At 45.6% G+C, this 143,257-nt stretch overlaps 3 protein-coding genes and 1 pseudogene across 4 annotated transcripts; 2 read left to right on the top strand and 2 right to left on the bottom strand.

Moving 5' to 3' along the window:
* Positions 1-40,260: 40,260 nt before the first annotated feature.
* Atp6v1g1 (ATPase H+ transporting V1 subunit G1) lies at positions 40,261-46,820 on the top strand. The gene is made up of 3 exons (XM_038334913.2): positions 40,261-40,436; positions 44,540-44,640; positions 46,085-46,820. Exons 1-3 carry the CDS (start codon positions 40,355-40,357, stop codon positions 46,256-46,258), a joined length of 357 nt encoding a protein of 118 aa, XP_038190841.1. The 5' UTR covers positions 40,261-40,354; the 3' UTR covers positions 46,259-46,820.
* A 7,603-nt stretch (positions 46,821-54,423) lies between these two features.
* On the top strand, positions 54,424-76,728 carry Tmem268 (transmembrane protein 268). Of its 2 annotated transcripts, none has more exons than XM_038334049.1 (9): positions 54,424-54,627; positions 59,248-59,438; positions 62,196-62,305; positions 64,482-64,589; positions 65,949-66,098; positions 69,898-70,008; positions 71,945-72,025; positions 72,315-72,494; positions 75,158-76,728. In XM_038334049.1, exons 2-9 carry the CDS (start codon positions 59,330-59,332, stop codon positions 75,335-75,337), a joined length of 1,029 nt encoding a protein of 342 aa, XP_038189977.1. In that variant the 5' UTR covers positions 54,424-54,627; positions 59,248-59,329; the 3' UTR covers positions 75,338-76,728. The 2 variants fall into 2 exon arrangements, with proteins under 2 accessions (XP_038189977.1, XP_038189976.1); XM_038334048.1 differs by lacking the exon at positions 54,424-54,627 and adding an exon at positions 54,656-54,849.
* A 14,685-nt stretch (positions 76,729-91,413) lies between these two features.
* LOC119818189 lies at positions 91,414-91,522 on the bottom strand (annotated as a pseudogene).
* Positions 91,523-96,722: 5,200 nt separating this feature from the next.
* Tex48 (testis expressed 48) lies at positions 96,723-101,408 on the bottom strand. The gene is made up of 4 exons (XM_042055310.1): positions 101,288-101,408; positions 100,830-100,949; positions 98,107-98,217; positions 96,723-96,826 (listed from the first exon to the last, which is right to left on the bottom strand). The coding sequence occupies exons 1-4, from the start codon at positions 101,406-101,408 to the stop codon at positions 96,723-96,725; spliced, it is 456 nt and encodes a 151-aa protein (XP_041911244.1).
* Positions 101,409-143,257: the final 41,849 nt, after the last annotated feature.

Here is a 143,257-nt window from a genome sequence, read left to right as displayed (position 1 = left end):
AGGCTTTCAGGAGAATGAATCCACAGGTAGAAGCCAGCCATTTTCAATCACACAGGCAAGGAAGAAGCAGAAGATTCAGTGGGACCACTGCCATCATCAAATGAGAGCTGACAGCGAAGCTCGGATTGGGTGGTGCACACTGGAAATCCAGTACTTGTGAAGCGTCAGCTGTAGAATCAGAAGTTCAAGGTTGTCCTTTCCTACATATGGAGTTCAAGGCCAGTGGGGCTACATGAGACCCTGGCCCAAAACAACAAAAAGAAAGGGGGAGGGGTCAAGAAAAGGCAAAGGAGACTCCAGTGGCCTGCACAGAGCGGTGGCATGAGGATTAGGGGGCAGGCGAACTTGGGGGACAGTGCAAGATGCCGGAGGGAAGGCTGGCCAAGGAGGCCCTGAGCTCTGTGTTACTGGAACTGGGGCTGCTCAAGTCTCCAGAGGGATGAACACAGGAACACTTCTGAGTTTTCTTGAAATTTAACCTGCAGAAATAAAAACAAGAAACTCCACACTTCCCAGCTCCAGCTTCTCTCTGGCCTCACTTGCCTCTCCTGAAGATCATCTTCGATCACCTCCTCCCCAGACTGAGAAAACAGTTAACACTGAGGTGCCAACTGAGAAGATGCCCACATGCCTTCCAGACCTCTGCCCAAACACATGTGTCCGCTCTCCTTTCTCACTTTACTAACGAGGAGAACCAAGCTCAGGAAATATGAACACTCAGATTCTCAAGGACATGTAACTAGTCAAGGTCAGAGCCAGTACGCAAAGTCAGGTCGTCAGCCCTTGAAGTTCTAAATGTTAACTACTGTGAGATGCTACTTCCTAGAGGAAAGCATTTTTGCTGTGTGTTCCAACCTCATTGTGTTGTAGCCCCGCTGAACTACAGCTCTCAGAATGGATTATCTTAGACCTTTTCCTATTAAGTCTTGAATTAAAGAATTTATGCAGGACTAAATTATAACTCCAGGACCAACTGCGGAACACTCCCAGTTAAGTCAGGTTTTAAACAACTTTTTTTCCATATGTCACCATGCTTAGAATACCCTTCAGGACTAGACTTTGTCCTATTTTGAGAATCCTGTTTGTGCTTGTCTTGATTTCAGATTTGAAAAAGAACAAATTCCAACATGATGATGAACTGCAGGTCCCTTTATGAGAAACCAGTGTACTGAGTATTTGCTACTGATCTGAATTTTAGTTCTCCGTGACCATGAAACTGCTTTTCTTAATCAAGAGAAAGCATTTACATAATGGGAGTATTAGGGGATTAACAGGGTTCCGAGACACAAGTCTTTACCTGAGTAGAGACAGGCCGCAGGGAAATGGTCCTGGGATGGAAGTTACAGGCAGCAAGAGGTCTTAAAGCTGAGCTGCATGCTTTGTCTGATAATTTGGAAAAGCACATGCTGATGTTCAGGTCGCACTTGGTGACCTACTGTGATGGTTGGTGTTGTCAACTTGACAGAACTTAGAATCATTCAGGACATGGGCCTCTGCTCATATCTGTGGGAGGAAATCTTGATCAACTTAATTGATGTGGAAAAAACTTTCTAAAATTCATACATATATACAGCAAAATATGACAATATAGATGCTCCACTTCCGCTCTGAGTGCTCTCTTCCGTCATCCTCTCAGCACCCTCCCTCCCTTCAGGGAACATTTGGGAAGAGGAGGGCTAAGAAAAACGTATAAGGGATGGAGGTTGGGGAGGAAGGCTGTAAAATTCTGTCTTCTGAACATATCATGACTATTTCACTCATGAACTTACACCAGACCTACACAAGATCAACCCAACCCAAATCCCACAGAGATGAGGGGAATGACCTCCAGGCCCCACCCCTTATTGAGGATCTATAGGCAGTACATGGATGCTGGAGACGGGAATAGCCTTTCTTCTCTGAGAACATAGCCCATAGCAGATTTCTATGCTCCAGAGGATGGCTTTACATCTGTGAGTGGATGGGCAACACTAGTGGAAATTAGTGGGCTATCACAAGAAGGGGTCAGGGAGACCCATCTTAACTATGACTGGGGGATCCTAGACTCTATCCAATGAAGAAAGTACGCTGAGCTCTAGGGTATTTTACCCATCCATCCCCACCTTGGGGATGCAATGGAACCAGTTGCTTCAAACTCCTGCTGCACTGCCTTCTCTGTTGAGACTGAGACTTCTCTGCAGTCCCCTAGGCCCATAGGATGCGACACTATTAGAAGGTCTGGCCTTGTTGGAGTAGGTGTGGCTTTGTTGGAGGAAGTGTGTCATTGGGGGGTGGGCTTTGAGGCCAGATGCTCAACCCAGGCCCGTCTTACTCTCTTCCAGCTGGATCCAGATATAGAATTCTCAGCTCCTTCTCCAACAGCATGTCTGCCTGTGCAACGCCATGCTCCCCACCATGATAATAACTGACTAAATCTCTGAAACTGTAAGCCAGCCCAAATTGAATGTTTTCTTTGTAAGAGTAGCCGTTGTCATGGTGTCTCTTCACAGCAAGAGAAACCCTAAGACAGACTCCACCCTTGAACTGTGAGCAAGGTAAACTCTTCCCTTTAGCTGCTCTTGTCAGACTGTTTTATTAGCATCAGGAAAAGAAACTAAGACACCTGTCTTGAACTTAAGGCTTCCCCAGACCTCCAGAAGGATCCTTTCAGATGCCCACATGACAAAAGATTGTCAACATTGAACTAAAACAGATCACATGGACCCAAGGGAGGATGTCTGAAAGCAGGAGGCACAAATGAAGAAATCTAAGAACTTACAGTTGCTATTTTCTTCTTTTCAGCGCATATGCTTTCAACTGTGGATCTTTACACACTTCTTTTCTTCTAAGAGCAGGGTTCTCTGAACCATTTGGCCATGTAGTTGGCTGCAGTAGGGCTGGGATAAGCTCTTTCTTTCCTGCTCTGGATTCTTCCAGCTAATCTAAACAGCAGTCTCTGGACTCATGAATTCAGTTCTGCCTTGCTCTTCGGGATACCCTTGTTACAATAATTTAAGGAGTGTAATAAATCTGGAGTGAAATATGTTTGCTGGAAATGCTAATTAGCTGGATGCAAATATCAATTAGGTCTCTGGGGCACGGAAATCATAGCTGTTAAGGATCTCAAAGGTCATTCTTTGCCTGCTCTAAAGAAGATAGGGACTATCACACGGCAGGTGAGAGGTAGAATAGGTGAGCAATTGATCTTCAGCAGCAATGTAATACAGGCAATACTCAGGGGACTCAGAAATCTACCCACAGGTCTCCCGTTATCACAGACAATGCCAGCAGTAGCTTCTGCTTATGGAGCAGTTAAGGTACCAGGTTATCTAAGAGTTTAGCTAGTATTAACTCACTTAATCCCCATAACAACTCTATGAGGTAATAGAAACTATTATTGTTCTAATTTGTAGGTGAGGAAGCTGGATCTCCCACAGAGGATTTAGATAACCTCCCTGCTTTCTATTTCTGGCTCACCTGAAGAAGCAGTGATTGCTTAACCCTTGCACCTGGAGCCACAGCTCTCAAGACTCAGGCACACAGAGAGTAGACAGTGAGCTCTGGGAGATACAGACAGACAAAGTGAGCTTGAAGACCACCTGGCTTCCTTTCCAGGGAGAGTTTCTGATCCAGCTAAGGGCAGGAGAGGCCAGGCAATGTGCGCGAGGATACAGAACTGAAATCACAGATGCTGGGGTTCATTGGGAAGAGCACAGAGAGAGCTGAGCAGAGTGCTAACTCCGGACCCTGCATAAGGTCACCTGTAAGTGCTTGCTGAAGTAGGAGGAGGCCAAGGAAAGAACCCCATGAAGTAATCAGAGAGCATGTGGCAGAGGGGTCATATGAGACTGGGAAAAAATACCTGTTCCTAGCAGCCAGAGTGGGAAACCCTCCTAATTTATGGCAGATTGACTGGGGATTAAGAAGGCATTATTTGATTGAGTGAAAAATCAATACTAGATTAAATGTTGCTTTAAAACTGACATAGTGACACACACTTATGATCCAACCACTCTAGAGACTGAGTCAGGAGGATCATAAGTTCAAAGCTAGCCTAAGCTATGTAGTAAAACTCTGTCTCAAAGGGGAAAAAATTACTGCTCCAATCATGCCTAATAAAACACAAAGGCAGATCATAAAGAATCAACTGATCCAGGTGACGTAACCATACTCCCCTGACCCCTAAACAGCTTAAAACATATTAGAAATATACCATGGCCAGGTGGACAAAATGCTCATTTGGATGAGATAATTGTATACAAAGAAAGCTCCGCATTTTCTCATTTCTGGGTCTGAGCATACTATCATCAGGCTACTGTGATCTAAAAATACCATGAAGGCATCTTTCTCAGGTGTGGGGGCTGACAAGATCAGAGCATCAGCCCTGTCAAGATCTGAGGAGGCTCCCATTTCTCGTCTTGTGGATGATACCTACCTGCTGGGTTCTCACATGTTAAACAGAAAAGGGTGGCTCCTGGATTGGAGGTCTGAATGAGAATGCTCCCCAAGGGCTCACATATTGGAATATTTGGTCCTTAGTTGGTAGAACTGTTTGGGAAGGATTAGGAAACATGGCCTTGCTGTAAGAGGTGTATCATTGGGGGTGAGCTCTGAGATTTCAAAAGCACACACCAATGCTAGGTAGCTCTTCCACCTGCCTGTGGCTCAGCTGTATGCTCTCAGTGTCCTGATGCCATACTCCCCACAGTGATGATCATAGACTCTACCTTTCTGAAACTGAGCTCCAACAAACTCTTTTCTAAGCTGCCTTGCTCATTGGTGTATCTACATAGCAATAGAAAAGTAGTTGAACCCTGGGTTTTTTTCCCATTGGCTCTATGATAGTTTTTATTTCCAGCAGCATGCTTTTGAACTAGTATAGCCTGAATAATATTGGGGAAACCCTGTCTTAAAACAAACAACAAACCCACTAACAAACCCCAAGTGGTGAATGTGCACATTCAACTCCAATAAGACACCATCACATTATCTATCACAGTGTCTAAGTATAAAATGATGATCACATTGCTGTGGTCTGAGTGTCTGCAGCTCCCTAAAATCTACATGTTAAAAACCTAATCACCAAGGTGTTAGTCTTAGGAGTTGAAGCTTTTGAAAGATTACTAGGTCATGAAATCAGTGCCCTCAGGAATAAGGTTCTTGCTCTTAGGAAGGACACCCCCAGAGAGTTCGCATGCTCCCTCCACCATGTGAGGACACAGCAAAGAAGTGTGGGCTTTGAGGCAGAGTGAGGTGCCATGAGATGCTAGGTCTGCTGATGCCTTGATCACTGTAGGCTTTTCCAACCCTCAGACTGAGAGAAGTGAAGGTCTGTTGTTTTGTTAATTTTTCACCTCTTTAAAAAAATTGTGTTTATGCCGGGCGGTGGTGGCGCACGCCTTTAATCCCAGCACTCGGGAGGCAGAGGCAGACGGATCTCTGTGAGTTCGAGGCCAGCCTGGTCTACAAGAGCTAGTTCCAGGACAGGCTCTAAAAAAAAAAAGCTGCAGAGAAACCCTGTCTCGAAAAACCAAAAAAAAAAAAAAAAAAAAAGGAAAAAATAATTGTGTTTATGTGTAAGCATTTTTTCTTTTTAAAATTTTGTTGGTTCTTTGAAAATTACATTATTTTTTGTCATATTCGCCCTTCCCTCAATATCCCCAAAATCTACCACCTCAAATTCCTTATCTACTCAACTTTGTGGCTGTTTTTTATAAATACCCATCAAATCAATTTGAGCTGCCCATATATTCTTGGATGTGTGACCTTTCTCTGGAGTGTGGCTGACCTATCAGAAGTTACACTTTTAAAGAAAACTGACTCTCCACCTCCCAACAGCTATCAGTTGCCAGTAACTCCTCAGCTAGGAGTTGGTTTTGTGTACACCTCCTCTTTCCATGTTAGGCTTTGGTCAGGCTTGAGTGTGCACAGGTATTGTGCATGATGTTACAACCACTGTGAATTCATATGCTCTGCTCCCCTGCTTTGTCTGGAATTCACCATTCCTTGTAGTCACCCCCAACCTCAGGCTCGTACACTCTTTCTGACAGTCTTTCAGAATAATTCCCGAGCCTTGGGAGGAGGGGTGTGACAAAGATGTCCCACTTATGTCTGGTCATTCAGTCTCTTATTCTCTGCACCCTAACTGGTTGTAGGTCTCTGCCTTAATCACCATATAGTGCAGATAGAAGCTACTCTGGTAAGGGAGGATTGAGAGGTGTGTTGATCTCTGCGTTGATCATTGACAGTTTAATACTGTGTCCATTTAATAGAATAATAGCACTAGGTGTCTCCCCTAGTGTTCTCTACCCATATAGATACAGGTTCTTGGTCCAACAATAGTGTATAATTCCATCTTATGAAATGGGAACTGAATCCAATTAGAAAGTGATTGGTTCCTCCTGTGTTCCTGTCACTATTGCACAAATGTCTGCTGTTTCTAAGCCACATAGTATTGTTCTATTACAACAGCCCAGTCTAAAGCACAAATCCAGTAGTTGTGATGAGAGGGTTACTCTGACCTCTCCACATTCTGGTGGTAGTGGGGAGGAAAGCACTCATGGTTGGGAAAATACTTTGATAGACACCTTTTCGGTGCTGGATTGACCCCAGGGCCTTGTGCATGTTGTTAAGCACTCTGTCTCTGAACTGCTAGCTCTTGTAGGTCTTAGAAAACACATTAAACACAGATTATATGAACCAATCATTCTTATTCTAGACATTTATAATAGAGAAATGAAAGTGTGCCTCTGTGTACACACACAAAACAACTTGTAGTAGCCTCAAGTTAGACATAGTCCAAGTGCTGAGTTGTGGGGAGCCAGACCAACCCAAGCCTTTCCCAGAGGCCCTGATGAAAGTACAAAAGGAACTTTAATTCTGTGTCCTCGTTCAAGAATGGACTTGCTAAGAGCTCTAAAGCAGGAGTCATGCATCAGAGGAGTAAGGTTGTGGTTTCTGGAGACCCAACCCTCCTGGGATGTGATTATCAGCCCGTAAGCTGCTGTACCTGAGGTATCCTAGATTCCTTTTGCCAACATTGTCTGATTCAGCTCTCTGCTGACCTTGGCCCTATCCTCTCTTACAAATAGTATATATGATGCTGTAGTCTTTAACAAACTTGTTTGGTATAAGTCATCAGCTTATGCAAGACCTCCTGGTACCAGTTATTGCTTTATTGGCTTCTTTATATCTCATCCCCAGTCTTCCCACTTGACACCTAACCTCAGGACTCTTATTCTTGTAGGTTTGGGTCAGTGAGTAATAAGATGAATGAATAGTTGAAGCATACCATAATTTCCACACAGAGAAATGTTACTTTGCAATGAAAATTAATGAACTGGCCAGACGTGGTGTCATATGCCTGTAACCCTAGGATTCAGGAGGTAAAGGTGAGAGGGTTGTGAGTTCAAAGCCATCCTGGGCTATGTAGAAACCCCCTGTGCCATAAACAACAAACAGCAAGAAGGGATGAACTGCTGAATTGCATAATGACCCAGACAAACCTCAGAGTCATGTGCTCTGCTGCCCAAAAGCAGGCCGTCTAAAGGACGGCTGTATGATATCATTCATGAAAATTTATTTTAAGATGTATTTTTAATTATGTGTATATGGGTGTGGGGTGGTGTGTTCAGCTGCCCATGAAGTTCAGGAGAAAGTGTTGGATTCCCCTGGACCTGGAGTCTAATGTGGGAGCTGGGTACCAAACTCCAGTCCTCTGCAAGAGCAGGAAACACTCTTAACCTCTCAGCTGTCTCTCCCGACCCACAGGGATGTATTGAAAGGCAGACCAAAGGGAACTTTATTTCTGGGTGCTGTTTAGGAATGGACTTGGTAAGAGGTCTAAAGCTGAGTCATGGCTAAGGAGAGTCAAGGTTGTGATCCACTGCATCCAAAGGCAGATCTGAGGCTTTCTGGGAGTGAAGGTGACCTGAAGGGGTTGGGAGTAGTTCATAGAAACCTCTAGAAGAAATGGAATTATTCATTTATGCTCTACACCTATCAAGAATTGTGAAGGTGCACTTTGAAGTATGTGGTTCAATGTGTTACCATTTAATGAGAGCCCCAAAGCAAGCAAACAAAAACAGACTTCCCGGGGCACACATCTAATAAACCCAGTGTGGCTCCGCGTGCTAAACGTTTGAGCTGCGTTAAACAAAGCAGATGCTCTTCCCATTCCGTAGATGAAAAAGCAAAAATGAAAGAGCTGGTGGGACTTCCTTGGGGCTGCAGGCTGGTGAGGGTGGACCTTGAAGGTGTGGCTTTGCCAGAGCACACACGGGCTGTAACACACCCCGCTTTTGCCTGCCTGAGGGCAGTGCACCTACCGCCTCTGCTCTCGGGAGAATCTGTAGCTCTCCTGCTTGCTGAACCCCTTCTTCCTGTGACACCCTTCTCCCTCCGTTCAGAAGCCTCCTCTGAACTCCTAACCGCCACCCATGCATCACCACACAGCTGCCTTCCTTTTGTACCTGCAAACAGGGAACAAATCAATTTGTAAATGCCTCCAAAAGAACAGGACTCTGAGTGATTGCCAAGGCGTCTTTGTGAAAGAAAGAGCTTGCTGGGCTCTTGGAAGGCAGCCTCTGCCTGCTTTAAAGAAGTAGGCACTCCAAACGGAGGCAAGTAGACCAACATGTGCACAGATCTTCCTGACTTCTTGTCTCTCATCACTTTCCGACTCAATAGAGCTCAGCATTTCCACCCTGATCCTTGTATCTTCTCAGATAATGCATCCAGAGCTGATGATGAGGCTTGAAAGACCCGAGAACTGAAGGTCCACTGGAGCTCTCTCCCCATAGGAGGGTGAAGCAGGGGCAGAGGGCTACAGTAAGGAACTGTCTAGGCCAGGTGGCAGGTGCCTGTGGTCCTAGCACTTAAGAGGCAGGGGCAGGAGCATCACTGGAAGTCTGAGGGCAGCCTTGCTTCGTAAAACAAGCTCCAGTTCAGACTGGGCTATGTCTACAAAAGGGGAAAAAGAAGAGGGAATTATGCCAAGGAAGCCAGGGTGGAGGCCTATGTCTGCTGTCCTGGCACCCAAGTAGGTAGAGGTTAGAGTGTAAGTCCAGGATACTGTCAGGAAGGGAAAATCTGCAAAGAAAGCCAGGCATGGCGTTTATCCCAGCACTCACAATACAGAGGCCTGAGAACTGTGGGTTCAGTTTATGCAGAGAAGATACACACAAGATCTCCACATCGGATGCAGACTAGAGCTGACAACTTCCCCCACCCAGCAGCTTCTGATAGCAGGCCACTGAGATCAGAACTTCGAGCTGTTATTGCTATGTTGGCGGTTAAATCTGATCTCTTCTTTCTTCTTGTCCTGGACAATCCAGCACCTCAGCACTGAACTCTTGATCCATGTCATGCAAATCTTGGATGAGTGTGGACAACACTTGTTATAGCTGAAAAGAACTATTGCTCTATATTCCTCATCAGATAGACACCAAATGGGGACATTAGCAAATGCAGGGCAAGGCAGGGTCATGAATCTGAACTGTATGAACTATAAATGTTGTCATATAGAGCTGTTTTTCAAAAGATTTATTTTTATTTTATTCTTGTCTGCAAATACGTACATGCATCATGAGTGGATGGCCAGAAAAGGGTATAGATCCTCTGGGACTAGAGTTACAGGAAGTGATGATGAGCTGTCATGTGGGTGCTGGGAATCAAACCCTGGTTCTCTGGAAGAGCAGTCAATGCTCTTAACTGTTGGCAAATGATCTTTTTGTACACCGAGAAGATGTGTCACTCTGATTGGTTTAATAAAAAGCTGAATGGCCAATAGCTAGGCAGGATTTCCAGGCAAAGAGGATTCTGGGAAGAAGAAGATGGAGATGCCAGGAATGCAGAGCAAGTTGGATGGGCAAAATAAAGATGAGGTAATAAGGCCACAAGGCAGAAAGTAAATTAATAAATTAAAGGGTTAATTTAAGTTATAAGAGCTAATTAGGGTCTGAGAGCTGCTTGGCCTGCAAGGGGACCTGACAGTCTGCCAGAGGATCCGTCATTCTTTGAGGTGAGTGAGGAGTGAGTGCCCGAACCGTGGCAGGTGCCCGGAGAGGGACCACCGACATTCCACAACTCCCCCTGCCTCCAGCACACTTCCTGCTCTTCCTGCAGGGGTTATTCTCCCCGGATACTGCCTCTCTCTCCCTGTCCCTTCCCAGCTTGCACCCAGAATCCTCCCCCCCTCCCCCTGCCTCATCCTACCGTCTTTGGGGCCACAAAATCCCACAGCTCAGCCTGTTTGGGCTCTGGGGACCTGGAATTGAGTGCACCCAGGCCTGTGGGAGGTCCCCTCCTACATTGGCCTGCCTGGGGCAAGGTAGGCCTTTGTCTGAGAGCTGCTTGGCCTGCAAGGGGACCTGACAGTCTGCCAGAGGATCCATCATTCTTTGGGACACTGCAGTCCTGATGACGACTTCTGGAGATGCACTTTCATACCTCGCTGACCTCTCAACACAGTAGCACCAGTGATATTTTCTTAGTTGTTCTCAGGTGTCCTGCTCCAGTTCTAAGGCCATCCACCCATAGGGGTCAGACTCTGGCCTCCAGGCAGGTCTGAGGATTCCTGCGGAGGGGTGCGGGCTCCTTCAGATTGTGCTGCCAGGTTCGCTGTGTGGTATTCCATCCCGCCCTGCCCCCACCTTGGCCCTTTTGTCTGGGCTGCGACCCTGGGCTGCCTGGAATCCCTGATCCTGTGCACTAACATTCCATCTGAACTGGTGAGTGAATGCAGACCCTGGGGCAACCTGCCCTGGAAGAGAGCACAGACCCCCTACCCCTACTTCCCTCTGCAGGCTTGTGTCTGTTTCTCCCGTCCCTGTGTCTCCCAAGCTTTCCCTAGTGTTCTCAGGCATCCTGCTCCAGTTCTAAGGCCATCCACCCATAGGGGTCAGACTCTGGCCTCCAGGCAGGTCTGAGGATTCCTGCGGAGGGGTGCGGGCTCCTTCAGATTGTGCTGCCAGGTTCGCTGTGTGGTATTCCACCAGTTCAGTTCCACCTGAACTGGTGTCCTGCTCCTGTTCTAAGGCCATCCACCCAGAGGAATCAGACTCTGGCCTCCAGGCAGGTCTGGGGATTCCTGCAAGGGAGTGCAGGCTTCTTCAGATTGTGATGCAAGGAATAGGTCCTCCTCTGACACTGGGGAGATCCAACCAGTTTCAGTCACAGCAAAGATTGGTCTAGGACACCAAGCGCCTCCCCGGCTCCTCTTGAAGGAAGAGATGGGCAGGCGCCAATGCAGGAGCTCCTCCAACAACATGAAAGGCAACATGACATCACCACAATCCAGACATCCCGAAACAACAAGAATTGAACACCCTACCCCAGAAGATATAGAAGAATCCGACCTTAAACAGTACTTTATGAAAATAATAGAGGACCTTAAACAGGAGGTAAAAAACTGCCATAAAGAAATGGAGTTGACAAACAAAAAGGTAGACGAAATAAATAAATCTCTCAAAGATACCCAAGAAAAACAAGAAAAACAAGAAAAAGCAATCAAACAGGTAAGGGAAACAGTACAAGACCTGATAAATGAAATGGAGGTATTGAAGAAAACACAATCTGAGGGACGACTGGAAATGGAAACTCTGAGTAAACGAACAGAAACTTCAGAGACAAGTATTTCCAACCGAATACAAGAGATGGAAGAAAGAATCTCGGACTCTGAAGATACTATAGAGGAAATAAACTCACAGATTAAAGAACTAAACAAATCTAACAAATTCTTAACACAAAACATTCAGGAAATCTGGGACACCATGAAAAGACCAAACCTAAGAATAATTGGGGTAGAAGAAGGAGAAGAATTACAACTCAAAGGCCCAGAAAACATATTCAACAAAATTATAGAAGAAAACTTCCCCAACCTAAAGAAGGATGTTCCTATGAAGGTACAAGAAGCCTACAGAACACCAAATAGACTGGATCAAAAGAAAGCATCCCCACGCCATATAATAATCAAAACACAAAACATACAGAATAAAGAACAGATATTAAGAGCTGCAAAGGAAAAAGGTCAAATAACATATAAAGGGAAACCTATCAGAATTACACCTGATTTCTCAATGGAAACCATGAAAGCCAGAAGAGCTTGGATAGATGTGCTACAGACACTAAGGGAACATGGATGCAAGCCTAGACTACTATACCCAGCAAAGCTTGCATTCACCATTGATGGAGAAAACAAGATATTCCAGGACAAAAACAGATTTAAACAATACGCAGCCACAAATCCAGCCTTGCAGAAAGTAATAGAAGGAAAATCACAAACCAAGGAGTCCAACAACGCCCACAATAACTCAGGCATCTAGCGACCCTCCACCAGCACAACTAGAAGAAGGGAAACACACAAACTCTACTACAAAAAATGACTGAAGTTAACAACCACTGGTCATTAATATCACTTAATATCAATGGACTCAATTCACCTATAAAAAGGCACAGGCTAAGAGACTGGATACGAAAACAAGATCCAACATTTTGCTGTTTACAAGAAACACACCTCAACCACAAAGACAGACACCTACTCAGAGTAAAGGGTTGGGAAAAGGTTTATCAAGCAAATGGCCCTAAGAAACAAGCGGGTGTGGCCATACTAATTTCCAACAAAGTTGACTTCAAACTAAAATCAATCAGAAGAGATGGAAAGGGACACTTTATACTCATAACAGGAAAAATCCATCAGAATGAAGTCTCAATCCTGAATATCTAAGCCCCTAATATAAAAGCTCCCACTTATGTAAAAGAAACACTTCTAGAACTCAAGGCAGCCATCAAACCACACACACTAATAGTTGGAGACTTCAACACTCCTCTCTCACCAATGGACAGGTCAATCAGACAGAAACCTAACAGAGAATTGAAAGACTTAATGGAGGTAATGAACCAAATGGACTTAACAGACATCTATAGAACATTCCACCCAAATAGAAAAGAATATACCTTCTTCTCTGCGGCTCATGGAACCTTTTCGAAAATTGACCATATACTTGGTAACAAAGCAAACTTCCACAGTTACAAAAAAATATTAGTAACCACCTGTGTCTTATCGGATCACCATGGATTAAAATTAGAATTCAACAACAATGCTACCCCCAGAAAGCCTACAAACTCATGGAAACTGAACAGTCAACTACTGAACCACACCTGGGTCAAGGAAGAAATAAAGAAAGAAATTAAAGTCTTTCTTGAATTTAATGAAAACAAAGACACAACATACTCAAACCTATAGGACACAATGAAAGCAGTGCTAAGAGGAAAGTTCATAGCACTAAGTGCCCACTTAAAGAAAACGGAGAAAGCACTCATTGGTGACTTAACAGCACACCTGAAAGCTCTGGAAAAAAAAGAAGCAGACTCACCTAGGAGAAGTAGAAGACTGGAAATAATCAAACTGAGGGCAGAAATCAACAAAATAGAAACACAGAAAACAATCCAAAGAATCAATGAAACAAGAAGCTGGTTCTTGGAGAAAATCAACAAGAATGACAAACCCTTAGCCAAACTAATCAAACAGCAGAGGGAGAACACACAAATTAATATTTAAATTAATGAAAAGGGGGACATAACCACAGACACAGAGGAAATTCAGAGAATCATTAGATCTTACTACAAAAGCCTGTATGCCACAAAATTGGAAAATGTAAAAGAAATGGACAGTTTTTTAAAGACCATATACCAAAGTTAAACCAGGACCAGGTAAATGCTCTAAATCATCCTGTTAGTCGCGAAGAATTAGAAACTGTTATCAGAAACCTCCCTACCAAAAAGAGCCCAGGACCAGATGGTTTCAATGCGGAATTCTACCAGAACTTCCAAGAAGACCTAATACCTATACTCCTTAAGGTATTTCATAATATAGAAACACAAGAGTCACTGCCAAATTCCTTCTATGAAGCTACAGTTACCCTGATACCTAAACCACACAAAGACTCAACCAAAAAAGAGAATTACAGGCCAATCTCACTCATGAAGATTGACGCAAAAATTCTCAATAAAATACTGGCAAACCGAATCCAAGAACACATTAGAAAAATTATCCATTACGATCAAGTAGGCTTCATCCCAGAGATGCAGGGCTGGTTCAACATACGAAAATCTATCAATGTAATCCATCATATAAATAAACTGAAGGAAAAAACCATATGGTCATCTCATTAGATGCTGAAAAACCATTTGACAAAATTCAGCACCCTTTTATGATAAAAGTTTTGGAGAGATTAGGGATACAAGGGTCATTCCTAAATATAATAAAAGCTATTTACAGCAAGCCGACAGCTAACATCAAATTAAACGGAGAGAAACTCAAGGCTATCCCACTAAATTCAGGAACACGACAAGGCTGTCCACTCTCTCCTTATCTCTTCAATATAGTGCTTGAAGTTCTAGCAATAGCAATAAGACAACATAAGGGAATCAAGGGGATTCAATTTGGAAAGGAAGAAGTTAAACTTTCATTATTTGCAGATGATATGATAGTATACATAAGCGACCCCAAAAACTCCACTAAAGAACTCCTACAGCTGATAAACTCCTTCAGTAACGTGGCAGGTTACAAGATCAACTCCAAAAAATCAGTCGCCCTCCTATACACAAAGGATAAGGATGCAGAGAGGGAAATCAGAGAAGTATCATCTTTCACAATAGCCACAAATAGCATAAGATATCTGGGAGTATCTCTAACCAAGGAAGTGAAGGATTTATTTGACAAGAACTTTAAGTCTTTGAAGAAAGAAATTGAAGAAGATACCAGAAAATGGAAGGATCTCCCCTGCTCGTGGATTGGGAGGATCAACATAGTAAAAATGGCAATTCTACCAAAAGCAATCTATAGATTCAATGCAATCCCAATCAAGGTCCCATTAAAATTCTTCACAGAGATTGAGAGGACAATAACCAACTTTATATGGAAAAACAAGAAACTCAGGAGAGCCAAAAAAATCTTATATAATAAAGGTACTTCTGGAGGCATTACCATCCCTGACTTCAAACTCTATTACAGAGCTACAGTATTGAAAACGGCTTGGTATTGGCATAAAAACAGAGAAGTCGACCAATGGAATCGTATAGAAGACCCGGATCTTAAACCACAAACCTATGAACACCTGATTTTTGATAAAGGAGCCAAAAGTACACAATGGAAGAAAGAGGGCATCTTTAACAAATGGTGCTGGCATAACTGGATGTCAACCTGTAGAAGAATGAAAGTAGATCCATATCTATCACCATGCACAAAACTCAAGTCCAAATGGATTAAAGACCTCAATATTAATCTGAACACATTGAGCTTGATAGAGGAGAAAGTGGGAAGTACTCTACAACAAATGGGCACAGGGAACCGTTACCTGCGCATAACCCCAGCTGCACAGACATTAAGGGCAACATTGAATAAATGGGACCTCCTGAAGTTGAGCAGCTTCTGTAAAGCAAAGGACATTGTCACTAAGACACAAAGGCAGCCTACTGACTAGGAAAAGATCTTCACCAACCCTGCAACTGACAAAGGTCTGATCTCTAAAATATATAAGGAACTCAAGAGACTAGACGGTAAAATGCCAATTAACCCAATTAAAAAATGGGGCACTGAACTGAACAGAGAATTCTCAACAGAAGAAGTTCGAATGGCCAAAAGACACTTAAGGTCATGCTCAACCTCCCTAGCTATCAGGGAAATGCAAATCAAAACAACTTTGAGATATCATCTTACACCTGTCAGATTGGCTAAAATCCAAAACACCAATAATAACCTTTGTTGGAGAGGTTGTGGGGTAAGGGGTACACTCATCCATTGCTGGTGGGAATGCACACTTGTGCAACCACTTTGGAAAGCAGTGTGGCGGTTTCTCAGGAAATTCGGGATCAACCTACCCCAGGACCCAGCAATTCCACTATTGGGAATCTACCCAAGAGATGCCCAATCATACAACAAAAGCATATGCTCATCTATGTTCATAGCAGCATTATTTGTAATAGCCAGATCCTGGAAACAACCTAGATGCCCTTCAGTGGAAGAATGGATGAAGAAACTGTGGAATATATACATGCTAGAATACTACTCAGCGGTAAAAAACAATGACATCTTGAATTTTGTAGGCAAATGGATGGAAATAGAAAACACTATTCTGAGTGAGGTAACCCAGACCCAAAAAGATGAACATGGGATGTACTCACTCATAATCGGTTTCTAGCCATAATTAAAGGACATCGAGCCTATAAATTTGGGATCCTTGAGAAGATAAGAAGGTGAACTCCCAAAAAAAGATATAGTAATCCTCCTGGATATTGGAAGTAGACACGATCGCCAGGCAAAATTGGGAACTTGAGGGTTGGGCGAGACTGGGCCAAGGGAAGATGGGGAGAGAAAAGCGTGAAGGGGAGAATGGGGGGAGCTCGGAGGAATGGGATGCTTGGGATACAGGAAGGGTGGATATGGGAGCAGGGAAGCATATATCTTAATTTAAGGAGCTACCTGAGGGTTGTCAAGAGACTTGACCCTAGAGGGGTTCCCAGGTTTCCAGGGAGACGCCCCCAGTTAGTTCCTTGGGCAGCTGAGGAGAGGGAGCCTGAAAAGGCCAGTTCCTATAGCCATACTGATGAATTTCTTGCATATCACCATAGAACCTCCATCTGACGATAGATGGAGAAAATGACAGAGCCCCACATTGGAGCACCGGACTGAGCTCCCAAGGTCCTGATGAGGAGCAGAAGGAGAGAGAACATGAGAAAGAAAGTCAGGACCGTGAGGGAACCTCCAGCTGGCGACAGATGGGGAAGGTGACTGAGCCCCACATTGGAGCACTGGACTGAGCTCCCAAGGTCCTGATGAGGAGCAGAAGGAGTGAGAACATGAGGGAGAAAGTCAGGAACGTGAGGGGTGCATTCACTCATGGAGACGGTGGGACAGAACTAAAGGGAGATCACCAACTCCAGTTGGAATGGGACTGACGGATCATGAGACCAAACCCGTCTCTCTGAATGTGGCCAACAGCGGGGGCTGACTGAGAAGCAAAGGACAATGGCGCTGGGCTCTGATTCTTCTGCATGGACGGGCTCTGTGGGAGCCTTCTCAGATTGGTCCATCACCTTCCTGGACCTGGGGGGAGTTGGGAGGACATTGGTCTTAGCATGAGTGGGGAACCCTGATGGCTCCTTGGCCTTGAGAGGGAGGGAGGGGAGGTATGGGTGGAGGGGAGGGGAGGGAAGGGGGAGAAGGAGTGGAGGGAAGGGGGAGGAGGAGCGGAGGGAGGGGGGAGGAGGAGGGAAGGAGATGGAAATTTTTAAATATAAAAAAAAATAAACCATGAGAAAAAAGAATAAAGAGCTAATTAGAAACAAGCCTAAGCTATCCACTAAGTTTCATAATTAATAATAAGTTTCCATGTATTATCAGGAAGCCGATGATCCTGATGAAAAGGTTCAACTTCATTTAACCACTGAGCTATCTCTCTAGTCCTTCATATAAAGCTAGTCAATGAACTTTCATTGTATAGAAAAACACTCAAATTACTTTAAATTCTCTTAAATCAGTGGTCCTCAACCTTTCTAATGCTGCAACCCTATAATACAGTTCCTCGTGTGGTGGTCACTTTCAACCATGAAATCACTTTGTTGCTACTTTATGATTGTACTTTTACTACTGTTATGAATCGTGATGTAAATATCTGATATGTGACCCAAAGGGGTCGAGACCCACAGGTTGAGAACCACTGTCCTAAACCAATGCTGCATTGTGAAGTAATTGTAATTTTGAAAGAGGTGGGGTAAACTGTGTTCTTGGTTTGTGCTGCTGACTTCTGGCCTGCCTCTTCATCTGGAAAAATGAAGTGCCTGTTTTCTTGGACAAGGATCTGGAGTTCTGTGTTTCCTATGTTAAAAGGTTTAATTCCCATTGGAATATATTAAGGGGGTGGAAAGTTCATCTGGCTATGGTGTGATTATGCTTAGATAAAGCCATCAGAGTGGAGCCCCCATGTCTGAAGCCTGGTGGCTGCAGAATTAAAAGGAGAATGTTGGGCACGATGTTTCATGTAAGACAAGGTTGGACTACACAGAAGGTTCAAGGCCAGCCTAGGCTTTGGAGAGACAAATGAATAGGGCTAGGTAGGTGGTTCAGTAAGTGAATCACTGATGACCAAGCATGAGACCTTTATTCAGATCCCCTGCACCTACACAAGACCTGGATGTGGCATCGAGAGTGGCAACTTCAACACTGGGAGTCAAGATGAACAAGAAGCTGTCTCAAAAAATAAGATGGAAAGCCGGGCGGTGATGGCGCACGCCTTTAATCCCAGCACTCGGGAGGCAGAGGCAGGCGGATCTCTGTGAGTTCGAGACCAGCCTGGTCTACAAGAGCTAGTTCCAGGACAGGCTCCAAAGCTACAGAGAAACCCTGTCTCGAAAAACCAAAAAAAAAAAAAAAATAAGATGGAGAACGATAGAGGAAGCCGTGTGACACAGACATCCCTCTTCCTCCCCCATTTATCCCATACTCTCTCTATAAAAATAATATAAATATTTAAACACCAATAGACAAGCAGAAGCAAGAGGAAACATAAAGAGAAGGAAAAGCACAAGAGACATATGTACACTCACTCCCCATCTCTTGCTGTCAAAAGCCCCGCACTACCATGGATGCTATAAAAAACAAAACAAACGATACACAGACAATGAGACTTGTGTGTTTATTTTACACGATGGGCAAAGGGGAATCATTTAAGGTGATCTTCTAAGTTTCCAGGACAGGGCAGTCTGACCTCAGTCAGTCATCACGTAGCCAAGTTTCCCGATTAAGAACTTGCTTAAAGGACATTGGCCTGAGCAAGAATAGTCGAAGCAACCCGTGGCTGCCTTGGATGGAAGCTGAGACTTTCCTTCCCATTTGATGATGTTATTATTATGTACCTGGAGAAAGATCTGAGGGCGTGAACGTGCGTGTCAGATAACCTTCACTCAAAGTGGTTTAATGAAGAGCAAGCAGAAAATCTACATTTACTCTCCTTTGATTAAACAGCCAATGTCATGGTGGCATGCTGAGCAATTCAGAGTCTTAGATGTGCTGCAGTCAAATTTTTCGCGGGTCGTTGCCCAAGGCAGACTTACTTGTGTTCCATGTTGGCTTCTCCCAGTAAACATTAGTGTTTCATCAGTACAACATGGCTACTGTGTCGGTCGGGTAAAAAGGAAAACAAGATATTTTAACTTCTTGGCATATAGAAAATGTTTAGTTTAGCTCCCTCTTCCTAGATGACAGCCCGAAATGCACCTCCCAGGCTGAGCTTTCAAGTAATTGCTGGGTCTTTTCCAAATGGTACCGCAGGCGATGAGCTTGGTGACACTGTATTTGTGAGAGAGGCTTCCATAGGCTCGTGGCTGACAGTCAAGCCACCATCAGACTAGCCTTTTATGTGTCCTGGTTCCCTGATGGTGGTGAGATGCTATCAGCGACTGTGGCTGGGGGATTAGTCTGTTCTCAGAGGCAGAGAGATCAATCGAAACAACTAGGAATTAATGAGCGCTGTGTGTGAAGACGTGTGTGCTGCTGACTGAATCTAGGAACAGTGTAACTGCCTAGCAGAGCTGGCACATTGTTTTTTTGTTTTTGTTTTTTTTGTTTTTGTTTTTGTTTTTTTTGTTGTTTTTTGTTTTTTTTTTTTTTTTTTGGTTTTTCGAGACAGGGTTTCTCTGCAGCTTTTTTTTAGAGCCTGTCCTGGAACTAGCTCTTGTAGACCAGGCTGGCCTCGAACTCACAGAGATCCGCCTGCCTCTGCCTCCCGAGTGCTGGGATTAAAGGCGTGCGCCACCACCGCCCGGCTCAGAGCTGGCACATTGTAAAGGCTTCAGAACACACTGTGCCAGGAGCAGGCCATGCCGCTGGCATCATAACAATATCCCCTCGATAGCCAGTGTTCCTGCCCGCACAATCTCACTGAAACCCAGCATTACCATTTTTATTATTGCTAAAATGAAGCCTGATATTGCATAATGTCTAATTTTTCACATTTTTTGAATATTTTTCCATATATTCATCAACACATTTAACTTCTCCTTCTCCTTCTTCTCTTAAGTGTTGGCTTCTTTTTTAAAGGTGAAATTTTTGTTTATGGATGTATAAACCATCTCGGTATAGATGTATATTAACGCTTGATCATACATATAATGACAGTTTAGGGTTATTGTTTAGTGTGGTATTTGAGGTCAAGGTTTATTATTCTGTTTTTCAAAAGTATCTTAAAAGTTAGCAACAGCCTATTTGTCTGATAAACATTTACAGATGGCTTGTTGAAAACATATGCCAGGCACTGATATCAGAAGAGAACAAAGCCCGCATGTCTGTACTCTCAGAGATCCCAGGCTAGTGATGGGATCTCTTCTCTAGAACAGCGGTTCTGTTCACAGAGAGCCACGCAGGCTGAGTATCCCTCACTTGCTCAGTGGAAACGCTCTGACACCTGGAGTTCCCTCTCCCCTGAGGTGCAACCCTGAAGGACAGTATCTAGGAGACCGCTAGCCAGCTGCTATGGCTACATGCTCAAATCTGGATCTTCACCTGTTTTATAAATAACGTCTTAATGAAACACAGCAATGCCTGGCCACCCATGCAGTCCCTGCTGCTTTTGTGCTGCATGACAGAGAGGCGTGTCTGTGGCCAAAGCCCACAGGCCCTGAAATGTTGGCTAGTCTTTATGTGTGTGCATGTGTGTTTGTGGAACCAGAGGTCAACATTGACAATCTGCTTCAGTGTGTAGTGTTTATATATAATGCATATGTGTGAGTTGGGGGCAGGCACCCATGCATGTGTGCACAAAAGCAAAGGCAGTCATTAGGTGTCCTCCTCTATCACTATCCACCTTATTCCCTTGAGAGAGCCACTGAAATGGAAAGGTCCTTCTTTTATCTAGGCTGGCTACACAATGAGCTTCCATGGTCTGAGGTCACAGGCACACACAGCCATGACTGGCTTTTTTTTTTTTAACATGACTGCTAGAGACTTAACTCAGGTCCTCACAGCTACACAGCAAATGTTCTGAGCCCACTGAGCCATCTCCCCAGTCCAACCACCTTATTTTTTTGAGGCAGGATCTCTCACTTACCTTGGAGCTCACCCCTTCATCCAGACTGGTCAGCAAGCCCCAGGGATGCTCCCGTCTCTGTCCCTCCAGCTTTGTCTAGGACTATAGACAGGTGTGTTGCTGTACCAAGATTTTATGTGGGTCCTGGGAATCAAACTTAAGTTGTTATGCTTGTGCAGTAACATTACATCAATTAAGCCATTTTTCCAGCCTGTTTGACAGTGACCAGAGCCAGAAAGAATACTAAGTCAAAACTGCACAAAACTTTGGAACAGATTCCAAACCAAACTTCAGGATTCTTTAACTTAGACCTATGTTTCCTGTGTCATTTTACTAAGATTGACTAAGTACCAACTGTAACATAAGCCTGCAGCAACAAGTTTAAAGATAAAAGGGCTTACAGATGCTCCCCCGAGGGCCCATAAGCTACATCAAAGACATTGGGTAAAGAAATAACCATCTAGAAAAAAAATCTATGGTAGGAGTGAGCCTGAGAGAGAGCAGGTACTCCCCCGCAAGGGCAGCAAAGGTTCCATACACCTTCTTATCATCTGCCAGCACTCCTCTCCAGTACCTGGATTCTCCCACAGGCAGCCACCCCCGTCAGAGCAACTTTACGCTTGAAGTCAGACTAACCCCAGAGTTCAGCTCTAGGCACGGCCGGCCAGCATCTCTGTCCAGGATACCCAGGTGATATCTTGTGTGCTGGAATTCTGTCCCTATATTGGCTAAGCTGGCGGGTCATCAGTCATCAACACTGGTTAGAGAACCAATCTCCAGGAGAGGCAGGCGACGGCTAGATGGCCACATTCAGGTCACCACCTATTTTATCAGTGATTGGTGGGTTGGAAATGCAACTCAACTGTCAAAGGCCAGAGTCACAACCCAAACTATGCGTAATTGGGGGTTGTCATTGGGAGGTGTGACCAGGATAGAAACCCCATAGAAACAAACGGGTCAAGAACCTGGAAGATTCTTATGATTATGATGTGTGACCTGGATAGAAACCCCATAGAAACAAACGGGTCAAGAACCTGGAAGATTCTTATGATTATGATGTGTGACCTGGATAGAAACCCCATAGAAACAAACGGGTCAAGAACCTGAAAGATTCTTATGATTATGTCATATATGAATCTGGGTTCTTCCACTGTTCCAGTCAATTTCCTTTTTTGCTTTGAGCCTTCTAGCATTGGGATTCTCATTGTTAGTAGATAACTCTTGCTAATATGCTTGTTTTTCCAGGCAACTGCCTCCCCCACATTCTCTCTGCCTGTTGGTGACACAGGCCTTCTCCATCAGGAATATAAATTTAGGAAACTGTAGTGCTAACAGCATGTCAGAGTAGAGTTGGCCAAGTCTGGCAATGAATCAATCTGAAAGTGTGAACCAATCTACGCTTATTCAAACCCCCATTCAGGGCTTTCCACAGCGACAATAAGCACGCTACTCTTGGTATTGTTTGTCTCCAGCTTAACGATGTGATGTTTCCACTTGGGATCTTGACGGGCTCATGGCTGTGGAAATGATGCCCTGCAGAGGAGGCTACCATATGTTGTGAGCCGAATGTACGGAAAAACATCTGGGAGTAGGGGAGATGCTGGGAGGGCCTGCTGCTCTATACCTCATGTTTTGGATGCTTCTCATTTTGGAAAGCAGTTTTTCACACCCATTTGAATCTGCCTCTAGAATTGGCATCTTACTGTGGCAGGGGATGCTGGGGAAGGGGCAATTAAGGGCTTTCTGGTTTGGCTCCACCTTGGATCTCTAAGAACTGCTTCTTTGGAATTTGCTGTGGAGTTTTCCGAAAGTCCAGACTCTAGTCTCTGAGTCAGTAGATCTTGGAAAGGCGGTTTTGCTTACAGGAGCCTCTAACTCTGAAGGATAGCCATGCTGCAAAATTATGGACAAGAAGTGTCCAGAAGTCAGAGTCCTTCCTCATTGTCAGGGTCTTCCCCATTGGTTGTTCATGATTCTTGTTTGTCAGCCTCTAAGATCCCTTCCCTAGACCTGTCTCCACTATGGCCTATGTGCAAAACTACCAATCAAATGTAACTCTTAACACTTTCCATTGGGAAAACCATCCCAGGATCAGGAAAGGCCAAATGAGTGTCTGAGAGCGCATCATAAGCCCTAAGGTATAGCAATTGGGAGGCAACCCTGGGGTGCTGAATGCTAGAATATCTCCTGGGGTTGGTTTCATATCTTCTGGATTATAGGCTTGGGTGCTGTTCTGTGGCTAACTCCTCAGCCTCCTGCCACTGTCAGTGCTTTTGTTACCTACAGGATAGGTAGGAATTTGCTGCCCATGGAGGAAATAGGCTTCCTCCCTTTCTTTCCCTTTCCCCACCTTACTTACATAGCTTCAGCTGTGCAGGGGTTGTGGAGGACCTATATGTGTGGTAGTGATTTTATGAATATGTGTGTGTGTGCGTGTGTGTGTGTGTCTCGTGTGCATTCATATGGCGGCTAGAGGTTGGGTGTCTTCCTCTATGGCTCCCCACCTTAGTTTTGAGACAGAGTCTTTCACTGAACCTGGATTACACCTACTGGCTAGATTAGCTGACCAACAAGTCTCCAGGGGTCAGGAGTCCCCCTATGCCTGAACACCCAATGGTGGGGTTATGGATACATACCAGGCTGGGTTTGCTGCTGGGAATTTTAATACTAATTTGGCAGTTCACTGACCCCAGCATTTATAAATAAGCTATCTTTCCTTCCTCTTGGGTGAGAGGGGTATATTCGGGTAATGGAAACCTATTCTTCTTGCCTAAACCTTTGGTCTCCTGTATTCATCCCAGGGTTTCATATCTCACTCAACTGCTGGCTCGGGCCCAATTATATCCAGCAATGTGTGGATAAGGGTGAGCCATTGAGCCCGCAGACCATTACTCAGGAGAGGGTGATGGTGAGTCACTCTGAGAGGCTCTTTTTCCAGGCTGGCCACTCTCCTCCAGGCTCTGCTTCAAGACAGAGAATAATAACACCCTTTGGACTCGTCTCTTAAAAATAGAGTCAGTGGCGTCTGTGGCTGGGGGAGGAGAAGGCCTGAAGTCAGGTGCTCAGGCCAGCTACATGCGGTTCAATACAGGGCACTGGCTCCTGCTTTGACAGCTGTCAGTGCTGAGTGTTGTCCTAGGTAAATTGTGTGTTTTGGGGTGGAGAGCTCCAGTCTTTAGAAGTTTGAAATCTTTCCTACTATGATTTACAGAAAGGACACAGTCTACTCCAAATTCATATACACACCAATGCAAAAATTTTCCAGTTTATCTTAGAGGTTCAAAAATCATTGACTTCTATCAAAGAATTTCTGATCTAGGGACTCCATTTGTTACATATATATTACATTTTTTTCTAAAGTCTGCACTTTGTTCTCCAAAACCCAAAGCTTCAATGGTTGCTCTCAGTCCTCGTAGAATGTACTCCTAGTAGAAAGAAAGCACAAAGGTTCTCTTACGTAAGGTGTCTGCAGGAAGGGGTTGGGTATCAAACGGTGCATACATCGTACAAAGCCCACAGCCAAAGGAGATGTGTGGTAAAGATCAGCCAACTCCAGAGGCACAATAGCTATTAAGCACCCTTCTACCCTTGCCCGAGCTTGCTGTGAAGGCCACATCCCTCCCTTGGCATGAGTGAGTCATCAGGTGCCTAAACGAGGCCTTGCAGCCCCATGCCCCTTTGATGAGTGTTTCTAGTCCCCAGCCAAAGAGATGGAAAAGAAATCAGCCTTTAGTTCCAAAACAAGAAGGAGCCTATCAAGAAGGACATATTACTGCCATGACTTTCTAATTTGGGAGGTTGTTCTGACTGTGAGTGTCTTGCGCAGTGATGCAGGTGGTGGATGCAGACACACAGAGGTCTACTCAGACACACTGCAAGTCCACGGAGAGGAGTCGACGGTCTTACCACAGTTGAGGGAAATGTGCTTTGCTCCCGAGCTATCTGTGTGGATTATTCAAGGCAAGTAATTGTCCCACTAGCTCGTGAAGTGATACACTTCACAGCCTATGACTTCTTTTCAAAACTGCATTCTGGTAAGGCACCACAGTGTGGCTTCAGATGTCTGCATACGACATCACACATCACTGAATGTCAGACTCCAGGTAGTCCAGGGCTGGTTGTTAAAGTGTGAGAATTTTGATTTTGTTCTTTGGTCTCCATAGTTAATACCTAACAACTCTAATCACTGTCACTTTGAGATAACAGGTGCAACAATGAAAGGCTAGCCCTGCAGCAGGAGAGAGAGGAAGGAAGGGATTTCAGAAGAGGTCTACAGTCGGGGCATCACTAGATCTCAGAAAAGACACACCCATTGCCCTCGAAGGACGGAGGCATTGAGGAATACTTGAAGAGGTGGTGGCCTTGAGACTGGTCAAAAAAAAAATTCTCTTTGACTCTATTAGGCAGAAACGATCAGTATTTAACATGAAACAGCAGCTCAGTAATATTTGTAAAATGATACACATGTACATGCGTCTTTAATGTCAGTCCCTAGAACCTAGTGAAGTCTCACTGTGGTGTGTAGCTTTGTCAATTTGGCACAGCTGGAGTCACTTGAGAAGAGGGTTTCAATGAGGGATTGTCAGTGTTTCTTGGCCCATGGCCATGTCTGTTAGGGATTGAGTCAATTGATGTGGGAAGACGTAATCCATTATAGGCATCACCATTCCCTATGCAGGGGTTCCTGAACTGAACACAACTATGCAGAATACCAAGTGAGCATGCAGCATGCATGTATTCATTTCTTTCTGCTCTTGTCTGCTCCTGCTATAGATGTGACATGACTAGCCGCGTCAAGTTCCTGCTTCCTCTCAACAATGGGTTGCAACCTGAAATTAAGAGTTACAGTAAACCCTTTCTCCTCTAAGATGATTTCTGTAGGTTTGTTTTCTCACAGCTACAAAGCTGGAAGGCAGGCAAGGTGTTACACAATGTTAATCCCATCATCTGAGAGGGAGAGGCAGGTGTTACACACCGTAATCCCATCATCTGAGAGGGAGAGGCAGGTGTTATACAACGTTAATCCCATCAGCTAAGAGAGAGGCAGGTGTGTATTACACACCATCAATCCCATCAACTGAGAGGGAGAGGCAGGTGTTAAACACCGTTAATCCCATCAGCTAAGAGAGAGGCAGGTGTGTGTTACACACCGTTAATCCCATCAGCTGAGAGAGGCAGGTGTGTTACACACCGTTAATCTTCATCAGCTGAGAGAGAGAGAGAGGCAGGTGTGTGTTACACACCATTAATCCCATCAGCTGAGAAAGAGAGGCAGGTGTTCCAGGTGGGCCACGGCTATGTGGAAAAATCCTGTCTCGAACAAACAGGAAAAAGAGAAAGGAAAAAAGAAAAGAACCTAGAACACCCACCCAAAGTTTCTAGAAGGCCTGTGGGGGAAGTTTCACATAAACCAGTAGTAGATTGCCCTTTTCCCCTTCCTTCTAAGCAGCAAGACTGCTCCGTGGGTTCCTGCTCTGCTTCTGTCCCTCCAAAACATGTCTATCCCCACCATCTTATCAAGAGAATTTGGAATTGGTCTACACCTTCTCCAAGAGATCCTAGAAAAGGACTGGGGGGCGGGGGCTTGAGCCTGGGGACAGTGCAGGCAGGGAGGCCCCTTGTTTCCTTCTGAAGATCAAGCGCATCTAGAGATCCAATTGGGTATTTCTAGAAAGTTCTACACTTGAGCATTAGTTTAGTCAGGCAATGGATGAGCTTTCTACTTAGTACCCAAAGAGAAGTACTAAGAGATGGTGCCTGTGATGTGACATCAACTACAAGATCTGTCTCCAACCATTGGCTGCCACAGGTCTCCTGGAGGGGGTTATAGTTAAACCTCAAAGGGTTCTCCATGGTTCATCTGACACAAACTGGGTAGTATCCTACTCTGACACCTGCACCTACCCGCATTCCCACGAGGCTCCACAGACTAAAGGCACACCACACCGCTACAACAGTCTTCACTGTGGGTGTCAGACACAGGTCCTGGGTCTGCAGGTCACTGGGGTAGTTTGAATGTATTTGGCCCCATAAACTCAGGGAGCGGCACTATTAGGGAAAGTGGCCTTGTTGGAGACTGGATGACGCGTGCCTTTAATCCAGACCTCGAGGCAGGCGGGCAGACCTTTAATCTGGGCCACACCTTCTAGTGGTCGTGTGTCTCTATGGAGGCAGGCAGACTTTGAGGGCTTTTTCTCCAGCTTCACTCAGTGTGACAGTCAGTTGATTTCCTGTTGCCTGCAAGATGCAGCCGTTTCCGCTCCACCTTCACGGCTGCCTGCCACCATACTCCCCACAGTGATGAACTGAACCCCTGAACTGTAAGCAGCCACCACAGTTAAATGTTTCCTTCATAAGAGTCACCATGGTCATAGTGACAGCTCCTACAGACACCCAGTCATCTATGAGTTCTCCATGAACCCTTCCCCTTAGGGCTCAATTATACCCTGGGATGATTCACAGAACTAAGGTAAATTTCATGTATTTTACTACTATAGCTTAGTATAAAAGATATAAATGAACAGGCTGAGGTAGATTGTAGCGCCTGCACTATGGGATGGTAGGCGGACTGGGAACTAGGCTGGAGATTTAAAAACACACACACACAGACACCCAGAGACAAGGGGACGTGGGTCATCCTTGATACAAGAATGCCAAGAATGCCCACTTTATTGTGTTGGGGGCAGCTTATATAGTGCTCTGGCCACGCCTCAGCTCTCGGGAATCTTTCAGCTGCAGCCATCAGAAACCATTCCCCTGCCTCAGGGTCTCTTGCTCAGAGCAGCTGCAGGCTTCTCAGAGCATCTTCAGGCATAACAAGTCATTTATAGGAAATTCAGGGCCTAGTTGCAGTCCCCAACAGTAGATAACATGAGGTCAGGAATGGTCTTGGTACAAGAACCTCAATCTCCATGGCACTGAGGCACCACAACACAAGGGTGTATTCACCTGCCCAAATCTGGACCCCACTGTTTAGGGTTTCCATGTGTGAGTGTGTCTCTGTGTTGTGTCATAGTGTGTGTGTCCCACACCTATGTGTGGAGTGCATGAGTCTGTGTACACTATATTTAATCTTCCAACTGCCAAGACCCAACTAATCACACAGAAACTATATTAATTACAACACTGCTTGGCCTAATTAGCTCAGGTTTCTTATTAACTAACTCTTACATTTTAAATTAACCCATTTCTATTAATCTATGTATCACCATGAAGCTGTGGCCTACGGGTAAGTTTCCATGTCTTTCTCCTTCCGCAGCTACATTGAGTCTCTCTGACTCCACCTATTTGACTTTCCTGCCTGGCTATTTATATTCTGCCCTGCCATAGGCCACAGGAGTTTCTTTTCTAACCAATAGTAATAAAACATATTCACAGCATACAGAGGGAAATCCCACATCAGTGCACATTTACAGAAGCCATAGGGGGACATCAGGTGTCTTGTTCTGTCATTCTCTACCTAGTCCCTGGATACAGAATGTTAGGATTCAGGCATTATGCTGGCCTGCTGTTGTCATCTGGCAGGATGCACCCAGGCAGTAAGTACCCTGGCCAGCCCAGGGTCCTAGTCTGCATGCTGGTGCAAAGGTCCCTTTAAGAGACAAACTCCACCCACTCCTCTTCTCTCCTTTCCAAGCTGTTCCTCTGAAGGGGAAAGCACGACTTTTCCTGCCTCTTCTTCTCTTTTCTCTCTCCGTCTCTCTGTCTCTTCCTTCCTTTCTTTCTCTTCCCTTCTCTCCCTTCCATTTCCCTGATAAAACTTTCCACTTCAGTTCTGCCTGCCCGGCCTTGTTTGTCGCTCACCCATTGTGGGCTCACCTGCCAGGGCCTCACTCAGAAAACATTTTGTGCCATGAATAAGACAGGGTCTCAGTGATTCTAGAATTAGGTTGACAACCAACAAATCCCAGGAATCCTCCTGTCTCTGCTGCCACAGCCCTGGGGTTGCAGACACCTGCATGCCCATACCCACCCAGCTTTCTCTATCCACTCCCACCATCTCTGATGTGTGTATGCAAATGTGTGGGTTTGTGTTCACGTGGGTGCAAGTGAGGTGTGGATGCCAGAGGGCAACCCAGAATATCATTCCTCAAGTGCCGTCCTCTTGACTTTTTTAAGCAATGCCTCCCACTGGCCTCAAGTTCACAGATAAGGCTTGGAAGCTGGAGATCCACCTGTCTCCACCTCTGTCACCACATCTGATGCTTCCTAGGGTTCTGGTCATAGATTCAGGTCCTGCTTACAAAGGAAGTACTCTGCTGATTGAGCTGTCCCTCCAGCCCCATGAAGGGACAGTTCTGCATAACAAAGCCACTTCAGACCCTTAGGAACTTTCCAGGGATTTAGGAGCCCCATGCCTGGAATCAGAGACCAGACAAAGACCACATACATATTTCCTATTATGCCAGGCTCATGTCTCTGAATATTTATTGAGGAGTCTTAGCTTTTTGGAATATAAATAGGCTTGCCAGAATTCATTTGAGATTGAAAAGGGCCTGCCTCATAAACCAGATGTCTGAGTAAACTGAGAACGTGGTCTCCTGTGGAAGCAGTTTTGTTCCGTACATGGGTATATATACACAGCACCCTCCACCACCCTCCTGCCCCCACCACGACCCCATAGTGTCTTCGCGATGAGATTCCTTAATTTATCTTCTCCTTAAATCAAAGCTGTCAAAGACTTGTCAATAAAAGTTCAAGGACATGTGAAGGAAGAGATCTCTTTGGCCCTTAGAATAACCAGGAAAGGCTTGGAGCGTCCAGAGCTCTGGGTCCCTTGCCTTGGGCCATCGGTGTTTCACCAAGGTGAGTCTTTTCCAGTGAGGTACAGAAGTGCTGATTGGTTACTGGTCAAATCTCACCATATAGTTCTGTTTATTCAATGACCTCAGCCCAAGGAAAACTCTTGCCCTTCTCTCTGAAGTAAGTTTGAAGCAGATTCTCCACCTGGGTGTATTAAACAGAAAGGGCTACAAGCTTGCACACTCTGCAGAGGACATTGGATGTTGGTTGAGTCTCAGAGACTGCAGAACCAGCAGCCCTGGGGGCACACACTGCAGAAGACATTGGGTGTTGGTTGAGTCCCAGAGACTGCAAGCCCTGGGCAGCCTTCTCTCTAAAAAGCTCCTTCAATGCCGTTGCTTCTGCAGTCATGTATGTATTAAAGCTACTGTGCTGCTAAAACCACGCAATTAAAAATAACAAGACTTTGGGGGAAATGGGATTTGGGGTGCTTTATAGTGATACATTAAAAAGAAAACGCAAGAGAGTTGAGTGGTAGTTCAGTGGTAGAGTACATGTTTAGTATGAAAGGCAATCCCCCACCAGACATACACATTGGAGGGGGAATTTAAAAAGTGGTATCCATTTTATATTGTTAAGAAAGACAGAAACAGCTGAGCGGTGGTGGCGCACGCCTTTAATCCCAGCACTTGGGAGGCAGAGGCAGGCAGATCTCTCTGAGTTCAATGACAGCCTGGTCTACAAAGCAAGTTCCAGGACAGCTAGGACTGTTATACAAAGAAACCTTGTCTCGAAAAATCAAAAGGAATACATAAACACCACAGCAAGCATGGCACTTCATTTTGTGGACCTGAAGACAGCCTGTCCCTGAAAGAACCGCAGTGTCGAGGGTCGTCTGAAGTCAGAATAGTAGCTGTCACCCAACAGTAGACAGATGTGGCTCATGGCACAATGGGAAGTCGGGACAGGGCTTTGCAGTGTGTCCGGTGTTCTCACTGGAGATGTCAGGTTTCACTGGAGACCTATGACCCCAAAGACAGAAATGACTGGAGAAATCCTTTCCCTTTCTCTGTTCTAGACCGGTTCCCTGCAGACAGCCACACCTTCTGTGTGAGTTAGATAAGCCTCGTGCACGCCCCACACTCTCAATCCTTGGTGGGATAAACCCTGGAGGCTCCAAATTCTCTTTTGTTGCCACATAAATGATGAGCTTGCTTTGTCTGCCCTTATCAATCTGAATCAAAACACTTCAAATCAAACATTGGCCACTCTTCCCAAGCTGAGCCAGCAGCCAGCCTCCTGAGGGGTTCTTTCCAGAGTTAGCTGACTCCTCTGGTCCACTCAGCAGCCAACACACCAACCATTTCCCTCACGTCTCACTCTTCTTTCTTCCTAGTTGTGCTTGCTTCCGCCCATAAAGGGAAGGCTGGGTTTGCTAAGGCTTCAGATGCTGATTGCCTCCTGCTTGAAGCATCCACCCGTCCTCTGCCTTCTCCCCCTTCCTGTTTGCTTGGCATAAGGTTTGCTTACCACTATCTGGACTTTTCACCTGACACCTCAGTTTGGCTGCATGCCGCTTTCTGCTTTTCTCTAGTGTGTCCTGTGAGTGAGATCACACAGGGGCAAAAGCAGCATTTGCAATGTGTTCAAATCGTTCTCCACTACACTAACTGCATTAGAATAAATTCGCATATTCAAACAAGAACCAAGTTTAGATGTTTAATTCAGATATTCCAGACTTCACAGATGAACTCAAGTCCTTTACTTTCTGGGCCTGATTATTGTGGTAGGTTGTTGTTGTTGTGTTTCTTGTTCTTACTGGTCAGAGTCTTTCTATGTAACCTAGGCTGTCCTGGGTTTACAGTGTAGTTCAGCCTGGCCTCAAACTAGGAATCCTCTTGCCTCAGAATCCTAAAAGCTAGCATTACAGATGTGCTAGGTCTCTCACATTTACAAAGGAAGAAGGAAGGGAGTGTTTGATAATCTTCTCAAAAGCACGTGATATTTTGATCCTTTCCCGTCCTTCTCTGTATCTTCAATAAAAGCCATTTTCCACACAGCTTGTGCTAGAGATTGATTCCGCATCCATAAAAGCAACAGAAACTCAGAATGCGAAAGGATTTTTAAAAACAACTTGATCCAGTATTGTCGTGTTACAAAAGAACAAAAGGCATGTTGCTGACCCGAGTCATCTGGGCAGACTCTGGGCCAGAGACAAAGTGGGGAGCCTCAGGACATGCTGTTCTCAGTTTGATGCTGTGGACTCCAAGTGAATCACAAACCCAAAGGGAGGTGGAGCCAAGGACAGAGCAGCAGAAGGGCATGCTTGGTGGCCTCTGGGGCAGCCCTAGGCTTCACAAGGCCCTGGGTTCTATTCCCGTATCCAAAGAAACAAATCAACACACACACACACACACACACACACACAAAGCCATAATGCCAACCAGCTACTGTTGTCCCATCTAAAACACAGAGGCAGCTTCGTGCCCAGGGAAGGCTGATTCTGCCTTTACCATCTGGTTATTTTTGCCTCTGTCATAGTCAGTGATGTGGATTATAGATGGGCAGACTAACACACTCTAAAGCGATACTCCTCAGGGAGTTTTTAATCTATCCAAGACCCAGACAGGCACAGCAGGGAAAAGTGAAAATATCTCTGCCTCATTAGGAGAAATTTATAGCTTGCTTAAGGTTGCCATGGTGACCAGCAGACAGGAGCTATTTGTAGGTGCTGGACTTGTGGAAGATTTCAGGTAAGGGACTGGGAGAGGTTTGTTGACAATAAGCTATGTAGGTATAGACAGCTCAGCATAAGTTAACTTGGCTTACTACAAAGACTTGTGAGTGGCTGGTATGCTACCATTCGGTTTAGCAGTAAGGAAACCGAGGCTCAAAGGCACTAAGCCAGTGTTGACAGACTTGAAAAACTCATGGGGATTTGCACCTGTGAGACTCTGAAGCCTCTATGAGTTGGAGTTTTTGATATAAAGAAGCCGAAGATGTCACAAATATCTTAGAAACCTACACAACATGCCCCACCCCCGGAGAAGCACAGAGAGGAGAGATGCAGAATTACAACCTTATTATGGTCCCACCATTCCAGCTCACCTAGACCCAAGCCATCACCGGGCAGAGAGGAGTCTTGGTCAAGAGACCTGGGTCAGAGGTCCTTCCTTGCCTTGTCAGTTGAGCCTGGTGGTTATATCTGAAACAGAATCAAAAGCAAGGATTTGAACACAAGTATTCAATCTGGAAGGTACAGGCAGAGAGGTAGGAGAGAACCCATATCAGAAGGAAGGAAAGATGCATTATGGCTATTCCCACAAAATCATAATTACTCTCCTTCCTAGTTATTCATGGTCAACTGAGGTCTGGAAATATTACATGGAAAAATCCAGAAATAAAGGATAAAGGATTTATACATTGTAAGTAGCAGAGTAATCTGAATAGTTTGATTTTTTTTCCTTTGGAGCCTGTCCTGGAACTTGCTCTATAGACCAGTCTGGCCTTAAACTCATAGAGATCCACCTGCCTCTGCTTCCAAAAGGCATGCATCACCATGCCCAGCAGTTTGATGAATTCCTTTACTGTCTCACTTCAAAATGCAATAGAGAGTAGTTGGCCCCAGGTCACAGTGCCTACGACCATGCAACTGACATTATCTTAACACATGGTGCATTGTGTCATCTCACACCATCTCAGAACAGCAAGAACAGTGTGTGGGCTGGCTTATGTCAGCATGACACAAGCTAGAGTCATCAGAGAGGAGGGAGCCTCAACTGAGAAAACAATGCTGTAAAAGCTGGCTGTAAAGCACCTTCTTTATTAGTGATTGATGGTGGAGGGTCCAGCCCCTTGTGGGTGGTACCATCCCTGGGCTGGTGGTCTGGGGTTCTATAAAAAGCAGGCTTAGTGAGAGATGGGGAGCAAGACAGTAGTAAGTAGCACCTCTCCATGGCCTCTGCATCTGCACCTACCTTTAGGGTCCTGCCTTGTTTGAGTTCCTATTTTGGCTTCCTTCAATGACGGATTATTATGTGGAAGTGTCAGCCAAAGAACAAATAAACCCTTTCTTCCCCAAGTTGCTTTGGTCTTGGTTTTTTTTTCTCACAGTGATAATAATCCTAACTAAGAAAGATAGTAGTATAAGAATATGTTTTGGAAGGAACAGAGGATGTATATTTACCTAATCTCTATTATTATGTATGTTAGGAATATTTCCTAAGTGAGCTCTCTGACGATGCAAAAATTCCCAATCAAGCCAAATCAAAACAAGCCAAATTAAGAAGTATCCAGGTTTAATGGAAGATCTGCGCTCTCAGGTGGCCCCGAGGGGGGAAACTGGGAAGCCATGGAAACGCGACCCAGGGAGGGGTCAGGACCTGGCCTGCTGGGATTTGAAGTCCAGACCAGGCCTGGGGGGCTGGGATAGATGCGAGGGACTCCTCCTCACCTAACATTCCAGACTCTTTGGCTATAGGGGTGACAGAAAATTGGAATGGTAATTATGAGAAACACTTAGGCTCTCTTTGGGAACAAAGGGCGTAGACTCAAATCCGGCTACTTCCTGCGGGCATGCGGCAGCATGGGGAAGGGGAGAGCCAGGTGTCCACATTCAGCGAGGTGTGGCTGGAAAGGCATCCTATGAACTGTCATCCCGGAGAAGGCAGGCATCCGTTCCTTGGGGGAGATGAGAAGGCAGGTGTCTAGGAAGAAAATTGTTATTGCTAAATATGAGTGTGCCAGAATGAGGAGCAGGTAGGCCCTTCATTGTGGCATCCTGGAAAACCGGAGGGTCTGTCTGCTGGACAGACCAAGTGTCTTGAGTAGGTGCCTGCTTGAGCCTGGAGAGATGGTACCAGCATGGGTGTCCCAAGAGCTTGGCAGCCGAGGGGTTGGTGAGGATTACCGTGTGAGGTCCTGTCTATTGAGCCTGAAGAGACCTAGGAGTTAACTGTTTAAGGAGTACTCTGTCCCCTGGGGAAAGCAGGGCAGGTTTAGGGGCATTAGGGTCCACTGGTGTGGTAGCAGGAAGACAACTGTCAGCCTGTGAATGGAGAAGGAAACTAGATGGACATAGCATCATAGACCAAAGACAATCAGGCTTCAGTCATTTCAAAACCTAATTGGGAGCAGAGGGTGTTTGTTCCTGTGATATTCAACAAGTTTCATGGACCCAGACAGTTTGGAGCAGAGTCAGGCAGATACACACACAGTCCTCACAACCTGCTGCAGGTAGATTGACTGTTCTCTGTGAGCTGACACTGTCGTGCATGTCCCCCAACCATCAGAGTCACACAGGACCATTTCTGTGACTTTGCCATCTAGGAGTGTAGTTGCTATTCATGAGTGTGTTTTTTCCTGTGGAAGTTTTCTGTTAAAGCTCACAGAGGACTCTACTTCAATGTCACTAGTCAGTGACCTCACGGACACAGAGAACTGTGAGGTCCTTCAATGCTTACTTGTCTGGTTTGTGCCCAGCTGTAGTTTAAATATCCATTTGTCGCAATGACTGACAGATTGAAACAGCCCACACAGTAACTGAATGTTAGAGAAACTCCGGTGTCTCGTATTTAAAACCAATTCCCTTCCATTTATCCTTCCACCATCCTGCTGATTGGAGAGTTTCAGTGTTTTTCACATTTGTATTTGCTTTTGGCAGCAACATCTTTTGATATTTATTGTTGTCTATTTCAGAGTTGCTTGTTAAGGATCTGTTTTGATTTCTACCAGTGACAGCCTGAGGTTGTAGTACATGATAAAAGTATTACTAATCATTAAACGACCCTGCAAGATTAACAAAAGGGGAGGTATAGGAAGAGGTAACCTTGAGGTGAGTCAAGGGAGAGGATGCCAAGGATAAAGCAAAAGAAGCAGCCACTATCACAGCTATGAAGTATATAAACAATTAAGACACTCCTCTAAGGTCCTTTAGTGCATACTCAGAAGTAAAACTGCTGGACCATGAGGTATTTTTAATTTTTTTGCCTTAATGTAATAATTATAGCACTTATATGTCAACCAGGAATGCTCAAAGGTTCTATTTTCCTCATACCCTTGTCCTCACTTTTTTCCTTTTTTGATAGTTTCTCACCCAACAAGCATGAAATAGTAAAGCTAATTTTTGTCCTTTTGTGTGCTATTTTAGTTTAGTTTAGTTTAGTTTTGTTGTGGATATCTTATCTTCATGTGTCTGTGCAGCACCTGCATGCAATCCCCAGTGATCAGAAGAGGATTTTAGAGCCTCTGGAACTGGAATTGCAGATGTTATTGGCTACCATACGTGTGCTGGGAACTGAACCCAGGTCCTTTGCAAGAGCACTAAGTGTTCTTAACCAACAAGACATCTTTACAGCCCCTATTAAGTCATTTGTTTGTTTTCTTGAGATAGGGTCTCTCTATGTAGTCCTGGCTGTTCAGGAACTCACTATGTAGAGACCTGGTCAGCATAGCATTGAACTCACAGAGATCTGTTGTAGGAAGCCTTTTGTTTGTTTCCTGGCCACCCAGACTCCAGAAACTATATTATTTGCAATATTGTTCCGCCAATAGCTTAAGCATATTTCTGGCTAACTCTTACATCTTAATTTAACCCATGACCATTAATCTGTGAATCACCATGAGGTTGTGGCCTACAAGCAAAGTTTCAGTGTGTCTGTCTCCAGCGGAGGCTCCATGGCTTCTCCGACTCTGACTTCTTCCTCCCAGCATTCAGTTTAGTTTTCCCCGCCTAGCTAAGTTCTGCCCTTTATAGATCCAAAGCAGTTTCTTTATTCTTTAATGGAAATCACAGCGTACAGAGGGGAATCCCACATCAGAGATCCACTAGCCTCTGACTCTTGAGTGCTGGGATTATGTTTGTGCTACCATGTTCAGTTTAGATCAGTGGTTCTTAACATATGGGCCACAATCCCTTTGGGGGTCACCTAAGTCGATTGGAAAGTACAGATATTTACATTGTGATTCATTACAGTAGTAAAATTACAGTTAAGAAGTAGCAACGAAAATAATCTTATGTTTGTGGGGTCAGCACAGTTTGCGGAATTGTAAAGGGTGACAGGTACTCAGAAGGCTGAAAGCCAATGGTTTGGTTTAGTTCTTTGTTTAGTCTATGCATGTAGAATAGCACTAGATCTACTTGAAATCAACAAAAATTAATGAAAGTTTCATTTATTGTGTTGCTGTTTGTAGGCAGACCTCTCTTTCCCACAGCTGCCAGTTCCCAAATAACCACTCATGCTCAGAAAATGGGTCAGGCTTGTGACTAGCTAGCTCTTATGCCTTTCTTTCTTCTTTTTTTCTTGTTTTTTGAGACAGGATTTCTCTGTGTATCTTTGGCTTCCCTGGAACTCTTTGAAGACCAGGCTGGCCTTGAACTTATGGAGATCCACCTGCCTCTGCCTCTTGAGTGCTGGGATTAAAGGCATGCGCCACCATGGCCCAACTAACTCTTACATTGAAATTAACCCAAATTTTTTATCTATGCTTTGCCACATGGCTCGGTACCTTTTCTCAGTGCGGCATGGTTTCTCTCTGTGTCTGCTGGTGACTCCTCTGACTTCGTCCTAGTGTTATCATTTATAAAGATATGGTGGGGGACCTGGTCCCAGGAGGGGCAGCAGTGGGTTACCCCTCGGCAGGTGGCCTGAGGCCTCTGCAGGAGACAGATAGATAGCCATGTAGAGAGAGTTTGGATATAGAATTTATTTAGTGGGTTATGGAGAAGAAGGGGAAGGGAAGAAGGGGGGGAGAGAGAGGCAGATGCTGCCTTTCCAGAAGGGCAGGCAGAGAGAGAGAGAGAGAGAGAGAGAGAGAGAGAGAGAGAGAGAGAGAGAAAGAGAGAGAGAGAGCTCACTAGTGTGCACAAGTGAGCACTGGAGGGAGAGCCACTTGTCTCAGCAGAAGGGGGAGGTTGGGAGTGGGCATGGCTTGTCTCTTAAAGGGACAGGTATTCATCCAGGTGACAAACCAGGGATTACATTCCCATCTTTTTCTTATAATAAAAAGGCAGGAGTTAGGCATAGCAGATTGAAGGAATTGGGATAGTGGATTCTCAGTGCTGCTTCCTGCTTATTTGTGGGTGTCGAAGCCTTTCTTGGAGGAGCCTAAGATAGCTGGGCTCTGGTTACATCCTGGGAAAGGTGGTTGCTTTACTCCTATCCATGATTTGTGGTGTGGAACTGTCCAGTGTCTCTCAGACCTGGTGAGATGTTGGCAGAGCAGAGGACAAAGTTAAATTTAGGAAGAAAAAAAATTAGGACCAGGGAATTGAGAGGGGTGTATCTCACCTGTTTACTGTGGATCCTACAATTCAGCTCCCTGGAACTCATAAGAATTCTTTGAGTTTGTGAACACATAAGTTTTAGACATATACATTATATAAACAGCAGCATATTTATGACATTTTTGTACAATGAAAAGTATCTTTAAGCCTGATAGGCAGCATGAGAGAGAAATTTGATAACTGTACTTGTCCTCACACCTTTATAACTTGCAGGTACACATTTTAATAATTTGCATTTGTATATCTTAAGACTATGAAATTTGTTTGGTGAGGCTGTCTTTCTAAACTGATTAAAACCTCTCAGCTGTCAAACTGCATCAGACATATTTGAGGCTAAAGTTTTACTTGAGTTATTGATTTAAAAAATGACAGAGGACTTTCTCTATTGGCCACCTGCAGCCATGCCTCAGCATCGTCTATGGTCGAGGGCAAGGGCATCAGGACTGTATTTGTCTTCTGCTGTTAGAGGCAGGGCCTGCCAGGCTCCGGAAGATCCTGTGGGTTAGAAAATCTGCAGGAAGACAAGCCTATCTTGGCCTGAGCAGCTAGGCTGTCGATTCCATTTGGTTCTTTGTCCATGTCTGGAGATCCTCAGTTTAGATGAAAGGCAGTTCACCCCAGTGGTTAGCGCTTTCACTTGATGAAGTGAATTGCGGATGGATGTTATTCTTTGCCCATTTGTCTTCTGTCTTCTTTGGAGGAAACAGAGTGCTGCTGCTAGGAGCCAACCTGTCTATTATGAAAAGACTTTAAATAATTAAACATTTAAATGCTATATTCCCCAGATCTCTGAGCAGTTGAGGGCTGTTCATTGGGTATAGATAAGTTATACTTAAAACATAGAATCTGCCTGGAGAGCTGGGTCCAAGCTTGACTGTACTGGCTCTCAACTTAACAGGTGAGATTTATACTTGTGAAAGACAAAGAAGGAAAAACTGTTTGCAGTGGAAGCTTAGCGGTAGAACTGACAATAATGGAGAACAGCTTAATTTTTTTTATTATTCTTTACTCTTTTTAATTTATGACTGTGTGTCAGCTTAATATATTTTAAAGCAGGGTTAGATTACATATACAGTATTTTTGTAAGAGAGTTAAGAATACATACCAATTTAAAACGTGAGACTTGTTTTCATAGTCTAGAATGGATACAATGAACAGACAATTATAACATTTAACAGTAAGTATACATACATTTACTTACCGTTCCACATTACTTTAAGTTCCATATAAAGTTAAATGAAGAGAGAAAGGAAGCTGGCTTTTTTTTTTTTTTTTTTTTTTTTTTTTTTTTTTTAATCGGGAAAGCAGAGTCATTGCAGGGGAGGAGATGCACTGTAGGGGGGTCTCTGTGTGTAATGGGCACCTTGGCGGACTCTGCCAAGGTGAACCATCATGCAAATACACCAAATGGGCACTCTTTGGCTAGGGGCGGAACCTCAAGAGTCTCTGGCTCCTCCCTTTGTTAAACTCAAACAAAATGGTAGCCCACGTGATGTAACTATTTACAATTAACCTTTGCTGGTGAACTTGCTAAGCAGTCCAGGCTGGCCTTGAAACAGATTCCCCCCTCCCCCCCCTTCTGCCTTTGAAGTGTGGGATTAAAGGCACGCACCACCCCCACCCACTACTTTCTTCCCCTCCCTCCCTCCCTCCCTCCCTCCCTCCCTCCCTCCCTCCCTCCCTCCCTCCCTCCCTCCCTTTTTCCCTCCCTCTTCCTCTCTCTCCTCCCCCACCTCTCTTTCTTTCTTTTTTATTCAAAACATGGCCTCACTATGCAATCTAGTCATAGATTGAATCCTGTTGCCTCAGCATCCTTAGTATGGATGCGCTGGGTTTGCAGGTTGTACCCCTATTGTCAGCACTGCTTGTTAATCGGTTCTATCAATTCTGAAGAAGTTCCAGAAAGGTGAGGAGTCTAGCTGAAGAGAAAGGAAAGAACCACGTGGCAGGGCTGCCATATAGGGGCAGTACCAGGCAAACAACAACAACAAAAACAGCCATTAACAGACGTAGAAGGAAAAAGCAGCAGCTGCCCTCCCCACCCCCTTTCAAAGCGCAGGCTCAGTGAACTGCTCAGCCATTTCCTGGTTCCGCCTTGCTCAGCCCTGCCCCACCTCCCGGCAGACACTGGACGGTCAGCCGCGGGGCGTGGCTTCGGCGCGTTGCGCAGGCGCAGATCGTGGGCGGCAGGTCAGCTGACCCAGGGGCGTCCTTAGAGTGTTGAAGCCGTTGGTTTAGGCCGTTCTTTCGGCTAAGGGTCTCTGCAGCGATGGCGAGTCAGTCGCAAGGCATCCAGCAGCTGCTGCAGGCCGAGAAGCGGGCGGCCGAGAAGGTGTCCGAGGCCCGCAAGCGTGAGCTCCGGGGCGGGGCGGGATCCCGGGCGGGAGACGGAGGTTAGGCCGCGGGCGGAGGCCGGGGACAGTGTGTCCGGGCCAGAAGGTGGCCGGGCGGCGCCTGGGAGCTGCGAGGCGGGACCTCACGATGCCCGTGGAGACGGTAGTGGGTTTGTCCCCTTCTCCGGGTGGAGGGCGTGTAGCGGGCCACCCACCGAAACTCTTGCACCCACCTAATCTCTGCTCAGGATTCGGCCCAGTCGCGGGAGCCAGCGCCAACAGTGGTCGAGTCTGAGAACCTAAATCATCCTGAACTCCCCTGTCACTTTAAGCCATTTGCCAAGCCTCTCTGTCCAGACCCGTTCCATCTCTTTCTTCAGCATCTTAGTTCAACCACCCGAGTTCATGTAGCTGCCTAACGCGTTCATTTCCCTTTCTTTTCTTTCTTTCTTTTTTTTTTTTTTGTCCCCCTGAAATAGGCTAGAGGAGTGCCCAGTTCATCTTCATCACACGCTATCTCATGTTACAGTGGAGGAGCACATGCCAACTAAACATATGTGTGTACGTAGTGAAAGGGGCAAGGCGGTCAGAAAAGTCATTTTACCACACAGGTCTAACCGGTGTGAGGAGTGGAAGAGGCCAGCTGTATTCTGCTACCAGTATTTTCACACCTGCTTAGAATGTGCATATAACTTCCCCAATACCCTTCCTTCCAGTCGGTGCCATAGCGCCCGCAGATTGGAGCTGGTATTTCATAACGAATTAAAGGAAGCGCTTCATTCAATCAGGCATTTGTTCTTCTGTGAGGGTGTTCCTGTGAGGTATTCTCTTCCAGCCGTCCTGAATCACTGTGAGCCTTCATGGCAGCTTCATTTGGGTTCCTGCAAGCCTTTGCATATTGTTTCCTCTGATTGGAAGTACCTTTCTCGGTGTGTTCCCCCCCCCCCCCCAAAGGGCCAGTCTTTTGTATCTCAGAATGTAGGCAGCTGTTCCCGGGCAGTCTCTCCTGCCCTCAGACAAGTTTGGAAGTCCCTCCCCTGGTTCTTATTTTTGTCATAGTATTACAGTAAATTTTTGGTTTACCTGGCCCTGTCTCTAGACTAAGCTTTTGGAAATTGGAGACTGTGTCTCTGTAACTTTATCAGTTTTCCAAGGTAAGCAGGCATTATACTTCTATTTACAGGTGGAAAAAGCGTGACTCATTTGAACAGACCCTAGAAAACAGTATGGGTTTTTCCTTTCTCATACAAGGAAGTTTTCTTAGTATAAAGCTTGTACACATTTATGTGAGAGAGAGAGAGTGTGTGTGTGTGTGTGTGTGTGTGTGTGTGTTTATTTTGAGGAGGGCTCTCCGCTCTGCCTGCCTCTGCCCCCAGTGCTGGCATGAAAGGCATGTGTCACCACGCCCACCCCCAAGCAGACCTCAAGTGTGGCTCTGGTAGGAGTTGTGCTCTTCATTTCCTGGGAGAAGTTTTCTGTGAGAGTGCAGGGGATGGGGTGCAGCCTTTTCTTTTCGGGTGACTGGCAAGTCTGTTGCCATATTCTTGATCCAGCATTTCCAGAGTGACTTGTCAGTTTGTCCAGAGATGACTCAGCGGCCACAGCAGGTGTGTGTGGGGAAGCATGTGAGACATTTTGAAGGAGGCGCAAGAACAGATACTTGGACTTGTGGGAAGGACTGACTTTCTAGGTTTTCAACCTTTCTCGGATGCAGGAGCTTGTGTGGGTCAGCTAGCTGTTATTTGCTGGAGGAGTTTGTTTTAAAGGGGTTAGCTTACAGTTAACTCACATTATAAGACTTTCAATAGCTGGGAAGAGAGATTTTGAAAAGAGCTAAAGTTTGAAAACTATCCCTTCTTGATTTGTGAGCACATTTGACTCAGAGCTGGGAAGGAATGGTGTATGGTGTAAAATAATCAAGCCTACGTTTCTCATGAGATCATTATTTTGGGACTTTGAGAATAAAAGTGTTCCATGATTTATTTCATTGGTGTGAAACAAAAACCCTGGTTCCCATTTAGAAGGTCTGAGAAAGACATGATTTGAAAGAAATCTTGGGGATCGATGATCATAACTGTAAGGGAGGCTGATCCCAAACAGGAGGACCCCCAACTTGGGGGCCAACACAGGATATGAAAACCCAAAAGCGGAGGGGGGACCTCTGGGAATTGAAGTGTGGTGAACTTGCTTAGTGTGTAGACTTCCTGGTCCAATGTGTATTTGTGTGATCTCCTGGTCCAGTGGAATGTGTATTTGTGTGATCTCCTAGTCCAGTGGAGTGTGTATTTGTGTGATCTACTGGTCCAGTGGAGTGTGTATTTGTGTGATCTCCTGGTCCAGTGGAATGTGTATTTGTGTGATCTCCTGGTCCAGTGGAGTGTGTATTTGTGTGATCTACTGGTCCAGTGGAATGCGTATTTGTGTGATCAACTGGCATTGATTTTTCAGAAGTCTGTCAATACAACTTTGAAGATATTTGCCAAAAGGCAGTGGTTGTCTTGTCTTAGTGACCGGTTCAGGGAGCTGTGGAAGTTGAAAATGATGAGTTACGAAATTATCTTGCAGTTTCTGCATAATGGTTGGGTCATGGATGTCTTTGATAGAGTCTTGGTTTGGGAAAGGTCTTCAGCTTTAAATGTAGTCCATGTAGCTGATGGGGGAGAATAAGAGAAGAGAGCTGAAATAAGTACTGTGTTCAAGTGGAGAGCTGCAGAAATCATCCTTGGGGAGTGTAGGGAAAGCCTGTTTCAGACTTGTCAGCTAGTACTGGTGTCACAGAGTCATCATTACAGGTCCAGAATTCTAATCTGGGTGAGTTCAGTTCACTTTCTTCTGTCCACTTGGGTAGAGTGAGCCTTAGACAATTGATAATATAATGATGTCTGACAACGCTTGATTTTTATAAAGATGCATGCTGTCTTTCGCTGTAAATTACTTAACCTATTTAAGCTAATCTAGAATTCTCTGTTGGTGAAACTTGGCACAGTGGCATACACCTGTAGTCCTAGCGCATGGGAGACAGAGGCAGGCAGATCTCTGAGTTCCAGGCCCACCTGGTCTGTGACTAGTGAATTTCAGGACATCCAAGGCTACACAGATCTCTCTCTCTCTCTCTCTCTCTCTCTCTCTCTCTCTCTCTCTCTCTCTCTCTCTCAGATTTCAAAGCAGAGACTGTTGACTCTTGATTGAATTTATATTCTGACAACTTGGAGACTTTGCAAATCCATGTTAAGCTGCTGTCTTCCAGAGACCCGAACCTCTGCTTCTCTTCCCTCCCAGCTGTGTGTGTGTGTGTGGTGTGCGCGCTCTGACATAGCATTTAGCATTCTCCCCAGTCCCGGCTTTGCCTCTGCCACAGCCCTGGTGCCTGTTTCCAGTATTACATCATCTCTTTCCTTAGCTACATTTAAGTGATATTCCAAGTGCGTTAGTTTCCAGCAGACTCCTAAGACCTGCAGTTGTAGAAGTGACACAGCTAGCTGTTGACTATTGGGATGAGAAGAGCTCCCCAGATGGCTGTCACCCATCTTATGTTACCAGGTTGTTAAGAGTTGAGACTGAGAGACTGTGCTGTGACATTCCACAGCATGTCTTCGTTTTCACAGGTTCCCTTTGGAGTGTGTGTGCAGTTCTGGGTATTGAACTGAGGTCTTCATGCACTGCTCACAACTCTAAAGGGCGTTCCTGTCCTGACTCCACTTACAGGCTGGAGGCAGAACCTATGTTGTAATTTAGATCTGTATTCCCTCTTTCCTGTCTGTCTCTCGGGTGTTTTTATTATTATTGCTTGCTTGCTTATCTATGTATGATCTATCTATCTATCTATCTATCTATCTATCTATCTATCTATCATCTATCTATTATCATCTATCTATCTATTTCTTTGAGACAGGGTTTCTCTACGTAACAGCCCTGGCTGTCCTGGAACTTGCTTTGTAGACCAGGCTGGCCTTGAACTCACAGAGATCCACCTGCCCCTGCCTTCTGAGTGTGAGTGCTGGGATTAACAGAGCACATCACCACTGCCTAACAATTATTTTCATCATGTTAAGATTCATCAGCAGCATCTACTTGCTGTTCTGTTTTGAAATACTTCCTGATGTCTTTCTCTTTAAAAACAGGAAAGAACCGGAGGCTGAAGCAGGCCAAAGAAGAAGCCCAGGCTGAGATTGAACAGTATCGCCTGCAGAGGGAGAAGGAGTTCAAGGCCAAGGAAGCTGCGGTGGGCCTCTATTTCTTTTCATTATTGACTTACTTTCTTGTGTAGATCTGAAAATACTCAGCATAGCCTGGAGACTAATGCAGTTTTGAGGGGGTTGGGTTTGTTTGTTTTTGATGGTACCGGGGATTGCATCCTTAGCCTTTGCCTGCTGCCTTTGTTCTCAGCCACCAGGACCCCTACCCCCTATCCACACCCTGTTTATTGTGTGGTTTGTTTGATACCCAGTTTGTCTCTTGAGATGGTTACTTTTATTTACTGTATCAGAGTCTAGTCTTCATGTATTTTGTTGTTTAGCAATCTTTTAGGGAAAGACAGAAACTGGTGGTTCTGACCCTGCTTTCATAGAGTTTAGCTCACATTAAGGCCTACAAACCTACAGCTCTGAAGACTGCTGTGACATCTAAATGTGAACAAAATGGAACCTGCATCTCAGTAAAGAGCAGAGTTTGTCACTGTGGTAGGCGGTGATGCATAAGATGATGCACAGAGAGATCTTGAGGGGAACAGAGGATGCAGATGATTTTGTAGAAGGGGGAGGGGAATGGAGCTGGTGGTGTTCCATGCAGTTAACAGTGGTTCGCAGTTCACTGACTTAGTTAAAAACCCAGGTGAAAGATTGAGTTTGCCCTCATCCAGGTGTTGGGGTGACTGCTCTGAGCTCTTCTCATTCCTGTCTTCATTTCTGTGCTTCATTCTCAAGCCCTATGTGGTGCTCTCCAATGGTTTTAGGCCTGTACTTATCCAGGCCAAGGTCCAGTTATCATGGGTACCTGTGCCTGCTTCTTAGCATTAAGTAACACAGGCTTCCATTTTCTTTGCACTTGGCAGTCACAAAGAGCATTAAGTATGCACTGTTCCTCTTGGCAGATTGGTACTATAAATTGTTACACCGCACAGTAAATTCTCTGTCAGAGCAGCCATCTTGTGTTCACATGCACCACAGTTGCTTGTGGGATACTGTCAGTGAGGTTATAAAACACTGTGCTTTGCTAGTGTAATCAGTTTCAGTTGTTGAGGTTCGTGTGTGCACTCGGCTGGTTGCAGCACTACTGTTGCTACTGCTGGGCACTGAACTGTGTGAATCCCTGCCTCTGTATGTACTCTGCTTTTCTTCTTGTGCTCTCTCCTCACAAGTAGCTGGGATCACAAGTGTGCTGTAGTTGTCGACTCTTTAGGTTGGTTCCAGTCTTTACTAAGGCTGTGTACTAGACCTTGGAACACTGCCGTGGATAGCAGTGAGCTCTGCTGGAGTCTGGTTTGTCATATAGCTTTGCTCACAGGGTTTTTTTTTTTTTTTTTTTTTTTTTTTTTTTTTTTGCCTGCCATCGAAATATTGCCTTCTTGTTAAGGAACTGGGGCTTTCCCATAAGCCAGAGGTTGCTTGTTAAGTGGCTCAAGCACAGAATCTTCTGATGTCCCTTGTATCCCATCTCCTCCACTGCAGGCACTGGGGTCCCACGGCAGTTGTAGCAGTGAGGTGGAGAAGGAGACCCAGGAGAAGATGACCGTCCTCCAGAACTACTTCCAGCAGAACCGGGATGAAGTCCTTGATAATCTCTTGGCCTTCGTGTGTGACATCCGGCCAGAAATCCATGAAAATTACCGCATAAACGGATAGGCGGTGGAGTCTCTTGCTCTGTGGTTGGCATGGGAGATGCCCTCACAGAACAGGAAAATCTCCCCAGAGCTGAGTTCTGTTTTGGAAGGCATTAAATTATTTCTCTATGCTGTTGTAGCTCCCTTCACTTTTTGAGAGTATCAAATCTAGCTTTTTGTACAACTTAGTAAATACCTTAAATTTCATCTTTTTATGTGTGTCTTTAAGGAGTAAATGTTTCCTGTGTGTTAGTGCAAGCAGTATCACTGTTGATTTATCTTTTATTAGTCTAGTAGAAAAAAATTAATTCTTTGAAGAAAGAGAGTAAATTGTTCCCTTCTACTTTCTTAAAGGTCAGGGGCATTCTCTATGAAAAAGTAGTGAATAGCATTTGTAACTCCCGTGAAGCAGCAGCCAGCCTTGCAGCAGTCCATTCTGGCTGATTTAGGACAGTGCATAGCTTGTTCAGGTTGCTGTTAGTGTAGCTTAACCCAAATTGCTAGATGCTAGGACTCAAGAATGTCTTACGTGTTATTTGATTTGCTTGTAATCATTTAAAAGTAAAACTTTGTCTTGCCTTTCATCCCTCTGGCGCCTCTTTTTGATAATGCAAAGTGCATCTTGACTGGATGTTGAATAGAATTTCATTTAGGAATCAACACATGTTGGATTTGTATACCTTACTAGTAAATACTCGTGTTTATTTTATTCAGAAAGAAATTGCTTGTGGTTTCATCCTCTGTTTTAAAAAGCAGCAAGCAACTAAAGAGCTTGTAGTTTGCCTTTTGTCTGGAGCAGTGGTTGAGAACTTTTGGGTGTCAAATGACCCTTTCACAGTGTTGCATATCAGATATCCTGCATATCAGATACCTACATTAAGATTTGTAACAGCATAATTACAGTTACGAAGTAGCATTGAAAATAATTTCATGGTTGAGGAACTGTATTAAAGGGCTGCAGCATCAGGAAGGGTGAGAGCCACTGCTCTAGAGGGCCTTGTGTCAGCCAGCCTTGGGCAAATGAGCATGTCTAACTTGACTGGCCTGGTGGCCCTCTTGAGGCTAACAGTCTTTCCTTGGTTGCAGAGTAATTTGTGGTGGGTAAAGCAGTCAAAAGACGTCAGGGGCTTCCTTTTCATGCAGCAGTCTGAGCTAGTAAGTACATAGTTTTCTGTGCCTCTGGGTTTGCTCTTAGACCACTTCTGGTCTCTGGTCACTATTCTGGTGTGTGTGTGTGTGTGTGTGAACTAGTTGAAGGCCCGGGTTTACTGTCTCAGTTTTCCTGCTGTCCTGCTAAAACACTTGAGGCTTGCCACTGCCCTGGAGCTGCTTGCTGCTTGTCCTGTTGTCTGGCTCAGCTGTGCAGATGGAGAGAGTGGGCTGCTACTTGATTGAGGTGTCAGCCTCTCCTGCTTGCACTACCTTCTTATCTTGCAGCTTCACAGGGCATGATTTGCTTCTTCGTCTTTGCCCAAGGGTTGGTTCTTGGTCTTTCCATTTCTTCAGTGAGACCTCTACCGTTTCCCAGCTTTACCGCCCGCATTGAAGACCCACATTGTATTCTCCATCCCATCTCTTCCAGACAGTCATCAGATTACTTGTTTGGACTCTTACTCTATCTGTACAGTCACGATTTCTCTCCTTTTTAATTTGTTCTAATGCACCATTTTAAGACTTCAGTCTCCATCTGCTAAGTATAAAGGTTTCTAATGTCTACCTGTTGCCACCTTTGCTTCTCTGATACTGGAGGGACACGCAACAACAATGGTCCTCGCTGGTTTAGACCTGTGTGCTGTGGTACTGGGGAGCACTGGATAAGTACTCATAACACTGAGCTCCATTCTCAGTCTTGGTATTTTTTTTTCTCAGATAGCATCTCACTATACACCCTTGGATGGCCTAGAACTTATGTAGACTCATGCCTCTGCCTTCCCAGTGCTGGGATCACTTCCCAGTGCTGATTACTCTAAACTCAGCCTTTCCACTCTTAACCTTGCTGCCCAGCGTGTTTATCCTGTGTTACTAGAATTGCACTCCCAGCCAAGCAGCTCGGGGTTGACGGCACAGAATCCAGCAGAATGTAACATTTCAGAAGAGGAGTGGAGTCAGTGGTCAGGGGAACATGAGCAGGCGAGGGCTTGGTGATGTCAGGGGGAGCCACCCAAGTGCTTTGAATAATGGCTGTGGAGAGATGATATGGTTGATGGAGCATGGTTTGGGATGTTTCCGTGTTCGTGAGGAAAGGAGTAGAGCAAGGTGACAGGTGGTATTTTGGGAGTAGTGGTATTCCTGAGGGGTCTAGAGGTTTTGATGTCAAGGGAGTGGGATTTCCTCTCTAGTCCTCAATCCGGATTGATGTTCCCAGGCATTTGGAGGTGCTTGGTTTTCTCCCAGGCAAGTTGAATCAAGGGTGGGGCCAGAAGTGAGCTTGCTTGAAAGCCCCAGCTTTAGGAAAATAAAAGGGGAAAGGCTTCTGCTGCAGTGCACTGTAGGAATGAACACCTGAAAGGCTCTCAGATCCTACAGACCTGTTGGTGTGTGGGCTCTGGTGCAGAGTGAACCTGAGATTCATACAGCATTGTGTGGGATTTGTCCCCATTTGAGCATAAAAATAATGAAATACAAGTGTGTATGTATAGACACAGAACGTGTATGTAAATCTGAAAAAAGAAACACTGACTTTTGAAGAGACACCTGGTTTGGCTTCAGCGGGAGGAGTTTTCCTTGGGTTGGTGTAACATTTTATTTTTTATTAAAGGGGTGTTTAGCAATGTCCTGGTCTCCACCCACTAGATGATCTAATACTCCCTCAATAGTGATAAGCAAAAATGTGTCTGGACATTGCTATAAACTCCTGAGTGCCAGAATTATCCGCAGATCAGAACTGTTCTACAGTAACAAGAAAAGAATTATTAAAAATACATCAAAGCACTACATATGGTGCCTGGACCATTCTAGGTGCTCAGCAAATGTTTCCTGTTTCTGAAATACAACAAAGACCTACTTCTTAAAAGTTTGATACAAGCCGAGTTTCTTGGGGGCAGCTGTTGGACATGTGGTGAGTGGGTGTTGAGGCTGTTCTACTGTGTGCCTTCACCTCAGCACAGCCTGCACCATTGCAGAGGTAGAAGAGAGAGGGACACGAGAGCCAGTTCTTAGCTCCAGTCCTTAGATAACACCTGCACCTGTTTCTCAGTGACCCAGCACATCTTCAAGGGACTGAGGATTGAGGGAGCTGTGGACAGTGAGATGTGTCTGTACAGAGATTGTAGACAGGGACTGCTTGTGTGTTGTCCAGCTGCCCAGACCTGAAATATCACACAGAAACTATTAACTACAATACTGTTTTCCCAATGACTCGAGCTTATTTCTAGCTAGCTCTTATATCTTGAATGAACACATTTCTATTATATTTAACCATGAGGCTCGTGGTTTACTGGTAAGGTTCTGGCTTGCAGCTGGCATTTGTCTCCTTTGACAGCTACATGACATCTCCTCTCTCTCTCTCTCTCTCCCCCTCCCCCTCCCCCTCTCCCTCTCCCTCTCCTCTCCCTCTCCCTCTTTCTCTCTCTGCCATAGGCCCAAAGCAGCTTCTTTATTTACCAGTGGTATTCACAGCATACTGAGGGGAAGGAATCCCACATCAGTTGATGACAGGTTTCTCCATGTTAGCCTATGCATTAAGAATGTTTGCTTATATAATAACCAATACTTTAAAAACCAATACTTTAAAGTTTTTTTTTTTTAAAAGTATTTAAAAAACATGTTCACCACATTTGGTGCCAGGTACCCACAAAGCCTAGAAGAGGGAGTCAGTCTCTGGACTGGAGCTGTAGGCAGTTGTAAGCTGCCATTTAGGCGCCTGGAATGGAGCCTTGGTGCTCTGAAAGAGCAACAGCCAGTGCTCTGAACCGCTGGGCTGTCTCCAGCCCCAGCGCTCTGAACTGCTTAGCTGTCTCCAGCCCCAGTGCTCTGAACTGCTCAGCTGTCTCCAGCCCCAGCGCTCTGAACCACTGAGCTGTCTCCAGCCCCAGTGCTCTGAATTGCTCAGCTGTCTCCAGCCCCAGTGCTCTGAATTGCTCAGCTGTCTCCAGCCCCAGCGCTCTGAACTGCTGGGTTGTCTCTCCAGTCCTTAACCAATTGACTGCTTGGCAACTTTTACCAGATTTTAGGTATGGGCATTAAGGAACCAGGCAAGGGTTTATGTGGTAGAGCCAAGATCTTCAGTGCCTTTAAACATCTTTGCCTTTAACTCTTGTTAGTCTCTGCTGAGCTTTCTGTGTATCTTGTTCTGGTATCTTTTCTGTGTGCATCCTCTCCACCCCCCACCCCACTCCACCCCACCCCACCCATGTTCATCAGTTCCTCTGGGTAGTTACACAGTTTCCTAGAAAGGATGTCCCAATTACTTGTTACAAACATGAGAACATTCTGTTTAATGCCATAGCTTAGCCTTCCTCACAGTCTCTTATGGAAGGCATAAAGTAGTTTACAGTCACATTGTGTAACCTTGTGGGTAATCTTGACAGTTTCCTGAATGGTCACTCACTTGGATTGGTGGGAACTCAAGAGAGAAGAAGTAATTTACACTCATATCCTAATCACTGCAAGCAACTAGTGGGAAGGCTCTTTCTGTTCTGAGGCCTTTAGATCTTGCAGGTTAGAGGTATGATCCTACCTCCATGTATGAGAAAAGCCAGGCCCACAGGCTTGCAGAATGTCAGAGGTCACAGAACAAGGGACAGAGCCAGGTCAGAGCAGCTCCACAGCACGCTTATTTTGTGTTCTGTTGTCTGCACTCACCTGCCCCTAGGCCAGGGAAGCAAAGCCTGCAATACACAGTCTGCATTTCTGGGCACATTCAGCCTGTCTCCACTCAAGATGATTAATGGTACCAGAAGTCAACCGAAGCTGTCCTTCCAAAGGTTGGCGCTCTGATGAGTTTTGCATGCCTCTCATTTTTCACATCGTGCCTGCCCCCCCCCTTAGGAGCAATGTGGCAGATGCCAAGATACTTTTTTCCACGAGTTTATCTCCCATCACTTTAGTGGCTCTGGAGTTACTTGTGTACCACCAATCAGTTCTAGCTTTGCTCTATGTCTTCTCCCTGTGCAGATAGGCAGCTGGGCAGTCTATGGGAAGATTTGGCTGGTGACTTTGGGAGAAGATAAGGTTTCTCTGGCTCATAATGTCAAGTGGTGCTGACTAGCTCCTGCATCAAGTGTGAACTTGATGACACACTTACTGCTGGGGGCCACCCAACCACCTCTGCCTCTTTCTACTTGGAAGAAGAGAAGAGTGCAGCCTTCTGACCACTCGGCAACACCTGCAGATCACTTCAGAAGAGAAGCTGGGCTGAGTTCACAGAGCCCACAAAGGGGCTTCTTGTCATCTTCTGTGGTTTTTAAAGATGAGAAGAGTCACATGTACTAGTTGAACCCTCTGCTCAGCCATGTAGGAATTCTGTGGCTCCATTCCATTTGTCCCCAGTACCTACCGCTGGCTCTTGGCATTCTGCAGCTCTTGTACCCAGGGGGGATTGTTGTCTTTCCTGACAGGAACTCAGCAGTTTTTCTTAAGGTTTTGACCCAGTTTCTCAGCACACTTGACAAGGACAGCAGCTGTGCCGTTTTGTGCTCTGCCTGCCGCCACCCCATGTCATCTCACAGTGGAGTTTCTCCACTTCCAGGAGTTGGAAGGGGTATCATGGAGCCTCTAGCAGTGGCATCTTCTATAGGAAACACTTTTGTAAATGTTTGAATAGTACGTGTATATCAGGATTAACAGTAATTCAGGGTACTGATAGACATGATCTTGCAGAGTAATTTTCTATTGTGTAGATGAGACAGGCTCAGAGAGATTTATTAGAAACTTAATGGCAATGCTGCATTTGAATCTGTGACTCTTGGACTTCTAGCCTGAGCTGCTGTGTGACCTCCCCAGTTTGTGTGATTGCCCCATGACAATGTCTAAAGCAGCATTTTCAACATCAGCTAGAAACTCAGTGAATGTCTTCAGCAGGCCAAGTCCAAAAACCAAGATGTAGTGTTTTACCTTTTGCTTTTCGAGTGGTTCTGTGGCTCCCTCCAATCCCATCTGCTGCTACATTCTAGCTTCTGCCATTCTGGGAGAAGTTCATTGTTTTACTTCATGTAAAATTCATTGGCTGCTGGACCCTTGCAAACAACAGTATGGAGTAGCTGCTGAGTAAGGGTGTCTTTGGGGTTTGTGGTTGGTTGACTTAACCTGTCCAATCACTACTTCAGATGTACTTAACAAAAGGCTATGGGCTGGGCCCTGGGCAGCTATGAGCACCAGCAGGAATAAGACTTGAAGGTTTGTGCTCTGGTGGAAAGAATGAGGCAGTGGCCATACTGGGTGATAGGTATAATTGTTGGTTAAACAAGAGCCATCAAGAAGGGGATAGTCCTTGGCCTAGGATAGGATAGGGCTTTCAGAACAAGGACCCTGCCAATCAAGACCAAGAATGAGCCCGCCAGGTAAAGATGGGTTTGGCACTAATTTTCCTGTTGAAGAGGGAAGACTTGAGAACGGGCCAGTCCGGTGAGAAGCATGGGTTTGGCAGTGATCTTCCAGATAAGAGAGAACCACTCCAGACCTGAGGCAACCACTGAGACCGGGAAGTGAAAGAACTGGGCACAGGAGGAACTGAGAACAGCTCTATTTATGGAGCTCATCCAGGGTAGGCTGCAGGTGGTGAGACTGAAGTCACCACTAAGGTCCCTGAGGCTTCCTGGAGTTTCTGGTCCTTTCCTCCTGTATAAGGAGCCTCCATGCCCAGGGTTCAGGTATGCTGTCAGAACCCTGTAAGCATCCACTGTTTGGTTCTTGACATCTTCCTCATCAGCAGGTGTCACGGAATGAGAGAACAGAGCAGCCAAAGCTCAGGCTGCTACTTGCCCTCTGTACCTGTGGGAGGCTGATGTGCCAACAGAAAACTGCTGGAGCGTGGACAAGAAAGGGTGGTGGAAACGGCAGACGGGCGTCTCTGTTGTCATGGAGGTAGTAGGCCTTGCTCCAGAGGCAGGGCTAGAGACCTGGGCTAGACCACAGCTTGCTGGATGTTCCCTTTCAATAGCCTGTCAGCATTTTGTTTAGAGGTCTCAGTACCCCTTGGGTCTCTTTTTTTCCCAGGCCTCTAAATTACTACTAGCAAATTGATCATATTACATACGACCCTTCTACAAACTATTCTCTACAATGCTGGCACTGAGCACGTACTCAGTATTGATTTGCTTACAATGAAATTTATTTTTAATAGCCTGACACTCTGATCTGACTCACCTGTCTCCCTGGGCACCCACATGGGATGTTACTTGGATTTTCAATTCGTTCTTGCTGCTCCAAACTTCCTTCCTTTGGGTATGCAGCCATGTAAGTCCTGCGGTCTGAAAGTCCTCAAGAAATTGAAAAAAAAATGTGATTGTGTGCCAGTGCAAGACCACTTGTATGTAGAAAAAGGGCAGTGGCGTTTGTGTCCTAGCCCTTCTTGCAAGCAAGGGTAGGAACCACATATGCATCCATCATAGGGGAGGAACAAGGCAAGAAGAGGTCCATTTTTACAAAGTACAGAAGCTTATGATCCCCTTAAGAAATGAGGCGATTGTAGCAGGAGCTAGTATTCAGGCTCTTTGTTGAAAGACTACGTAGGGTGGTCAATAGAATAGAATCTGTTCCTTTTATATAAGCACGTACTGCAAAGAAAAAGTACGTGAAGTTAGCCTGGTGTCACCCCTATTGTCAGAACAACAAACCAAGGTAAATCCAAGACCAGGGATTCACTTAAAAAGAAGGTCATCATAGAGCCTCATAAATCTCAAAGAGTAGGGTGAGCAAATATGAGTTTGAACATCTCACACATTATTTCGTTAAAAATAACACAATTTCATGGCACAGTCCTAACTAAACATTTTTAAAAGAAAACGCAAAGTTTTTATCGGATGGGTAAATGGAGACTTTGGACCAGCCGTTAGGCCGTCTCCTCACACCGACGCTCTCAGTACTGCACACCGTTTTTCAATAACAACAAGCCCAAAAGAAACTTCTGGTCCCGAGTGTGCCTCATGCACCGGATCCTGTGACTCCCGGTCACTCGGGATCGGCCTCCTCGCCCGCCCCGCCGCTCCTTCCCAGCGGGGACGAGCCCAGATCCCAAGCACGTGGCGGGCGCGGGGCCCCTTCCGGTGCCCTAGGGGAGCGCGGCTGATGAAACGCTCCCGGCGGGGCCCGGAGACGAGGCCGCAGGGCGGCTCCGCCGAGGAGACCCGCTCGGGCGGGGCGCGGGAGGCGCGGGAGGCGGGCGCTGGGACGCCGGCACAGAGGCGCCTTGGCGCAGAAGGAGCCTCCGACCCTGCGCGTCCCCGGGCTGCGGTGAGTGTGCGCGGACCGTGCGCGCGCCCGTAAAACGCCCGCGCTCCGGGGGTTGGGGCCGCGGAGCTTGCGTGCGCGTCCCGCCGCTAAGGCTCGGGTGACTTGTTCCCGCCCCACGCGTCAGGCGTGGGAGCTGCGGGGTAGGGCGAGTGATTTCTGGGGTGAGGGAGCCCCAAGGCCAGAGGGCAGACCAGGGAGCCAGCTGCCCAAGGCCAAGGCCAGGTACGACGGGAGGCGCCGGGCCGGGCTAAGCCGGCTTTGTGTTCTGGCTCCCTCTGGGTTTTTGCTCCCTGACCTTGGATAGTCAGTCAGCTTTCTCTTCCGGGGCTTAATGTCCACATCATTGAAATGGGTAGTTTGGATTCCTTGTCTAGCTAGGCCTTTTCTGTCCTAAACTTTTGGGACTGGGTCGCCCCTCTGATCTGTTGGACTCGCAGTGTAATGAAGCTGAGTTTGAAGAAGGAAAGCCGCTTTCTCTTTCCTTTCAGGGCAGCCTGGGCAGGCGCTTAGTTGTCGGTGAGGCTGGCAGGCACTGTGCAGTGATGGGACCCCTGGGAGCTTGAGTATGCACAGCCTGGAAAATCTGGTTGAAATGTGGATCCCCTAAGGGACTGGTAGGAGTCTCGGAGCTTGCTCGTTCTGTGCTCAGCTTACCCTTGCATCGGGCTCCCTGACTTGTGTACTGAAGCCTGGAGCACGGCTGAGGGGATGGTAAATGGTCAGCATCTGCCCTTGGGGTTTTGCCTTCATCCTCATGGCCCTGTAGGCTCTGGGCTGGATGAGGATCTACAGAGGGAGCCATCCTGACCTCTGGGTCTGAACACATTCAAATTTGGCACGGCTTCTTTCAGTTTCCACTTTGGTGAAGCCTAGGAACATCTAGGCAGCCCCTTTGCTGCCTGATTGCCTCTTCATCTTTCTGGCAGTTCTCTTGGCGCGTGCCTTTCCTAGTGATCCCTGCAGGGAGAACTGAGCAGATTCTTCATGTTGCATTCCTGGTTTTACAGTCGGGGTCTGTCTCTAGAAGTTTCTCAAGGAACGCTTGTGGTCGATGTCAGCTGCCTTCGCTCAGTAAACGCTCTTCTCCAAGGGTAGATCTTGTGAACAGGGAACCGCAGGGTAACCCTAAATTACTCTCCTGGTCCCTGCTCCAGAAACGGAGGCAAAGAGAAGTCCAGTGCGTTTCTCATGGCCACCAAGGTGGGAAGTGGTTGGGCTGGCCAGGTTGCTTCCAGCCAGCCCAGGCAGCCGTGGGAGTGTGACAGGCCTATGACTGGAGTCTGCTGATTGGGTCTATGTGGGCAGCCTAGGGGTGCTGTGGTGCTGTGATTTCTGCCCCCAAAACAATGCTTCATTGTGGGATTTTGCAACCAGTGGATCCTTCTGTACAGTCCCAGGCTTCAACACCAGCCGGTGTCAGCTCCTCCTGGCCTTTGCAGCACTTCAGTGGTGTGAGGCTGAAGTGTGGCCCCGAGTCCTCTGCCTGGACCCTGGACGACAGATGACAAGGTTGTGTCTGCCTTGTGGTCCAGTAGTTGAGCAGAGGAAGCAGAGGGGTGTCGACTCTGGGCGCAACCTTATGGCTGTTTTTGTGGCTTTTGTACCTCTTGGGGGTATACAAAAGAAAACGGGCACGGTGAGGTTGGCTGGTAAGTACCTAGTGTGTGAGACTGCTGCTGTGGGCCAGGTCAACGGTGAGCAAAGACGAGACTCCGTCTTCCCATGAAGAGCATTGCAGGGTGGGAGGGCATGGTACTGTGGCCTGACCTTGGAGACACATGGGGGGCCTTCTCTGCCACTCAGTTGTGGAGAGGTCTTGGCCGTGAAACAGGAAAGGAAGGACCCTGTGGGCAGAGCACTGAACACCAGGCTCTTCCTGAAGCAGCCAAATGAGGCAGGCCTCCCTGCCCATTGCACAGATGCTCACAGCAGAGTTCAGACCCGGGGATGGGCGGGTGTTGAAGGTGACTGCATCGATCCGACCAGACTTTGGCTCCAAAGCATTCATGTATTTTCCTAACGTGTTGTTACTGTTTGGCCTTAGGCTCCCAGCTTGGTAACATTCATCTTTTATCTGTTTTTCATTGGGAGAAAGGCTCCCAAGGAGCCATCCAGACTCACCCTTTAGTACAGTTCCTTGTGTTGTGGTGACCACCCAACCATAAGACTATTTTTGTTGTTAATTCATAATTGTAATTTTGCTACTATTATGAATTGTAATGTAAATATCTCTGTTTTCCAATGGTATTTTGGGGGTCACGACCCACAGGTTGAGAACCACTATTCTAGAGCTTAACGTTGGGCTGGCTTCAGGTATATGGGCCTCCTCGTATGGAGCTGTCTTTCCCTACAGTTTGGTTTTATTATGCTGCCACCATCTTTTTATATATATAATTTATTTAACTTTATTTTATTTGCATTGGTGTGAAGGTGTCAGATCCCCTGGAACTGGAGTTACAGTTGTCAGCTGTCATGTGGGTGCTGGGAATTGAACCTGGGTCCTCTGGAAGAGGAGTTAGTGCTCTTAACTGCTGAGCCATCTCTCCAGCCCGCTGCCACCATGTTCATTTCTTCAGTTTTGTGCGTTTGTGTGAGTGTGGGTGCACACATGCTATAACATGAATGCAGAGGTCAGGGCACAGCTTTTGAAAGTAGGTTGTTGCCTTCTCCCTTTCTGAGGCAGGGTCTGTCTGTATTTCTCCTTTTAGTTTTATTTATTATTATAATAGATTTATTTATATTTATATTTCCAAATGAATAAAACATATTTAATATTTATAATAAATTATAGATTTATTACCTTATGTGTTTTGCCTGTATGTATGTCTATACTGTGTGTGTTTATTACCCTTGTGGGTTCCCTGGAGCTGGAGTCATGGATGGTTGTGAGCCACTGTGTGGATTCTGGGAACTGAACCCTGGTCCTCTGTAAGGACATCAAGTACTCTTCACTCTGGGCCATTTGTCCAGCCCCAGGCTCTCTCTTCTTGTGGCCTGGTCCATGAGCCTCCTGCCTTCATCTCCTCTCTCTGCCTCCCATCACCATAGGAACACTGCAGTTGTAGACATGCCTGCCACATCATCTGGCTTTTATGTGGGCACCCGGGTTGAACTCAGGTCGTCGGGTTTGTGAGTCAAGTGCTACCAGCTACTGAGTGGCCTCCCTGACCCCGGGCCCTCCGGCCCACATTGTCATTTCACAGGGCTCCCTCCCATGCAGCTGCTCCTGTTGAAGATGAAGATGAGCAGTGCAGGGGACAGAGGATCAGTTTTTCCCAGTAGAGGTCAGGACGTGGCCTTGGGGCCAGTTTGTGTCATCTGGAGGCTTTATGTGGCCCCCAGTGTCACCTTCCTTGGTAGCAAATGAATGTTGCAAAGGACCGTCCACCAGACACTCATAGGATCATGTGCCAGTCTTGGGTATTTGAGTGGAACATGATTTTCCTGGGGATACATGGCACAGGTTGCAGCAGATTGGTGACCCAGGAAGTCATCAAGGGAGCCCGTGCATGGAGCATCCCTGCTTTGACTGATGCCTGCTGTACCTCTGGGCCAGCTGATGCTGCAGGCATTGGCCGTATCTTCATTATCCTTCTGAGGGAGCTAGCTGCAAAGCCAGAGCTTACTCTCCTTACCGGCTTTTCTAAGTTTAACCACCAATGTGTGTGTGTGTTGGCTTGGCCACCTGGAAGCCCCAGCGACCCAGCCTTGCCTCAGTCACCGCAGCTGTGTGTAAACAATCACACCAGGATTGCTCTTTCAGATGAGGCAGGGCTTTGCGGTAGCCCACCCCTGTCTGAAGCTGACTGTGTAGCCCGGGCTTGGCCTAAACTTTTCTATCCTATTGCCTTTCTCCCCATGCACCCTTCAGTGTTGGGATTATGTAGATCAGGCTGGTGACTTCACATAAATCTGTCTGCTTCTGCCTCAAGAGTGCTGGTATTGAAGGGTTAAAATAATTCATATTCATGGAGTATGCTCTCTGTCCCCCATGGCCTTCCTGTGTAATGTCCACTGATTCCTTGTAGTGGGCCTGTGGGGGGAGGGCCGCTAGATCTGGAGAAGCCTATTTGAAGCTCTAAGGTTAAGCCACACATCCAAGTTTATACAAATAGAAATAGGAGGAGGCGGGACCGCAGTGAACCCTGAACATGGACCTCACCCCTTTAAGGAACTGGAGTGTAGCCTAACTGTCTGGCTAGTTCTCCTCTTCATGCTTGTCAGGACTCTGTCTGTAATCTGTGTTTCCTGTTTGTTATTCCTGTGTCCTCTAGTTTCATCTTATGCAACTTGCAGTGTTTTGTAGGAAGCTGTGTAGAAACAGCCTCCCCATAACGAATGTGATGCCTGCCTCAGTCTTGCTTACCTGGGCATCTCAGGAAGAAATGATTGGGGCCTGGTGTGGCTGAGATGGAGAAGACCCACAGCTGGAAGGGGAATTCTCAGCTGAGGCCTGGGGAGGTTTTAGTTCCCTCTTCTCATTCTGAGAAAGAATTTCCTCAGTAGGATAGAAAAGTCAGCATTTAGACTCCTGATGGCCGTCCCTGGCCTTTGGCCACTCTGGCCCCAGGGAAGGCCAGGGAGCCCAGCTCACCTTCTTTCTTGTGCTGTTTTTCATAGGCCAGTGGAGGTGGGACACTGCCCAGCATGAACTGTACGCCCAGAAACAGGAAGTAGAAGCGGGAGCAGCTGCCTCTTGGCCATGGCCTGTGAGCCTCCCACAGACCCTGGTGGGGCAGCTGGTCCCCTGCCCACCTCTATCCTGGGCTGCAGCACCCTGCCTCAAAGGAGCCCTCCTGGCTGGGGTCAAGGTAAGGCCATGACCCCTACTCCATCTCCCCTTCTCACTGTGTCCCATTCTGTGCTGAACCTATAGGTGTGAACCTATAACTGGGGTCTCTGGATAACTGGGTGCCTTTGGGATTCAGCTCCAGGCCACTGCCACTGCCTCTTGCCACCACCTTTCCTTCCCACTAGATGACCTTTTTAGATGTGCAGCCTGCTGGCACATTCTGTCCCAGGCTTTCCACCGGACATGCTGTGAAGACCCATCATTCCCCAGGCCAGCCATAGCTCTGCCTGCTGCCCTGTTCGCTGTTCTTTGCCAGGGTATTCTGTCTCAGGACCTCTGTACATAATGTTCTTTCTACCCATGCTTTTTTGGCACTTGGTTACCATTCATCCTTTGGCCCTCAATTCATCCTTCCTTCCCATGGCAAATCATTTGATGGCTTAGCCTTAGTTGGGATTTTCTGATGTATTCTTCCTGCGCAACTTATTTAGTATATCAGTTATCTATGTGATAAATATTGAGTGTCCAGCCTCCCTACCATAATGGAAGTTCAGGGAGGGTAGGACTGGGTACTGTCTCACCCTTCCCGTGTCTGTAGAACCAGCAGGAGGCCTGGTCCATGGGAGACATGGAGTCAGTATTGTGCTGAATGAAGGGATGGATGGTAGCTGGGTATAGCAAGGAAAAACAGCACTGTAAACTGTGGGTGTTCTATAGAAATGTAGGGCCTGATAGTGGGCCTGAAACTCAGTGTTCAAAAAAGCTGTATGACTGTGTTATTGTTATAAAGCAATTTAAACATCTATCCATGCTGTAGTAGAAAGGAACAGGATGAAGTATTTTTTTTCTTCAAGACTTGAAAGGGATCCCTCTGCTGAATTAGAAAGCTCCCTCTTGCTGCTTTGTGCATATTCTCTCTCTCTCTCTCCCTCTCTCTCTCTCTCTCTCTCTCTCTCTCTCTCTCTCTCTGCTTTACTTAGCTTAGGTCTAGAAGCAAGCATTTCTAAGTGCAGGAATCATGTTGCCAAGAATCCAGGAACTCCTAGTAGAAAGGTAAATAGAGACTCGGTGAAAGGTCTTTGTAGGGTTTGGGCAAATGCTTGTAGCCCAGGGTGTAGCTGTCTGAAGGTTCCAGACTTTCCTGGGGGAGGCTCATCCTGTGTGGCAGCGAGGGCACCAATGGAAGACGTCATGGGATGGTGGCTGTGTTTGGGCACTACCTCTTCCTTTGGGAGACGTCACGGGATGGTGGCTGTGTTTGGGCACTACCTCTTCCTTTTGTTTGTTCCATCTCCGTCCCCCAGGTCAGCTGGGTAGACTCTGCTTTCCAGGGCTTGGCTTCTTTTTCCTTGTGAACAGCATCCACTTCTTGGAACTCTTGGAGCAAGCGTGTAGTGTGGGCTCCAGTTTTCCAGTAGGGGTCTAGTTAGCGGCTCTTGTTTCTTTTCTGTCTGTCCCTTCCATTTGAGTAGTCTTCAGTTTAATGTTATACTTTCATCAAGGTGGGGGTGGGGCATAAAAGATATATTAGTGTTGTCTTATCAGGACTTCTGAGTTCTGAACAGCTTGTTTCCAAGTTATGATCTCACGGGGCTAGTAATTCACACACTTGAGGTGACATCCAGACTGTCCTCTGAATGGCTGACAGTCTTCCATGGTGGCTGTGACCATTGGTAGGTAAGGAAATAGTTTCTCCTACACATTCACCTTGTGAGTAATAGACGGGGTCACAGTGTGATCCCTCAAGGTCTGGCCTGTATTTTATCCATGTACCGCACTCCTTTCAAAAAGTAAAGGGAGGGCAAAATGGAAAGTTCTTGTGGCGAGGCCCTAGAGTTTAGAATTCTGCGATGGAACCTTTGAGAGTGGGAGTGCTCTTCCTTCCTGACCCAGACTATGAGAAGCCTATCAAGGCTGAGGATCAGAGTCCTATCATACTAACTATGTGTCATATATGTATGCAGGGCACTAAACCAGCTCAGACAATCTTATGATGAACAGACCAGCACAGAAGCGTGGCGTAAAGGAAGGGCTTAGTCTGAACAATTACACACGTGTATACCCATTCTTTATGTGTGCAGACGAGGCGGGGCAAGGCTCTGTGTGTGTCCTTTCCCTTCCTCTTCCCACTGGTATAGACGACCCACACTGCTTAGCTTGTGACTCCTCCTCCTGTGGCCTAAGCTAGCAATGGTGTAGCTCTCTGTGACCTGCCTCCTTTTAAGGACCATTGTGATTCCATCAGCCCCGCTGGGTACTGCAAGCTGCGGTTCCTGCTTAGGGCCAGCTGATGATCCGTGCCCTGCATTCCACCTGCAGTGTTCATTCCTCTTTGCCCTGGCAGCAGTCTGGGGATGCAGGTGTGGCCATCTGGGGCTGATGTTTCATGGTAACTATTTAGATCTGATATTTGGCTCATTGCTGGGATTTAAATTCTTCAACTGAACTTCCTGTTCAGGGTTTGCCCAAACATCAGGCCCCTAATGTTTTTCAGCCTTTGTTTCCAGCCTTGTGACAGGGCACTCAATACCACCCATTCTTTGCTTGATGTCTTTCTGCTTTGGGAAGTTATAAATTATATAGTTAACCAGTGTGGGTCTTACTTTTGCCTCCTGGGGACTTCCCAGTCAAGCTACCTCCTTAGGCTTGTGGGACAGCTACCATGTTCCTCGTTACGAGAAGGTACTCCCAGCCTGAGGTGTGATGCCTTCAGTTCTGAATGAACTCCTCCAGAGGTGCTCTTGCTTTGTCCACTGATCCTCTGATGTGCTTGCAGAGCTGCACAATGGCCAGGTCCTCACAGTCCTCCGGATCGACAATACCTGTGCACCCGTCTCCTTTGACCTGGGAGCTGTAGAAGAGCAACTACAGGCCTGGGGCATTCAGGTGAGTGCTGGCTGGCTGAGTCTGTTCTTTCTATGCACCTGGCTATGTGCCCACCCATCAGTCTCTTCACACACATTTCCTTAACGTTTACCTGCGCTGGCTGTGGGCAGGCGCATAGGAAAGTATATTAGAAGTATCCTTCCTTGCCAGCGTGTTCACTTAGAATGTGTGTGTTGGGGTTCTGTCCAGGCCTTGAGCTGGCTAAGCTGTGCACAGGTGACCAGGACCCAGTGCTAGTGATCACACTGCCCAGCAGGAGCTCGGCATGGACCAGTAAGCAAGGTCAGGCAGGCATGGATGCCACAGTAGAGGACCATACCAGGTACTGATGGCATAGGAGGAAGTTTTGAACTTCCCTGTGGTGGGTGGTCACGAAAGCTTCATGGAAGGCTAGACCCTGACAGGGTTGTTGAGGGTTATATTAAGAATACTGGGCAGGAGAAAGACATTGTAGGGGAGGGAACTGTGGTGGCAGTTCCTGGAGCTTACCACATAATGGCTCTGATACCTTCAAACAGTGAATCCAGGCCTGCACTTCACAGACCCACTGTGTGGATATGGATCCAGGCTTGCTCCCCGCTGCCTGTGTGACTTCCAGCAGGAGACTTAGCCTCTCGGGTCCTCACTTTTGTCTGTAAGAGAGGGTGATGTTAAGGCCTGGTGTGTAGGGCTTCCATTAGGATTACGTGTGTGATGCCAAGAGCATTCGTAGATGTTCTGGAACATAGCAGGCTCTCTGTGAACCTTAGCACTTGCTGTTGCTGTGAAGGACAACGGTGTGGTCTCCTCCCCAGAGCCCTCAAGGTGAGGTCTTCCTGGACTAGCCAGGAGGGATACAGGCAGCTCAGTACCCCGAAGGAAGACTTTGCAGACAGCGCTGAGCCTTTCCTGCTCTGGACGGGCTGCCTTTGCCTTCCATGTTTTCATCCCATCTTTGTGCAGAACTTCCCCCTCCTTGTTTTCTTCTCCCTCTACCTGCTTTCCTCCCTCCCTCCCTCCCTCCCTCCCTCCCTCCCTCCCTCCCTCCCTCCCTCCCTCCCTCCCTCCTTTGCTTCCTTGTGTGGTGTATGCATGTGTATGTGTTCATATGTACACGCATGTGCAGGTCAGAGGTCGATGTGTCTTCCTGGTTTGTTCTCTACCTTGTTTATTGACACAGGGTCTGTTGCTGAATGTGGAGCCGACTGATGCACCTAGACTGGGTGCCAGGGATTTTCCCAAAGTACCCAGCTATTTATCACGGGTGCTAGGAATCCAAACTTGTGCAGCAGATTTACCTACTGAGCCCTCTCCTTAAACCCCAAATCTTTCTAAAATTATTATCTTGAGATTAGTGAAGAGAGTTTGTGTGTATATTCTTGCACTGTGTTCTTGGATGACATATTTTCCACTTGGAAAAGAATGTATTTATAATGATGTTAATATGTGTATGTAGGACGGTGCATGTGTTTGCGTGTGCCAGGGTGCGTGTGTGGAAGTCAGGACAACTTGGTGACGCCTGTTCTTTCCTTCTGCTTTTCTCTGGATTCTGGGGGATGAGCTGGGCTCATCGGCACTGCTCCTTTACTCCTGAGTCCTTGAGATGTAACATGTCAAGGTGTAATTCTTTAAGTGGCTAGCACCTGTAGGGCTGGTGTGCTCTGCAAACACTCTGCTTTGGACACGGAGACCTGTGCCCTCCGTGTTTGGGATCATGTGCAAAGTATAAAACGGCAGCCCTCTGGGTGCCCAGTGCTCATCGTGTGACTCTCACTCTGCCCAGTTCCCCTGTGCACTGCCCCACTGAACATGCACCCAGCACCACAGTGCACCCATCTCTCCCTCATCTTAGAGAGGAGGAACCCAAGGCTCAGAGAAGGGTTCACTTGACCCATGTAACCCAGCACTTGAGTGACATGACCGGAGTTTGGCCCAGGGCCTGTGTCTTGCCCAAGACTGCCTATGCTTGTTGGAAGGTACCATGACTCAGGCTGTGTGGCTCCTCTGCAGGATGGCCTCGTTCTCAGGCTGCGGTTAGATGAACTGAGCCTCCCTTCCTGCCTTCCATGGTGCCTTGAATTTGCCTTCCCTTCCTCCCATGGGCAGTCCTGTGAACTGGGAACCATACTTGCTGGCAGGAAGGAGATGGGAAGTGGCTGTCCTGTAACTCATGACCTCTTTATCTTCGGTAACATAGGTCCCTGCTGAGCAATACAGGAACCTGGCTGAGAGTGCTCTCTTGGAGCCTCAGGTGAGGAGGTACATCATCTACAACTCGAGGCCCGTGCGGCTGGCCTTTGCTGTGGTGAGTAGTAGCTTAGGTCCACACTGCCTTCCACCTTGGCCTCAGGCACACCGGATGCAGCAGTATGTCCTGGGGAACCCAGCTGCCTTTGAAAGCCCAATGGCAAAGATGTGGATTTGCTGTAGAAGGGGTCAGTAGGGATGGGAATAGGGACTGGGAGCCAGGCTTCTGAGTCCGTGTTTAACCTTGGCAAAGGCTTTTCTCCTTGGGACTTGGTTTCCTTTTGTTCACAGGTAGGTGTGCTTCCTGTGTTCATAGCATGCACACACACAGATGCATGCATGTACCTACCTACCTGTATGTGAATATGCTTGCAAACATATACCTGTGACTACATATCCACACACAGAAACATGTACATATGTGGCCAAGCAGTGTGTGAACCCAGGCTATCTAGTTGAACCCTGTGTTCACGGCCCAGCTGACCCTGCCTCCCACTTCAGAGGTGAAAGAAAAGAGGGGACTAGCATTTAACAACCCCCTAACAAATACTGGACTTTGAAATGTTACCCTGCTAGTCCTGGGACTGTCCTGTGAAGAAAGCGTGATTATTCCCAGTTCACAGGTGGAGAAACCCAGGCTTAGAGAGGTCATAGCTCGTCCCAGGCCATGCTATACCGCAAAGCAAGGATAAAGGTATACCACAAGGGGTTAGATACAGAATTCTTTCCGTCAAGAGGGTTTAGGAGTGAGGGGCTCAAACTTGAGTGCTCACACACTTTACCCCAAGTCAGGTGCAACCACCTGTCTTCAGTAGGCCAGCTAAAGGAGCTATACAGAAAGTGGGGTGCAGAAAAGGAGGCTCAGCCAATGTGGCCACAGTGGAAAGTGGGAAGTGACAGGGAGCTCCAGCAGACACCCCAGAGGTCCTGACGGGAGAGCAGGGTTGAAGTGGATAGCCAAGGCCATGTACCTCTGAGCAGTCCTCAAGATAAGGCCCCTCCACCGCTGGCTCATCTTTATCAGGGTCTCAGTCTCATCCTGTGAGGTGGTCTAAGAAACTGTGGTGAGTTGTGTAAAATTTCTTTCTGGGAGACAAGTCCCCCTCTGGTGCCATTTCCCAGCATGAGATTCCTAGCAGAATTCCCATTTCTTTGGCGTCCACAGTTTCAACAGCCTGCTAATCAGATTGAGAAACATAGTGTCTCTAGAATATCTTCATTTCTGCCAGGCTGGTTACAGCCTGTTGTCAAGGTTCACTTAATAAGCAGGGAGCAGGAGCCCAGTCCCGGGGTTGGCGTGAATCCTCCCTGTTCCTGGGAGGCTGTTTGACCAGTTAGGGCTGGGGGTCTCCAAAGGGGTGCCCATGAGTGGAGCTCCTGTCCCTGACGGCTCCGTGCCTTCCTGTGTCTTTTACAGGTGTTCTATGTGGTGGTGTGGGCCAACATCTACTCCACCAGCCAGATGTTTGTCCTGGGCAGCCAGTGGGCAGGCGTGCTGCTTGCCACCCTGACCGCTGTCAGCCTGACCCTGACCCTTGTGCTGGTGTTTGAGAGACAGCAGAGGAAGGTGAGATGTGGGGCCTGTCTGTCCCTCCAGAGGGCTGGGCAGTCTGATGCTGTAATTCTGCTGCAGACAGCTGCTTTAGCTCCCCCATGGCTGCACACCCATGACTAACAGAAATTGGGTCCTCTCCATTGCCCGCCCCTCCCTCCCTCCCTCCCTCCCTCCCTCCCTCCCTCCCTCCCTCCCTCCCTTCCTCCCTCCCTCCCTCCCTTTCTTCTTTTCACAGGTTCTTACCACGTAGGCCCATAATTTAGAACTTGCTCTGTATAGGTTGGCCTGCCTCTGCCTTCTGAGTGCCGGGATTCTAGGCACATGCTACCACATGTTGCTCTTGTTTTGCTTGTTCTTTTGAGGTGGGGTCTTGTTATGTAGCCTAGGTTGGCCCCAAAAAGGCTCGTGCCACCGTGTTCTTCCTTCCCTACTCTCCTTTCTCCGTTGCTCTGCTGCTCCCCCTAAAGGTTGCCCTGTTGCGCTTTAATGCTCACAGTCCACTTTCTGATGGCCTGGGACTTTGGCTGCTCACTGGGGCAATTGCATGTGGTGCGCAAAGCCACTTGCCTCTTGGCCAAGGAGCAAATGCTCTTTGTTCTCTCGTCTTTGTTTTCTTACCCAGCTGGTGCATTTTGTTGTTTTTCAAGAGCAGTTTCCAGTAGCCCGTGTTCCTGCAGCACTCTAGGTAGCTGAGCTTGCTCACACACCTCTCCCTGGACCTGCATAGTAACTTGTGATTGTCAGGGAGGGAAGGTCACAGCCCACCTCACTGTAGTGCTGGGGCAGGAGGATGAGGGCTGGGGATGTGGGGCCATTTTCCCTCCTTGGGTGGGTTGGTGCTTCACTAACAACCTGGCCTCACTTAACTTCTGCAGCAACCTGAGAGGCAGGAAGTGGGCTCAGAGAGTTAGGGAACTTGTCCTAGATCTCATCGTAATGGAGAGCAGGGTTCAAAGCCAAGTGTATTATCCCCATCACCTTTAGAGAGGAGATCCTTGCTTCCCAGCTCCCTGTGGAACTTACTGGGTTAGTGTCTGTATACCTGCTGTGTATGGATGGTAGGTTGTCACAGGCTTTCCATGGTAACACCTTGTGACTCTGAACAGGGAGCCAAGGTCCAGAAAGACTCTGAGAGTACTGAGTGTGTGGTCTCCAGTGCTGCTGTCACAAATATAAACTTCTTTTCTTAGACTCTTGCAGTTGGGAGTGTCCCTGGGCCAGAGATTGGCAGAGCTCCTGGGGTGTATCCTCTTTCAGGACTCCATGGTTATGTGGCTCTACCTGGACATGCCAAGACCCTCTCCCCTCCCCGCTGCAAGGTCAGCTGAGCAGCCAAGACCCTCTCCCCTCCCTGTGTAAGGTCAGCTGAGCAGCTGTGTAACAGTGCATTCTCAAGTTCTGGGCAGACGCTTGGATTTAGGTTATTATTCTGCTAGCTCAGGATGCTATCTTTGGGTACCTGGAGAAGCTCCTGCCCCATGTCCTGAATCTGTGGACCTTAGTGAGGGCTCCACTTCGGCACGGCTTGGCTTCATGCCTGTGACACAGGGACAAACCATTCTGAAAGGATCTTTGTTAGGCTTTGCTTCTTGTCCAACAAGATAACGCTGCCCCTGGACTCTGTTGGGCCTTTATAATCCCTGTCCGTGGTCTATAAAAGTAAATTGTGCCTTCTGTCAGGAGACGCTTCTTTTGGGAGGAGGAGAAAGCCAGCCATCAGCCTCGGGAGGGAGAGGTGAAGAGGAAAGCTGGCAGTCCACTCCTCTCACTGACACCCATGAGTGACTCATGTAGTCTAGGGTGCCTGCTGGATGCTCGGCCTCCTCCCCGCCCCTTCTGTGATGTCAGGGAAAGCCAGGTGAGGTGCCTGACACAGGTCACAGAGAAAGACCTGCTCTCTGCTCACAGGTGCACCCCCAGGACCCTAGGTGAAGAGTCCAGAAACGATTCTCTAGGCTCTCTGGTTACTTGAGAAACCCTGCCAGGCTCCTGTCTTCCTAGTACTGATGTCCATTCTCTGGGAAGCCATGTGTGCTCTGTGCTGCCAGCTTGATGTCTATGCCCATCAGTGTTGTAGGGACACAGACTCTCTGTGATTTGTTAGCTCCACAAGCTGGGGCGGGCTAAGTTACACTGCTTGGCCCTGTTTCCTCTGGCCCTGCCATAGGGCAACTGTGGGACTGAAGGTCTTATTTTATGTGGAAAGCACAGCACTTACAATAGCACTTGTATACAATAACTGCTCCATAAGTAGCAATTGTTATTGTTGTTGACTTTGTTTGCCCGTGAAGAAAAGATTAAAGGTGTACAGCTGTCCCCAGGGATTTCTTATCAGGACCTGGCAGACCTCTTCTTCCTGATTGTGCCCCTGAGGATTAGTGCCCTCCCTGCGTCACTTAGTGTCTGTGAGGGTCTCAAGCTTTCATGCCCCTTCCATTGCTTTTTCCCCTCATGTGGTGAGTGATTAGCCTTCTCAAGAACAGAAGGGTGGTGGGTACAATAGCCAAGACTCTACCTCATGTCCACCCCGGAGATGCCCGTGTGTGGCCAGGGTGACACAGTGGAAAACACAGGTTCCCTGTCACATGTCCGGAACGTCCACCCTCGAGTGGTCCACATGCGGTGGCTCCTTTTGTCATTGTTCAGTCAGGACAGTTTCCACCTCTGCTCTAGGATGAGGATGAGGAGGTGAATGACCTGTACAGGGTGACACAGGCAGTGGGGGCAGGGACTGAACTCTCAGTGAGTGAGTTTCTCAACAGGCGAGCAAGACCGCCCAGAGTCCTGATCAGAGACAGTGGGGGCATTCCAGTGCACTGTGACCCCGGGTAAACCCATGTGTGCAGGGGAGTTAAGATGACATACTGAGAATTCTAGAGAGATTTCCTACCTCCTCCATGCCCAGTGATCTTTTTCCATGCCCAGGTATGTCAGAGGACAGGCCCTGGGCATGTAGAACTTTCATGGGCCAGTCCTGCAGTGGGAGGCATGTGCTGGCCACCCTGGCCCTCTGTGTGGCCCTGCGGGAGAGCCCTGCACATGTCCAGTTTCCCCGTGGGGCCTGCTCTTTCTCAGTGCTTCCCTTCCACTGCTCTAGGAGCTACTACTAAAGACCCCGGGGTCTCTTCCCCAGGCCACTGCTCTGGGTCTGTTACACCTCTCTCTCCCCCTCTCTGGTCTCCTTGGTGTCTGCCAGCTGCAGATTTGACATTGCTTCGTATGGGTGGGAGTTGGAGGAGAAAGCTTCTCTGAGGGCTGCGGACCTCTTAGCACGTGGCCTGGGAGAACACGCCTCACCCGTGGCTTGCTGGAGGCTAAGGCCAGGGGATCTTAAATTGGAGTTCCTGTTTCAAAAAATATAAACGGAAAAAAGTAGGTGTGTTGTTAATAGAGTTGGTTTTCTGTCCATGTAAAACAGACCATCTGTCTGTCCCTCGTATTCCCCCCGAGACCACTACATTAGGATGTCATCTAGCCTGGGCTAAGACAAGACTTCCTTCACAGCTTAGTGAGCTCTCACCTCACTCCTAGGAGGAGGGGTGTGCTTTTTTATTAATCTACCACTTAAGACAGGGAGATGCAATGGAGGGACATGGGCAGTCCAGTCAGGAAACCAGAGCCAGGCTTTGGCTCAAGCTTTTTAACACCAAGTTCACCTTAAGAGGAGAATAGAGTTGTCTTGAGCATGAAGATTGATGTGTGGCCTTTGGGAGAGGGACAGACCCTCCCAAAGTCCATGTGATGTCCATGGCTGAGAAGCTCTTTGGAACCTCCTTGGAGGTCAGCCTTGGGCCGGGCACTTGTCTTTTAGGCTAACACTAACACAGACCTGAGGCTGATGGCCGCCAATGAAGCCCTTCTGAGACACCGGGTGCTGCTCGGGGTGACAGACACAGTGGAAGGATGCCAGAGTGTGATCCAGGTACTGTGTCTCAGAGTGACCCCTCCTGGTGGCCCACTGCAGGTGGCCTCGCATTGTCCTGGCCTGCCCTGTGAGGTCCAGTGTCTGCTGTGCTGCTGTGAGTGTCCCTCCCCTCTCCTCAGGACTCCTCTGTGCTGAACCCTGCGGTTGGGCACTGTAGGAATCAGTGTTCCTGTCCTGTATAAAACCTGCATACCCTTGAAGATAACAGCACACGGTCGCGGTGGCTTTAAAGGGACCGTGAATTCTCATGGTGGCCTAGGGCTGCAGCCAAGTGACACGGCAGGAGAGACGAGGCTGGAGAAGCTGTGTGACGCTCAGTAGCTTTCTTTGTCCCTAAGGGAGTAGAGAGATCTGACAGTAGGAGGTCGTGCGTGGGACATGGCTGAGGCAGGATCTGATCCTGTCTGCCTCTGCTCAGCGCTGAGTGCAGTCGGGCGTCCAGTGTAGTCCTGGTAAGATCTCTCCGCCCTCTGTGGAGCAGTGGTGTCCTTTATTCTTAGTCCACAGCTGAAGATAGCAGGACTTAGGGAGGGACACAGCCTCCATAGCCAGGAAGCCGAGCTGGTGCCTAGGGTGTGTGTGCTCTGGGGACCAAGGAGGTGTGCCTTCTGTGAGTCTGACAGATGTTTGCTGAGAGCTTCTGCATGCTAGACACTGCTCTCTGGGCAGAGCTGGGCTGAGGACACACGGGTCAGTTTTGTGGAGCAGATCACACCTGGGATAGCATGCAATATAAAGTTATCTTGCCTGGGATATTGGCACAAGATTCCTGGCCGTTCAAATGGGACTTTTGCGTCTCTCAAGTGTACAACTCCTTCCTCGCCTCATTCATTTCCCAGTCTCCCCTATCAGCTGACGTGTAGGAGGGACCCTGGAATGTCGCTGAATCTGCTGGTTTCCAGGTGACTAATGAAGGGACTCATCTTTTCAGAGTGGTTCCTCTCATCGCCACAGTGTCCTCTTGGGATGAGATAATGCCGTGTCTGCAGGTCTTTTAGGGCTTGGGGCTTCTGGCTGATGTGATGGGCAAGGAGAGAGGTGGCACTCAACAGGGTGGGCACGAGTTAAATTGTTAAAGGAGGATGATAGAGACTCCCGTCTCCTGTGTATAGCTGAGATTTTTTTCACAGTGAAAAGACTTTAAAAAGGTATGTGGACAGATCCTCCTTGGGGTGAGCCAGAGAGAGAGACTATGTGGCAGGAGCTGTGACTTTTGGTCTCACGTGTCAGTTGCCCTGAGCAGGGAGCAAGGTCACTACCTTGCAGATGTTAGACTCAGGATTTTACTGTTCTGCAGAACCTGATTATTGTGAATGTGGCACCATTAAGGCATCTTGATGGATATGGAAGGCTGAGCCTTATAAGGATGTCCTGGCCAGGGGGCTTCTGAAGCTGAGGTGGGAGGAAGGCTGGGAGTATCCCCAGGACATCTTTCTTACCTGTGTCCTTCTGAGGAGAGCACTGCGTTAACATCTTTGAGCTTAGTTCTGGTTGGTGAAGATGTCATTTGTGAGGGCTTTTCTCCTTTGTGTATTTGGGTCTCAGACAGAATGATACCCATGCTGCTGAGGTTAAGGATGCTAGTCCTTTTCCCCAGTGGACATGTGAAGGCCAAAGAAGTTGGGATCCGCCTGGGATTCTCTGTGGGGGATGGGACCTCGCCATTTTGTTTGTGGTTGGACATATTCTGAATTTGGTTGCAAAGCCATTTCGGGGGTGGGGCAGATGTGTGTGACCATGTAGCTTAGTGATAGTGTGTCCCCCTAGCGTTCTATCTTGGGATCAGTTTCCGGTACCACCATTTTACCCTCTGTAGCCATACAGATGAGTGCAGTCACACTGCCGGGTGGTTGTCAAAAGGATGGAGAGCGGGAGCTCGGGATAAACTTGGGTTAGAAATTTAAGGTCAGGCCACTGCTGCTTCTCTCCACAGCTCTGGTTTGTCTATTTCGACCTGGAGAGCTGTGTGCAGTTTTTGTCTGATCATATTCAGGAAATGAAGAGGAGCCAAGAGGTAAGATGACCAGCACCTTTCTCTGGATCAGCCGTTTCCTGGGGTCTCTGCATCCTGAGGTCAGCATTGCCATGGCACCCTGCTCCTGGCTGTCTAGAACCTGTGACTTCAGGCAGGGTTTGCCCTCACGGACCTTCAGCAGCTTCCCAGGACCCTGCTTTTGTGGGGAATAGTGTGATCTCACTGGCGTGGCTCTCTGAGATCAGCTGTCTGGCTCTCTAGCTGGTTCCACCCTTTCATAGCCTGCCAAACTCAGACCACACCTGTGCCCCCTGTGTTTCCTTTGTAGTCTGTGCTGAGAAACAAATTAAGCCAGCTATGTGTTGTCATGGAGACAGGAGTGAGCCCTGTGGTGGAAGGGCCTGAGGACTTGGAGGATGCCCCCCTGCTACCCAGCACTCCTGGTCCTCCGGAGAGACCACTCATGCAGACTGAACTCTATCAGCTTGTTCCGGAGGCTGAGCCGGAGGTAATGGTACCACAGCAGTTGGTGAGGTCGGCCCGTGTGTGGTTGTGATCTGAGTGATGGCTCAAGGTTTAGGTATTGGGGTTATAGTTTCTCTGAGTTGCTACCGACCATTTATACCTTGTAGGTCAGAGATGTCTTCACATTCTTTTGCTGTTGTTCACTCCAACACATATTTTGTTTATTCTGACACCTTTCTTTTTTGAGACAGAGTTTTGCTTTGTAGCCTAGATTGGCATACCCATAAACCTCCCAGCGGCTGCGATGGCAGGCTTCATCTTTACAACTGTACTTTAGAGCACTTATGGGAATTAACTTTGTACTTCCTGTACTTTTGTTGGCATGTTTAAATATCTTGGCCATCCTTTTTGATAGCTACACTGACTGCAAGGACCATTGCATGTTGATGAGTCATAGCCTGTCAACATTTAGATGAATATTGGTCTTTTAAAAATCTGTTGCTAGACATGATATGGTAACACATACCTGTAATGTCAACACTCAAGAAGCGGAAGTAGAAGAATTGCAGGTCTAAGCCCAGTCTGAACTATACAGGGAGACCTTGTCTCAAAGGGAAAGATTCTGTTGATCAATCACATGTTCATGTATCCATCCATCTATCCGTCCACCCACCCACCCACCCACCCATCCATCCATCCATCTATCCGTCCACCCACCCACCCACCCATCCATCCATCTATCCGTCCACCCACCCACCCACCCATCCATCCATCCATCCGTCCACCCATCCACCAACCCTCCCACCCACCCATCCATCCGTCCATCCGTCCATCTGTCCATCCGTCCACCCATCCACCCACCCACCCATCCATCCATCCACCCACCCACCCATCCATCCATCCATCCATCCATCCATCCATCCATCCGTCCGTCCGTCCGTCCATCCATCCGTCCGTCCATCTGTCCATCTCCATTATCTGTCTTCAACCATCAATCATCCACCCACCTATCTACTTAACTCTTAAACTGCTTGGAGCTGTTGTGGGAATCCTTTTATTTCTGGCTCCATCAGCCCCAGACGCTTGTCAGGTTCTGTCCTTGGGTTCTGTGTGGGTCTGGTTCTTTCCTGGTAGATAGGTGAGCTGTGAGGACAGACCCAAGTGGAGGGATGACCTTAGGTGGCATTTGGAGCTTTGACGATTACTTGCATTTTCCTTTCCTTCCTGGGATTCAGAGAATCAAGGTCTAGCCCAACCCAGCCTCCCCCTTTTGCATTGGTGGGATTCTGGGGCTTCCCAGAGGTTTATTTAAGAGAGAAAATGATTAGTCTTTCACTTTTTTTTCAGAGCAGAACTGAAAAGGTCACCTGCTATATTCAAGGGGCTTGTGTGTCTGGGTTGGCATGCAGAAGCTCATTAAATATGGCCCTTTCACGTTCTTTCCAATTTCCTCAAACCCTTAGAAACACAATTTCCTGTCCTGATTATCATGTGTGTATGTTTCTGTATGCACATTTTGAAAGTAGCTTATCAGTTAGCTAGGGAAAATATAACCCCTACTCAGGTCTCAATGGGCAGCTAGACTCCCTGTGTCTGGAGGAGCCCAGAGTCTGTGACGTATGGAAAGAATCAGAACAGCCTCTCACATTTTTAAGGATTTTTATCCTGCAAAGGACATGTCAGCACACCCCTGAGGTCTCGATGACCTTCCCTTCTTTGATGGGTGGAGTGAGGCTGCTTGGCTCTCAGAATGAGGGAGCAGGCAGGAGAGGGCATTGGTTCTTACAGTATTGATCTTGGGCTGATTGGCGAGGCCAAGCTGAGCAAATGCTGAGGTTCCAGGGTGAGCCTGGCTTCTGCTCTCAGTAGTGGTGATGGATCTAGTGATATTTACTGAGCTGGCCTCACCCCCTCACGACAGCACATATTGCCTGCCAGTGAAGATAGTGCCTCAGCCAGGCCGACACTTGCCCAGTGAGCACGGCATGGAGGAGCTGGAGTTCTCCTGTCCTTGATCTCAGCACCTGTTTTTAATTACTAGCTGCACAGCGCAACCTCTCTGGATCCCACACCCAGCAATGCTAACCTCCCTTCTGCTTCCCCCAGAACCTGGGGCCACTGTGTCCTTCGTGCTCAGTATTGTTCCTCTGAGGTACTCAGTTTCCATCAGCAAACCCTATGACATCTGGTAGCAGGATGCTGACCAGGCACCATATGTGAACCGAAGATCTCCTGTCATGGGATGCTTCTCCCCATCCAGCCCCATTAGTGATTTTCTCCAAGTGAGTCAGTCAGAATTCATGGGCTTTAGAAAGTGTAAAGAGGGCGTAGGTAGGGCCGGGGTGATACTTCTTCAGTGCTCTGAGGGTAGAGGTCTTCTGGGGCATACTAACATCCGTGTGCTTGGGATGGAACCCAGGGTGTCAGGCATGCTAGGTGCATGATTTGCTTTTGAGAACCCTGTGTATCTTGTTAGTAAGCTCTCCTTGGGGATGCCGCAGCCAGGGCCATAGAAGATCCAGTGAGTTGCAGAATGGGGGTTCTTGGCCAGACTGCATCTTCCAAGAGCCCTAGGCAGTGGTCTCACCTGTTCTTCCCCTGGAGCATGCCTCCCGGGTAGGGCAGGATTTGGGCTTCTCCTGGGGCCAAGCCCTGTCACCCCCAGGACTGTCTGCTGTGCTCATGTTGCTTCCACAACTCTTGCAGGAGATGGCCCGGCAGCTACTGGCAGTGTTTGGTGGCTACTACACTCGGCTCCTGGTGACCTCTCAGCTGCCCCAGCCAATGGGAACCCGACATACAGACTCTGCACAGGTCCCATGCCCCTGTCAGCTCATAGAAGCACACATTCTGGGAACAGGATGCTGCCCATTCCTGGCCAGGTGACCTGTGGACAAAGACGTTCATCTTCCTCTAAGATTGAGAAGTCGGGGAGGAGTCAGGAGCCTGGCGTGGCTGACCCTGAGCTCGGATGAGATCAGCATTTAGGGACACTTTGGAAGTGTCTGTCATGTTGGTCATGGGGTCCCCAAGTGCACACCAGATGTCTTGTCAACATCATATACTGTCCTGGCCTCGCTGAATCTGGTGGCTGAGCTGGATAGGGGCAAGGAGACCAGGGCTGGTGGTCATCAGCAGGGGCACTTGGAAAAGAAGACCCTGTTGGTGCGACTCAGACTGATCTTGTGGGCGACATGCTGGCTTGTGTCATGCTTCTGTCCTGCGTAGCAGCAGTGCTTCCTCACACTCCACTGTTCTGGAGTGAAGTGTGGTCAGACATGCTGGGTTTGAGTAGAAAGCTCAGAGGCTCCCCAAGAGTTTGAAGACTGCCCACAGCCCCATGTCTAAAGCCCTCATTTGGTGTGAAGGTCCAGCTCCGAGTTCCAGCTTTGTGGTCTCTTCCAAGAATCACCACCCTAAATTGGAACTCTTCCCCAGACTGGCAGGGGCAGCTTTTGTGTCCCTTCTGCTGCTTTCCGTCATTGAAATTCCTCATGGAACTGCCCCTATTATTGATGTTTATGTTATTCCAGTTTTTCCTGTACATACTTCTTTTTCTATCGAGACTGTAAACTCCTCAGGGTCCAACACTGCACCTACCTTCCTTTTGTGAATGACCTGGACTTACTTAAAACAAAAATACTTCTGAAAAGTCCCATGGATCGGTTGCCTTATCCTCTTCCCAGTTGTGGCAGATGGTTCTGCAAACGTGGTTGAATGATAAGATCCGGGTCGTGATGGAGCAGATTCTGGTCCTGAGCTGCGTGGCTGTGTTTGTCCACCCTCCACTTACCGGATGGTCCTGGTCATTCCCGGCGTATTGTGCTGGTATTCTTACCTCAGTGCCCACAGTGCTCCCATAACCCCTGACCCCAAACTAAGGTGTCCTTGGTGATATGCCATCTCAGGGAGCTCTGATGTAGCTAGTAACCTGGATTCTTGCACATCTGCCGTCTCTAGGGCTGTGTGGCCATGGCTGAGTGTTCTGCCTTCTCGGTGTGTCCACTGACTCCTTTTAGAGCCCTGTGGTGGACTGAAGTGGCACAATGCGGGGACCTGCTGGTTAAGACACTTCCTACCTCTGCTTTTCCTGTGTCCAAGACGGAGGAGTCCCCAGCCATATCCTGGGGTAGCTTTGCTTAGTGGAATTATTCACGGCCTTTTGACCCACTGTGGGAAATGTCCCTGAATTTGATCAGGAAAGCCTGTGCTTGTCATCTGGGCACAGAACCCTTCAGTGTGATGACGGAGAATAAAACAGTTTGGTGAATTACTGAGCAGCTCGGTTCGGCTCGTGGAGGCTTGGTGTGGTCCTTCCACTTTCTTTCTAGAACTTCTGCCTTCCTGCTCTTTGGGGACTTTGGGGAGAGTCATGGTGGACTTGCTCTTGTAGACCAGGCTGGTCTCGATCTCACAGAGATCGCCTGCCTCTGCCTCCTGGGTGAAGATTTTTTTAAAAATATTTTATTTTTAATCATATGTAAGTGCGGGGAATTAAACCCAGGTCCTCTGCAAGAGCGGTCCATGCTCTTAACTGCTGAGCCGCCTCTACAGCCCAGTGCACCAAGGTCTTAAGGATCTATTTCTATCTAAGGCAGGGCCCTGGACACACCGTCATGCAGGTAGGAGCATTCAAAATCAAGTCCACTCATCCTTCCAGCCTTCTGGTCTCCGCCCCATCAGCCTGGCAGATGGTTGCAAAAATGAATGGGAACAACTTGGTGTTTGCAACACCGAGTCACAAGCTGCAGCAGGAACTCAATAGCCTGTCACGGTTTCTTTGTTAAATTCTTGCTGTCTGGGTTTGTAGTAGGCACCTGCTTGTGTTTAAGTTGCCTCTTGTCTCTCACCTGTTGTTCCATCACCACAGGGCTGCGTATAGGAATAAAGCTTGGTCAGATCTCCCGTTCAGGTAGGGATGGCATGGTGAGGGAAGGGTGGGGGCAAGCTGTGACTTTGCAGCAGATTCTAGCCTGCTCTGTGCTTCTCACTTCCTCATCTGTCAGGACTGGGTTGTGTAATGGTGGTGACAGAGGTGCTGTCACATGACTCAAGACCTGTTTCCTGGTGTGTATGTCTGAGGTTTCAGCCCCCAGGCTTCATTTCTTTGTGGTGCTGGAGGTGCAAGTCAGGCCTCTGGCTGAAAGGCTGTGGAGGGGGCTGTTGCTGAGCCCCACCTCAGCCCTCGGATGGCTTGTTTTTCCCTTTCAGTAGCTGCCAGATGGTTTTCTACTTGAACATAAGCACAAGTTTTTAACAGGCTGTTGAAATCTGTCATTAATAATTTTATTTGGTACCAGTGAGGGAAAACTCTAGTCATGAATATATATTTTGCCTTTCTTTAATTTCTACTTTTTCTTTTTTTAAGTTCGGGTCTCATGTAAATGAGAGCTGGCCTCACACTCTTTGTGGCTGAGGATGACCTTGAATTCCTAATCCTGCCAACACCTAAATGCTGAGGTGACCTGTGTGTCCAGTGCTGGGTGGAACGAGGGTCCGCTACACGCAGCACAGGCTCTGCCACCTCTCTTGACTTCCGGCACATTGTGTGTGTGTGTGGGGGGGGGAGTGGTACATGTGCCTGTGCACATGTGTGGCAAACAGGGTGTCAGGTGTCCTGTCATTCTCTGTCATGCTCCCGTGACACAGTCTCTCACAGAGCCTAGAGTTTGGCCTGTGGCAGCCAGCAAGCCCCAGCAATTCCCCACTTCCCCCTTTACCATGCTGTCCTGGCATTTTAAACACAGGTGCTAGGCCTAGATGGTTCCTCACAACTGTCTGTAACTCCAGTTCCAGAGGATCTGACACCCTCTTCTCGCCTCTGTGGGCCCCAGGCATGCATGTGGTGCTAAGACATACATACAGACTGTAATGGATGCTGCAGATCTCCAAGTGACTGCAGTAGCAGAACCGCTGCAGGTTCCCAAGCAGCAGTGTAGGCAGCAGGCAGCAGGTCCTGAGAGCAGCCAGTCCCAGGCAGGGATGATGCAGTTTCCTGAGTGGCTGCAGCGGGCCATGAGTTCCAGTCATGGAGCTGCATGGTGAATGAGAGACCTCGATGGGGCAGCCAGTCTCACGAGGAGAGACAGACAGGCAGGCACGCCATGAGATCACCCCTCAGGCCTCCAAAGGCAGCTGGTCCCCGCAGGGAGCCATGCTGTGGGTGAGAGACAGAGACATGGATAGGCACGCTGTGCAGAGTGAGGTTGGATATTTACTTAGTGGGTTATGGAGGGGAAGAGAGAGGAGAGGAGAGGCAGAGAGAGACAGAGACAGAGAGACAGAGAGACAGAAAGTGGGAAGAAACAGAAGCTTCCTCTTCAAGAGGAAGATGGAAAAGGAAGGGGAGGGAGTGGGCGTGGCTTGTCTCTTAAAGGGACAGGACAGATCATTACACAGATAGCACACATATATGCATATGAAAACAGATGCCAGGGATTCAAACTTAGGTCCTCAGGCTTGTGCTGCTCACCAGGGTGCTGCACAGCACAGGCACACAGGATGCTCAGCAAATCTTTCTGTTGTCCTCTCAATTTGGTGAACCTGAAGTGGCGATCGAAATGTCATCTAGCAAGACAGTGATCAAACTTGGAAAATAAAGGGTGGGTGATGTTTCTCAGGAGCAAAGGGGCAACTTGTGGAAAGGGAAGCTTGAGAGCTTGCCTTGGCTTCAGAGTCTCTGGTTTGGTTCCTGGCATCCACATCAGGCAGCTCACAAGGCTTACCTGCTCCTTACTCCAGCTGCAAGGAAACCAGAGCCCTCTGCTGCCCACTTCTGGTACTGCATACATGTGGCGTATATACAAACATACATATAGGTAAATAAAAATTAGGTCTAAAGAAAAAAAACTTGCTAGAAATGAATATCAAATTAGGCTCTTAGAAAATGTCCATATATAAAACAGTGTACAAGACTATTAGAAGCAGCATTGGTCTTAACAGCTACGGAATCCATGCAGCCCAGCAGGTTAACAAAGTGTGGTACACATAGACAATGGAATAATACCCAGCCATCAAGAAGAACAAAATTGTGATACATATGGCAACATGGATAAACCCTGCAAAAATGCTACACAACAAACATACTGTCCACTGCATTATTCCATACATGAAAGGTCCAGCATGAAAACCCAAGACAGAAACTGCGTTCATGGCTGTCGGAGGCTTAGAGGGAGAATGTGGAGTGACTGATGCAGGAGCCATCTAGTGGGTCATTTCAAACGGTGCGTCTTACGGTGTGTGTGTTATAGCTCAGTTATATAAACAGTGTCAGAGGACTGCGGAGATGGCTTGTCTATTCTGGCCGGACTGGAACTCACTATGTAGACCTGGCTGGCCTCAAACTCACAGAGATCGACTCATCTCTGTCTGCCTCCTGAGACCACACCCAGCTGATAGGTGTCTGGACATGTGAAAGACACCTTATCCACCTACTTGCCTACTAAAGGCACCCAAAGTGCTCCTGGGTTTTGAGAATTATGAATGAAAGCTATTTTAAACATCCATACAATGTTTGCTCCTGCCCATACAGGAGCGTGATTCTTTCATTTATAATAAAAGTATAATTAGTTTTGTCAGAAGCTGTCAAGTCAACTTGTGGGTTTCACAAGCTGCTTCGCATTGCCGTTAGCTGTGGATGAGCATTCCTGTTCTGCTTTGTGGGTGGCATTTGGCGTCGTCTGTTTCCCAGTCTCGGCCATGCTGACAGGTGTGTGGTGACTTCCTGTTTTAACTTCTGTTTCCCCTGGCTTACTCTCCACCTGCCTGTGAAGCACGCTGGCTTGTTTTCCTATTGTCGTCCTAGTTCTTCACATATTCTGGACCACAGTCTTGTACTCAGTGTACTGCGTGCAAACATTTTCTCCAGGTTTGTGTATGGCCTTCTGGTACAACCTTGCCATAGGGATTTCTTCACTCTAGGAGTTTCCTTGTTGGTTATTTGGGGTTTTCTACATCAACACTCAGGCCACCTCTAAACAAAGTAGTATATTCCTAATCCATATACCTCTCCTTTATTTTTCCTATTGATATAGCTAGGAGAATTCCCAGTATGAAGTTGAAGATAAGCGGGAAGGAACATCCTTGTCTTGTTTCCCTGTTTGGAAAGTTTCTGGTTTCTAAATATTGAGTAAAAGATGTGCTTTTTTTGTTTTGTTTTGTTTTTGTTGTTGTTATTATACTTTCTCAAGCTGCTTAAGTTTCCTACTTCTAGTTTACCTAAACAAATTCTCTTCTGACTAGTTTACCTAAACAAATTCTCTTCTGACTAGTTATTGCTCAGTAAACCTTCAGCTTCAATCTATCTGCATTCTTCTGTCTCAGGTGTCAGCACAGTGGACATGCAATATTTAAACTGTTAAAGAAATACTAGGTCACTTAAAAATATGATTTACTACGCTATGTCTAAAGCATTTGACAGAAGTGCACCTTTGGTCTTACTACTTTTCTGCGTATCTTTGAGACAGTGCATTAGTGAGAGGACCCTCGGTAGGAACAGCTCTAGGGGAGAAGGACTTGTTTCGGCTCCTAGTTAGTTTGAAGGGCCAGTCCTTCCTGGTGGGGCATGCCCAGCAGAGCTCTCAGTGGCTGGAGTGTGTCGCTAGGACTCTGCACGTCTTAGCATCCCGGGGAGCAAAGAGAGGGGGATTCTGACACCCATCCAGCCTCTCTCTTTCCTCTGCTTATTCTGGACCCTGTGTTGGTGGCACCCATGTTTAGGGTGAGGCTTTCCTCCCTGGTTAACTTTTCCTAGGAAAGGCCTCATGGATGCACCCAGAGGTATGCCTTCGAGGTGATTCTAGAACTGGTCAAGTTAACAATGAAGATTAACCATCACATAGGATCTCATGGCATTGCCCAGACTGACCTCACACTTGCGATCTTCCTGCTTGCTGGGATTACAGTCTTACCCCACAGTACCTGGTTAAAATGGACCATCGTAGTTTTTATGTTTGTTTGCCTTCCCCAAGATGATCACTTTCCTCTTCAGTTTCCAGACATTTCAGAGCAGTGTCCCTGGCTGCCTGAGGTCTGCCATGTGAGTACGCGCACTGGTTGCTGGGTAGACAAAGCCCACACTGTCCTTCGCTCTGCCCCTGGGGCTGTTCTTTTCTGGGTTCAGCTCTCAGATACTATTACAAATGCTATAGTCAGTATTCATTTATGTTTAACCATGTTTCTTTTTATTGCTTTTTATCACCTTTAAACGTTATTGTTTTTATATTTCCAGCTTATGTCTTATGTCTCTTTCTCCTCCTGGCACTAATTTTAGACATTATCTTAGTACAGTGTAGGTAGGATATTGAGAATTCCCTGTAATAGTTTTCTTCTCATTTTTTAAGGATTTTTAATTTTAAAACAATCTTATTTTACATTCCGATCCCAGTTCTTTCTCCCTCCTGTCCCCCCACTCCCTCATTCATATCTGTCTGTTACATCACTTGAGGGAGGACCAAGGCCCTCTCCTCTGTTTCTAGGCTGAGCAGGTATCCCTCCATAGGGAATGGGCTCCAGAGACTCTGTTCATGCACTAGGGATAAATAAATACTGTCCACTGCTAGTGGCCCCACGAGCTGCCCATGCCACACAGCTGTCACCCACCCACATGGGTGGTTTAGTTAGGTTTTCTGTTGGTTCCCCAGCTGTCAGTCCAGGGTCAGTGTGCTCCCGCTAGCTCAAGTCAGCTGTTTCTGTGGGTATCACCATCATGGTCTTGGCCTCTTTGCTCATCATTCCTCCCGCTCTATGACTGGACTCTAGGAGTTCGTCCCAGTGCTTTAGCTGTGGATCTTTGGATCTGCTTCCATCAGTTGTTGGATGAAGGTTTTGTGATGACAATTGAGGTAGTCATCAATCTGATTACACGGGAAGGACACTTTAGGTATTCTTTCCACTATTGCTTGGATTCTTACCTAGGGTCATCCTTGTGGTTTCTTGAGAGTTTCTCTAGTACTTGTTTTCTTGCTAACCCCACAATGGCTCTCTCTTTCAAGGTATCTCTTTCCTTCCCCCCATCTCTCTGTCCTTTACCTAACTTGATCTTCCCGATCCCTCATGTTCTCCTCCACCCTCTCCTACCACTTACCCCCATACTGCTGTCTGTCCAAAGTGGGTTAGTGAAGATCTTTTCCCATTCTGTAGGTTGTTGTTTTGTCTTGTTGACTGTGTCCTTTGCTTTACAGAAGCTTTTCAGTTTCAGGAAGTCCCATTTATTGTTTCTCTCAGTGTCTGTGCTACTGGGGTTATATTTAGGAAGTGGTCTCCTGTGCCAGTGCGTTCAAGTGTACTTCCCACTTTCTCTTCTATACGGTTCAGTGTGGCTGGCTTTATGTTGAGGTCTTTAATCCATTTGGACTTGAGTTTGTGCATGGTGATAGATATGGATCTATTTGCATTCTTCTACATGTCAATATCCAGTTATGCCAACACCATTTGTTGAATATGTTTTTTTCATTGTATAATTTCAGCTCCTTTGTCAAAAATTAGGTGTTCATAGGTGTATGGACTAATATCAGGGTCTTTAATTTGATTCCATTGGTCCACCTGTCTGTTTTTGTGCCAATACCAAGCTGTTTTCATTATGATAGCACTATGGTAGATCTTGAAGTCAGGAATGGTGATGCCTCCAGAAGTTCCTTTTTTGTACAGGACTTTTTGACTATCCTGGATTTTTAAATTTTCTGTATGAAGTGGAATATTGTTCATTTGAGGTCTTGGATTTTGATGCAGATTACATTGAATCTGTAGATCTTTTGGTAAGATTGCCATTTTTATTATGTTGATCCTAACTATGCAAAGTATGGGAGATCTTTCCATTTTCTGATATGTTCTTCAATTTTTTTTCTTTAAAGACTTAAAGTTCTTATCGTACAGGCCTTGCATTTGTTTGGTTAGAGTTACCCCAAGATATTTTATGTTACTTGTGGCCATTGTGAAGGATGATGTTTCTCTGATTTCTTTCTCAGCCCATTTATCACAGGCTGGCAACATCTTCGCAAGCTTTGTGTGGAGGCTCTTCTAAATTATCAAAAGTTTCTTTGGTGTTCAGAGTGCTCACTGTCTGTTGCAGGAAGCAAAGTCAAAGGCAGAGCCTGGGGTGTGCTGGGAAAGGAAGAAGACTGGCCTGGGAGATGGTACAGAGTGCTTCCCACCACTGCCTGATTATAGGAACTGGAGAGGAAGAGGAAGCTGGCCCTCAGTGAGGCTCAGAGCATTGGGCTATACCATAGTCAGGTTCTAAACTGCTAGCCACCCCTACACCGCTCCCAGGCCATAAGCCCATCTGCTTTCCTACGGCCATTGTTCTGATATGTCTTCTAAATATTCCCCACATCCTTGCTTGTTTTGCATGGGGTCTTGCTATATACCCCAAGCTGGTCTTTAAATTGCCATATTCCTGTGTCTGGAATTACAAGCCCACATCAGCATTCCTGGCTCTTTCTCCTTCCCTTCCTCCCCCTATCCTCCTCCTCCTCTTCACTCCATCCTCTTCAACAATCCTCCTCCTCCTCCCTTCCATTTTCTTCCTTTCCCCCATAGGCTCCTTCACCTAGACACAGCCCAGAACGGAACAATGAGTGTTGTCAGATTGTCCCTCATTCTCTTTTTTTTCCCACATGGTCTGGGCTAGAGGTCAGCTGTCCCCAAGAAACACTGTGACTTGGGCTTCTTCTCCAGTCTCCTACGCTGCTGCTGCCCTGATCATGCCCATGAGTTTTTCCTGTCTGCTAGGGCAGGCTCTGGTTTTATTTCTGTATTAGTCAGGTCCAAAACCACACATTAGTTTGAATGTAGGAACTTCTAGTGCTACTAACTGTTAGCGTCAGTAAGAGATGGCGTAAGGAGGCAGTGGTGGCAGAAAGATCTGTGGGCACGTGAGCAGCAGAGAGAGGGGCAGCCCTACCTGGGACTGAGAGTCAAATGTTGAGGCTATGGCTATGGCTCACAATCACAGAGAAATTTATCTGCAGAGTGCTCTAGAAGCTTGCCTTCTAAGGTGCTGTTACAGGCAGATGTCTCATTGGGGCTACTCCATTCGTAAGGGACACAAGGAGACACAGATGCTAAGTGTCTCCAGTGCTCAGTGCAGCTGAGCTCTGAGCTAAAAAGTCGCCTAAGCTGAAGTTGCGAAGCTGCAACGCCCTACAAAATGAGACCCATTGTGGGACCAGAAAAGGATGCTGTTTCCTCCTCATATCTTTAGCTCCAGCCATTGCCAAAGTTGTTCAGCAGCTGCCAACAAAAAACTAACCATTTTCAGCTCCATTTTTAAAAGCAGGCAATGAACAGCCAATCTGAGGAAAAGAACAATACCTGGATGTCATTCTGCCGTTGATGAGGGGCAACACGACCAGAAGTGTGAAGAGTGTGGATAGATTTCCTGAGTCTGAGTCTCAGCCTGCCACTTACTATTAGCAAACCTAATTTCCTCACCCTGTGCCAGCTTCCTAGGTTGCAAAACCCATGTGGTTTGCTAACCTTTTTGTCTTATTGTTTTGGTTGAACTGCTTTTCACGGAGTCTTAGAAAGGGAAGCTGTAGCCAAACTTCCCATGATGTTTGTATGAATACACTCAAACTCACCATTCACACTAATGGTTAATCTGCACGGGTGGATTTAGAACCACCAAAGAAACACACCTGAGCCTGTTTAAATAAGGAGGGAGGGCAAACTCAATGTGGCATCACCATCCCAGGGCTTGGGATCCTAGACTAATAAAAAGGAAAGAAGGAAGTGAGCGAAATGCCAGCCTTCATCCCACTCTTCCTGTGGATGGATGCAGTGTGCACATGGTCCATGCTGGAGCCCCCGATGGACTGTACACCGAGATAACCCTTTAAGTTGCCTTTGCCAGGTGGTTTGTCATGGCATTGAGAAAGAGATGTGATTTTAAGCGTAGATGTGAACACAGTCGGTGACAGAGTGTCGGGTTTCTCTCTCTCTAGGCAGGACAGACACAGGGTGTGCGAGTACAGGGTATTGACTTCCTACTCACCTTGTGACTGTCCCCCAGGCTTCATGTTGAAGTCCTAACTCTGGAGGTGATGACATAGGAGTGGGGGGCCCCTTGGGATGGCATTAAGACTAGTGAGTGCCCTTATAAAAGCTCAGCAGAGACTCTCTATTCCTTCTGCGAGGACACAGAGAGAAGCGCGTGCTTCCTTGACAGATGCTGTGCCTGTTGGTGCCTCAGCCTCACTTCCAGCCTCCAGGGCAGGAGCAGTTCACTTGTTCCTGTTGTTTATGCACCATCCCTTCCTGGTGTGTACTGTTAGATACTGCCACAGCCAACTCCAGGGGCAAAGACCCAAACTTCTTCCTTCCTTCCTTCCTTCCTTCCTTCCTTCCTTCCTTCCTTCCTTCCTTCCTTCCCTCCCCCCCTCCTTCCTTCCCTCCCTCCCTCCCTCCCTCCCTCCTTCTTTCTCTTTCTTTTTGAGACGGGTTTTTTCTATGCCTGTCCTGGAACTAGCTCTGTAGACCAGGCTGTCCTCAAACCCACAGAGATCCACCTGTCTCTGCCTCCCAAATGCTGGGATTCAAGGCGTGCGCCACCACTGCCCGGCTCAAAGACACAGTATTTCAAAACCTACAAATCTGGCCTATGTCATCCTGCTTCTGTATCCCCTCATTATCTTCAGGGCACCCTGAAATACAAAGTTTTTGTTGCCCATTTCTCCCTACATCACACCCCAGTGCAAAATTTTACTTGAATTAGTACAGAGTTTGAAGCTTGTGACCCTTGCACCTCCCCAGGACTGTTTCCCAGATTTTCTTCCTCCTGAAGGCAGGGTCGGAGGGAGGAGGGGGGAGGAGGAGGCGGACGGAGGAGGAGGAGGAGGGAGGAGGAGGAGGCGAGGGAGGAAGGGAGAAGAAGAAGAAGAAGAGGAAGAAGAGGAGGGGAGGAGGGAGGGGAGGAGGAGGAGGAGGGAGGAGGCGGAGGGAGGGAGGAGGAGGAGGAGGAGGAGGACGGGAGGAGGAGGAGAGGAGAAGGAAGGAGAAGGGACAAAAAAGAATCGAAGACGCCATCATCACTCAACTCATCGCCTCCTCCTCCTCCTCCTCCTCTTCTTCTTCTTCTTCTTCTTCTTCTTCTTCTTCTTCTTCTTTGTCAGTTCCCTTTCAACCTTCAGAGCTTTCAAGTACTAACTCCTCCAGGAAGCCTTCCCTGAACCCCAAAGTCAGGTGCAAAATGTTCTTTCTTCTTTTGCTTCCAAAGCTACCCTGCTCTACCAGAGTGGCAGGCTTCTGCCTGAGATGGGAGCCCCTGGGGGGTGGGTTCCTGCATTCCACACTGTGCAGCCCTGAGGTTACTGCCTGAGATGGGAGCCCCTGAGGGACTCTTGCATCCGGTACTGTGCAGCTGTGGGGTTAGTGCTAAGATGGGAGCCCCTGGGTGGCTCCTGCATCCGGCACTGTGCAGCCATGGCGTTACCGCCTGAAATGGGAGCCCCTTGGGCAGGGGAGGCTCCTACATCTGGCACTGTGCAGCCCTGGGGTTACAGCCTGAGATGGGAGCCCCTGGGGGGGCTCCTGCATCTGGCACTGTGCAGCTGTGGGGTTAGTGCTGAGATGGGAGCCCCTATGGGGCTCCTGCATCCGGCACTGTGCAGCCCCGGGGTTGCTGATGCCAGGGTGCCCCATGGTCAGCATCACGATTCACTGTGGCTTGGTGAGCAGAATCGTGTCCCCTGGTTCTAGATGTTTACAGTAGTGCCCATCTACACAAGCCTCTCCACTACACGGCTTTCCTAGGTACGTGAGGGTTGGTTGAGAGCAGCTTAAATGTTGTAGAATAGTAAAACTACCTCTCCTACAAGAGATGGCAGGCACATCTTATTCCACATTCATGGACTCAGAAGGAGTCTGAGAAGTGAGCAGGGGAGGGACACGCCATCTGATGCGACTAAGGACTTTAATTGCAGCAGCCCCTGTCCCTGGCTGTGTCAGGAGCTGGAGTGTCTCATGCTGATGGCACAGGGATGGCTCAGACCTCTTCTACTCCCATGGTGGAGTTTCTGAATCGGTCTTCATGACTCCTGGCCACTGCCTTCTTCATCCTCTGGAGACCCTCCAGCAGCTGCACAGCTCAGGCCTACAGGATGCTCCTTCTAGAACCTTCAGGGTCTCCCAAGGTTACATGCCTTAAATATTGGCCAGTTATCGGAGAAGCTGAATAACTGTTTCCTTTGAAAACTCCTTTGATGAGCGCTTGTGTTCATATCTGAAAGAACAGAGGAGAAGACAGCTTGAACAAACTTTTTTTTATTATGAATAAAAAGTCTAATCATACTCTACCTAGGATTCCTATGATTGTTCATGATTCTGAAAACAGGCCTGGAGACATAGCTTAGTTGGTAGAGTGCTTGCCTAGCATAGAGAAAGACCTGGTTCAATCGCCAGCTCTACGTTAAATAGGTTTGAAGGTGCCAGTCTGTAATCTCACCATGGAGATGGGGGCAGGGCAATCAGAAGTTCAAGGTGATCTTGCTGGTTAGTTTCTGTCCACTTGACACAAGCTACAGTTATTTGGAAAGAAGGTACTTTAATAGAGAAAATGCCTCCATCAGACTGGCCTGTCAACAAATCTATAAGACATTTTCATGGTTAGTGACCCAACCAACTGCAGGCAGTGCCATCACTGGGCAGGTGGTTCAGGTTGTTTAAGAAAGTAGAATGGGCAAGCCAAGGAAAGCAAGTCAGTGGACAGCATGCCTCCATGGCCTCAGCTTCAGTTCTTGTTTCCAGGTTCCTGTCTTGAGTTCCTGCCCTGACTTCTGTCAGTGATAGACTGTAAGCTGTAAGCTGAGGGCAAACTCTTTCCTCTCTAATTTGCTTTTGACATGGTCTTAATCACAGCAACAGGAAGCAAACTAATACAGTCAATCCTCAGCTAAATAATGAGTCTGAGACCAGGCTAGGCTACATGAGACCCGTCTCTAATAAAATAATTCCCCAAATAAAAACAGTAGATTCTGCTGGTTTGAGCTAAGATTGACCCCAAATTATGCTAAGTACTTGAGATTTGATGGTTTGTTACCACAGCATAACCTAACTTATTTTGACTTATATACATACATGTAACTTATTGCGTGTTGTCTTTGTTTGGGTCATAATCTAAGTGCTTATATGTCTCAGTTCACCTTCCAACCACCTGCACAGTAGATGTCACTTTCATTTTGCAGAGAAGGAGGGCTATCAGCAGCATACCCAAGTTCCTAAGTGGCGGACTTTAGGCTTCCCAGTAGGATGGTAGCTGGGAATCATCACTAAGACCCAGTAAGTAATATCAAATACCTAATATAGTAGTCTGTAGACAGTTGGATTATAGGTTTTCTGTACCCACAAAGTCTTAAAGAAAGTGTCCTGGCAAGAAGTGGCTGGGGAGACTGAATTCCCAAGAAGTAACTCAGGCTTGTGCCCATTGTCCCAAGTATGGACTTACTGAAGGTCCGAGGATGATCCTGTTGGGAATTTCTTGGAGAGTGGCAGCCAGCAGTGTTGAGACTTGACTCACTGGCCTTGCAACAGCAACAGAAGATCTTGGAAGCCATGTGTTGGGAAGAGGAAAAGGCATTGGGCAGCTGGATGTGCAGCCCCAATCCCAGAAGCCCATTGTTGGCTAAGCAGTGGGTCACACTGGTCTGCTCCCCTCCCACTGTCAAGTCACTTACCTATCCAGTTCCACCACTTTGAAGGCCAGAGTTGACCTGTCAGTAGAAGGGTGACAAGCCTGTACTCTGGAGCTCCTCCTTCAGCCAGCAGGTGGTGGTGGGGTCCTTCCTTATGGCTCACTGGCTGAGTTCTCTCTCGAATGAGCCCAAGACTCATAGAGCTCACACATGCCCATCCGTTCTTTGCCAGCCTCGCTGCCAGCAGATCTTTAGCACAGATTTTAGGTGAGTTATCTTCTTGCAAGGATGCTGAGTGGGCCTGCAGGACCTGAGGTTCTGTTTCTCATCAGGAGAGCAGGAAGAACAGTTTAACCCAGAGGAACATGTGTCTACCTGTCGCCTGCTGCAGTGATGGTGGCGTGGGTGCTCACGAGAAGTCCCTCTGCTCACTGTCCTCTTTTCCCATGGGCCTCATTGGCTCCAGTTTATTTCAGTTGGGCCTAGGTCTGAGGGAGCAGGATCATGAAGTTCATTCAAGTCCCCTGCTCACTGCTAATTGCTGTGTTACTGTGGGCTAGCCCATGCCTGTCTCTGCCCACATCGGCAAGACAGATGGTTCACTGGGTCTGATGATCCAAGGCATTAAGTCTACCACAATCCAGTCTCCTTTCTCTCTTCCATGTCCTGCTCTAGATCCCTCTTTTCTATCACAAAGACCTTGGTAGAGAAAAAGGATGACAGATGGGTTGGTTGGTATGGGAAAGGAACGTGCATGAAAACACCCTTCATTGGACTTTATTAGGAGAAATGGTCGAGACTGTGAGATCATGATTGAGCCTTGAGGTGGGAGAGCATTAGAAAGGGGGGCAGCATATTACATCATATACTGCACAATAAGGACTTAAAGGAGAGAGAGAGGCTTCCCTTTCAGACCTGGAAAGGAGCTTCATTAACTGCCATAGACAACATAAGTCACGGAGGCCCAGAAAAGAAACCTTCAGAGAAAAAGCCCTCAACTAAGGGAAATAAGTGGCTTTTATATACTTTTAGGGAGTATCAGGAGGGTCTGCACTGGTGTGATTTAGGTCAACATAGTCTATGTGACAAAGCACTGGAGATGCCAAGTACTGGGCAAGATTAGAAAATTAGGTGATGTTTGACACAGCATGACTTATTGACTCTCTATTCGAGAGAAACAGTGGTGGGGGTGGGGGTGGACGGACCTGATTTCAAGCTGTGGGATGTGGCCTCTCAGAGTGACCAGAATCTTAAGGCTCAGGTCTGTGATCTCACAGCCCCACTCTGGAAATTTACATCATAGTTGTTGAGTGTCAATCACAGCACCCAAGTCTACTCTGTGGTGTCATTACTGGGCTCCAGCTTCATATCTGCCTTACCAGTTTCCTTCCCGGGTTATTTCCTTGGCTGCACATGCACTTGGTCCTTCCATATGGTCTTCCTTGAGTTAGTCAAACCATATCTCTTCTGCCCACAGCCTGCTAGTAGCCACCATGATGACTAATTTTGACTGTCAACTTGTCATACTTGGGAAGACAGAACCCTGATTAAGACATTGCCTCCATCAGATTGGCCTGTGGGCATGTCTGTTGAGGGCATTTTCTTGATAGCTGTTTGATGTAGGAGAGCCCGGCCCAGTGTGTGTGGTGTTACCCCAGACCATGGTCCTTCCTGTGTTGTGTAAGAAAGCTGGCCCAACACAGGCAGGAGGAAGCAACCCAGTAAACAGCATTTCTCCCTGTCGTATGCTTCATTTGTCCCTGAAGAATCCCCGCTTTGGCTTCCCATGAGGATGAACTATAAATCTGCAAACTAAAACTCTTTCCCCCAAGTTGCCTTTGGTTATGATTGTTTGTCATAGCAATAGAAAAGCCAAGTCTAACAGTCTCCCTTACCATGCAGGGTAAGAGCCGGCCCTGGCCTGAGCCTCTTCGGGAGAAGTGTGGAAGCGCCTTTAGCTTGCCTCTGTCCACCTGAGTGCTGTCTCCTCTTCTCCCTTTTCTAGGTTCCAGCAGCCAAGCTCATCTGCGGCCAGCAGTGCTTTCCCAGATGTCTTCAGGGCGGTGCTCCCTGCCTCTTCTTCACACTCCAAGCCTGTGCTCTCAGGCTGCCTGGTCCAGCCTTGTCTGGCCCACTGCCTTCCTCCCACTGCTCCTCACTCCTACTTCACCCACCCCCACACCTCGCCATGTTCCACCTCCTCTAGAGTTGAGTCATTTGTATGTGCTCAGGCTCTCTGGGAAGGGGTCTTTGCCTCCTGTGGTTATCTGAGTGTAGAGATGGTTCATGGACATTGGGGAATGGATGAACAAACCTGGATTTATCCTGCTCTGGTCCTGTGCATAAGAGGTGATGTCACCAGGAAGCAGCAGGAATCATTCTTAATTCAAGAATGCTACAACTAGTAATAAGCTATAGAAATGATCCCTGAAAGTATAGTCTTAAGAATGCCACAACTAATAGGACACTTTTTATCCATCTGCCAAGCTGAATGATGGTGTTTAGATGACTCATGGGGGGTACATTGGTGGGCTCCATGGTAACCCATCTGCTTCTCTTCTTCCATTGGTCCCTCTTTGGGAATAAGCCCTATTTATTTTATATCTAGGGACTGGAATGGAGAACCTCCCTGGCTCCATTGCCCTCCTCACAGTTAATTATTCTTCAAAGCCTTTTGATTCCAATTTGTACACAGTTTTACTCTGCCTCCCCATGCCTATTGCCCTCCCCATTACCCTATCTGCCTCTGGTTCATGATCACAGACGCCCCTCCCCCATCACTTTGGCTCAATTGCAGCTAGAAGATCTGCTACACAGCAAATTCCACCACTCTGTTTTGTGAGCTCACAAGGGCTTCCTGTCCAGCTGTATTTGCTTCAGGCTCTGGTCCTGCGGACATCACCTGTCCTGTGCTTGCTCTTGGCTCACTCTCTCTATGCTCGTAGGAACTCCCTATGCAGGGGGTCTAACCTGCTCTTTCCAGGATTCACCTCCTGGTCCTCCCCTCCCTCTGCTACGCTCACAGGAACTCCCTATGCAGGGGATCTAACCTGTTCTTTCCAGGATTCACCTCCTGGTCCTCCCTTCCCTCTGCCCCACATTCCTCCTCAGGAAGCTATCCTTGTACTGGGGTGGATCAGGTTTTCCTTTGTGGGGTCCCTCTGCTTTTGGCCCCTGTGGATTGTGGCCTTAACCTGCCACTGAACAGTGTCTGCCTAATCTCTAGCAAATGCCCAGTAATATTTGCTAAATTGTTATTTGCCCATGAAAGAAATCTGTGATTTCTGTAATTGGCCAATTAGAGAGGGGTTATGGCTATGCAGTCTAAGCTGGTTTCAAACGTTTTATCCTGCTGCTCCGTTCCCCCCACGGCTGTGATTTCAGATGTATGACAGCTAAAACAGATGGTTCTAAAAAATCGTTCAGCATATATATATATATATATATATATATATATATATATATATATATGTATGTAACACTTTGTGGACTCTGAATCCATGCTTTCAGTCGGCCATGGATGAGAAAGTTCTGAGCAAATGTACATCTCTGCTGAGCATATACAGAATCCTATCATTGCCTAAGCCTTAGGACATAACAAGCATTTCTGTAGCACTAGGCATAAGTAGCCTGAGATGGTTTAAAAGGTAGTGGTGTGTGTGTGTATACATGTGTATGCATATGTGTGTGTGCATGTGTGCATATGTGTGTACGTGTGTGCATATGTGTGCGCATGCACGTGCGTGTGTTTGTGTGTGTGTGTGTGTGTGTGTGTGTAGGTTAGATACAACTACTATGACCTATTTATGGGCCTTGGATTCCCATGTGCTTTGGTGTCCAAGGCTGCTTTGGGACTAGTCCCCTTTGGGTACCTGGGGACAAGTGTTTCTGGAGCTTTCCTGGTGTCAAGTCCCGTGTGGAATCCTGAGGATCCTGAACAAGAGCACTATTTTTGCTCTCAGAGACAGGATGGGTCACCAGGAGCGCCTTTGGGTCTCTGGCCACACCCTAACTCAGGGCAGAGTGGGCGTCCACTCTCTGTTGGTAGAATTCATGCCTGGAGCTTCTCTGTTGAGTGACACTCAACCCTCCGCAGGTTCCTTTCTGCCAATGGGTTTTACTCTAGTTTAAAAACAGCTTCATTTGCGACTTCGCTATTCAAGTTAACGGGGAGAGAGCCAGCCTCAGAGAGAGGCGTGCTCGTGGTCATTGATTAGCTAGGGCAGGTCCTTTGGCATTTGAGGATCCTTTTTCTTTTGTCTCATCTGTATCTATGATGCAGGATGGTGACCCACTTTGTCAGAGGGAACTGTGAAGCATGATTGACAGATATTGGAGGTCAGAAAAGCAAAACAGCCAGCCACTGGCTCTTGGCGGCCATTTGTAGCATGATTAATAAAAACTGAGAGACAGATATTGAGCAAAGCAGCCAATCCACTAGAAAACTCTTACCTCTTAGAGAGCTGAGCCGCAGAAATGTGACTTGTTCAAGGTGTCATAGGCAAAGGAACAGCTTGGACTTCAGTGATTCTGTTTTATTTTCCATTACTGGGGACGGAGGCTATACTTGCCTGGGGTAGGCAGATCCTCTACCACAGAGCTGATCTGCCTGAGTTCCGTTAGTGTGGTGTGCTGGGAAGCCAGCGCTGCTGTTGTCTACCGCCCCCTGAAGTCTGTCCCAGGATGACATGGTCAGGAACGTCTGGTGGATGCTGATGGTGGGGGACTTAAATAGCAAGACTTCACCTGGAGATGGACAGAGTGACATCTTTGTTAAGCATGCACATTTTTTACTTAAATGGATATGGGGTGTGTCTTAATTTCTGTAACACCTTTCTGTGTAATCTAGAACAATTTTTCCTTCTTGAAGTTCAGCGTATCTCTGTACAGTGGGGTGATAAGACCTGTCTGAGGTTGTGAAGATCATGGGGCATGAAGGTCTAAAGGCTTAGCATGGCATCTTGCATACCTAAGTGCTTATGTCACCAAAATATAATGACATAAAGGACATATAGGCTTCTTTTGTGCCACCTGTGCCCTCCCTTAGATGAATATAGGAGCCAAAGAGGAGAACTTCTGTTTTATCTTCAATAGACTATAAGTCTGAGGTCTCTAGAGACCCCACACCACCTTGGTCAGATGAGACAAGGTCACTGACATTAAACCAGCAGGTTTCTAGATTTGGAGGAACCCTTTGGGGCCATCCAGTATAGGAGAGGAGCCAGAAGCCAGAAGGAGAAGCAGTTGATGGAGGTGGCCCAGCAGCGTAGTGTCTGCTGTTGGTGTCCAGTGGGGACACTGTCATCTTTAGAGCAGAGAGATTGCCCTCTCCTACTCTTAGGTCTTACCTTTAGGTTGGCCAAGTGGATAGGAGGCTGTGATGTCACAGAACTGAGAACTGGGGCATGGCGTTGACAGGGGTTCTGGACAGGACCACAGTTCTGGGAGGAGGGGGCTGCTGCTGACCTATACAGTGGTTTGTCCCACTGCCCACTATGTGTTAGGTTGTTAGAAGAGATGTCTCTTGTCCTTGGATTAGTGGACCAGCTAGGATGTGTTATTCTGAGACAGCTGGACCTACTACTGTATAGACACAGGTGTAGGTCCCAGCTACTGTCCCACCTCCTCAGTTTCCTGTGTGAGGTCCCCTGGACACCTTTCGTCTTCATGGCTTCTGCCATTGTCCTAGGTCAGACATCTTTCTTTCTATAACTCAAAGACATATTGCCCCAGCCGAGCCAGTCAGAGCACGGGGCACTCAAGAAGATATGGCAGGGAAGGGGGTGGTGGAGTTCAGGTCCAGCTTTGCCGTGTTCCACGCACTCAGTATTATGTAGTCACGCCAGAGATTAGGAGACTGCGGCACAGCGTCAGGGAGGGGGATGAGTTCAGGTCCAGCATTGCTGTATTCCACGCACTCACTATTGCGTAGTCACGCCAGAAATTAGGAGACTCGGGGGCAGCGTCAGCGCTGAGCATTTCAGCGGGTCAGGCACTGCGCCGTCTCGTGTTCTAGTTAAGGTCTTCTTCCACCCTGAAGGGAAGGTCTGTATTGCCTGCTGCCACCACTTCAATTCTGTCCTGGCCTCTGTACTGTCAGGAACAAGCTCGGAACTGGATGGAAGACTGTCTACACTGACAGGACTAGGCCCTTTGCACACCTGGGTTTATCTTCACCTGAAGGTCACACTTCCAGCACCTGTGTCTGTTTAATCTACAGTGTAAAGTGCTCCCAGGTTCCAGGAAATGGAGGAAAGGCGGCCTTGGTTGGAGGCCATTTTGGCCACCACACACTTTAAACACTTATATCAGGAAATGAAAAGAATAAAATAAATTCCTAGTTCAAGAGTCAAGAAAAAGCACTTGACTATTGAGATGATTCAGTAGGTAAAAAATGCTGCCAAGCCTGACGACCTGAGTTCAATCCCTGGAACTCACATAATAAAAAGATATAACCAGTTCTTGCAAGCTGTACTCTGATAGCCACTTGTACAACCTGTCCTGCCCCCTCTCAATAAACACATAATGGAATGTAATGAAAAATCAAGATAAATACAACAAAGTAATAAAGATTGCCCGTGACTGAACCCAGAAATCACACAAGAGAACCAAAGTAACAAAACCAAACTAATACATCTTTTGGGAAAAAATTTACAAACCAATAAAGTGGAAAAATTTGTTTAGCAAGAACTGAATCTAACAAGTGACTTTGTTTTTATTTCTGTAGTATTAGAATCAAGTTCAGGCCTTCTGCATGCTGGGCAAGTGGCCTGTCAGTGAGCTCACACTAAATACCTTCAGCAAGCAATCTATATTTTCACTCATGTGGTGCCCTGTGTGCCCTGTACCTCCTGATACCACCCATTAGGGAGGACACCATACTCATCTTGGGCCATTCCTGCCCCAAATGGAAACCTTGACTCTGATCCAGTGGAAATAACAGAAAAATATAAACAGATCACTTGAAATACGTGAAATTCGTGATGACTGCGTGGAATCCATGGTCTTGGGTGAGAGAGCTCTGAGGCATTTTGGGTAATCGATGGCATTTGAATAGGGTGCTCTTAGTGTGAGCAGCTTTTGTTCTGGGCCCTGCTAGAGTTAAAGGAGAATACCCTTTGACTCTAAGAATTGCTCATGAAGGTTTAGGATTGGGGCAGGATTCTCACTCTCAGATAATTCAGGAAAAAAAAGATAAAAATTATAAAATGAACAGGGAGATGTGTAAAACACTGATGAATCTGAAAGATTTTTTTCTTTTTTATCTATTTTTTCTATTAAGACAACTTTTCTATAAATTTGAAATATTTTCAAAAGCTATTCGCAAAGTCAAGTTTTTTATAGGCTATTTAGAAGTGACAATATAAGAGCAGATATTTATAAGGTGTGGGGGAGAGACAAAGAGGAGGGACACGTCCTCTGATGCAATCAAGGACTTTAATGCAAGCAGCCCCTCCCTTCCCTGGCTGTGTCAGGAGCTGCGGTGACTCTTGTTGGCACAGGGACGGCTCAAACCTCTTCCCTCCTGTGGTGGAGTTTCTGAATCAGTCTTCATGAATCCTGTCCACTGCCTTCTTCATCCTCATGCAGACCCTCCAGCGGCCGCACAGCTCAGAGCCTGTGTGACACTGCCACTAGAACCCTCAGGGTCTCCCGATGAGGCACGGCTGGAAGGCCCAGTGTTCCTGGCAGTAGCGGTTTAGATTTTTTTTAGGGTATCCTGTTTGTATGTTGTATGCAGTCAGCTCTGAAAGAAAGAAAGCATGCTGGTGGGTGAAGCGCCTTGAACTGGACTCAGATGGACTACCGGGACTGTATCCCTCTGGGATGGACTGCTGGGACTGTATCCCTCTGGGGCGGACTGCTGGGACTGTATCCCTCTGGGACGGACTGCTGGGATTGTATCCCTCTGGGACGGGTTGGCTGTATCCCTCTGGGACGGGTTGGCTGTATCCCCCTGGGATGGGTTGGTGGTATCCCTCTAGGATGGGTTGGCTGTATCCCTCTGGGACGGGTTGGCTGTATCCCTCTGGGACGGGTTGACTGTATCCCTCTGGGATGGGTTGGCTGTATCCCTCTGGGATGGGTTGACTGTATCCCTCTGAGACGGACTGCTGTGACTGTATCTCTCTGGGAGCCCAGGCGCACCCCAGCTTAGTTAGTCGGGCATGGTATTGTTCTGCTGCTGGAAGACGGGGAGCCACAATAAAAAGTCTTGCAAAGCACAAGTCGTAGGAAACAGGGATCTTGACATGGATGGTATTTCCTGGTACAAAGTCCCTTTCTCAGTGTGGATCTCAGCCTACTCGGGCATGGGATATCAGAAATGGAGGGACTGGTGAGCCAGTGAGACCCTTGGCTCCTCACTCTTGATTCTAATAGAACAGGTGGGCTATTGTAGGAAAATTTATCCTTCAATGGGCTCCTGTTTGCAACAAGGGCTTGAGTGCCAGGCGGGTTCCACAGTGGGGAGATGTGAGTGATCCTTATCTATCTGTGGTCCCTGGTGGACAACGAGCTTTGGGAGGCCATCTGGGTACAGGATAAATTTCCTTCAACACGACTGCCTTTCTTCTTCATGGTTTGTGCTTCTGAACTAGGTGGGACATTAGTTCTTCTTTGACCCAAAGACATATCATCCCAACTGAGCTATGCTCAGCTCATTAGCATTTTCAAATATTGCTCATTTGACCTGTACCTGGCTGGGTTTGAGGGGATATCAGAAAACAAACCCAAGGTGGACCTACCAGTCTGGAGCTCAGTGTGTAGCCCCCAAAGTAAAGATTAAACAGTGTCACACAAAATGCACATTCCAGACCACACTGTGGTGTCCAGAAGCGTGTGTGTGTGTGTGTGTGTGTGTGTGTAGCGTCCTTTCCTCCCAGAGCTGCTCCTTCAAGTACAGCTAGGCCAGGTGCTGTAGGATGCACAGAGCCCTCTGGAGTGTGAACAGCTAACTCACACACCCGTAGGGTCTGGCCACCAGGACAGAGCCCCCCTTCCCAGAGGCCAGTGTCTGGGACTCACCTTCAAACTCGCTGCTGCTGGAAGAGAATCTCTTTTCTTGACCAGTGGGGAACTGTGCATTAGTGTACTTGAGATTTGGTTTGTTTAACTCATTCTTCTGAGACTGCAAACCTGACAACGAGAATGGGTGTCATGTGGGAAGGCTTGGCCAATCACAGAAGTGAGGGCACTAAGCCGATAGAAGCAGCACATAGGCTAATGAGGGATACTATGGGATGGGGAGAGTTTGAAACTTCCTTCTTTAAGCGTGCTGAATTTAGAAATACATACTTTTAAAGAATCAATGTTTTTCTATTTTTAAATGTAATGCATATCCATTACAAAAGGAAAAATGATCCAACTCCTCTCCTCCCAGAGATTATCTTTATAAGCATATTTTAACATAGTTCATCAGATTGCATGTTCTATGTCTGTGACTCATTTTCTTCACATAAACATTTTTCCCCACATCACTACATTAAAAAGTAGTAATTGGATGGTATTTTCTTTTATGGATAATTCAAGATTTATTTATCCAATGGACTATTGTGTGTTTACACTTTTTTCTAATTTTACTACTGCAGAAACATGCATGGATTGTATTTAAGCCTTTATGTTCGTCTAGAATAATGACAAAAAACTTCAGAGACAGACGAAGGTCTCTGGAGCAGGGGTAACAGCTTTGACACTGGATGTGTAACTCAACAAATGGCCTCTACTCATACCTGCAATGGTTTGCTTTGGATAGCAGTGGCCACCCAGAGCTGCAGTGTAGACGGGGAAATGCAGGTGGGGAATCCACTAGAGCTGCAGTGTAGATGGGGAAATGCAGGTGGGGATGCACCTAGGCTGAACAGCTGCACAGAGGTGCAGGTGTACTGAACAGCTGTACAGAGGTGCAGGTGTACTGGCGAATTGTAGATCGCACTTCACTGGTGTCATCAGGGGAAAGGGAATTTGTATTTTTAAGATTTTGCTCTTCAGCCAGGCAGTGGTGGCGCACGCCTTTAATCACAGCACTCGGGAGATAGAGGCAGAGACAGGCAGATCTCTGAGTTCGAGGCTAGCCTGGTCTACAAGTTTTGGTTCCAGGATTTTTCCCTGCTCTTTGTCTAGTTTCATCTGTTAGTGGGACGGTGACAGATTTCCACCAGCACTCTCTCCTGCTACGTCCCCATGAGTCTTAGCTTTGCCTGATCTTGATAATCATGCTCTTTCTCTCTGAAATTGCTGATTTTGACTCCTTTCTTTTCTGTGCTGGTCCATCAAGAAGGCTGTGACACCAGCTGGAGGCTGGAATGCCTTCAATGTTCCAAGGGGTCTCATATTGCTGAGGGGGAACACAAGAAGGCGTGGTGATGTGGCCTGGACTTTAACAATTGGAGCGCCAAGGCTTCTTACCAGAGTCTTCCTGAACTTACCTCTCCTGTTTTGTGCTAGGCACCTATGGGCCTTGCTTTGTTCCACACACCCATGATTCCCCAAGTGTATTATTAATATTCCTATGTTACAGAACAGGCTAGCTGAGCCTAATAGAGGCACAAGCCGATTGAGTGACTTGCTCAGCCTCTGCAGCAGAACTGAAACTCAAAAGGGTGTGTCAGCTCCGAAGGCAGGGGCCTTAACTATTGTCTTAGAGTCTTTAGCCTTGTTCCTTAAGTTGCAAAGTACATCCAGATTTACATGGAGACCACACTAAAACACAGTTCTAACTCAGTAGGTTTGTAATGGGGTCTGAAGATGCACTTTTTAAATTTCCAAACAGTCTCATATCTCCTGAGCCCACCTCCAGCTCACTAAGTAGTAGAGGGTGGCCTCGAAACTCTCATCTCCCTGAATCTACCTTCCCAAGTTCTGGGGGAACAGATGTGTGCCACCATACTCTTTTTGTTCTGTGTGTGGGGCTAGGATTGGACCTAAGCCTTAAGGAGTGCTAAGTTAACTAAGTTAACATCCTCAGCCCTAAAAATGTGTTCCAAGAAGCTCTCTGGTGATGTCCGTGCTGCAAGACCTCAGCTCACACTTTAGCAAGCTTGAGCTCACTTGCTGTTTGTGCATAGCCATCTATCTTCCATCTCAATTTAGCTTGGATTTTTTTTTCAATCAAAAGATGAAATATATATCCACAGAACCACTCCCTAACCTAAGGCTCAGGGAACACTGTGGAAGAGAGGGACAGACTGTAAGAGTCAGAGGACCAGGGAGTTGACTATGTGATCATGTCTCCAATAAAGTCAGCCAGAAGCCACACCCATAAAATCTCTCCAATATGACTGCCCAACCATGAGCTGAACAAGGAAGAAACTGGCACGTGCAAGTGGGTGAGGAGAGCCCACAGACTTGTCCTACACAAAGCAGGATTGCCAGGAGGTGGAGAAAGTCTTCCTCAGGAAAGAGCACACACAATTGGTTATTCAATACCAAATAGTCAGCCCTTAAAACATACAGGTAACATCATACTGTTATGTTAACATATGGTAACATATGTTAACATCAGACTGAGCAGGTTGTACTTACGTATTTTAGGAATACATATGTATATACTTATATGCACGTAACAGTTAATGAATATGAGAGAGAGCCATGAGGGTTTGGGGTGACAAAGGGGAAGGTGAAAATGATGTAATTATAATCTCAAAAGATAAAAGTAATAACGAAGGAAATTTGGGGTCATCTCAGGAGGAAGACAGTAGACAAGCTGAGGCTTAGGGAGGTCAGTCAGGGTGTTTTTGTTGGATACCTACTGTAGGATGGTGGCCTGTTCCCTTGGGTTTGACTGGGAGCCTTGGAGCTCTCGATGACGGCTTCCTCACAGTCCTGGCAGCATAAACAGAATATCTTCGAGGCCAGGTTTTGGTAGGTTGCTGTAGGAGGTAAACGAATGGGGACGGTGTATTCTTGAATCTGAATTCATGTTAGAAATTGTCTGTGACTCCCTGTGGTCAGGAAGTTCATGTTGGTTCTTTCTAAGCTGCTGCTGCTGCTAGAGTATGTGTGTGTGTGTGTGTGTGTGTGTGTGTACACCTGTTCATGTGTGTATGTGGAGGCCAGAGGGCAACATCATGTATCTGTGTCAACCATTCCCCACCTCAGCTTTTTGAGATAGAGTCTCCCAGTGGACCTGGAACTTGCCACTTGGACACTTGGCTAGCTGCTCCAGGAATCTGTCTTTGCATCCCCAGTGTTGGGGTTAGAGACACACCTTGCCATGCTCCGCTTTTTATGAGGGTTCTGGGGTTCAGACTCAGGTCCTTAAGCTTCCATGGCAAGTGCTTTACTGCCCGAGCCGTCCCCCCAACCCAGAAGCCCTCTTTTAAGGACATTTTGTTCTTGTTTTATACAGAATTTCCTTACCCATAGAGAGGAATTGAAGACTTTACTCTGCCAGCTTTGTTTGCAGTGGAATCACTGGTGTTGAATTTGTGCCCAGTTCACCGAGCAGGGCTGTTTCCTAGATGAACAAGACGATAGCTGAAAAGTGCTCCTCCTTCATCTGTGTCTGCGCTCCAGTCAGGACCTGCTGCAGCAGAATCCTGCAGGAGCGCCTGCAGGAGCAGGCCACTGGGGAGCAGAATCCTGCAGGAGCCCAGGTGGTACCCATTTTACAGAAGCAAAGTGTTAACTCTATGCAAGGTGACTCCGTGGTAGTAGGTATACAGGACCTGCTGAGCCCATGGTCATTTCATTCCTCTGATTTCCTCTTCATTGCCTCTATGGTATTCCAGCTCCCTGGCCCCACAAGAACGTGGTAAGGAAGTGTATAATCCTGTAGGTTTAATTCCTGGTGTGAACTTTTGCCATTAAGGCTTTGGATAAGTCCCTCAATGGTGAGAGGAAGTGAATCTGGGCAATTCCTCCAAAAACATTTCATGTGTTGATGGCACAAGAGTACAACATTTTGTTTTAGTCCCAGCTCCTTTTTATGTCAACTTTTAAACCTTTAGATATGTTCCATTTGTGTTCTGTGTCAAAAGTTCCTTTTAAGGAACTGTTACCATAGTATTGATTAGGTGTCTGTCATCACAACCAATTCACTTGTTTCTTTTATTAACTGCTGTATTGGTCCTAGCTGCTAACATCTCCTGCATGGGTTATTTCAATAGTCTCCTAACTGGTTTCCCTGTTTCTTTTACCAGTAATGATTAATGCAAAAGCTAGGATTCCCATGTTAATATGTATTATGTCACACTTTTGCTCAGTATCTCTGGTGGTAGAAAGAAATGGCTATAGTAGATGAAGAAATATAGTGTTGAAGAAAGAAAAGGTAATCCTGGAATAGTAGAGATTCTAGTTATAAAAAACAGCAATCGGAGCCCAAAAAATGAATCAGTGGGTAAAAGCATTGCTTCCAAGACCGACAGTCTGAGTTCAGTCCCCAGAAAACCAATGCCCATAAGGTATCCTCTGATCTTTATGTACACATCTGTGTGTACCTGTGTGTATGTACACACACACACACACACACACACACACACACACACACACCAGCATCTTGAAAGAAAAATGTAGAGAATGATCAACAACAAACTTAACATTAGATGATATAGTGAATCTGAGGGAACAGAAAGGAAATAGAAGTTGCACACATAGAAGCAGAGAATGAAAAGATGTTTAGAAGATTGAGAAGAGGCATTGGTCTGTGACATCAAAGGGAACAGGCAGGAACCTGGAACCTCTGCGGGTCCGAACCTGAGTCTGGGACCTCTGAGGCAGTAGACTGGAGCCAGAAATCTTTCCAGGTAAAATTTCAACCCAGGGACTTCTGCAGGAGGGAATCCAGACCAGGATTTATAGATACAGGTCAAAGCCAGTAACCTTGGCCACATTTGCCCCAAGGCAAATAACTCCACCTTCAACAAATTCCACAGGAGTGGCTCTGAATGAGCCATCTAGGACAGAGAGGGCCTGAGGAAACAAGCTCCACTGGGAGCAGAGGTCAGGAGCAAATTTAGTCCTGGGAGCCAACCCAGTCCCGGGACACTGGTGGATCAGGATTGAGCCAGCAACCAGATCCAGAGTCAGCAATATCCACCAGAACAGGTTCAACTCTAAGCCAGGGATTTCTGCAGGAGAGGATCCAGACCAGGATTTACAGAAACAGGGCAAAGCCGGCAACCTGAGCCAAAGTAGACTTGAGACAGGAAACTGCAAGTGAGCAGAGCAAGGCACAGGAGCGCTGAGCTATCTCCAGGAACACCGAGTAACTAAGGGGATAACTAGAACTGTGACACTGACTGTACCATGAGGAACCACCATCTGAGCATTGGATACACTGGCACCTAGGATTATTCAACAGAATCTCAGACAGCACCAGCCACACCTATTAGAGGAAAAGATGAATAGAAAAGGTAAGAACACATGCTATACCACAAAGAACAACACAACACCAGTAAAACCTAAAGACCCTACAACAGTAAGACCTGAACAACCAAAAATGGATAAACAGAAGAAAATGAACTAAAATATAACTTCAATAGAATGTTTGAAATTTTTAAAGATGAAATGAGAAATTCTCTTAAAGAAACTGAGGAAAAGACAAACAAAAAATTGGAAGATGTCAGCAAATGACTTAAAGCAAACCAAGAAAAAGAAATCAAACATATAAAAAAAACTATTCAGGACTTGAAAACTGAAATCGAAGCAATAAAGAAAACACAAGCCGAAGGGATTATAGAAACAGAAATCATGAGAAAAAGATCAGGAACCACAAACGCAAGCATGAACAGCAGAATACAAGAGATGGAAGAGAGACTCTCAAGCGCTGAAGATACAATAGAGGAAATAGACTCATCAGTTAAAGAAAATATTAAATCAAACAAAAGTTTAAACCAAAAAATCCAGGAAATATGGGACACCAGCAAAAAACCAAATCTTAGAATAATAGGTATTGAAGAAGGAGAAGTTCAACTCAAAGGCACAGAAAATTTATTTACAAAATCATAGAAGAAAACTTTCCCTACCTAAATAAAGATAAGCCTATGAAGATACAAGAAGCTTATAGAACACCAAAAAGACTGGATCAAAAAAAAAAGTCCTCTCACCATATAATAATCAAAACACTTGATGGAGGACTCTCATTGGTTAATAAAGAAACCGCCTTGGCTGTTTGATAGGGCAGGATTTAGATAGGTGGAGTAGACAGAACAGAAGGCTGGGAAGAAGGGAAGTTAGTCAATCGCCATGCCTCTCCTCTCTGGGTCAGTCGTCATGAAGCCAGCCACCAGGTCAGCCATGCTGAATCTTTCCCAGTAAACAACCACTTTGTGGTGCTACACAGATTATTAGAAATGAGGTAAGCAAGATGTGAGAGTTAGCCAATAAGACGCTGGAACTAAAGGGCCAGGCAGTGTTTAAATGAATAGTTTGTGTGTTGTTATTTCGAGTGTAAAGCTAGCCGTGTGGGAGCCGGGTGGGACGAAAAGCAGGTCTGCTCATCTTATCACTACAAACACTAAACATACAGAATAAAGAAAGAATATTAAGAGCTGCAAAGAAAAAAGACCAAGTAACATATAAAGGCAGATCTATCAGAATTACACCTAACTTCTCATTGGAGACAATGAGAGTCAGAAGGTCGTGGTCAAGCGTTATGCAGACGTTGAGAGACCACAGATGCCAGCCCAGACTATTATACCCAGTAAAACTTTCAATCACCATAGAAGGACAAAACAAGATATTCCATGACAAATCTAGATTTAACCAATACCTAGCCACAATCCCAGCCCTATACAAAATGCTAGAAGGAAAACTCCAACCCAAGGAAGATGGCTACAACAAAAACACAGACAATTGATGATCTCATAACAGCAAATCCCAAAGAAGAAAAAAACACACAAATTAACATCACCAACTAAATTAACAGGAGATAGCAATCACTGGTCATTAATATCCCTTAATGTAAATGGACTCAACTCACCTATAAAAAAGCACACTCCTAACATTTCCCTGGGGACCCAGCTTGCTCACACCTTCCCCTCAGTCTTACCAGCTCTCGTTCACTCCCTCTCACAACCAACACCACAAGTCCCAGGGGCTTGGGAGCTCTACAATTTGGGGTATTCAAAACTTCACAAGGGGATAACCAGCCTCCTCCAGCATTTTGGAGAGGGTTAGAAAACACTCCTCCCTGAGGAGGGGAACAAGGAAAATTGATGGTCTTCCTCTCTCAAGATTTCTCTCAGCTTCCACTCTCCTCCCAGGTAAACCGCCACCTGGGAGGTCTTTGGCCTAGAACCCAGCATCCTGCAGTTTTGGCAGGATCTATTAACATAGCATGGTATTCTCTCCACTACAATCCCAGCACCCCTAACCACTTTCGGTGTCAGAGAAATACTCTGATTTGAACTTATCTGTTTCGTTCACAGAGAGGTAATAAGTCCTTAGCTTGGTCTGAGTGCCTTGTGGGATGTTAAGTAGTGTCAGACAAAATAACAGCAGAGAGTGTGACTCTTCAAGGTGAAGAGCCTGGTCCAGAAGAGCAAGGATTGTGTTACCATGTAGGGGTATAGATAGGGTTTGTTTTGTATGCGGGGAGAAAATATCAGGCACAACATTTAACAGCAGGGAAAGTCTCCAACACAGCAGGTACAACCAACAGATGAAAACGATTTTTATTAAAGACGAAGTACAACCTCGCTGGGAAAAAGACCCTCTACAAAGCAGGGGGCGACTTCAAAGGGGATGCCCAGTGTCCCCTGCAGGACTGAGGTTTTAAGTGTCTTTGATGGACAGGAAGGGTGTCTTTCTCCCTTAATTTATGTTGATCAGTTTAAACACAGAAAGGGAAGCATTGGGGGATGTTTCAGTCCAGCTTGAACTGAGCTGAGCAGCTGGGACCATTCCTAGGGCAGAGGGGAGTGCTGGGCAGTTAAAAATCACCAGGCCTTTGCATCAGGTCAGGAGAGCCCAGAAGCTGGAAGTTTGTTATCTTCATGGCTCTTTTGCCTGCCTGTCTCCCGGCAGGGATCTGACTTCTAGTCTATTACTGGCAGCGTGGAACACGGGTGCCAGAGTGAACCATAGGTGCACTCAAGGAAGTAATGGAAAAGCAAGGTTTTTAAAGAAAACCCGAGAAGGATTACGTGAAGTGCTGTGACACAATCATCCCTGACTGCCGGGATCCATGGCAGAGGTGGCCTGAGGCCAGATGAGTACCCGAGTGCCCGGGCAGGGATCCTTAGAGCAGTGTCTTTGTGCAAGGCAGGACTTCCAGCACTTCTGTGATGATTCCTGTTTGTCAGGCAATGGTGCATGGGTGTCCTCCCTGTCTGGCCTTCCCAGGTCGTGTTTCACCAAGGTGTGACACCGTCAACCTCATTTTGAGTCCAACAGTAATGGTTTCCGTCTTTGTATGAACTAGGGCCTCACGCAAACAGGAGCAATATACATTGTTAAACTCACTTCAGTTTATTTACTCTTAACCTTTGAGAATTTTACAAATGCATATAGTGAAATATGATCATATCTACCCCACCCCACCCTCATTTCCTCACAACTGCTCCTAAATCCCCCTCTAACGCGTCCTGGGTCCCTCCTAACAAACCCCTCCCAACTTCCTGTCCTCTTCCCCTTTCTCAGTAAGGCACAAATGCGAATTAGTGCTGAGTTAGAGAAAGTGTCCCCAGCAAGAATTCTCTCCACCACTCAGGGAAAAATAAAGAAAAAGCTCCTTAATTATAGTATGCATCCAGTTCTGGCTAGTTCTGGCCCAAAGAGGAGCCAGCCACGTGCAGGAATCTCTACTAAATTTTCTACTGCCTATTTCCCAGTGCACCAGTGCTGTTCTTTTGAAACAGTTGCTACCCAAGTACTTCTTGCCCACCTGGCAGAATTATGATTTTCCTGATAAGAGTCATGGCAAACAAGGACTTAATGACAGGTGTGGACCCATGCTATGCCCTTGAGCTGTCCTGCAGAGGCAAGTCCTTTGATATGGGGATGGACCCTACCTGAGGTCAATCATGCTGATCCTCTCCAAAATGGAGGGAAGTACTCTAAAAAAAGTTTCCTTGTAGAAAGGACACTGAGCCTCCAAGATGAGTAGGAGTTACCCTGGCAGCTGCCTGGAGGTTCAGGAGTGGCCAGCGTGTCTCTGCAGCTGCAGCAGTGATCTGGAGATGAGAAGAAATGCAAATGGCACAAGGCAGATGAAACTGAAGGGGTGGGTGGCTGCACACACGAGATGGACCATTAGACCTTCTGAAGGAATCTGGGCTTGCTCGGGAAAGCAAAAGGAACAAAAACATGCTCAAAAGGGAAGAGCTGCGTGTAATTCCTAATTTAGAAAGATTGCTCTGGCTATGCTCAGTAGTAAGACTAGAGGTGGAGAGATCTGCGAGCTGAGCTGCTTCTAACATGGGGCAATGACAAGGTAACAATGGCCTGGGCTAAACCATGGAGGATGATTAGAAATATTTAAAGTGAATATTGGCAAATGATAGGCTGTAGAGGCTACAAAGAAAAGAAGTGGAAGCATGGTGTAGGTTTTGGCTTAAGTAATCAATTGCATGGTAGAACCACTCCTGCGGCTAGAAAGCCCCAGATGGAAAACAAGTTTGGCTTGGGGAAGAAGAAGGCATTACCTTTAGTATCCTACATAATATAAGCTGACAAGTACAATAATAAATATTCTAAAGTAGAAGGGAGAAAGCATCTGAGGCCTCAACTCTACACAAAGAACCATGGGCTGTTGAGGATTGCTGAGAGCAAGAGAAACAATCTTCCCCAGGGAAGAGCACACCGATTGGTTATCCAGCCAAATGCTCAGCCCTGAAACATACACACAAGTAACATTATACAGATTGCAGGTTGTATCTACACATTTAGGAATGTGTGTGTGTGCTCGTACATGTGTGTGTGTCTGTGTGTTTGTGTGTGTACAACAATTAGTAAAAGAGAGGCCCTGGATCTGAAAGAGAGTGAAGAAGGGTATATGGAGGAGGGTTTGAAGGGAGGACAGGGAAGGGGAAAATAATGTAGTTACATTATAAACTCAAAAATAAAAGAAATAATTTCAAAACCCACTGTTATTCATATACTATTATGCCTACATTGCAATACTGCTAACAACTCTTAATTACATAAGTAAAGATATGGGTAGTCTGTAAGGAGAAGGGTCATAAAGTCAGGAAGAAGCAGAGCTAAGAGAGAACCCTCCTAACAGTGTGTGTGTGTGTGTGTGTGTGTGTGTGTGTCTGTATGTGTGTTGCAGCAGCAGCAGCTGCTGCTGTTGTTGTTAAAATAGAATCATACACACATTGTAGGGAGTACATGTGTGCATGTATCCATGGCCAAGGTGAAGATCAACCTTGGGTGTGGTCTTGAAAAGGTATCCATCTTGTGTTTGAAACATGGTCTCTTACTTGGCTAAGAACTCACCAATGGATCTAGAACACCCTGGTCAGTAAGCCCTAGGGATCCACTTGTCTCCACTTCTCCAGGGCTAGGGTCACAGAAATGCACCATCATGCCTGATATTTTATACATGGGTACTGTATAAAGTTTTGACATAAACACACCATGGCATGGTTATGGGAAAGGTTTCTACTGTAGAAATAAGGGAGGGAACAGGGTGAGGCGTCTGTCCAGAACATAGACAGACGGCAGTAGAGTGAACACAGTCAGAAGGCTGGACCTGACCAGGCAGGCAGGAGCAGAGTAGAGAGATGGGGAGGGAGAGTGGGAAGAGAGCAAGAGAGGAAGACAAAAAGAGTGGCCTAAAGAGAGATGCCAAAATCAGAGGAAAAAGTAGTGGTGTAAGGATTAGTAGCTGGGGGAGGGAAGCCCATGAGCTTGAGAAGTTTAAGAGGGGAGGGAGAGGAGAGGAGCTGAGAAAAGCTGATAACTCTGTAGTGTGTAACAGGTTCCTGTGATGCTGAGGGACCTGGAGACCAGCATGCACTTTGGTATGCTAACAGGCACCATAGAAGCCATTTGTCCCTTCTGCCAGTGGTAAGGGAAATGAAATTTTTGGTAGAAGGGAATCACTTCACCAGTCCCTGAGGTATGGTGACTTTTGTCTAACTTCTAGAATTTGGGAAAATGGAGTTTCCTTTGGACCTGACAGGGACTAGGGATAGAACTCAGGTCCTCATGCTTTAAAAGTGCTTTACCAACTTAGCATTTCATCAGCTCCTTTATTCATAACTCTTATATTAATATATATTACCTTATACATATAAATGTTTTGTCTGTATGTCTGTGCAACCATGTCAATATCCAGTGACCTTGGAGGCAAGAAGAGGAGGTCAGGTCTCCTGGAATTGGGATTATAGACAATTATGAGCTGCTATATAGGTGCTGGAATGGAACCCAAGTCCTCTGAAACAAGAGTCAATGCACTTAATTACTGAGCCATCTCTAGCCCCCTCCAGCTGCATACAAGAAACACATCTTAATTTCAAAAACAGATATCGTCTCAGAATAAAGGGTTGGGAAAAATATACCAATCAAATGGACCTAAGAAACAAGTGGGTGTAGCTATCCTAATATCTAACAAAATAGACTTCAAGGTAAAATCAGTCAAAAAAAAGACAAAGAAAGTCATTTCATATTAGTTACAGGAAAAATCCATCACTAGAAAATCCCAATACTGAACATCTATACCCAAAATACAAGGGTACCCTCATATGTGAAAGAAACACTTCTAAAGCTTAAATCATATATTAAACCACACACTAAGAGTGGGAAACTTCAACACTCCCCACTCAACACTGGACAGGTCAATCAGACAAAAAATGAACAGAGAAATAAGAGAACAACAGATGTTATGACCCAAATGGACTTAATAGACATCTATAGAATATTCCATCCAAACAGAAAAGAATATACCTTCTTCTCAGCACCTCATGGAACTTTTTCAAAAGTTTACCATATACTCCGTAACAAAACAAACCTCAACAAATACAAAAAACCTGAAATAACCCAATGTACCTTATCACCATGGTATAAAACTAGAAGTCAACAGCAATACTAATTCCAGAAACCCCACAAATACATGGAAATTAAACAATGCTCACCTGAATCATAAGTGGGTCAAGGAAGAAATAAAGGGAGAAATTAAAGACTTTCTAAAATTCAGTGAAAACGATCACATAACATACCCACATTTATGGGACACGATGAAAGTAGGATTAAGAGGAAAGTTTATAGCACTAAATACTTACATAAAGAAGCTGGAAAGATCCCACACTAGTGAATTAACAGAACATTTGAAAACTTTAGAACAAAAAAAAGCAAACTCACCTAAGAGAACTAGAAGGCAGGAAATAAAGTGAGAGCTGAAATCTATCAGGGACCATTGTCTTAAGGATGTTTGCAGAGAACCCCACATTCCAACTATCTTAAGAACTGTTTGTTAACGGAACCTGTCTCACATTCCAACTATCTTGAAAACTGTTTGTTAACGGAATCACAAAAAGAATGTTTCCGCTTATACCAGGGGTGCTTTGCTACCCCAGCAAAAGTTCCTTCCTACCCCTACCCCCACCCCATGCCAAGTTCCTCATTCAAGGGCTATATAAGCTGTAACCATCACTCTAATAAAGGAGACCTTGACAATAGAATCTTGTTTGGTCTCGTTTCTCTCTCCCGCCCATGGTTTCTTGCAGGTAGCGCCTCTTCAGGAACCCTGAATAGCTGACCCACTAGCGGGTTACAGAAATCAACAAAAAGAAAGAAAGAAAACGATACAAAGACTCAATGAGACAAAGAGCTGGTTATTCAAGAAAATCAACAAAATAGACAAACCCTTACCAAACTAGCCAAAAGCAGAGAGAGAATATCCAAATTAACAAAATCAGAAATGAAAAGGGGGGCATAACAACAGACATGGAGGAAATACAGAGAATCATCAGGTCATATTGCAAAAACCTGTACTCCACAAAATTGGAAAACTTAAAGGAAATGGAAAACTTTCTGGATAAATATCACTTACCAAAATTAAATTAAGGCCAGATAAGCAAATTAAACAGACCTATAACGGCTGAAGAAATAGAAACAGTCATCAAAAAATCTCCCAACCAAAAAAGGCCCAGGACCAGATGGTTTCAGCTCAGAATTCTACAAGACTTTCAAAGAAGAACTAATATCAATACTCCTCAAATTATTCTACATAGTGGAAACAGAAGGAACATTGCCAAACTCTTTTTATGAGGCTACAATTACTCTGATACCCAAACCACAGGAAGACATTACTAAGAAAGAGAATTACAGACCAGTCTCACTCATGCACATTGATGTAAAAATACTAAATAAAATACTGGCAAATCGAATCCAAGAACACATCAGAACTATCATCATCAAGTCGGCTCCATCCCACAGATGCAGGGATGGTTCAACATACGAAAATCTGTCAACATAATCCACCCTATAAACAAGCTGAAAAATAAAAATCACATGATCAGTTCATTAGATGAAAAAGCTTTTGACAAAATATAATGTCCCTTCCTAATAAAGGTCTTGGAGAGAGCAGGGATACAAGGAACATACCTAAACATAATTAAGGCAATATACATCAAGCCAACAGCCAACATTAAACTAAATGGAGAGAAACTCCCAGTGATTCCACTGAAACCAGGAACAAGACAAGGTTGTCCACTTTCTCCATATATATTCAATATAGTTCTTGAGGTCCTAGCTAGAGCAATAAAACACAAAAAGGAGATCAAGGGGATACAATTTGGAAAAGAAGAAGTCAAACTCTCACTGTTTGCTGATGATATTATAGTTTACATAAGTGATCCCAAAAATTCTACCAAGGAACTTCTATAACTCATAAACACTTTTAGTAATGTAGCAGGATACAAGATTAACTCAAAAAAGTCAGTAGCCCTCCTGTACACAGATGATAAAAGGGCTGGGGAAGAAATCAGAGAATCAACACCCTTCACAATAGCCACAAACAACATAAAATATCTCAGAGTAACTCTAACCAAACAAGTGAAAGACATGTATGACAAGAACTTTAAATCTTTGAAGAAAGAAATTGAAGAAGACACCAGAAAGTGGAAAGATCTCCCATGTTCTTGGGTAGGTAGAATTAACATAGAAAAATGGCAATCTTACCAAAAGCAATCTACAGATTCAGTGCAATGCTCATCAAAATCCCAGCAAAATTCTTTAAAGACCCCAAAAGAACAGTACTTAACTTCATATGGAAAAGCAAAAATCCCAGGATAGCCAAAACAATCCTGAACAATAAAAGAACTTCTGGAGGCATCACAATCCCTAACTTTAAACTCTACTACAGAGCTACAGTACTGAAAACAGCCTGGTATTGGCATAAGAACAGACAGGAGGACCAATGGAACTGAATAGAAGACCTGGATATCAATTCACACATCTTTGAACAGCTGATTTTTTTGATAAGGAAGAAAAAAAATCAAATGGAAAAAATATTTAACAAGTGGTGCTGGCATAACTGGATATCAACATGTAGAAGAATGAAAATAAACCCATATCTATCACCATGCACAAAACTCAAGTCCAAATGGATCAAAGCCCTCAACATAAAGCCAGCCACACTGAAATTATAGAAGAGAAAGTGGGAAGTACACTCGAATGTATTGGCACAGGGAACAATTTCCTAAATATAACCCCAGCAGCACAGTCACTGAGAGAAATAATTAATAAATGGGACCTCTTGAAACTGAAAAGCTTCTTTAAAACAAAGGACATTGTCAACAAGACAAAACGACAGCCTACAGAATGGGAAAAGATCTCACTAACCCCACATCAGACAGAGGTCTGATCTCCAAAATATACAAAGAACTCAAGAAATTGGACACCAAAAGAACACATAATCCAATAAAAAAATGGAGTACAGATCTAAACAGAATTCTCAACAAAGGAATCTAAAATGGCTAAAAGACACTTAAGGAAATGGTCACCATCCTTAGTCATCAGAGAAATGCAAATCAAAACAACTCTGAGATTTCATCTTACACCTGAAAGAATGGCCAAGATCAAAAACACTGAAGACAACTTATGCTGGAGAGGTTGTGGGGAAAAAGGAACATTTCTGCATTGCTGATGGGAGTGCAAGCTGCTACAACCCCTTTGGATGTCAGTGTGGCTATTTCTCAGAAAATTAGGAAACAACCTTCCTCAAGACCCAGTAATACCACTTTTGGGTATATATCCAAAGGATGCTCAATCGTGCCACAAGGACATGTGCTCAACTATGTTCATAGCAGCTTTGTTTGTCATATCCAGAACATGGAAATGACCTAAATGCCCCTTGATCGAAGAATGGATCAGGAAAATGTAGTACATTTACACAATGGAGTACTACACAGCAGAAAAAAATAATGACATTTTGAACTTTGCAGGCAAATGGATGGAGCTAGAAAACATCATTTTGAGTGAGATAATCCAGACACAGAAAAACAATTATCACATGCACTCACTCATAGGTAGTTTTTAAACATAAAGCAAAGAAAGCCATCCCACAAACCACAATCCCAGAGAACTTAGACAAAAATGAGGACACTAAGAGAGACTTACATAGATCTAATCTACAGTGGAAGTAGAAAGTAGAAAAAGACAAGATTTCCTGAGTAAATTGGGAGCATGGGGACCTTGGGGGAGGGTTGAAGCAAGGATAGGAGAGAGACAGGCAGGGCAGCAGAGAAAAATGTAGAGCTCAATAGATATCAATAAAAAATAAATAAATCTAATAAAAAGATTGAGAAGAGTGGCAACAAGATGAAAGCTGCTGCACAACTAATGTGTTTAGGGCCAGGGCAGGAGGCTCAGTGGGACATTTGAAACATGAATGACAAACTCTGTTTCCCCAAGTCGGATAAGAATGCTGACTCAGAGTTCATCAAACATAAAAGTGTAAAGTTACTCTTTAGCACATAAAAGTCCAATAGTCAAAGAAGAAATTAAAAAACCTTTAAACTTTAAAAGCCATCAAAATAATAATAATCCAAGGGTTCAATTGCATATTAAAAAAATAATGACAACCTATTTTTCATCAGAAACAATTCAAACTAGAAGACAATGGAGTAACATCTTAGAATATATTTTTGAGATCCTACTATGTGCCAGGTACTGTTTAGTGCTAGATATCAGCAGTCAACACAATAAAGATGGACAGTATCACACTCACATGAAACCAGGGATGATGGGTTCCTCGTGCCTCGTCTTCATTTCATCTGTCCTCAGTATACAGCCTGGTAGTTTGCAAATGCTTGAACAAACATGGACCTTCTTCCCTTCTCCCATCTGGTCTTTAACTTTTTGCATAAGAGCTTCCTCATGGTGAAACACATGCAGCAGGAGAGACAAGTGTCTTATGGTGTGGGATCTTTGGACTATAGGGGACACCTCGTGATGAACTTTACCCCATTTCTAATAATCTTTTTGGGTTTGTGCCTTTTGAATTATTTTTGGCAAGATCTGAGCTCTGGTATAGTTCACTGAACTCTCTTTCATGGTTTTGTTTTCCAGGACTCATAGCAATAAACATGGATATAAGATGGTTAGATCTTGTGTCTAGGAGATGCATCATTTAGCAAATACCCTTGCCTTTAACCTGCCTCATTCTCCTAATTGTTTTACTTTCAATTTTCTTCACTTATCCAGACACGTGCCTCATGTATACAAATGCTTTGTTCTGTGTGTGATGTGGGATTCCTCTCTGTATGCTGTGAATACCAGATAAAGAAACTGCTTTGAGCCTATAACAGAGCAGGGCAGAACAGAGCTGGGGGGGGGGGAAACTAAACTGAATGCTGGGAGAAAAAAGGCAGAGTCGGGGAGAAGCCGTGGAGCCACCACCAGAGGCAGACATGCCGAAACTTTGCCGGTAAGCTACACCATGTGCAATACACAGATTAATAGAGATGGGTTAGTTTAGGATATAAGAAATAGCCAGAAATACACTTAAGCCATTGAACAGTATTGCAAATAATATAGTTTCTGTGTGGTAATTTTGGGAGTCTAGGTAGGTGAGAACACATGTTGCTTTGCACATGCGACCTGTGGAAAAAGAGAAAGACAGTGGAACGGGTCTGACCAGATGCTCGCTGCCCCCCACACACCCCCAGTCAGTCTGGAGAACCCCTGACTGAACTTTTGCTACTCTGGTGGCCTTTTGCTTAAAGGAGATTGTTGACAGTTTGTCTTGGGCTTTCTGAGCCCGTCATAAGTCTTGTTAAATTGCAAAAACAAAGTCACTTCACTTAGCCTGTGCCCTGGGTTGGCTTCCAGGTGGTCTCTTTTGGATACTAATGGTTAAGTGATTTAAGACTCTGAAGAGGTACATTATTCTTGAACTGGTTGTGGTGCAATCTTTTCTGTTTATCACAGTCTCTCTGCGTTAGACTTATCACCTCTTCCTGGAAACACAGCTCCTTCATACTCATATTCTCACTGTGTATTCTCAAGTTTACTTAATAGATGTCAAAAATTTCACTAAATGATGTGGAGTTACCATGGCTATTATGATGAACTTGGCTTTGTTTCTTTCTTTTGAGACAGGATCTCACTATGTAGCCCTGACTGGCTTGGAGCTTACTATGTAGACCAGGCTTGACCTTAAACTCATAGAGATTTGATCTCTCCTGCCTTTGCCTTCCAAGTGCTGGAACCAAAGCCACGTGCCAGCTTCTGGTCTTTGATAACTTTGAATATTAAAAACAAGGGATTTCAAGAGGGACAGTAAGCATGAGAGAAGAAAACTCAAAGTAGCAATTCCTCCACACAGTGCTTCTCTAGCAAGGAAACAAAGGAAGAAGAACGAACAAAAGAGAGTGGAAGCTCACACTCCTGCTCAGGCCTGGGGAGCCTCCTTTCTCTGCCCCTTTCTCCACCCAGCTTTCCCTTCACACCTAAGATTTCTAAATAACCAATTTTGTATAATTAAAAGCAAAAAAGACTTGAGAAACCTCTTTGAAAGTTTCTCTTGAGGATGAAGACTCAGTCACTAATGATATGAAAATGAGTCAATGTGAAAGCACTTTTGAGGACTATTCTGGGGTAACCAAGTATTTTACAAATATATTCATATTTATCTATCTATCTATACATACATACATACAAACATATAAAAGGCTAAGATCTAAGATAGGATGTGGTGGTTTGAATAGGAATGGCCTCCAGAGGCTTATAGATCTGAATGCTTGGTCGCTAGGGAGTGGCACTATTAGAAGGCATGGCCTTGTTGAAGTAGGTGTGGCCTTGTTGGAGTAGCTGTGCCCTTGTTAGAGGAAATGCATCACTAGGGGTGGGCTTTTAAGTCTTAGATGTACAAGTCCGGCTCAGCGTCACTTTCTTCCTGCTGACTGTGGATCCATATATAGAACTCTCAACTACCTCTGCAGAACCATGTCTGTCCGTGTGCTGCCATGCTCCCCACCGTGAAGATAATAGACTAAAACTCTGAAACACAAGTCAGCCCCAATTAAATGCTCTCCTTGATAAAAGGTGTTGTGGTCATGGTCTTTTCAGCGCTAAGAGGGAGTGCAGGGAGAAATAAGTCAGAATGTGAAGCATCAGCAAGACACCTGCTTGTTTTCTAAGAGCCTTAAAGTGAACGACTCCTGAAATCACAACACATGCTCGATGAGAATCTGGAGCTGTTGGTAAAGGGACTTACTAGTAACACAAGTCTACCGGAAGAGCCAGTGCGCTGCCAGAGAGGTGGTGGCTTTCCACGTCCGCCCAGCAGTGGAGAGCTCTCCTACCTGTCCGCAAGCTAATAGTCTTGTGCAATGCACAGGAGGTAGAAGTGCTTACTTGTGGACGAGGCACAAATGCTCTTAGGTTGGGCACCAGCCTTTTCAATTCTGTCATGGGTTAATTGTTCTGTGCAACAAATACTTAGGCGATTATAAATGGCTGACTCCCCAATACGTCTTGTCTAGTGGGCTGTGTCTTCTTTCACAGTTTGAAGGGCCAAGCCTTTGACCATGTAGCTTTTTTCTTCACTGTAACTGACATAGCCTTGCAGCCTAAACCCTGATGTATCAGCCTAAAGGCCTGGCAGTTATGGGTTGTATTATAGAATGTCTTTGGATTTTATTTTGGCTAATGCCTATACCATTGACAATGCTTCATGTTTTATCTTCACAGGTGAAGTTGACCTAGATCTCAGCTAGAGAAGTAGGCAGCCTGGATGGGAAGTAGATGGTTGTGTTTAGATGTCTAGACAATCACATGTGATTCTGCAAAGCCCCTTTTCTTCTGTAGAGAATCTCCTTTTATAGTCCAGGCTGGCCTAGAACTCCCCAATCTCTTACCCCAGCTTCTTTATTGCTGTTTGTAGGGTTTCTGATTCTTCTTAAGATATTTAAATCATGGTTTGTTTCCTGAGATTGAATCATGGTTTGTTTCCTGAGATTGAGTGTGTGCTTGTTTAGAGGCAATGCACCTTAAGCACCTCTGGTCCAACACAGGGCGCAGCAAGAGATTAAAAAACAAAGCCAAGAGGGAACAAGGGTGCCTGGGTCTCAGCTGGAAACCCCATCTTTGCGATGGAAAGATGAAACTGTTTCTAGGACAACTGGAGACAGTGCTGAAGACTGGATGTGCGTGGAGGGTCTTCTTACAGCTATAGGGGAGACAGAGAGCGGAAGAAGGCACCCACAAATCCTAGTGAAGGCCCGTTTCCCTGTGAACATGGTGACAGCTTATCATGGCCCATCTGCATGCTGGTGTCACCTCACATAGACGGTCCCAGATGTCCAAGCACCCCTTGCCTCTGGAATCTGTAGCCTTAGTGCCTCCCCAGGCCCTTAGCACTGGCACTTAAGCTCTGCCCTGGGGTGCAAACACAGCTCTCTACTTAACTGGGAACAAACTCCATTTCTGTTTCACACATTGAACAGGAATTTCTCCTACAAAATAGTTTTTGTACATATAAGAGAATACAAGTACTCCAACTCCCGCTCTCTTAGACAGTGGCTTACTGCACACTACATTGGGCACCTCATCCTTTTTAGTTGGAAATCATCCTTGGCGATCACAACTGTTGCCTGTGCAGTGGGAACTTTGAGTGGAGGTTACTCCAGCTGTAGGCTGCTGCGCTCTCCATATCTTTACTGGGCAGTCTTGATGACGGAGTTGTATCTGCCTATTCCTCTTCAGAATTTCAGGGAGACAGGCGATGCAGTTACCAGAATGTTATTTGGAAAATAATTTGTTTTCTGTAGCAGGGTCTTATGTAGCCCAGTCTGGCCTTGAACTCTCTCTATGCCCAGAAATGCCCTTGAATTTCTGATCCTCTTGCTTCTACCACCCAGGTGCTGGGATTGCAGGTGAGCACCACCAGTCCTAGATTATGTAGTACTTGGGATGGAGCCCAGGGCTTCATGCAGGCCAAGCAAGCACTCTACCAACTGCGCTCATCCCCAACCCGAATGTGTAGCTTCTCATAGCTTCAGCTTTTTGTCTGTAGAATGGGAAATACTGTCTGCAACAAAGGGCTGTGAGGATGAAGGGTGATGGAAAGTGCCCAGCTTTCTGGCACACTGTGAAGCTTGGAAATGTAAAATGACACCAGTGTTGAGGGGACAAGGACAGTGCAGGCTTTCATGCAGTACTTGGACCTGCCTCTAGATGGGGACGAAGACAGTGCAGGCTTTCGTGCAGTACTACGACCTGCCTCTAGATGGCGTCAGGAGTCAAATAGTTTCCTGGCTTGTCCCCAGGAAACTGTGAGCTTCAGGTCTCTGGGGACACCAGAACATGCTGACCGGATGAGCCCAGGTCATTGAAGTGAAGCAGGCAAGATTCTGGAGGCGTCGTTTAGGGTCAACAAGCTCTGGTAGGCAAGTGGCACCAGAGAGAGAAACAGACGGAGGGCCTCCAGGAGGGATGGTGTCTGCTGCTGGGAGCAAATGAGGGGATTCCACAAGCGTGCGGGCACTGCCAGCCCTTTAGTGCAGAAAGGTCACCCCTAGCGTTTCTAGGTCTTACCTGTGAGCCTCACTCACTTGCTGCTGGCAGAGAGGACAGGAGGCTGTGATGTCATAGAACTGGGAACCAAGGAATGTTGGTGACAGGGTTCTGGACTAGACCATAAGGCGAGGAAGAGAGAGACGATTGCTTTCTGTTGACCCTCCCTATAGTGGTCCATCCCTCTGTCCGTGATGCCAAGCTTTCCACCATTGCTGTTCCTCAGGGCACCGGAATGCAAATTGTCTCTGTGGAATACTTTGAGGGTGTCCTGCCAGAAGGGGGCACTACAGCACTAACTGCAGAAGGCCTGGGACGAGGTCTGTCACCTGATGCCTCCGGCTAGTAACCTCAGGCAGATGAACTTCTGCAAAATAGGAATAATAGTTATGTGTTCTCTCTGTGTTTTCAAGATGCAATGACTTCAGCGTGATGAACATTGGGAAGCTGCCTAGGTCCTGTAGCAACTACTCCATGCAAGGGGGTGCGACAACATGTGTAAAAGTAAATGACATTTCCATCTTCCAGAAAAAGGGGAATTGATTCCTAGTGGATTCCTGCAAAATTTCTCACCCTGTGGGGTAGGCTTTCAGTTCCCTCACTTGGGACATCTTGGTGCTATTTAGGGAAGTCACATTAAGTTCAAACCCTCTATCAGTGTAGTCTTTGGTTGCATGTCGAGGTCATAGTACAACAGAAGGAGAAGAAAACAAGGCAGTGTTAGGGCTGTGAGCTAGTGGGGGTGGGGATCAACAGCCTTTAAAAACAGTAGCAGCAAACAACACCGCTCAGCAGCAGCACTAAAGCAGCCTCAAGTCTTGCTGCCAGTCAGGTTCACTTGTACCACTGGGGTTCTTTCCCAGATAAGCCAGACTCCTGGGGTTCTAGAGAGCAGGCCTTAGCATGGCTTCAAAGCTTTCCTGGTGATCTGTATGTAACAAGAGCTAAATTGAGTCTGGGGAGATGGCTCAGTTGATAAAGTACATGCTATGCAACCAGAACTGAGCCAGGAGGACCTGGGTTCAATTCCCAGGACCTATAAACAACGCTGTGCCTGTTTTCTCCTGTTTTTGTACATACGGTTTTAGGGCTGACCTCGTGGTATTGGATAGCAATTAGGGATTCATCCCCGGGGGAAGTTAATTCTCCCTCACCAGTCATTAGTGCCTCAAAAAAGCACAACTTAGTATTGGAACTTATTAACTCAAAATAAACTGTTTTACTCAAAAAAAATATTCTGGGTGCGGTGGTGCACATTTTTAATCCTAGTATTGGGGAGGTGGAGAAAGGGCTTGCTGGATGTCTATTCCAGCCCAGCTGGTGGGCTCCAGGCCAATAGAGACCTCGCCTCAAAGGTGGATGATAATAAGATGAATATGATGGCACATGATTTTAATTCCGTGTTCAAGGTCAGCCTATATACATAGGCAGAACTTGTCTTAAAAGGTAAATAAGCAAACAAATGCACAACAACAACAACAACAACAACAACAACAACAGCAACCCCAAAAGCCAAGGCAGATGCTGTTTCTGGGCGGGACTCCTAGTATCCTCTGGACTCTATATCTGCACATACACTTAAAAAAAAAAGAAAAAGAAAAGAAGCAGTAAATTACAACATGGGAATCATGGGACATACCTACGTGGTGGCTTTCAACTTCAGATCATTTCTTAAACCCACAGAGAAGCTTTAGAAAATGCTAATTCTTGAACCCAGCTCAGTAAAGTCACTGTTGGTGTGTGTGTGTGTGTGTGTGTGTGTGTGTGCATGCACTCACACACGCGTGTATTGGTGGAGTGGAATCCAGGCACTAGTAGGCTTAAAAATTTTTCAGACTACATTGAAAGCTTGGCTTACAGAATAATTTCAAATTTTTGTTTTTGTCAATTTCATACACATTTGATCACATACATCCCCATTATCATCCTCCTCCTCCTCAGGAGGCACCCTCTTCTCCATCCACTCTCCCCAGCCTACTCAGGAGGAGCCCCATCTCCCTCCACACTTCCCAGCCTACTTTCATGCCTTTCCTTTTTTCTTTTAGTCCTTGTGACTTACTGAGTTTGATTAATGCTTTTTACATAAGAATGAGTTGGGGGCTATTTATTAACATGTGGCAACACCGCTGAAGAAAATGACGCCCTCATCCTTGGTAGCCATTAACTGCCAATGGCTTCTCAGGGAAGGGTGGGGCTTCTGGAGCCTCTCCCTCTTTCATGAGGGAATGTTGAAGGCTTTATAAAGAGAGCCACAACTGCATGAGTTATGCATGCGATGAGTGTGTCATATCCAGGAGACAGCTTTTTATAGCTGTTTCCACTATTGGTGAGTTTTTCACATCCTCTCTGTCTCCTTCTCCCATGCTGCTCCTCTCACCTCAGGATAAGTGATACAGATGTCTTACACAGTGCTCAGCACTCAATACTCACTTATTCTGAGAATTTTGACAAGTTGTGCATTATTATTACTCCAACAACAAAAAATTCTCTGGCTAAGATTGAGAGCAACAATAGTCAGTGGCTATAAATATAAATATTTAGAAGGCAGTTTGATAACACATCTGCTTAGTAAAACAGCATTATTAGGTTCTTCCCTAGGCCTCTTGACCCCCCAAGGCATGGACTTTTGGTATGAATTCCCTCAAATCCAATCCCAAAGAAATTGGTTCTCATAGTGGTTTCCACAAGGCTTTTTCTTATCTCTGAAGTTTTGGTTAGTCTCTCACATCCTCTCCCCTCTACCTCTGTACTGCCATCCCTGCTTAACCCTTCCTAACACCAATATTCCTGCCTCTCTATTTTCATATCATTTGTCCAAACAGTTTTTAGAAGAGCCTACATTTTCCTTGTGTCATATGAATGTGCCCTTTCAGATGAGCCTTGCATGGATAGCATTATACATGAGCTTAAAACCATGATTTCCCAACCTTACAGACATGAAGAGTGTTCACCCTTGGATAAACCCATCATTCCCAACCTTACAGACAAGAAGAGTCCACCCTTGGAAATCCATGCTTGCTGGAACTGTGAGCACTGATGTTAAAGAAGTATGTAAAGCATTTGAGTGAGAATGCTTTGGGACCTGAGAGTACAGAGAGTCACGTTTCTGCACTGTTCACTGTGTGTGTTGTAAATGTCTTTGAATCCTGTAGGCTGGTATTTCATGTTTCACTCACAGCGCTGTTTGTATATTCAAGTTTCTCGCAGGATATTTGCTTGTACTGTGACTCTGAGAATGTTAATAAGGTTAACCTTGAATCAGGAAATGAGTAAATAACTATCTGACTGGAATTTAGCCATAGAGATTTTGAAGGGCCAGGATATGATACTATATAGAGAGGCACAAGAAAAAGTAGGGAGGGGCTTAGAAGGATTCATGGGGCCCTTTTCAACTGGGAAGTGTGGAAAGAGAGGGTCAGCTGGTCCTTCCTCCTTTCTTGATCTATCAGGTTTTTACTCTGATACCTGACTCCCAAGTTTTTTATTAATAATAGGACCATTTAGATAAATCTTTACAAGTTGGTGGAAATACTGAAAAAAATATCAAAATCTGGGAATTGGGAAATTGTCTTCTGTTTGGGGTGATACCATTCAAAGATGTATAAGACTCTTTGTTTCTTCTTGGGTCTGGGGATGGGGGGTTGGCTACAAGTCTCCTGGATTGGTCTGGTTCAGGCAGTGAGTAGTGAAATCTTGAGCTAAGTCACTGAGTTAGGGTGAGTGGTGGCTTTGAGCCAGGTCTGGGGACAGATCACATGACTAGGAAGCCTGTTATCTATTAACTTACTGTTCGACTTTGTTCATAACCATTAGGCCATCTGATCATCAGTTTCCTGATGTTTAGAATGGAAATAACTAATAGAACTGCTGTGAGTTAGAACAGTCATGAAAAGCTGTAGATGTACACCCTGGGAGAGGAGACCCACTGAATACACTGTGTTATCATGATGTATTAGTATTATTTGGTGCCAAGAACTATGTTAGTTACCTTCTTCATTACTGTGACAAAGAATGTGACAAATTTAATGAAAGAAAGGCTTATTTTGGATCATGATGTGAGGCTAGAATCCATCATGGTGAGGAAGGCATGGTTTGAGAGATGGTCACATTGTATCCAACATCAGGAAGCAGAGTAAGGCAGCTGGTCACATTGTATCCACCATCAGGAAGCAAAGAGTGATGAGTATCTGTGCAGAACTCTGTTTTTCCTTTTTATGCAGCTCAGGATTCAAGCCCTGGGTTGGTGTCAATTGCATTTACAGTGGATCCTCTCACCCCAGTTAACTCACTTTAGAAATGTCCTCACAGACATCCCTAGAGGGTTGTCTCTAGATAATATTAGCCATCATGAAGGTCTGAGCTAATGTCTCTGTGTCTTTCACATCCACAGCTGTGAAATCAGGGAATTGGGAAAGAGGAACAAATTTTGGAGGAGGATAAATTCAAAACAAAACAAAACAACAACAAACCCTTTATTCTGGTGAGATGGCTCAGTGGGTAAAAGCTCTGAGCCAGATGACCTGAGCAGTGTGGACATAAGTCACAAAACAATCCCACACCAGTTTGGAATTATGATTAATAAAAGGGTTATTTTTTTTGGTTTTTTCGAGACAGGGTTTCCCTGTAGTTTCTAGAGTCTGTCCTGGAACTAGCTCTTGTAGACCAGGCTGGCCTTGAACTCAGAGATTCGCCTGCCTCTGCCTCCCGAGTGCTGGGATTAAAGGCGTGTGCCACCAATGCCCGGCTATAAAAGGGTTATTTATTTAAGGGAAAAACTTACAGACCACTGTCCTAGACAATAGCCCTCTGTGCAACCAGGAATAGAGTCTAGTAACCAGAAGCAGAGCCAGAAGCGAGAGGGAGAGAGAGAGAGAGAGAGAGAGAGAGAGAGAGAGAGAGAGAGAGAGAGAGAGAGGGAGGGAGGGAGGAGAGAGCAGGGCTACCACTGCTTTTTAAAGCAAAAGAGACCACACCCAAGTGGGCTGGTATCTTAAAGGCTATTGGCTGAAGGAGTGGAAGAAGCTCCCACAGCACCTCCCCCTTTTGTTTAAGTAAGAGAGTTTCAAACCTGATACAAAACAATATACCCTAGGAACATAAGATTAGAATTATAATCAGCATAAACAATATTAAGCAAGGAACATATGCTAAATGTTTTAATAAACATTCTATCCTAAGGAGTCTAAGTCAACCCCATTGAAGGCCTGAGAAGGGAGATAATATTACTTGAACAGGCACGAAGTACAATCAAGTGGCTTCCAAAGCTAGCTCCATATGACAGAGACAATTAGCTACCTGAGCAATCACCCAAAGTCTCATTTTGCAATGTTGAAGCAACCAACTTTGGCTAAGGCCTAGTGAAATTGACAGACCATTTTCAGAGGCAGGAAACTTTTCAAAACCATATTATCCTGTCTTGGCAAGATTTGACAGTCCTGCTTATCCATTTCCAGATATCATGTAACTTGTCAGTGGTTGAGGCATTGTCAGTCCTTGCCCAAAGGCCAATTTTGCCAAGAAGAAAACAAGCTCCAAGTCAAGTGTCTTTGGTGCTCAACATTCTCTTGGGAATAGATTGGTGCTGTCAGAAGCAGTCATGTCTCATGTCAACAGAACCCTAAGTTATTTAAATGCCATGTTTCACAGATCCTTGAAGTGGTTGAAGATTACCTATCTAGACAGAATACAGTCTCTATGTATCAAAAGATAATTGCTCTAACTGTATGTACAGCAAGCATGGACAACTATTAATCTATAATAATTATTACCTGTTTAACTTAAAGACTAAAAATTCATGTCAGAATATTAAAAACCTGTAAACAAATGTGCAACAAATGACAGTGACCTCAAAATGTAAATAATATGTATCTTGATCAGAGGTAGGAAATATATCCTAAAAATTGTATCAATACGTATCAATACACAAAATGTCCTAAACAGAGATAACATACATACATATATATATATAAAATCTGACAAAATAACTGTATGTAGATATACAAATAATGTAAACAAAAGTAACAAATATATTTTGAACTTCTATTAATATACAAAAACTATACCATTGTAAATATTCATGAATAATAGCTCAAAAGTATTCACTCTGTTACCCACTATTACTATCCCTCCTTTTCTTAACAATAGTTTTCACCCCAACCCTCTGTCTAATACAAGTAATAATCAACAACCCCTAAACAGTGTTCCCAACCCTATGGACAAACTTTTTTTTGGGATGGGGCATTGTCTTCTAGAATTGCTTCCCACTGTCATGGGGTGATGTTCTCTTAATGGGATCCTGCAAAATTAAAGTGATGGTTAAGTTTCAAAATTACTGTCTAGTATAGTTATAAACAATTTCTGAGCAGTTTATAGATAGTTTTTTTTTATTTTTTCAAAGTTCTTATTTGGAGTTCTGGCCAGAATGTCATGAGAAGGTGCACCATTTCAGCAGCTGGTACCCCCCAAAAAAGAAGCAGTCTTATCGTCGCGCTGTCTGCATCATGATGTCGTCTCAACCAGGTAGAGTTGTTGTAGGGCCCCATCTTCTTCCTGGAAACTTCAAAGATTATTGCAGGAAAAGATCTGTAGGAAAATCTATTGTTCATCATGAAAAACCTAAACATCATTCATATAAATATACATTTAATGAAGAATATGATATAGACAAGAAAGGCATGGAGAAAGTAAAAATTTTTCCTAAGGTCTTTCTTCTGTCCCATACCAGATGGCTCCTGATATGAGACAGAAACTAGGAATGTTCCTTTTAACAACACTCTTGGATTTAGAGAAGTACAGAAACATTGTCCAACTCCAAAACCAGCTAAATATATTGATATGTATTTAGAACAGGAGAATTCTGGGAAGAGGAAAGCTCTTTCTGCAGTCCTGCCCAGACACGGAAGAAGGAAGATGTGACCTGCCCCACTGAAAAAGGTGCTGAGCCATGTGGCTAACATATACTAGAATAATGGGTTAATATAAGTTATGAGTTAATAAGAAGCCTGAGCTAATGGGCCAATCAGTTTATCATTAATATAGATCTCTGTATGATTTCTTTGGGGCTAAATGGCTTTGGGACCTGGTGGGAGGACAGAAACCAGGTAAGACAGAAAACTCTGTCAACAGAGCTTGATCCCCAGGACCTGTATAGTGGGAGGAGAGATCCCATTCCCCAGTCCCACAAGTTATCTTTGGAACTCTGCACTGTCCTGGTGCGGGATAATTGTCTGTATTCTGTCAATCATGTTTTAAATAAATGCTGATTGGCCAGGTAGGAAGTATAGGCAAGTCAACCAGACAGGAAGTAGAGGCGAAGCAATGAGAACAGGAGTATTCTGGGAAAAAAGAAACTCTTCCCGCACTCCTGCCCAGACCACCAAAGAAACAGGATGTGAGGTACCCCTCTGAGAAAGGTACCGAGCAATGTGGCTAACATAGATAAGAACAATGGGTTAATGTAAGCTACAAGAGGTAATCAGTAGCCTGAGCCAATGGGTCAATCAGTTATAACCTAATGTAAACTCTCTGTGTGACCTTGGGACCTACTGGCTGTGGGGTACCAGGCGGAACAGAAACCCCAACGAGCCTGACCACATGCTACACTGTCCCTGTGGTTTGTACTTCTTTGAGAAATAAATGTTATGCATTAAAAAAACCAAAACAAAAATAAACAAAAACAGAACAAAGCAAACCCCCAAACCAGAAGCCCCTATTTCCTGAGAATGATGGAATTAATAGGAAGTTGTGAGGAAGTGTACAGAGAAGGGCGTGAAACATCCCAGCATCTCCCTGTATTACACCTTCAAGATCAAAAGCAGGAAAATAACATGGTATGTATGCCCCACAGAGCTTCAGCCAAAGTTCATAGTTACACAGATTCTCATTTGTGTGTGTGTGGTGGGCACAGTCACTTCCGCATTTCACGTGTTTACCCCGCAGAAAAGATACTATCTTATTAGTTTCTCTTATGCTTGCCATACCTACTCTCTTCCTAGGGACCTGTTCTCTATTCTCATAATTATGTCACTTTTTTTTCTCATGGTTTATTTTTTTTTATATTTAAAAATTTCCATCTCCTTCCCTCCTCCTTCCCCCTCCCTCCGCTCCTCCTCCCCCTTACCTCCCCTCCTTCTCCCCCTTCCCTCCCCTTCCCTCCACCCATACCTCCCCTCCCTCCCTCTCAAGGCCAAGGAGCCATCAGGGTTCCCCACTCTATGCTAAGTCCAAGGTCCTCCCAACTCCCCCCAGGTCCAGGAAGGTGATCGACCAAGCTGAGAAGGCTCCCACAGAGCCCGTCCATGCAGAAGAATCAGAGCCCAGCGCCAATGTCCTTTGCTTCTCAGTCAGCCCCCGCTGTTGGCCACATTCAGAGAGACGGGTTTGGTCGCATGATCCATCAGTCCCATTCCAACTGGAGATGGTGATCTCCCTTTAGTTCTGTCCCACCGTCTCCATGAGTGAACGCACCCCTCACGTTCCTGACTTTCTCCCTCATGTTCTCGCTCCTTCTGCTCCTCATCAGGACCTTGGGAGCTCAGTCCAGTGCTCCAATGTGGGGCTCAGTCACCTTCCCCATCTGTCGCCAGCTGGAGGTTCCCTCACAGTCCTGACTTTCTTTCTCATGTTCTCTCTCCTTCTGCTCCTCACTTCATAATTGTGACAAGAATTGGAGCATGCTGTGTGCTTGAGGTTGGCCTGTCTTACTGAGCACTTTCCCTGTGATCCACTTCAGCTACTATTTTATTAATAATGGCTAACACGTAATTCATTTCCCTTGTTGAGTATTAATCTGCAGAGTGGATACACCACAGGTCTTTGGGGCACATTCTGACTGAAAGCTATTTGGATAGAATTCAGTTTTTGACTGGTCACAAAGCTACTGTAGCCTAAACATCTGCACACTGGTTTCGACATCAAAATTAGCTTTTATTCTATGAGAGAAAGTGGACAAATTTACCATCTCATTCTTAGACTGTACAGCAATATTACTTTAGATTTAGAAAAAAAACTGCTAAATTATCCTGGAGGCTAACAGTGCCCCTACATCTCCCTAGACGCAAGCTGAGTGGCTGGGGTTCTCGGTGTCCATTCACGTAACTTTGTCATTTCCTTTTTGTATAAGCATTCTGGAATCCCCCCCATGGTCTAAAGAATGTGTATTTCTCTAATGAATGATGCTGTTGAATGTCTTTTTTGTTATGCCCAAATCCGCGAAATCCCCCAAAAGTCAACAAGGAGACTGAGTCCCATATGTAAAAGCAAAGAGCCTTTATTTTATGCACGTTTGCAGACTCAGTCTCTTCACATGTACATTGTATTGGAATAAATGGAGAGTGCCAAGCTCAGTAAAGAGTTGGGTTTTTATAGTAGTAGACGTGGGGTGAGGGGTTTCCAAGGTTCAGGGCACTTGATTGGCTGACATTTGTCTAGGGGTGTCCTGGTAAGTGTGTGCTCTCTACAGTGGTTGGAATTTTGGGCATTTCCTTTGGATAGTTTGTTTTTGGGTGGTGCTCAGGTAATATTAGTTTATGGTTCTTCCTGCAACCAGGTATTGCTTCAGCATAAACTACTGAGACTCAGGCCTCCATTAAACTTATGGATGGCTGAGTCCTATTCCGGCAGGTGATAATGGTTGGAAGTAAAAAACTTCCTTTGGGTGATCTGTTCAAATTTACCTTATCATGGCTGGCACCTATATTTTTCATGTACTGCAGTTTTTAAAGTGACAATTTTACTGAGATCTAATTAATACAGTATTACAGTCTCACTTTTAAGGCTTAGAATTTTAAGATGTGCATGTTGGCACACCCTTGCAATTACTAACTCAGGGGCTAGCCTGGGCTACATGGTGATAACCCATCTTAAAAACAAAACAAAATAAGCACATATAATTAGTTCCTAGAATATTCAATTTTACAACTATCATCTAATTCTTAATATTTTTGCATCGTAATAGGAAACTCCACATTCATTAGCTGTCCCTTCCTTTCAAGTTCAGGCAAATAGCGATGGATTGTTTTTCTTTATAGATACACTTATTCTAGGAATTTTCAAAATTCAATCCTATGGATCAAGTAAATCCAGTGCTAGATGAGACCATTTATGTCTTTTCTCTACTTGTAGCTGAATGGCATCTATGTAAGCCAGGCAGCAGGTAGGGAGTTTCTTGGTCAGTCAATATTGATTTCTCTATTCCCTGCAACTAAAGTGAGTGATAGCTTTAACAATAGGGTCTTACCATCTAGTTATGGTAAGCAGCCAAGAGAAAAGGCAATAGCTTGTGTTGTTTTAGATATCTCTGGTACGTCCTTGACCAATAACTTGTAAGGAGATATCCCATACCTGACACCAAGAGTTACATTCAGTAATCCATATCATCTGGGACCATTTTTGTCCATCCATGGAGCATACTTCTGTTCAAAATCCTTTGAAAAATACATTATCTTATTTAATTACAAACTAGTGGATTTCTACTTGGCTTCTTCAAACTACTTAGCTATGGTTAACCCACCCTGAAACTGTGTCTTGTCTAAATTGTGAAATAGAAAAGCTACCTTCATGGCAATTACTTTGTATTAAATATTATATGTCACCTAGAGACAATTTGACATATACAGGAGGTTGTGAATAGGCTATCTGCAAGCACTGGTTCTGTGGTGGTGTGAATTGAAATGATTCCCATAGGCTCATGTATTTGAATGCTTCGTCATTAGGGGGTGGCATTATTTGACAGGGATTAGGAGTTGTGGCCTTTTGGAGTAGGTGTGACCTTGTTCAAGGAAATGTGTTTCTGAGGGTAGGCCTTGAGGTTTCAAATGCTCAGCAGGTCCAGTGTCTTTCTCTTCCTGTTGCCTGTTGGATTCAGATACAGAACGCTTAGCTACCTCTTCAGCATGGTGACCACCTACACTGTCACCATGCTTCTTGCCTCTGATGATAATGGACTAAATCTCTGAAACTGTTTCTGAGTTCCACCGATGTTCTAAACCTCTGAAACTGTAAGTCAGTCCCAGTGAAGTGTTTTCCTTTAAAAGAGTTGCTGTGGTCATGGTGTCTGATCAACTAGCAATAGAATACTGACTAAGTTAGCATTGTATCATTTGATGTAAGGGGTTTGAGCATCTGTAGAGTTTGGTATCCAGGCAGAGTCCTAGAATCAATTTCCATTATTACCAGGAACAACTGTGAACTATTCTTCACACCCTGGACCCAGTTGACTCCTGGGAAGTGGGTGGTTTAAGGCCAAACATGGAGTTGATGTTTTATACTATTGTATAATATCATGGGGGTAACTCTGTTTTGAGTCCTTCGTTTCCACAAAGAGATCAGTCTGTGGGTTCAGGGCCTTTGGCAGGTAACTACGTCAGGATAAAATTGAATTACATTATTTTATTTTTCCTGTAGTTATTTTTTGTGCTGATATTTTCTATTATGGCAATGCCATGTATATGCATTTTAATATAAGAGAGTTAGATGCTTTAAAGAAAAATATTAACAAAATAATATCACTGTAAGCCCCTTCCCTGAGGACTTTCAACTGTCAGGTTCTACTGCAGAACACCGTGATTGCCCTAACAACTGGACTCAGCACCTATCCTACAGAATAAAAAGCCTAAACTCTGGATTTAAAATCCCACTAGTTCCCCACCCTGGAAAGCATCACCCTGGAAATTTCTGTCTTCCCGTAAAGCTATATAAACCCTGTTTTCTGCTCAGTCTTCTGCTGTTTATTGCCTGAGCAGAGCAGTCACCCTCCTTTTCCCCCTCTCCCAATTGCTAGTGTGAGGTTTGTTGTGCAGTGTGACTTTGTGGTATTCCTTGGCCCACAGCTACCAGGATACATTTCCATCTGAGCTGAAACACTTAAGATTATCCTAGGCAGAGTTGCAAAGAGGTGTGTAGCACACAGGAAACACTGATTTGATGTGTGTCATTGTTTTGGTCAGAGTTCTCAAGAGTTCTACAATTAATTGGAAATTAACTTTCCTTTTTCTGTCTCTTGGTCTCCCTTTCTCCTACCGACCTTTTGTCTGTGTCTATCTGTCTACATACCTACTAACAAATCGTCTATCATTACCTATCTATGTATTATCTGTTTTTTACTAGTATTTATCAATTATCTATCATTTAATCATCTGTTTTTACATATGTGCTATTTAATGTTTACCTTTTACTTATTTATCTATATATATTATTTATAATCTGTTACCTATCTTCTATTATTATTTATTTTTATGTGTTTGAGTGTTTTGCTTGCATTTTTATTTGTGCACCATGTGTGTGCAGTACCCACGCAGGACAGAAGAGGACATTGGATCTCCTGGGACCAGAGTTATAGACAGTTGTGTGTCCTCTTGTGTGTGCTAGCAATGGAACCCTGGTATTCTAGAAGAGGAGCCTGTGCTCTTAAACCACCGAGTCGTCTCTCCAGCCCCATCTATCATCTTTTACCTATCATCTGTCTGTCTATCTATCTATCTATCTATCTATCTATCTATCTATCTATCTATCACCATCTATCTATCTACTATCATCTGTCATCTATCTATCTATCTATCTATCTATCTATCTATCTATCTATCTATCTATCTATCTATCTATCTATCTATCTATCTATCTATCTATCTATCTATCTATCTATCTATTCATCACGTTACCTATTTACTATCTATTTAATATCTAACCTATCATCTGTCTCTATATCTGTTTGTTTGTTTGACTGTCCACTCATTCAGCATGTGTCTTATTATTTATGAACTGGAGCTGCAGGAAAGCTGATGGTGTAGTTCTGAGGTCTGAGGGTGAGCAAATGATGGCCTAGGATGAAGGGTGAGTTTGAAGGCCTAAGAACCAGGAGAAAAAGAGCAGCACTGGTGTCCTTTCTGAAACAGTCAGGCTTGCGTTGGTTGAATCCTCCCTTCCCTTATTTATTTGGTCTCTTCTGGCCACCAACAGATTGGATGAGACCTGCCACATTTACTCCAAAACTACCCTCCTCTAGACATAACTGGAAATAATGTTCATCTAGATAGCTGGATATCATGATTTAATCAAGCTGACCCATAAAATTAACTACACACCATAATAGCAATGACCTTTCTCTTAAATGTTATGGTTTGAATAGTTGTTTTCCTCCTAAAAAGCCATGAATCACTGTGGTATAAAGTCACCCCAGTCACACTTTATGGGAGGACTTTGCTTTTTTCATTTAAAGGATCTTGAATACCTTCAAAGCCCCTAGGTGACTGTCACAAATAAAAACATTGTTGAGACTCTTACAGCTTGAGGCAGGAGGGAGAGCTGGCCCTGAGGTTTTAAGAGCACAATAGCAGAAGCGCTGTTCCCGCCCCTCATCAGTTGCAGCACCTTGCCTGGACAGCACAGTAGAGCTGGCCCTGAAGGTGAGGTGTGGAGAGCTGACTCTAAGGACAAGGAGTCTGGCCCCATACTAGTCAGAGCAGTGCTGGAGGGCTCACCCGGGAGGAGAAGACATGGAAGAACTGGCAGGCTGAACAACCTTGCAACAACCCAGGCCCAGAACAAGTGTTGGCCCACCCTGACATCCGCCCCGTCTTTGGTCTTCTGCAGTGTGTGTGTGAGTGTGTGTGTGTGTGTGTGTGTGTGCGTGCGTGCATGTGCGTGCGTGCGTGTGTGTGTGTGTGTGTGTGTGTGTGTGTGTGTGTGTGCGTAGGTGGTCAGTCCTGTGGACCCAGGGCTGTAGGATCTCCCTAACATCCATCCCGCCTGTGGCCTTCTGGAGAATGGGTGTATGTGTAGAGGTGCTCAGTCCTGTGGACCCAGAACGAGGGTTATGTGTTGGCCCACCTTTACATCCACCCCGCCTGTGGTCTTTTGCTGCACGGGTGTATGTGTGGAGGTGGTCAGTCCTGTGGACCCAGGGCCTTAGGATCTCCATGATTCAGGGCAACACGGCAATGTTCAGGAAGAATCCCAGTGAAGGCCCAGCATTGATGGTGTGCAGAGACCAGGGACTTTGAACCAGAACAAAGATCCTTTGGGATGAATACCTGCAAGTAATAATGTATGGATTAAGGGGTTCACTGCATGACCCACTGTATCACACCATGTTATTGTATGGATTAAGGGGTTCCCTGTGTGACCCACTGTATCACATCGTGATAATGTATGGATTAAGGGGTTCACTGCATGACCCACTGTATCACACTGTGGTAATGTATGGATTAAGGGGTTCACTGTGTGACCCACTGTATCACATTGTGATAATGTATGGATTAAGAGGTTCACTGCGTGACCCACTGTATCACATTGTGATAATGTATGGATTAAGGCGTTCACTGCATGACTCACTGTATCACATTGTGGTAATGTATGGATTAAGGGGTTCACTGTGTGACACTGCAGTTTCACACTGCAATTTCTATGATGAGATTCTCCCTTTCTTCCTTTTCCTCTTTCTTCTATTAATTTTATTTTGTTTTTTCTTTTTAGGGAGAAAGGTGCAGAGAGAGATGGATGAGATCAGGAGACATGATGTGGAGACAAGATGCCAAAGACACAAAGAATAAGTAAAAAGAAAGTTAAAAAACTACCCAAAAACCTTTTGGTGAAAAAAATACCCCCTCTGTAATCTCACATTCTAAGAATAGACTTTATTTTCAGATTTTTGCTCAATAAACTATATGTTCTCTGAAGGCAGAAAAGAGCATTTGCAGTATCGATTTGAGACTTGTGGAAAATAGAGAGGAGTTTCACTGTGTGTGGAAGGGTATTATGACTTCCACATGGGCTGACTTTTGAGTGTGGTAGGGATGAGGGGGGAGGGTGAGTACTGTCATGGTCAGTATGCACCTTTAAGCTGTCTGACACCAAATATAAAGGCTGCACTAGATAGGCAGAGTTCATATACCCATATCTATGCTGTGGTCACGGAGGTCATTGGTGAGGCACTATGGCTCATTTCTGTAATGAAACCTCACAGTGGTGGTGTTTGTCATGGAACATGGCCAGACAGCAGCAGTCTTCACCCTCTAGGGTAGCGTTGAAAGGTCTTAGGTTCCACTGGTAATGCAGGTCCCTTTCAAGGGAGTTTGCCGCCACTGGGAAAGCCATGGCGCTATGCTATGGTGGCCAGTCACCTTCAGGAACACCTGGTGAGTGGCTCCCACTGGTCCTGGCTTTCCTGCTCTTCTCTCCATCTTTGAAGCCATGGCTGTGAGGGAAGAACCAGCAACAGAACAGGGTATGTGGGTGAAGGCCCACATGGAGTTTCCTCGTTTTTCTTTGGGACATTTTCTTACCATCTTAGTCATTTTTGGTTCATGGACAAAAAGCCCATCCTTGGCTATGTTCAGACTCCTGCCAGTCAAATCACTTCCTTTTGTCATCTCTAAACTGATCCCTACACTTCCCACCTTGTCTACTGCAGAGGAAAGAAGCACTGCAGATGAGACACTGTTGAGCCACACCTTGTGTCCACGCAGGATTCTGTGCTTTCCTACATCACTCTGAGTTTCTCTCAGGCAGCCACATGCCTCTCTGATGCTAATAAGCAAGATCAATATTTTCAGAAAGCAATAAAGTGTGACGTGCCTTTTGTCTGGGTAAAGGGAGTGTGGAAGCCTGCAGGTGAGCTTAAGTGGCCTCAGAGCAAGGAGACTTGCACTGTGCATCCCAGTGCCCTGCCCTTGCTTGGGTGCGGCAAGAATCCCTGACAGGGGACATGCATGGCAGCAGCAGGTTGACTGTACGATGCCATCTACCTGGATGTTCTGGATGTTCTGGAGCCATCTACCTGGGATGCAGTCCTGACTGGAGAAGTCACTTTTCTGAGCTCTAGTGTTCATGTCTGTCAATGAAATCCAAATGCTACTGATTTTTACAGGACTTACAGAACTCAACATTTTAGGAACACACCATCCCTAGTGTTGCCGTTTTGATATTAAGGCTCATACATCTCATGTAAAATCCAGGGCAGCCATGATGTCTGTGGTCAGAAGATCATTCTGTGAGCCTGAATGGGCCCTTTTATTCAAAGGGAGATATAAATACTTGATATGAAAAGGAAGAATTTCTGAGTTGTGAGTGTAATGTATACAGTGGGTGTTCTCTTTCTTTTAGAATTGTAGGGTTTTCTAAGACTTTTAAAAGGCCCTAATTAGACTCTGTGCAAAGGTATCCCCTCCATGTGTGATTTACCTATGAGCTATATAATTTCATGGTGGTAAATTAAAGTATAATTTCATCCCTAGATTCAATAGTTGTGATTTTTAAATGAAGAGAAAACCTTAGACCTTGGTTTCTCTGGCAGGTTCTGCCTGGTTCTGACCTGTGTTAGATGAAAGACACCTGCGCTCTTCTATTGGGAAGCCCAGCAGTGTTGCTCCAGCACACAAGGGAGAAGGTCACACCTTTTATTACCGAGCAGAGAGGTTTTAAAACCTTCTGAAGGCTGCAATTAGATTCCGAATAAAGAGTTATTCCCTCTTCCTAAACCACGTGTACAGACTATATAATTTAACAGGGAAATTGAGATGAATTGTTTGAAGACTCAACCACTCCTTTCCCAAATATTTTGAGCTTTAAGCTTCCTTAGACTGGATCCAAGACAGAAGCTGAGCAGCCAGCCAAATCTTTGACTGTGAGAAAGGTTGTGGGCTCTGGAGGATGCTGGAGAAGCCTCCACACTGGCCTTTAATGGAGGAGGCTGTCATCTGGATGTGTTTGAATGATGCTGAATGCCTTCAAACTCTTCACTGTCTGACTTGAGAAGGTGCTGGAAGGGGCTTACCAGGTTTTGCAGAGCAATCTCTTTCTTGTCCTTCTTGTACCTGTAGGAAGTAAAGGATTTGCTCAAAGTCTCCTAGTACATGCAACTATCCAAAAAGAATCACGAAGGAAAGAAAAATATTACTTATGTAGACAGATCATCTGCAGGGTAAAATTTCTTTCTCTGTACATATATATTTATATCTACTAACCAGTAGAATTTTAGACTCACTTAAGTATCAAAGCTAGCTTTGGAGTTGGACAATGGCTATCCTCTAAATCTAAGCATCTTGTTAAAAGAAAAATTCAGAGTTTCTGTCTCATTTCAGGAGCCAGCTGGTATGGGACAGAAAGAAGAAAGATTTTTCTTAGGAAAAATTTTACTTTTCTCCATACTTATTTTTGTCTATGTTGTACTTTTTGTTGAGTATATCTCTATATGAATAATGTTTAAGTTTTCCACAATGAACAATAGATTTTCCTGCAGTAATCGTTGTATTTTTCAGGAAGAAGGGGCCCCACAACAATGTCTCTACCTGGTTGATTTGACATCATGATGCTGATAATGCTACTATGAGGCCAGTTTTGGGTACCAGCTGCTCAAGATGGATCCAACTTGGTTAGGTGAAATGGTGCACCTTCTTACAATGTTCTGGCCAGAATACCAAATAAGAACTTCAGCAAAACCCTATCAACTACTCAGAGACTATTTGCAATTATACCAGACAGTAATCTTGAAATTTAACCATTATTTTAGTTGAACAGGATCCCATAGAAAGAACATCACCCACCTGACAACTGGAAGTAATTCTAGAAGACAATGGCCCCTCTCCCAACAAAGTTTGTCCTCAGGGTTAGGAACATCAATTAGGGGTTGATTATGACTGGTATAGGGTTGGGGGTTGGGGTTGAAATTTTGTAGGCCCAGGAATCTCAGAAAAAAGGAAATTGTATTAGATAATAGGTAGATTAATGTGAGCTTACTCACGAATAATAATAATAGTGTATAATAGAGTGAATACTTGTAAGCTATTATTTATAGGCAATTTACAATGGCATAAATTCTTGTATATTGATACAAATTCAAATTATATTTGTTATATTGAATATGCTCCTATTTCTGTTTACATTATTTGTATACCTATGCAAAGTCATTTTGTCATATTGTATGCATGCATGTTTCTACCTCTGTTTAATACATTTTGTATATTGATACAGTTTTAAGATATAGTTATCATATTTCATTATACATTTCTATTGCTGATCAAGATAATTATGCATTATTAATATTTTGAGATCATTGTCCTCATTTGCTGCACAGTTGTGTAAAATTGTTTAATATTCTAATATGAAGCCTTAATCTTTAAGTTATACAGGTATTATAGGTCAATAGTCATCCATGTTTGTCATGATAGTTAGACTACTCAGGTTCTTTAGATACATAGAGATTGTATTCTTCAACCACTTCAAAGAACTGTAGAATATGGCATTTAAATAACTTAGGGTTCTGTTGATGTGAGACACAATTGCTTCTGGAAGCACCAATCCATTCCAGGGGGAATGTTGAGCACTGAGGACACTCCATTTGAAGCTTGTTTTCTTCTTGGTAAAGCTTGCCTTTAGGCAAGGAACTGCCCATGCCTTGACCACTGACAAAATGCACAATGTCCGGAGTGAACAAGCAGGGTACAAGAAAAAAGATTGCCAAATCTTGCCAAGACAGGGTAAGATGGTTTTAAAAATTTTCCTGCCTCTGAAAATGCTCTGTCAGTTACTCTAAGCCTTAGCCAAAGTTGATTGCTCCAACATTGCAAATGAGACTCTGGGAGATAGCCTAGGTAGTCAGTTGTCTCTGTCATCTACTGCACATTTTGGAAGTTGCTTGATAGCACTTCCTGCTTACTCAAGTAATATTAGCTCCCTTCTCAGGTCTTCGATAGGGTTGAGGACTAGATAGTTGTAGTTACTTTCCTCCTATGACTTAGCCAATCCATCTCTATTACAAGACTTAGATTCCTTAGGATAGTATAATTATTCAAATGCTAGCATATGTTTCTTGCTTAATATTGTTTATGTTGGTTGTAATTCTAATTCTTATACTTGATATATGTTTTATTGTATATAGTTTTGTATTGGGTTTGGAACTCTCTTATTTAGACAAAAGGGGGAGGTGATGGGAAATCTCCTTCAGCCAATGACCTCTGAGAGGCTGGACCAGGTTGGACTTAGCCTTGGGTACCGAAAAGGCACGGCCCCTCTCTTCTCTCTTTCACCTGGATGCTGGATTTGGTTCCTGTTCCTAGATTGTACAAAGGCCTGTGATCTGTGAGTTCCCCCCAAATAAATAACCCCTTTATTACACTCAATTCTGAGCTAGTGTGGGATGGCTTTATTCACATTCACCTTCACCCTGTCTGCTCTTCCACAAAAAAAGAACCTCTGGCTCATGGTCTTGTCCACAGATTTGAATTCCAGTCTTTGTTGCTGTAGAAGTGTCCATGAGACTGACTTCTAGCTGATCACAGATAAGCAATAGTGTCCTGAATAGCTTGTACAGATAATCTTTTGGTCTCCTTCTAGCTGGGATGTGGAAGTGATTCATTGCTCCAATATTGACACACAACTGTCAACTGTGAAAGTTCAGTGACTTATGAGTGTGCTTGCTTCTGCCTGCATCTCTGTTTGAGGGGCTTAGATGGGCCTGACTGCATTTGTAACAAGTTGACTCTTTATTGGGTGATGCAAATTCAATGTGGCTAGGTCAGTGAAGGTGGCTTCCTGTGCCTCTTCTGTCCCTGTTTCTCTGCAGGATTGCCCAGGCTAATGCAAGAGGCCACACATGCTAAGTGGAAACATACAAGTAACTTTCCTTGCCTCCCCTTTGTCATGTTAGTTAATATCTTATTGGCTGAAGTCATATGGCCAGAACCCAAGAAAAACTAGGACAGAGGATACTTCCCTGTTACATAGCAAAAGCTTGGGTAAAGGGTGTGATGGGAATGGAGGCCCGAGTGGATCCAATCTATTACAGGTGGACAACTGAATGGGGGGATAGACAGAAAGAGAGATGAGAAATAAGAAAGCCTGCTCATTGTGTCCAATAGAAGTGGCAGGGAGTCAGTTTCTGATCTCTGGTGTGTCTGGGCTATCTGTTGATATCTTGGTTTGTAGGTTGTCTTTGACACCCAAGGGGGAGCTTAGAGTTGTGCTGTAGGCTGTGTGGGTTATGACCTGCTCCTTCCCTGAAGAAGGCCTTCACTGCTGAGTCATTGTGAAAACGTTCACAAACTTCACCCAGTGACTGGAAAGAATGCATTTTAGAAATGAGAACCTTTTAGAGTCTCTGTGCTCGTAACACACAAGCAGTCATACTGTGTCCTGGGAACTGAACTAAGACGCTAAAGACATGTATGACAGTCATGCCTCTGCGATGTCATATAAGCAAATACAGCACCAGAGATATGGGACCATTTTAGGCAGTTCATAGGTCCCCTGAACTTGATAGCAAAAGGAAAAGTTGAAAAATGATTTTAAATGATGATTTTAGACTTCATGGATTTTTGAGTTTCTGTTTACACACCATACACACACATGCACACACAATAGTTTTTGTAGTGATAAGGATTGAACCTAGGGCTCCACTCATCTCCTGTTGCGGGAGCTTCTTCTGCTCCTTCAGCCAATAGCCGCTGAGATACCAGCCCATTGGGGTGTGGTCTCTCTTTTTAAAAATGCGGCCACTTCCATCCGCTCGCTCTCTGGCTTCAGGCTCTGCTTCTGACAACTAGGCTCCCTTCCTGACTGCACACAGGGCTGTTGTCTGGGACGGTGATCTGTAAGTTTTTTCCCCTTTAAATTAATAACCGTTCTATTAATCATAGTTCCAAAGTGGTGTGGGATTGTTTGTGATTTACGCCATCATCTGGCACCCAACGTTTGGTTTTAGGACCCCTCCTTTCCCTGCTCGGCTGCCTGCCGCCAGCACGGCTTGGCACGAGCCCTCCATCCCTCAGCTGCGACCTGTGCCTTGTGCGTGGAGACAGCATTTAATATAAATTATCACACAGTGGCTTTTCTTGCTGAAATTCTTTATATTTTCCCTTTACACGCCTCAGATTGACTCCAAGTCCCCATGCACCCTATCGTTTGCCTCCCCACATGGATTTAAACTCCACAGGCCTGCACAGTCTCTGCCTGCCTGGCCTACTCTTTTCTGAGACGTTTTTAAATCTCCCTTGCAAGCGCAGCGCTTGAGTGGCGCAAACCAGAGTGCAGGTGGTTGCCTAAAAACTGCAACCCCTCAGGGTGACTCTGTCACATGGAGGCCATACATGGCGGCTTCCAGGTTGCTCTTCTCTACCCCTGGATTCTGGGTTTCTAGTTCTGTGTATGGAATTGATTTAATTATATTTTCTTTGTTGAGAAATTCACATTTCCCAATTTTTAACAAATACTAAGGTGGACACTGAAACAGGACCCCGTTTTAGTCACCTTTGCAGCGGTTCTAGTCACGACTCTGCAACAGCGCCACTGGCTGGATAATAGGTAATATGGCAGTTTTCGTTTCCAATGCAAATTTTACTGTTTTGTTTATTAATACAATAGATTATATCATGCAAGGTTTATATGATTATGGGGATACCTTAATTCGCTTGTTACTAGGTTTCAGTTTTATTTTCCATATTCTATCATTAAGGAAGAATAAGGCACTCATAAGAACGATACAATCTCTACGGACTAATAATGAACAACTAGTTGAGAGGATTAAAATTATTGAAAATCAGAGGTTATCTGAACAAGTGGATACTATGATAGACAAAATTGACTCCATATCCAAGGGTACTAGGAAGTTACCTGAAAGGGTTCAGGCTGTTAAATTTGATGTTCAGATGTTATCACAAAGTTTTGATAAGGTAACAGACAGAATGTACCTCCAAGATGGGAATCTACATGATATACAAGACAAGTTTAAGGAGGACATGTTATCGTTGAAGGAAAAAATTAAAACTTTGGAAACACAGGTACAAAATAGGGACCAAAAAATTGATACCTTAGTGAAATCACTAGAAAAACATACAGGTCAGGAGATTCAGGATTTAAGAGAGATGATGATAAAAAGATTTGAAAAGATTGAAGAACTTATTGGAGCTGGTGAACAGAGTAAGGAGGCACAAGGACAGGATACAATGCCACCACCAGCTATCAGAACTGTCTTACTCAGGGATTTAGCAACATACCCTGTAATTTATTCTGACAAAGCATCAACTTCTAAAGGCTCAAAGGGAGTCAAGGAAGCTAGATGGAAGCCAATACAACTGAATGATCTAAAAGGAATTAAGCAAGCTGTTGTTAATTATGGCTTGCACTCTGCATTTGTTAAGGAAATGATAAAGACTTGGGCTTCTAATGTCAGAGCTACCCCCATGGTTTCTCTCAGTTAGTGTCTGCAGTTTTAGATGATGGACCCTCCTTGATGTTTGGAATTTATTTCAGAGAAGAATCCAAACATATGGAACAGCAAGGAAGAGCAAAAAGTGTGGAGGTTTCCCAAGATCAAATTCTTGGTGTAGGAGCATATGCTGATCCACAGGTCCAAGCTCTTTACGACGAAGAAGTATTATGTCTATGTCACCAAGCAGCCTTAAATGCTTGGAATATGATACAAGATCCAGCAAAAGGGGTAGAATCATATACCAGGATTAGGTAGGGAAAGAGAGAACCCTTTATTGACTTTTTGCAAAGATTAATTAAGGCTCTGGACATAGGGGTAACAGACCCAGAAGCTAGACGAATACTTCTTGAATCTCTAGCTTTTGAAAATGCAAATATAGATTGCAAAAAGATAATTGGGCCTTTAAAGTCTAGATCAGCACCTATGGATGAATGGATTCAGCATATGATTAATGTTGAGACGTTTAGCTATAATGATGAATCTTGGGTAGGAGAAGCAATTTCCAAAGCAATGAGGAGACATCAAACTGCCAGGTGTTTTACTTATGGTAAATTATGGCATCTGCAAAGGGATTGCAGACAAAGAACTTCTAGGAATAATATCTCCTCTGGGAATGACAAAAATAGGAGACCACAGCCTTCAGGTATATGTAGGAGATGTGGTAAAGGCCGACATTGGTCCAACGAATGCAGGTCAACAACAGACAGACAAGGCAACCTGATACCATCAGGAAATTCCTTGAGGGGCCTCTTGCAGGCCCCCAAGCCAACAGTGGCCCAGTCATTCCCAGTCACAGTAGAGAGCGTGCCTCACCAAGAAAACTAAAAGCTCCAATTTCTGCTGTAAAAAGTAATACTGGTCTAAATGATGAATTACATGTGGAGGATGAGTCAAAAAATCCAGTAGGACAGAGTAAATGTATATTTTGGCAGACTTCTATTAATGATCAAAGACTAAAGCTAAGAGTCTGTATAAATGGCATTTTTATTGAAGGCTTATTAGACACAGGTGCGGAAGTATCATTACTCCAGAATCTTGGCATCTGAATTGGCCGCTTCAAGAGGTAGATGTTCAGTTCCTGGGAATTGGAACCCTATCTCGTATAAAACAAAGCACAAGATGGGTCGAATGCATAAGGCCTGAAGGGCAAATAGGAAGATTAAGGCCATATATAGCCAATATTGCAATAAATTTATGGGGCTGTGACCTGCTACAACAATGGAATACCCAGATTAACATTCCTGCAGTCTCAGGAACTCATAATTCTAGGAAGGATGTAATAAAGTACTATGCACAAAGGTCACCAGCCATTCAGGCTGTACAAGAACATAAAGCAACTAACAAACCTTTAGAGGTACCAACAGCCCTACCTTTAAAATGGCTAACTGAGAAGCCAATATGGGTTAAACAATGGCCTTTAGCTGAAGATAAATTACAGGCATTGGAACAGCTGGTACAAGAGCAACTAGATGCTCACCATATTGAGGAATCAACCAGCCCTTGGGATTCTCCTGTGTTTGTTGTAAAAAAGAAATCTGGTAAATGGAGAATGGTGACAGATCTAAGAGCTGTCAACAAGGTAATTCAACCTATGGGCCCACTACAATCTGGAATTCCTTTGCCTTCTCTATTACCAAAAGGATGGCCTCTTATAGTTATTGATTTGAAAGATTGTTTTTTCACTATACCTTTACAAGAAAAGGATAGAGAAAAATTTTCCTTCACAGTGCCTACTTATAATAATTCTCAGCCTACTAGGAGATATCAATTGACTGTCCTCCCACAGGGAATGCTCAATAGTCCCACATTGTGCCAATATTTTGTAAGTAAGCCATTGGAAATAATTTGTAAACAATTTCCCAAGTCAATAATTTATCATTACATGATGACATTTTGCTATCTGATTCAAATAAAAGTACTTTAGAAAGGATGTTTGAAGAAGTAAAGAAAGTCTTGCCTAAATGGGGATTACAAATTGCCCCTGAAAAAATTCAAAGAGGAAATTCTATTAATTACCTAGGTTATAGAATAGGGATAGAGAAAATCAAAACGCAAAAGGCACAAATTAGG

The sequence above is a fragment of the Arvicola amphibius genome, chromosome 6, assembly GCF_903992535.2.
Source record: "Arvicola amphibius chromosome 6, mArvAmp1.2, whole genome shotgun sequence".
Lineage (NCBI taxonomy): Eukaryota > Metazoa > Chordata > Mammalia > Rodentia > Cricetidae > Arvicola > Arvicola amphibius.
The sequence above is the reverse complement of the archived record's forward strand: the minus strand, read 5'-3'. Positions and strand labels throughout refer to the sequence as shown.

What these genes read in the sequence shown, in the direction of transcription:
- Atp6v1g1 (XM_038334913.2), top strand. Translation starts at nt 40,355, where the DNA reads ATGGCGAGTCAGTCGCAAGGCATCCAGCAGCTGCTGCAGGCCGAGAAG. An exon ending in GGTGTCCGAGGCCCGCAAGC is followed by an intron (nt 40,437 to 44,539) that starts GTGAGCTCCGGG and finishes CTTTAAAAACAG; the next exon opens with GAAAGAACCGGAGGCTGAAG. An exon ending in TCAAGGCCAAGGAAGCTGCG is followed by an intron (nt 44,641 to 46,084) that starts GTGGGCCTCTAT and finishes CCTCCACTGCAG; the next exon opens with GCACTGGGGTCCCACGGCAG.
- Tmem268 (XM_038334049.1), top strand. Translation starts at nt 59,330, where the DNA reads ATGGCCTGTGAGCCTCCCACAGACCCTGGTGGGGCAGCTGGTCCCCTG. An exon ending in CCCTCCTGGCTGGGGTCAAG is followed by an intron (nt 59,439 to 62,195) that starts GTAAGGCCATGA and finishes ATGTGCTTGCAG; the next exon opens with AGCTGCACAATGGCCAGGTC. An exon ending in TTCCGGAGGCTGAGCCGGAG is followed by an intron (nt 72,495 to 75,157) that starts GTAATGGTACCA and finishes CAACTCTTGCAG; the next exon opens with GAGATGGCCCGGCAGCTACT.
- Tex48 (XM_042055310.1), bottom strand. Translation starts at nt 101,408, where the DNA reads ATGTCCTTAAAAGAGGGCTTCTGGGTTGGGGGGACGGCTCGGGCAGTA. An exon ending in AAAAAGCGGAGCATGGCAAG is followed by an intron (nt 100,950 to 101,287) that starts GTGTGTCTCTAA and finishes TACCTCCTACAG; the next exon opens with CAACCTACCAAAACCTGGCC. An exon ending in GAACAGGCCACCATCCTACA is followed by an intron (nt 98,218 to 100,829) that starts GTAGGTATCCAA and finishes TCTCGTTGTCAG; the next exon opens with GTTTGCAGTCTCAGAAGAAT.